The 144,179-nt window shown below is 38.4% G+C and overlaps 4 protein-coding genes across 12 annotated transcripts; 3 read left to right on the forward strand and 1 right to left on the reverse strand.

Annotated features, from left to right (window-relative positions):
- Positions 1 to 1,951: 1,951 nt before the first annotated feature.
- On the forward strand, positions 1,952 to 44,080 carry CDC14B (cell division cycle 14B). Of its 5 annotated transcripts, none has more exons than XM_079330966.1 (14): positions 1,952 to 2,504; positions 10,339 to 10,432; positions 11,308 to 11,383; positions 13,233 to 13,325; positions 23,700 to 23,776; positions 25,316 to 25,382; positions 26,771 to 26,833; positions 27,707 to 27,794; positions 28,128 to 28,358; positions 30,111 to 30,249; positions 30,382 to 30,535; positions 31,289 to 31,389; positions 40,536 to 40,652; positions 40,858 to 41,076. In XM_079330966.1, exons 1-14 carry the CDS (start codon positions 2,345 to 2,347, stop codon positions 40,892 to 40,894), a joined length of 1,497 nt encoding a protein of 498 aa, XP_079187092.1. In that variant the 5' UTR covers positions 1,952 to 2,344; the 3' UTR covers positions 40,895 to 41,076. The 5 variants fall into 5 exon arrangements, with proteins under 5 accessions (XP_079187092.1, XP_079187093.1, XP_079187094.1 ...); XM_079330967.1 differs by lacking the exons at positions 40,536 to 40,652; positions 40,858 to 41,076 and adding exons at positions 33,767 to 33,912; positions 43,882 to 44,080 and having other exon boundaries at positions 1,955 to 2,504; XM_079330968.1 differs by lacking the exon at positions 40,858 to 41,076 and adding an exon at positions 33,767 to 33,910 and having other exon boundaries at positions 1,955 to 2,504.
- A 6,482-nt stretch (positions 44,081 to 50,562) lies between these two features.
- On the reverse strand, positions 50,563 to 77,233 carry HABP4 (hyaluronan binding protein 4). 4 transcript variants are annotated; one of them, XM_079330971.1, is made up of 9 exons: positions 77,136 to 77,233; positions 76,683 to 76,951; positions 66,153 to 66,297; positions 65,248 to 65,400; positions 64,979 to 65,050; positions 63,175 to 63,258; positions 56,415 to 56,583; positions 54,645 to 54,821; positions 50,563 to 53,615 (listed from the first exon to the last, which is right to left on the reverse strand). In XM_079330971.1, exons 2-9 carry the CDS (start codon positions 76,933 to 76,935, stop codon positions 53,559 to 53,561), a joined length of 1,110 nt encoding a protein of 369 aa, XP_079187097.1. In that variant the 5' UTR covers positions 76,936 to 76,951; positions 77,136 to 77,233; the 3' UTR covers positions 50,563 to 53,558. The 4 variants fall into 4 exon arrangements, with proteins under 4 accessions (XP_079187097.1, XP_079187098.1, XP_079187096.1 ...); XM_079330972.1 differs by having other exon boundaries at positions 77,201 to 77,212; XM_079330970.1 differs by lacking the exon at positions 77,136 to 77,233 and having other exon boundaries at positions 76,683 to 77,094.
- Positions 77,234 to 85,266: 8,033 nt separating this feature from the next.
- ZNF367 (zinc finger protein 367) lies at positions 85,267 to 92,665 on the forward strand. The gene is made up of 5 exons (XM_079331320.1): positions 85,267 to 85,770; positions 86,743 to 86,893; positions 88,872 to 88,991; positions 89,359 to 89,497; positions 90,089 to 92,665. Exons 1-5 carry the CDS (start codon positions 85,411 to 85,413, stop codon positions 90,327 to 90,329), a joined length of 1,011 nt encoding a protein of 336 aa, XP_079187446.1. The 5' UTR covers positions 85,267 to 85,410; the 3' UTR covers positions 90,330 to 92,665.
- A 452-nt stretch (positions 92,666 to 93,117) lies between these two features.
- SLC35D2 (solute carrier family 35 member D2) lies at positions 93,118 to 115,101 on the forward strand. 2 transcript variants are annotated; one of them, XM_079330983.1, is made up of 12 exons: positions 93,118 to 93,357; positions 95,676 to 95,709; positions 97,254 to 97,340; positions 100,091 to 100,158; positions 102,602 to 102,673; positions 104,470 to 104,538; positions 105,575 to 105,677; positions 107,422 to 107,514; positions 109,846 to 109,913; positions 110,649 to 110,727; positions 113,197 to 113,279; positions 113,886 to 115,101. In XM_079330983.1, exons 1-12 carry the CDS (start codon positions 93,215 to 93,217, stop codon positions 113,986 to 113,988), a joined length of 1,002 nt encoding a protein of 333 aa, XP_079187109.1. In that variant the 5' UTR covers positions 93,118 to 93,214; the 3' UTR covers positions 113,989 to 115,101. The 2 variants fall into 2 exon arrangements, with proteins under 2 accessions (XP_079187109.1, XP_079187110.1); XM_079330984.1 differs by lacking the exons at positions 93,118 to 93,357; positions 95,676 to 95,709 and adding an exon at positions 96,229 to 96,329.
- Positions 115,102 to 144,179: the final 29,078 nt, after the last annotated feature.

A 144,179-nucleotide genomic window follows, 5' to 3' on the forward strand; every position in this document is an offset into this window, starting at 1 on the left:
AGACACTTCTTTTTAGCAATTTGAAAAAAAAAATTGTCCAAGATTTATAGAGGAGCGTATCCTTTTCTGCAGTCTCTGATCTTTAACCGTCACTGCAAAATGTTACTATACATACATGTCTCAATTACAGATTTTCTCCCCTTTTAAGCTGTAATGCAATTGTGAAATGGCATTTTGTGAAGATGTTTGTTCCTGCATCCATTAAGGTCACTGGCAGGCCCAGATCAAGGTCTGGAAAGTTTTACACCATCAAGAGCATGTGAGATTAAGTGCACTTTCTTTGATGGAAAATAAAAGGCTTGCTTAAGAAACATAACAATACTAAACAATGTAATTCTATTAAAGATACTATGCCTTAGCAACTGATTCATTACACCCCTATTTTAATATTACGTGTTTAGAAAAAGGATATTATTAATGGAAAACTACTGCTGCCAGTTTCCTGCTTTGACTAAACAGCACGCGGCACTAAAGGTAGTCACATGCAGACTCTGAACCCCTTGGATTTCAGGGCTGGCCAGAGGCTTCCTCAGACTTGGCATAACAGACTGGGACAGTCAGCTCGGGCTCGCAGGGGAGTGAAGTCTGCTTTTCATGAACCACTGCCCCTACAGTCTCAAATAAGGAGCTGCCTCCTCCCTCCGGCACTCCCCCAGCTCAACAATATTTTTCAGCATGCCAGGAACTCTGGAATGCATCTGCCTCATGTTACTTAAACAACAGCCAAAAACAGGCTGGAAAACTGGTTGTATGTTTGTAAAACAAAGACAATAAACAAAGAAAATTATTTTCAAAGAGAATGAAAGACGAATACTCTGTTTATTTGTAGTGCTTCCACTCTACTTCATTCACCTGGTAATCACAGCTGAGGACACTGATTCTCATTCCATTTTTATTTTGCAGTTGTTCTTGGTACTTCTGATTTTAAAGGAAATGTTATAGCTGCCTTCCCGCTTTTTACTCTTAGTAGAAATAAAACAATATACAATGGCAATAGTTCTATTGGTCCTAATAAGCACATTTAACAAAACTAACTATAGCTAAAAGAGCTATGGACTATTAAAAGAAATTTGAATTAATTAAACTGTAGTTTTACAGCTCTTTAGCTTGGAGTCATCCACCCTCACTATTTCAATACTGACAGGAACCATACCACAACCTCTGTGCTACCCAGCAAAATCACTTATTCAGAAAGACTCACAACCTGCAGACAAACAAAAGGTGGGAGAAAGAGAGAGGAGGATTGAGCAGAAAAGCTGAAGTGTCCTAATCAGGGCATCGGTCCTGCCTTTTGCATCTGGCCACAGCTTAAGAGGGTTTGCTGAGAGACAATGACTCCCACATTCATAATGAATTGGAACAACGATGGCGACATTCATCCTCAGGAGAATTTGTTTCTGAAGTGTCAAAAGAATTTTAGGTCTCTGGTGTTATTTAGAAAGGATATTTCTTGAAAAGTCATGCAGTGAAAAGTGGCAACTAGCAGGTTTCCAGCAGGTTTTCCTCGATAAATACAGATGGTAGAACACTTCCTCAAGGGCTTTCATTACGGCCAATTAGACGGAGGTGGGAAGGGAGTGGTTTTCAGAAGTTGTTTTACCTACTAGCTTGGTTTAGTGCTATGGCAATAACTGCGTGTTTTAAAGTATCACTGCATCTAAGAGGCAGATTCAAACCCAGTTATTTAAACTTTTTCGATAAGCCCATTTATCCAGAAGCCTGTATGCACGGGACTGTTTTCCGTTGGCCTTACAAAGTACCCCGTCCTTGGGCCCCTCTTTCGGTACGGGCCAGGAGGGGCAGCGGCACGGCTGCGCGGCCCCAGAAGGCAGGGCGAGCCGGCCCAGGGCAGCGGAGCCCCGGAGCGGCGGCGGAGCCCCTCAGCCCGGAGCGGCGGCGGAGCCCCGGAGCGGCGGCGGAGCCCCTCAGCCCGGAGCGGCGGCGGAGCCCCTCAGCCCGGGCCGCGCCCCCCACCCTGGGGCCGCCGGCGCCACGTCAGCAGCGCGGCCCGGCCGCGCGCCCAGACAAGCGGCGCCCTGGGGGCGGGGGGGCGCGCGTGCCCCGGCCCACCTGTTACCGCGGCCGCCATGACGTCACCCCCCCCCGCCGCTCCGCGCCGGTGACGCCACGCCGCGCTCCCCAATCAGGGGCGGCCGTTGGGGGTGCGGCGGGCGCTCCGCCGGCGGCGGGGCGAAGGTGCGGCGGGAGGGGGCGGTGTCCGCGAGGACGCGTCAGCCGCCGCCGCCGCCCTCGCCGCCGCGGGGTCCCTCCCCTCCCCTCCCCTCCCTCCGGCCGCCCGGTCCCCGCGGGATGAGGGGATCGTAGCGCCGCGGCCGCCTCCGCCATGAAGCGGAAGAGCTGGGCCGAGGCGCGGCGCCGCGCAGCCCCGCCGCCGCCGGCGCTGAAGAGGACGCGGAGCGCGGCGTCGCGGGCGGCTGGGGGCGAGGCGGAGCGGCGGCGGCAGCTGTCCCCCGCCGCGCTGGAGACCTGCATGAGGATCGCGGGTGAGGGGGTGTGCCGGGGGCGGGGGTATCCGGTGCCGCGGGTGTCCCGTCCCATCGCGTCCCGTCCCGCCGGCGGTGGGCGCCGCGCTGGCTGCGGGCGGGCAGGCAAACTTGCCGTCGGCGCGATTCCCGGCGGGACCCCGGGGCGCTCGGCAGCCGCTGCTGTCCGGGAGCGGGGCTCGGTCAGCCGCCGAGCCCGGAGCTCAGCGCGTCGCTCAGCGAAGGGTTGTTGGGGGCTGCGCCGCCCGTCCAGCGGGGTAGCTCACTGCCGATGTCCCGGTGGCCCCAGCCGTCGCCAGCACCGATTGCTTCGTGGTGTCAGAGAGAGTAAACAATGTTAAACACGTTTCTGTCCGTTCGATACATCGTGGGGTGGAAAAAAAGTAGCGTATTTCTCCATGTATCGGGCAATGTGTATATACACACATGCGCGCACGCACATGTATGTGTATATGTATGTGTATATATATATGTGCAGATAGATAGAGATGCTTGTTTCTCCCGATGCCGTACTGCCGTGCTTGCTGGCTAATGGGTAAAATAATGGGCAAACGTCGCACCTCCTCTGGACACGCAAGAGCTTGTGCGAGCAGGATTGCTCTGTGCCGTCCCTCCTTTTCGTGACTCCAGGCTCCGAGCCGCGCTTTGTTTTGGCACAGGAGTCTGCCTCTTTTAAGAAGCCTGTTGGATCACAGCCAGAAAATTCCGTGTTTAGGGTTTGAGTTCCCCAGCTAAAAGACGGCCTTGAGTTCAGTTTGCCTAAAGGCAACAGCAACAACAAAAATTGCTTTTTAAGTCATGTGTCATAATCTCAGAATTTTAGTGTATTTACAACCTCTCGTAAAAAGCAAGAAATAAACCTGCAGGCACATCTCTTAAGGGTATGGGAAATACCTGTGGGCAGAGCAAGAAATATGTAAAGAGCAAACATGCAGAAAAGGCACCAATGTACCTTTTATTTCTGTGCCAAGAAGTATGTTTCCTTATATTAACTAGTGTGTCTCCTAGATAACGGTATGTTTAGAAAACCATAAGATTTTGTTTTGAAAATTTGGCATAGCAACATAGAAAGAATGTAAACGGCTAGAGCTTACCAGATTCTTCTTTTAAAAAAGCTTTAATACTGCCAGGGAGTAAAATCTTAAATATTCCAGCAGAAATTCACTATTTCAGGCCTAATCTACACAGAGGAACATAATGGTGTACTTATCTACAGAACTCTAAGGCTCCAATAACTCCGTGTGTATATTGCTTCTATAGCAGCAACTGTTTATATAGGACCTGATGATAGTATGATTTTAAGGTCAGTTTTGGAAACCCCTCATGTGGCAGATAATGACTTTTAGCTATAGAAGTGATTTCACTACCTGTATTACCATGCACCCCTGTCCAGCTCACATCTCCAGCAAACAGTTCTGTATAACCATTCTCATGAAGCAATTCCTTGGATCTGGTAGTGTGTGTCTGGCATCAACAAGCCCACTGAATTACTGTATTTGCTCCTTCAAGGAAGTGTTCAGCCATTTAAGTTGAGTAGAGCACCTAGGCTTTGGCCTGTGTTTTTTAAGTGGGATTTCACTATGTGCAGCAGTACCTAGTATAGTAAATTTGATTAAAGTGCACTAGATTATTGTATTTAGCAATACATTATTCTGTCTTGATCTTGCTGTGCGCAGTGGCAGCTGTTTATTGTCGAATTTTCAGTTCTGATTCAAATTATAGTCTAATGGGTTTTTTGCTGCTATGTCATACTTGTTTTTTTTAAGTGAAATCTTGAAAGAATAAGCTAACAGTTGTTCAGCTGTTTTAAAGTTATATCAAGGTTTGAAATGTCATTTCTGCCTTCTCATAATGCAGTTTTGAGAAGTTAATTAAGAGTTGTGGACTGGAGACAAAGCATAAGATCTTATTCTTAAAAATGGAAATACTGGTAAACGTTTGAACCACTGTAAAGCTGAGAGATCTGTGCTAGCTTATTTGCTTACAGAAACAGTGCCAAACTTATTAAGAACACTGCAGGCTACCCTTATTTTCATCTTTGCAAAAGACAGAAGCAGAAACATCAGCCCACATTTCTGTAAAGATTTGCAGATCTTTTGTTGTGCGATGTTACATTCATAAAAAGCAAAGTTTCAAATCCATTCTAGGAATTTTATACCCAAAACACTTGCAGTAATCATTGCATTTCTTTATTTTGTAATTAATTGTATGCATCAGCTATATGTCAGAATAATTATTAATTAGAACTGGCTAAATATTCTTGTTTACTATCAAGACTAGTTCAGGAAAGCCATCCTTTTAAAAAGTTGTTTATTTTGGTCAGTTAAGCTGCCTGGTAAGCTTTATCATTTTCTCTTTGTCAACTTGTGTGTGAGGCTTGCTGGTATGAATTCAATTTGCTGGAACTGAATGCACTTCTTCGTTTATTAGAAGCATATTCCCATATCCTTCTGATCTCTGAAAGAAGTAATTTATATGATCTAAATAAAATGTAGCAATGCTCTGTGAGATGCTTGAAAGCTGTTCATTTCCTTCCCTCGGCTGCTCTTTCTCATTGCTCTGATTTTATAAGAAACATTTTAAAGAAGAGGTGAAATTAAAATGCATAAACCTTTGGCAAAAAGTGTGGGCTTCTCTCTTGCCTATTTTGAGTAGTTAATTCTAAAATGAAATGACTACAATAATAATACATGAAATTAAATTTTAAGTGATATGTGTGTCATGGGTAATTTCTTGACATTTGATTGTTCTTCCTGCTGAATGTATCCCAGATTTGTTTACAGCATGGAACTAACATCTTGAAGGGCACTCTGAACTACAGTATTCATACCTATTTTTTTTCTTCATTGAGAATCATTTTGCTTATACTGTCGGTTAGAGTTGATAATTAAATATTCATTTGAATGTATTCATTGATATGCAGATTGGTATTTTTGGTTTTGTATTGTGGTTTATTGGTTCTTTCAAACCATTAAGTTGTCTTTTTCCAGGAGTGCTGGCTTGTCTTTATAACCTTTGTGTACCCAATAGAAAATTGTTTTTCTAGAATGCTAAGGACACTTCTAGTAAGAATCATTAAGCTTCCAATATTTTGACTGTCAGGATTTTCAAGTAGTTTTTATTATGTACACAAACCGTGTTTGGTCTTTTATCAGTATGACCTCACCTACTTGTGAGTCTTTTCCAGAGTTAAGATTTTAAATACAAGCTTAAGGCTTTTAGTGTATAATCCAGCACTCAAATTGCATGAACATACACAGTTTTGTGTATCAGTCAAGAGCAGCAGAGTGGAGACACTCTATGTAAGTGAAGTAACAGTGTTGATCAGTCATGACATGGCACTGAAAAGACTGCTTTCATAGTTTATTTCTTAAAAAACATTTCCTTTATCTTTTTAGTGTACTTTCATTTTCTTTTTCACAGTCCAGGCTGTTGTTCCAATTGCCAACTCTGTCATTAGTTAAATGTGAAATATCATAGTAAGGATGACTGGATTAATTTTTTTAAGGATAGAAAGACTAAAAGGAATATTTTTTTTTTCTTTTTGCCTTGATATTGTAACAGAATTTGTCTTTTATGTTTTTTCTTAGGTCTTTAAAGTATTTTGAAGATTTTTAAGTCAAACACAACAAAAGTCCATATACCAACTCTCAATTTAGAAATACACTCCTCTTAAAATAGTAAAAACTCTTTGGTTACATTCCTGGTGATCCAAAAGACTGACACTGGGTTTTGTTTTACTGTCAGTTGCTGAGTTTCTCATCTAAGAAATCTATTTAACAATAGAATTGTAGAATTTCTGTTTGTATTAAATACTGTTTGCTGATTATATATGCAAAATTGTCCTGCCACTAATGTCTGTTTAATATTTAGTTGTCACTTAAAGCATAGAATCAATTAGGTTGGAAGAAGCCTCTAAGATCAAGTCCAACAGTAATTCTTGAATTAATGAAATTTCTTTCTTGAAGGCCTGTGAAGCACAACCTGAGAAGCATCAGTCTTGTTGAAAGGAAGGAGATTATTTCTCGTCTCCAAATTCACATTAATGTGATTTTGAAGTGGTAGCTCTCAGTTTTCTACACATCTGTTTCCACAGAATACTGTGTCTCTGATAAACAAGCAGAGTGCTTTCAATTCTCTAACACTCTGCAATCAGTTTGGACAGTCATGCTTGTGCTAGCGTTAATCTCACTAGCTGAGGTACCAGCAGCAGCACAGCTGTGGTAACCTGTGCCTCAGTTAGGGGTATGCAGGCTCATTTTGTTGCATGTTGGATGCTTACTCAAATTAATTGCCTGCAGTGACATCCATGCATATGTATTTTAACTGTTTTGTTATGTAAGGCTGGAAAAAATAAGTGTACTTGAAGTATATCTAACATGCTGCAGCCATATCTCCTAATTGCAGAGCAGATGCAGCCTGTAAGGCAGTGAGCACTACTCTGTCCTTCTTCTGAGAGATGATTAGAAAGGTCTGGTCTACTTTGATAATTTTGGAATGATTTTTTTATCAGAAATGTGCAGGAATTGTGAAGTGCTCAAGTGCACTGTATGTAAATGAAATACTAAAAAGCTAAAATTAGCAAAAGAAACATGAAGATAATGAAAGGGAAGCCTTGCTCCTGGCAGTCCTAACCTTTGTGGAATCCTAGTGAAATCAAATCATCAGTGCTTGAGTGTATTTTCTGTCTAAACTCTCAGTCCTGCAATCAGATCCTTAATGAAGGATTTCTCCTTTCTCTTAATTTCTGTTAAAAAAAAACAACACACTAATCCTTGATTAAATAGAACTTGGAATGTGTTTGCAAAAAAACCCCAAAAAAACCAGGTAAAAACAGACATGGTGAGTAATACAGCATTTGTCAGATGGTAGACTGGTAAATCAGTGAAGGGTAAATACACTTACAGGAAATTTCTTCATTCTAAAATCTCCCCATAGGAAACATGTTAAAAAGATGGAGGCTGCTATTTACATAATAGGGAGTGATTGTTAGCAGTGCACAGGAATGGACAGTTTGTCAGGATATTGGCATTTGACACACACTGCTCTTATTGTGAGGTACTTCTGTAAAGTCATTAAACTCAAGTTTCTTACAGGTATTTTAAGAATAGCAACAATGAATGCAGTTCAGAGATACCAGAGCAGAACCATTGCCAATAGCAATTCAGAAGGCCACATACACACTATCTGCTCAAGATAGGAATTCTTACTTTTGCTGGACATTTTTGCAAGCTGCAGAAGCTTCAGTAACAGTATGAGCACTGAGGATGCAAGCGATTCTTTTATTCCAAATCCTATTTTGGAGCAAAATGCTAAATTACTTTCGGTCTTTGACCTGTACAAATTATATTTATTTTTGTTTTTCGCCTCCTTTTGTATTTGAAGATTTTGGATTGCTCTTTGTAAATTACTTTTATATTTTCAAAAGTGATGTAAAGTTTCTGTGAAGCAGCTGAAGTGCAAAAAGGTAGCATTTGAGTACTCAAGGTACTCAGTTTGAGTACTACTGCCATTCTTCTTAGACCTTGATGTGGTTATTGTTTGTGTACAATAAAGAGGGAGAGCTCAGTCTAGTCAATAATTAGACTGGCACTTAAGGACAGATGCCATGGAGGGAAAAATTTTGGCTATATATTCCTGCTGTTAACCGTCAGCAGGCTAGTTCAGTGAGCAAACTCAGAAGATTTTTCCTTCTAAGGAACCTGGTGGCAGCTAGCCATTAAATCAGTTTAGAAGTGGTGTGAAATTATAGCTTGGGGCTGCAGTGACATGTGTTGAATCTAGCAATGCCAGTTTAAACACAATCACTGGATATCACATCCTCTCAGTTCTCCTTTCTGCTTCTCTTGCCTTCAGCTCTCCTGCACACGTTAGCTCTTTCTCCAAGTAAGTCAGCAAAGCAGCTGTTTACCTTCTTTTTCACTTTGTTTTCTTCTTTTCCAGTTTCATATTTTCTTACCTTCTTTTTCCTATTTTTTCTTTTTTGTTTATTTTTTTCAATTTTTTTCCTTCATGCCCCACACCCCCCCCTTCGTTCACCTTTCATTTTCCTTTTTTTTTTTTTATTTTTTTTTTTTTGGTATTGCCCAGGGATACCTGTTATAGTTTCTAATTCATGCAAATCCACGTTGACACACCTCAGTGATTAACACAGTGGTGGGGAACCACCCCCAGGACCTCAGGACTGCCTCTCTGTATGCCATAGTGTATTTTGCACCCAGGTGGATTATTGATACACTTGCTTCTCCACACATAATTCACTTTGTGGGCCACTGTAGTCACATCTTAAAAATGCACATATTACTCTGAATTTTATCCTTTGGCTTGTTTTCAGGGAATGATTTCGTAAATGCTGGGAGGTGCAGAAGCAGGTAATGCACTTCACATCTAGTTACTTGCAGCTGCCCTGCTTACAGGATGAGACTACTAGAAATTAAATAAGCAAGCTGGGTGCCTTGCTTCTGCTAGAGAGTAAGGAAGTAAGTGCCTGACTTTATTAGGAGGACCTGATCTGTAAATGTTTAAGCCAAACTACTCACATCAGACTCCTGTTCTACTGAAAAAAGCATTAAAAAAATGCACATTTTTTGGTGGACTTGCCTGCCTTCACTCTTGAGATACTGGTCTGTGTAGATGAGCACTGAGCATGTGACTGTTGAAATATAGATATGGTAACTCCTTTCATGGCATACTTGGACATGTTTTTTCAAGATACAAGTAATGGTTTCTGCATACTGATCGTGGATGATGTGTTTTGAAGCTTAAAGTGAATTTCCCCCCCCCCCCCCACTGTCTAAAAACTGACATACAGTTTTTCCTCATCACAGATCACATTTTGAAACTATACATGCACGTGGTCTGTTTTGATACTTAAATAATATCTCTTCTAGGGAACTAATTTGCAGGGGAAAAACAAAAAAGAAAGCAAGCTTTCCTTTTAGGTCTGAATTGTAATCCAGATATTTTATGATGATATTTTCTCTGCAGGAGAAAGACAAGTATTGCGGTGGTGCTGCAAGCCTCAATTTTTATTGACCAATTACCGCAAGCACAGCAATTTATAGCAGGAGCACAGTCAGTGTTTAAAGTTCACTGGGGCTTCAGCTTCCCCGGCCATAAAAGTAATTTATATCCATGTGAATACCGCTGGTATTTTTTTTTTCCCTCAGCTCAACAAAGGAAACCAGGGCAAGTACAAGATACCTCCTGCCTGCAGGCACACAGGCTTTGAAGGGGCAGCTGGGGTGGGGATGGGAAATCAGTTGGAGACGTCCAGGTGGAGGCTTGACTGGGGCTCCCATGAGCAGCATGGGTTGCCTGGTTTCCTCCCTCCCTGTTACCTGCAGGCTTTAATTGCATAGCACTGCTGTCAAAATCGTGGCTTTATAGGAGGAAGCGCCTGTTTGGTGTGAGTGTGCTTCATCATTTAGTTTAATGTAGGTGCTCGGAGATTCAGAGGGATTTTTGGTTAGGTTTGGGAGGGTGGTGTGTGTGCATTGGTATTTGGAGAGCAACCAAACCTGCCAAAGGAGATGTCTGCTGTGTGTGTGGGTGCAAGTCAGGCTCCTGCTATTTTGTGAAGTCATTGAACAAGGAACACTTTGGGAAAGAACACTAAAGAGCTGTGGATTATGGGAATGCTGCTGAATAAAAAGCTTCAATCTTTGTGTGCCTTGTTTGTTTAACACTGGAGAAATAATACCTAATTTAATACTTAAAAGAAGATTTTCTTCATTCTAAACCATTTAAAGTTGTCCCATTGACAAGTAATATTTCAGCCTTTCAGCAGAAATGCATGATGTTTATAAAAGCTTCCAATTTTCTTGCATTTCAGATCGCCTGTATTTTGCAATTCTGTACCAAAAACCAAAGAGTGGAGCTGCAAATACCCATTATTTCTGCATAGATGATGAACTTGTGTATGAGAAGTAAGTACTGACTTAGTTATTTTTCCTGTTTTTATGCAGAAATAAATTAGTCAGAACAACAGCAGTGGGGAATCAGTGTCATTGGAGAACTAATTATGTGAGTTTGGTCTTCTAAGACTTCCATGCAATGATAATTTATAGGCTTTTGAGACTTTCTTCAAAAAAGGCTTTCCCATCAGGATTTCTTAAAAACATTTTCAAAGCAGAAGCTTTCATTGTGCCTATTCCTGTTAAAAGACACAGAAACATGATGCAGCCGTATAAAATTCAGAAATGCACATTGTGTGCCAGACTAAAAGGGGTGTCTTTGGTTCCTCATGTATTAAGTGGAATGTGTGAACTTCCTAGAATCACAGAAGAAAATGGCAGTCAATCTAAGCCTTTATGAGCTGACAATGGATATATTATTTCCCCTGTAGTGAACAGTGTTTGTCTTTTACATGATGGGGAATGCTGCTAATTCTTCAAGTAGTTTTGATCAAGGGCATGCTTGCTGTTTTTTATGCACTAATCAATCTTTATTCTCTGTGTTCCCTTTTCTCTAGCACTATCAATTGCCTCCTTTTAAAATAAAGCTTATGAGTTCCTCCTAAAATAGAGTTAAAAACTTTTGTCACAGTGATACAGTAGTGAGAAATAGTTCTTAAAATCTGGGGTGTTTGTTTTGAATAGTGCTGTGTGGAAAACAAATTTTAGTCCATATTTAAAGATGACAAAACATTTCCTCAAACAAAACAGTATGTATTTATGTAAGAAAGCGTGCTTGTTTTGAGAGTGATGTACATATATCACATTTACTCATTGCTTTGTGCATTTTGTTAAAAAAAAAGGCATTTACAGAGGTCATGTACAATTTTTCCCCTTTCTTCTAACAGCTTCTATGCTGACTTTGGACCACTCAATCTGGCAATGGTCTACAGATACTGCTGCAAGCTAAACAAGAAATTAAAGGTAATGCTTGGGTTTTTTATTCAAAAGACAATATTGGGTTTTTTTAAAAACAAAAAAGAACCAGGCCAAAATTTCTTTTATTGTTATTGTTCAGGTGCTTTCCTATTTTCATCATCCAGCTGAATTTTGAATATCAATGTTATGTTTTAGTGAGATGACTTTAGGGAGGAGGAGGATCAAGGTGCAAAACTCACTTACTTTTAAAAGATAGAAGATGCACAACTGTGGCAGTTAACTATCATTAAGCTTCTAGAAGATCAGTTGCTATAAGAATACAGCCTCTTTTATAGGAAAAACTTCTTTCCTGGAATTCTATCTTATTGGCAATCTGCCAATATTGAGTGAGCTTGAGGGTGTAGTGTTATGTTTTTATTTGAAGTGGGGTTTTTTAACTTGATTTTCTCTTCTGATGCTGACATTCTTCAGTAATGAGCAACATTTGATCTCTAGGAGCATTGATAGCATTAGCCTGAAGGAGGCTGTTTTGCTCATACTGCAGATAGGAGCTTACAGGAGCTCAGTAATTTTTGGGATTTGGCTCTTGATAGACTGTAGTGTCTTTAAATGGATTTCTTAAATTAATTAACACATCTGACTACTAGCTAGTTAACCTTAAGTAGATGTTGGGGTATAAAACCTGTTTGGCATATAAAAGAGCTTAGTTTTGTTAATGTCAGTCATGGTTTGTCTCTTCAAAATTACTTAGATCTTTAAACTGCCACTGAGCTATGAAAAGTGGGAAATACACAGCACATTATAGAGTAAGAGTGTATTTTTTTTTTTTTTTATTCCTAGATTGTCTGTCACAGATAATATTGCATAATTCAGACTTTCTTTATTAGGTTGTAGAAGCAGTTGTCACCCACAGGTCTGATGTTGGTGTTTTGTGGTCCAGGCTGGGGGATAGTAAACTCCCACCTGGATAACTGTGGTTTGCCAGAGATTATATTCTCTGATTTTTGTATACAGGATGCTCTGAAGCAACGTAAGTGTATGTCAGTCCCTTTCCATGTCTTGTGTTTGCCATGTTAGGATTTCTGAGAACTTCTGCTACTGATCTGGGTGGTTTGTTTTTTTTTTTTTTTGTCTTGAATGCATTGAATCTGCTGTCTTGAACAAGTAGTGTTGCTATTTAAATGCATTAAATGACATTTTATGATATCTTAGCAGTTGATCAAAGTGTGCAGTTTGAAACACTTCAGAATTTATTTCAAGGGCCAGTTAGGGGATAACTGCCACCACACGTGTGTGTCCTTTCCATTGAAAATGCGACTCTACCCACATCCTAAAATAAATGGAGAAACTGTATGCAAAGCCAAGATGACACTTTAAAAAAGAATGTATTATAAGGTTTAGAAATACTTTCAAAAATATTTTAAACTAAGCATGGTTCTGATCTTTAGAAATACTTGTGGATTTATCTACATTTGATTTTGAAAAATGAATGAAAGTTTAAAAACTCTGTTTTTAAAATTTTTCAACTTTAATATACCTGTGATGCTTTTGAGAATGCCACTTTTATTCTTATAAATGGCTATCTGTTACATAACCTTGAAGTAAAAAAATCCTAACTGAAAATACAAATGCATTTAGGGAAAAAAAGAAAATCTTTCAGTAATTTGTATCAAAAATTATTTAGGCTGGATATTGGGAAAAATACTGGAAAAATCTAGGTAGGGATGCAATAGTTTTCCAAAGTTTCTGAGGGACTATGCTATAGTATTTTCTATTCTCTGACTACAGCTGGATGAAAGGAGGTGAACAAACTCTTGCATTCCACTGATTTTATAAAAGAAGGTATAAAAGGTCTGAAATGCGAAATCATAATCTTGTTCATTTCTTGATACAGTCATTTTCATTGATAAGGAAGAAAATAATTCATTATACTGGCTTTGATCAGAAAAAGCAGGCAAACGCCGCATTCCTCATAGGCTCCTACGCAGTAAGTATTTTACTTTTCGTATCAGCTTCTGACTGTGTTCATTTTTTCATACTCAATTTTTAGAACAGCAAGATAAAAACAATTCTTTTATCTTGAATAATCATCCTACTAATGTCGTTATAGTAATGTACCACATAATAAAAGAGTTTCTAAAGTCTAGCAGGTGTGTGAGTGAAGTTGTATGATTTTAGTTATTTCCCCCTGCTGCCATTTCATTTCTTAAGAAATGAGAGCATCACTGTAAAATTAATCAGAATTAATATTTTCATTTAGAAAAAATGATTGCTTCTTGAAGTTTTGCCTTTCTCCAACCACAGAACCTCTTTTTCTTTTTTATAATAGAAAAATAGTGTATTTTATGAAGTATAATATATCATTTGTCAGCGCATGTTTAAATAAACGCTTCCTTTCCCAGCTGATTCTTCTCTAATACAAGGTGATCTCTTCAATTAACCTGGGAGAAGCAGTGACAATGTGTGATGGGTTTAGAGCCTGTGTAAAGCCTGGGAAGATACAATGTGGCTGGAAAGGTGCTAAGCCGTCTGTGACTGCAGAGGGGAAACTGCAATGTATTTGGTACACAAAAATGTAGCTAAGGAATAAAATGCTGAATACTTCAGGATTAAAGCTGTGATGCACCATATTCATGTCTGTTTTGACTTGTAACACACCTTGGTTGTAACCATTTCTCTTGTTTGCTGAGTAATGAAATGAGAACCTGTGCACTTTTTGATGTTGGAGATTTGAGGGATTGAAGTTCATGTAGCCTTAGGTTATTCCTATTTATTGGCTTCAAAGGCTACACAGTACTTTCTGGGATGCAGGCAGTATCCTTGCTGCCTCTCTGCATCATGCAGGGTGTCTATTTTCTGTTCCCTGGAGTTTCTCTGTTGTCTATATTCTATAGCACTTTTTAAAAACTGATAACTAAATTTCAAAACACATCACTCTTGGTATTTGAAACACAAGTACTTAGGAATGTTGCTGTAATCCTGTGCATTCTTAAACCACATGAAGAATGGAAATACAAGTTACTAAGCTTGTTTCCTGTTAAAGGATTATGGTGACAAAACACCTGCAGCTTTTAGGAAAACTACTTCTTACTAATTTCTTGATCTAATTGAGTCCCAGAGAGCGAGAGAAGACTGGCTTCGGTTATCAGCCATTATTTGGAAAAAAGTGGGCTTTGTTTTTACCTACTCTTCTGAATTTATGTAGTGGTAGCATTGTATGGCACAGCAGCTGACATTCTGAGTAGAATTTTGGTACAGAAGATTAACTAATGGCAAAACAATCTAATAAGAAAATACTGTGGTTGATTATGCAAAAGTATACAGAATACCTGAAATAAATCTTGTTTTTGATCACCTGGTAGCTCTGCCGTGTTGCAGTAATAGCATCCAGGTGAAGGTGAATGCTTCAACAGTCTCAAATACAGCTCTAAGATTAATATGCATGGCTTACGACAATCTAAAGCACAGTAATTATAAATAGAGGCTGTTGTACAGATGAGTAGGCAGTTACTGCTTTGGAGAGCTGCAGTGAAGAAAGTGGGAGTTGCAGAGTAAAGAAAGGATGCTCACACAGATCCATGACACAAGATCATGTCTGCCTAGCCAAGGCATGTGGTAGGGCTAGTTGCAGACACATGGCATATGGCAGGAAGAGACTGGTGAAAACAACCAGTAGTTTTCAGAGTCTGGAGAAGTGCTTAAGTTACTGCATTACACACACATGTTTTGGCAGTTTCTCTGAAAGTCCCAGGGGAAAGTGAAGCACGTTATGAGTATAAGCCACCTCCTTGCATGTAGGCATGTCTATCTTGCAAATTTGCAAGTCTAAGATAATTAGCTAGCTCTAGCTAGATGCTGATTTTCTTTCTAGTGCAGTATGTTTTGGCTTTGGTACTGCTTTTTCCTTTACAATAGGGTGGAGTTTTTTCCCAGTTTCAGGAGGGATTCCACAGAAGAAAAATCATGGAAGAAAAGCTGTGCCCCTGAGGCTTTTTTTTTTTTTTTTCCCATGCATGCTTTGATGAACTTTCATGAAGAGGCAAGCTTAATTACAGAGATCATTGCTCAAGTGCTTGCACATATTTGTCCCACATTTCTGCTTTCTGCAGGGAGAATTGGATTGTTCTCTGTGGAGCAAGCAATGATACGGGATCTGTTCAGAATGCCTGATAAACATGTCTATATGCATATTTCCTGATTGAAAGGAAATATTGATGACTTTTTTATTTAAAACACATGTAGGCTTAAGTGTCTACCTTCTTTAATTCAGAATGCTTTGCTTTTTGTTGAAGAAAGAATCATTCAGATATTGATCAAATCTTTAAGGAGTTTTTCTGTAATCTTAGTTAATCGGACAGTGTGATGTTGGCAAAACTCTTGGTTGCTTGAGCTGATTGTCATAAATTATATTCTGTTTTTACAGTATAAGTTGTAGGTTGATACTGTATTTTGTTTTCTGTGGATTGAGTGTGTTTTCTTACTTGATTCTATTTTTTAGCTTCATGGGAGGTTCCTATTTCAACAGTTTACCTTAGGTTGAGAAACTCTTTTGGCAAGCTGTGCACTCTCACTTTAGAGGACTTCCTGTTCATTCAGGGAAGAACAAGGAGGTAGAAATAGAATGTGGCCTTTGCAGATTTAGTCACAAAAATAGTGCTTGTCTACTTGCGTTGAAAGGTGTTTGGTAACTTAAGCACAGTTTTGGGTGCAAATTGCTCTGTAGGTGCAGCAAATCACTTGTTAGAACTACCAGGTTACAAGGTTTTCAAGAATAGCAAGGAATAGCAAGGCACAGTGAGTCTGTGTGATTTCTGGTTTTATTGTTTTGGTTTTTTAATATGGTTATTTAAACTATAAAACTGCAATGAACTGAATATGACTAGTTCTCCTCTGGAACTTCTATGTCCCCATAAACGTTCAACTTCTGAGCATGTCTTCTCAAAGACTTGTTGACCTCAAATTTGTATTCTTAAACAGAATATTATAACTTCTGCTTAAAGAAATAGGGATATATTAGCATGAGTTATCATTTGTCATCTTTTGTTCAAATGTATATGTGTGCATATATATCATGTGAGCATGTGCTCATTTGGACTACTAAGGCAATTATGAAAGTCTTCACTAATTGTGGTGTGGTAAGGGCAGCTGTTAGTGTTCTTGTTTTCAAGCAAAGTCTGTTCTCAGTCTTTTCTTCACAGTTGATATGTTTTAATGTTTCTCCCATTCCCCTTCACCTAACTTGTCTTTCTTTCCTCTTCAGTGGAGATAGTTTATGAACTCTCCAGACTACATACTTCTTTCTCCCCCTCCTGCATCTCCTGCTTCCTTCCAGGTGTACTTTGATGTGGCAGCACAACCTAATGCAAGCTCTTCAGTATAACATGGCCTTAAGAGTGAAAAACTAAGTTTACCAATACATTGTTGTATATGTAGTTTTAGAATAAAATACTAATTTTTTAGAGTAAATCTTAACAATTTAGACCTTAATCCCTTTGTTGTTCATCTTTCATCTATTTTAATTCTGTATTTTGTTTCTACATTTTTACAGACATAATGGGAATAATATTCTTCTATGTAGTTTAGCAAAAATTTTCCACATTCAGCCACACAAAGGGTAGCCAGAATTCAGTGTGTTGGGGTTGAATGTTTACACTTTATTTGGGTGGAGGGGCAAAAGGGAAAGAAGGGAGGGGGGAAGCTTTTGTTCTTCACCTTTTAAAGAAAAATGTTTTCCTTGAAAGCTGTCTGCACTATTCAGACCTTACCACACTACCAAAGCAGCAGTGATCTTCTGAGTTGATACCTACAGTGGCTTCTCTTGATTTTCACCAGGACTTGGCTGTGGGTGAGGAAAGTCTGCTTCTTCCATCATTTCTCCTTCTATATTACGAAAGAAAATGTACCCTCTGTGCCCTGTCCACCCAATTCCCAAGCTCCCCCCTCTCCCCTTGGCTACATTAACTTAGTAACAGTGTTTTTTTTCTCAGGCCTGGCACTAATTATGTACTTGGAGGGTGACCCTCCCAGGGTACCGCCCCATGAACTGCTGTAATTCAGGTCACCTTCTCCAGGACTCATCTCTGTACTTTGTCTATTTTCTCATCTTCTTTCTTCAGGGTAAGCAGCGTTTCCTTCATCTGTTCTAATCCATAGTATTGGTTTTTTGCCTTTTCAATTTGCTAGTGTCCTTCCTAGTTGTGGGCCTAATACTGGGTAGAAGCTGGAGGTTGGAGAATCAATTGGCATCCACTGGTGTGATGTTGAACTGCTCTGTTCTTACTGTGACACTTGCAGAATTATTTCTGGCTAAGCCTGAGATAAACTTGTCTAGTGATCCAGGCTGGGTGGTGGTGAATGGGTAACTGTGGTAGTGCTCAAATTTAGAGTGGGTAAACCATGTTTACCCTCAGCTATGTTCTGTTAAGAGGTGCTTGATGGGCGAGTGGCAGAGACAAGATGGAGAAAGTACTGACCTTTCATTTAAGGAGAAGTTGCTTGAAGTCTTGGCTGTCTCTGTGTCCTCTAAAATGCTACCTTCTCTGAGTTGTATTTGGGAAATTATGATTAATCTTCATAGCAGCAGATTTTCTGCTGTTTGTACTAGGTTCTATTCCAGGATGTTCCTACAAAACTGCTTATCTCCATAGGAGAAGAAGGGCTGTTCTTTTGGAGGTCCCTCACTCTGTAGTCTTAGGTTGTTTTCTTACCTGGCATGAAGTAGTGATATGCCCAGTCCAGTCAGTTCAGGGTTTTTTATACTTTCCCTCTGCCGTTTAAAAGGTAATGGAAGGTTTCTTGCTTTTGCTTATGATGAACAAAGAGAGTTGCCAGAGACAAGCAGTTATTCGCTCTGTGTGGCTTTTTTCCACTTAATGACTATGTTTTCTGCCAATGATGAAACTGTTGGCCACGTGCATTTCTTCACTACAACACAAATCCATACAGGAAGCTTTTTGTTCTAATAAACTTATATTTTAATTTTACAACATCTAACATTTTGTACTAAGGAATATTGCTAGAAATTTAATCTACTAACTGAGTGGTATGTCCAATTAATGAAATAAAATATTTAATACCTTAAAGTTATAACATCTGTATGAACTTGTGTTTGATTCTGGTCACATGCAGCAGCTACTTGCATTTGTTCAGAATGTGTGGGTTTAATTATTTGCTGTATACAGCAGTTCAAGCTGTTTTGGGTGGGTGACATTTTTGAAACATAGTTGTATTACATAAAATTGCTTGTTAGCATTTTAAAATTAATTCTCTCATTATTTTCTAGCTTCTAAGCCAACATGGTTGGTAAAATGTATGATTTAGGTGGCAGCCTTAAGCAGATTTTCAGCTGAGGGTGATCAGGTGGATGAACATGATTGTATTGAGTACATCATAGATATGAATTTAAAGTCCTGTTTACAAACTTGAGTTGATATAGTTTCTAACAATGAAGTTTGTTTCAATAGCCTATTTAATTTTCCTGGGAAAACAACAAGTTATGTCATAGATTATTATCACTAAACATGTTTTGTCGTATATACAGCATTACTATTACACTTGGCAGTGCCATATATTGAAAGCTAAGATGCCTTTTTTTAATCAGAGACTTATTTCCCTTTCCACCAAGAGTACTTTTCATCCTATTGTGAATACCATTCTAATGATTATAACTCTAATCTAGGAAATTATTGCTTAAAATTAAGGCTGGATTGAAAACATTAATGAATCAGATAGAAACATGGCCTTGCTAAAAGCTCTCATTCTCTGGCTGATTTTAAATGCTCATAAATAAAGACTGGGTCATCTAATCATGCAAACCCTTGTATTTCATTGAGTGAACTTGAAAGTGGCTGTTTGAAAAATAGCACAGCAATGTTGGCAGGAGGAGTGCTTGAGTGCACCTTTCCCGATGTTCAGTGCTTGGATGGTTCTTGACCATTCACAGAGGTGCCTGTAGCTCCTTAATTGGAAACAGATGTCCTAAATGAAAAGGATGATTAGAACATTGTTAGGGGTTCAACTGCTAATAGCAAATTCCTGGCTATATGTTGAAGTTCAGTAGGATATTTTTTTGTATTAAAAAAGACCCCCAAGTTTCTAAATTGTCTGTATATAAGTGATTGCAGATTGTGATAAAATTATGTGTTTGACTTGAAGGATATCAATTCCTTATAGTAATAATTTTCCTGAAAGGTACTTAAGTAAAAGATTTCTAAAATATTTTAAATGTTTGTGTATTTGTGTGTGTGTATAGATATGTATGCATGCTGCTATCTGCTCTTGCATATCAAGAGGAAAATTCTAAATGCTGTATATGCATGCTGCATTGCCTAAGTTTTTTTGAAAGATGACCTTCTTTATTTAATATGTCCCTAACTGCAGGAAAGGAGCCACTTGGGAAATAATTTTAAAATTCTAATAGTCTTTTCTTCAGTTTTATATACACAAAAGGATAAAAATTATCCTAGAGAGTGCCCGCTTCTGCTAAGTAACAGCTAATATATTGCTCGAAATTTATTTTAATATTTTTATCTTTTTAGTAGTCATTTTTGTTGGTTGCTTTACTGGCATAAGAAAACAACTTCATTTGTGAAAGTTTTCATCATCTTCGAAAGCACAGGAGAAACATAAATTGTAATCAGCATCTGGACAAATTAGTTTCAGCTGTTGTATATTTTGATTTGTGGAGTTTGTCTTCTCTCATTTCCTCTCCCTTCCCCAGTACATACCTCATTAATTTACAAATATATCTTTGTTTCTTTATTCATCAGATCTACATTTCCATTCTCTTCTTTTCTAAAACTTCAGTTCTGCTTGCTGCCTTAGAAAGTCCTTCTTTCCTTGAACACTTCTGTCTGCTACAGATATTTGATCACTACTACTTTCTCTTTCCTGCTTATTTGCTTTCTTTAGTCCTTTGTCACTCACATCATTCCAATGAAATTGTTCATCTTTAGGACTTCATTGACCTCCTCCAGGTCAGAAATAGTATTGCATTTAGTTTTATATATATACAGATGTGTCAGGAATACTTTTTGAACTGAATCATTCCTTAAATGCTGACTACTGTATTTTGGTTCAATTCCTGAAGCAGTGTAGGCGCAATCCCAAAGATAATGGGCATTCAGTCCACAGGCCCACACTAAACCCAACTGTTAAGCTTAAAAGCTGCTGGAAGTACATAGTAAACATGTCAGATCTTCGATGCTGGCTGTCTACTGATGGAATTCTTTTGGTGCAGACCATTTTCTAATGCAGATGTGTGGCCTCTGCTGCCTTGACATCTGTTGCTTCTCTGAGCTCTGTTGCTTCAGTCTTGCCTGTTACCATATGTAGAATATAGTGCACCCCAACCTAAAAGCAGTCCCCACCCATGTTCAGCCTTCATCCAACCTTGATTACATCCTTGGTTACAGGATTTCTGGCTGCATACTCCCTTAAACTGTAACAGAAACTGATCCTGTCTCCACTTTGACTGTCATAGATTCTTGTATTGTGTTACTGCCAGGATACTTCCCTTGTGAAGTAGTTATCTGTTTATGGTCTCTCCTGTTATGTGTGAGTGTCATTCTTCCCCTTTGAAACACTCTACACCATTGCACTCATCCAACTATTCTCATACTAAGCTAATTTTTTTGCAAACACTTTTCACTGAGTACCATCTGACCATTTCATCAGCTGCTGTCTCTGCAGCTGTTCACTTGTTGTGTCTCTTGTGTGTGGTAGTGTCACAGCTGAGTGTAGCAAGAACTCTGTTCCAGAATAAGTTTCTTTTTTCAGTAAATATGCAGTATTTTGCTTCAGTTGTACAATGCAAGTTGTATTTTTGCATTGCAAAATCAGATTGGATTTTTCAAATGTCCTTGTATGGAGGAAGTATTCTTATGTAGCTGTGTTAAGAGAAGTCTATACACATATGCATGTATGTTTAAAAGGTGTTTCTAGCAGTTTCACTGGTAATGTAATTTCAGAAGCAGGACCTGTGCTTGATAACTGACATATTATATCTAACTAACTTGTTTCAATAGAATGCAATGAAATGGAAAAAAAATGCCTCTTGCAGCTGTTATACTTTTAAACAAATGCTTCTGCATTCAATCTCATTTCCTTTAAGAAGCTCATAATTCAGAAAGGCCAAGGATTTCTCCCATACCTCAGATGAGCTTTTATATGGGCTTACAAAATCAGCCAGTATTAGTTGCATATCTGTTTGCCTGTGATACAATTAGTCCTCTGTATACTACACAGTGCTACACATTGTGATAGCACATAAGTCCAGTCAGACATTAGAAGGAATTTCTTCTCAGGAAGGGTAAAGGATTGATTAAACATTATAATGGGCTGCCCAGGGAGATGGTGGATGGGATGTTTAAGGAGAGGCTGTACATGGCACACAGTGCCATGGTCTAGTTGACATGGTCTGTTTGGGCAAAGATTGGACTGAATGATCTCAAGTGATCTTTTCCAGCCTATTAGATTCGGTGATTCTGTAATCCTGTTTTTTCCAGGTGACTTATTTCTGGCTACAAACTCTGTCTAGTTGGTTCTGGTTTTTAATTCCATTTCATTTCTCAGGTTTGTAAATTTTTCAGGGACAGGGCTCTCTTCCTGATAAACAAGAGGTGCTTGATTTGTATGGTTGCTAGCAATATGTGTTCACTGTGCTGCAAGATGCGAATTAGGACTGTATCAAAGCACATGATTTGAAATTTCTTGGAAGATAACCTTTACATTCAAATCAGGCAATGAATGCTTACAGAATATAAGATTAATTTTGCGATTAGAGGATAAGATAGTCAATGATACTTGGGGAGGTTTTTAAAGTATCTTTTCTATTTTGGGTGTATACTTGCAAATACAAATGCAGAAATCACTTATCTCTCCCCAGAGAAAGCACAAAACATGCAGTTTTCATTACTTAGCTATGTCTCAAGAAAGATATATTTTTTCTGTTTTCTTCTGCCAGTTTCTAGGAAGAATGCTCAGAAAATACTTAACAAAGTAATTGAATTAGGAAAATCAAAGGGGTCACCTGTTGGCCATGTCTGTTTTAGCTGTCTGTTTAGGTTCTGTTTCAAGCTGCGTTTGTTTGTTCGGTTTTTTTAGCAACATCTGTTCTAACTCATGTTTTCTGTGTGTGTGTGGAGAGAGGATATTTAAGGTATGTTAAGCCATTTGTTCAAACTGACTTTGCAGCAGCATCAAAGAAGTTTGAAAGGCAATGCCAACTTTTTAAAGAAAAAAAATACCCAAAGCAACAGAAAGTAAATACACCATGCCTTGATTTTTGGAAGTTGTTTAATTAATACTTGTGAGGATTTTTACTTTCAAATAACTCTAAGGGAAAAATGTCTTTAGTATAAAAGAAATAAATCATTTTACTGAGCATTAGTGAAAAAACCGCAACTTTATGTAGAGTGTTAAAGCAATTTCAAAGAAAAAATATTAACTTGAAATTACTGAATATTGACCTGTTAATGACAACTTGTTATTAACAGTTGGTACCTCCTGGCCATGCTGGGGATGGTGTTTAATGGTATTTGAAGAAGAAATGTACAAATCAGAGGAGTTTTAGATATTCTTTAAGGCGACCTTAGTGTTAAAGGCTATTCAAGAGGGATCAGACATGTTGTGATGGAAGACCATATGGATATTTCTCGTAAGTTGGTCCTTTGTGAACTTTTTTCTGAGTGTTTTTGACAGCAAAAAGTTCAATTCATTCTGTTCTTAGTATTTTGCTTTTGAAGCTACAGATCTCCTTTTTTTTTTTTTTTTTAAATTTTTGTTTTCTCTTAGTTTATGACATCTGGATTTAGTTACTGAACAATTGCCTCAGCAGTGCAAAAGAGGAAGTACAGAATTCGGAATAATGTAGATGTTCTGATGTAGGAAGATCAAAACATGCATAAATAACTGTTTTAGTCTTGTCTGCTGAGTGTACCGACAATTTGTGTTCCTTGATGATTCATAGCTTTGCTGATACCTCTGTAGGTTTTTATGTTTGTTTTACATCTTAAAAGCTTAATTAAAAAAATGTACAAACTGGTCAAGAAGAGTTGTAGTAGAAATGTAAGAATCCAGGTGAACAGGAGCCTTTTTAGTGTAGCCTATAGTTGAACAACTCCTACACAAATCTATAAGGTTTGTTTTGAAATATATATTTCTTTAGATTGACAAGCTTTTTTATTGTTTATGTTTGTTTATTTTGCAGACTTGCAAACATTTGTTCTTAATACTACTCTTTTCCAGCACTTTTATGCTCTGTAATAATTAATTATGCCTTCTGTGGTAAACAAATTACTTGATATTATTGAAGCCTGTCATAAAATAATCTTTTTCCTTTCCTCTCTTTTTCCAATAATAGATAATATACCTGAGAGAATCCCCAGAAGAAGTGTACAAGCTTATATTGTCAGGAAGTGTTTCATATCTTCCTTTCAGGTAAATAATAAGTTGATAGAACTTTCTGTACCTTGATATTTTGAGGAAGAATGTAACATTTTTCAGTACTAATTTTTACTGTGTTGGTTTTCTGGGGTTTTGTTTTATTTTGCTTTGTTTTGCGGTTTTGTATTTTGGAGTGGGGCTTTTTTATTTGTTTGGGGTTTTTTTGTGGGTTGTTTTTTTGTTGGTTTGTCAGTTGGTTGGTTTTGGGGCATTTTGGGGTGGGTTTGGGGGTTTGTATTGAAGTTTCTAGTTGGAATGTGCTCACTGTCTGGACTTTAAGTACTCAGGAATCAGAGATGTTACCAGCTAGTACTGAAATGTCCCAGCAGAAGGTGAAGAAGCCCTGCTGTTTGTATCCACTCTTTGAGTTTTTTGATCTACATTGCTTCTCACTTGGCAGTCTGATTTTGTGTCAGTAGCTGATAGTTAAACATACAAAATATCTGTCATTCACCATGGAGGTCTTACCATATTTAATAGCATTTTTATGCACAAGAGAGTATTTGCAGATTCTTGCACGTATTTGACAAGTGGGAAGTTGTTGTCAGTGCATCAGGCATCGATTCCAGGAGCCATGTGTGTTGCCTGTGCCCTACCATGCTGTTCCTCCAACACATATCACAGTGGCTGCAGTTCTCTGTGAGGACCATGGCCTGAAAACATGAGGCTGCTTCTGTCTGCTGTAGAAGGCTTTATCCATTTGTTCTTCCTCATCAGGGTCTAAGAGACGCGTGCTACTACAATGTTACGTCTATGTGTCCTTTCTTTTACTTGAATGAAGTTCTATTATTTCTGCCTCCTGCTAATTTCTGCCCCTTTTCACACTGATTAATAAGGCAGGAAAGGATAGAAAAAATTGCTAGAGACAGCCATCCAAGTTCTTCAAAAGCTCTTCCTCTCAGTTAAAATTTGAACACAATATGTTTTTTACTTATTAGAAGCATTAGCTGATAAGGGTTGCATGGTCTCAAAGTGTTCTGCCAAGGCATAATATTCTCTGGTGTAGATTATATTTAATTTATTTATTTACTTCACTGTAGTATTCTGATAGAATTATTACTCTTATTGCTTACAAAATTTGATAATGGTCACATACTAAGAAAATGCAATTCCTGGATCAGCAAAATTAGAAAACATGTAATTGAAAGAAGCTGTTTAAATTAAAATAGTTTCTCCTTTTGTTTAAGCATGAACTATTTATGCATCTTAAGGAAAATACTCTATTATATTTACTAAAATGTTTATCCTAAAAGTCCACAGCAGAAATTGAACATTTCAGCTTTGCAGAAATTGTAGCTGGAGTAATCTTACGTTGTATCTGCTAACATAACTTATTTTATGGGGTTTTTTTATTCTTATAAGAAATTCAAGAAAAATCTTCAAGGTACGGGAAATTAAGTATTTGATATAATTATTTCAGTTTAATGATCATAACCCTGAAATAATTATAAAAAGTATTTTAGAGAAGTATCTTCAGTTGCTTTCTCTGGGATTAAAATGCAAAAATTATGTTTTGGTCATTGTATCTTATAGGGATGCTTCCTTTGGTAATTGCAGCTTTCATCTGACATTACTGGACTGTTTTCATGCAATAAACAAGGTCAGTAAACTAATATTTTTCACATTTCAAAAATTTAGCCAAATGTTGCCCCTCAGAAGAAGAAGGCTTAGGAAACTAGGATCCAATTAGAGCTGTGAAGTAGCAGATCTGCTAATTGTTGCCTAGTTTATTATGCATTGTCACAAAAGTAGATACAGCATTCCTAGAAGTCAATCAATACCTTATATAATCAACAAATGTAATATCTTCAAATGTGAAGATATTACAGAGGGAATTTTGAGTTTTACTTATGTAATCTCTCAGGACACCTCTAATCCTAAAAGGTTTATTGTATGCCCCCTAGTGTTATATATTAGGCTGAACATAGCCTTTGAAAGTGGTTTTATAGGTTTTCTCTACACTTTGGGCATTTGCAGCACATGCTAATGATCTCAAGTTTTGCTTTCTAATAGAAATAGAACAAATGTTAGGAGGTAGGTGCTTTTTTTTTAAACTATAAGATTTAAAATCTAGTTTTTATAGCAATGTAGCATGAAGTAATGCAGCGCTGAAGGATAGGAGAATCAAAACACATTCTCTTTAGTCTGGATGAGTAATGAAATGAGGAAATATCCAGCTCTCCACCATACTATTGTCTTTTGTATTATGGGTATCTCTACCAAATACTGATGTTTTTACTGGATAAGTCAGCTTCTTGAAGATTGGTGCTTTTTTGGGTATTTTGGAATTGGTTACTTGAATATCAAGACTAGTGTATTGCTAATCTTTGTGGTAAACAGCAAGGAGAGCTACAAAACATTAGGTAGTAAAAGAGAAAATTAGAATGTAGTATTTTTATTATCTGGAGATACAGGATTTGTCTATGTTTGTGCTTCCTTCTTCAACAAATGGATAAACTGCTAATTACCCAAATCATTAAAATGTTTATACAGTGTTAAGTATTATGGTTGTGGCTAATTATGGGTCGTCATGGACTCACAGTAATATCTACTCAGGACTTTGTGACTGCAAACAGTTTGAATTCAGTGAAGATGCTAGCAAATGGCATTTATGCACAGAAAGTATTTTCCAGTCCTTGAATGTGGTCTTTAGAATCTACTCATAGCTTCAATAGATATTTTTTCCTAGTTGTTTTTATTTTGTGCACTTACCAATAATGAAAAGACCAAATGTTTCAGTATTCTCGGATTTTTGTACTGATTTGGTGGAGAAAAAAGAAGTCAATTTACTCATCTAACTTCACTTATATTTCACTTATATTGAAATTTGCAGACCTGTTTTAAAGGAAGACTGAGTTTATCTGTATTTCTTAAATTATATGAAGAAAGAGGAGAGTATGTATTAAAGGACTTTATGTAACCCAAAAGAGTGATGAACTTTCCTCATAGAAGAGTTATCTTTGTTAAGAGCTGTGTTCTGAATTTTAGGCCTTGCAGCATGGTTTCCTGGATTTTGGTACGTTTGATGTAAATGAATATGAGCATTATGAAGTAAGTGTTCAGTATCAATATTTTGATTTGTGTGCTCTTACTAATGCTAAAACAATTGCTTATAATTTGTGCAATTCTTTTGTAGTACTAAGTTCTATTTCTGCTTTATCTTTCTAAGTAACAATAGCTAAATAAAGGTTCATGGTCTGAGAGACAATACTGAAATTCAGATGTAAGCATAATTTTGCTCAAACCTGGGGGAAAGCAGAAACCAAAATGGAAATAAATGGGATTCTCTATTATTATTACATCCTGGATATTCTTGAGCAGTATTGATAAAAAACTAAAAAACATACTAACCCAAGTCTAACTGAATGCTAGAGAACAAACAAAGTATGTATTTCAAAACACACAGCAAAAATGCAATAACACTCCTTGAGGTAAAGAAGGAAGCAGGGCTGGGAAAGTCCAAATGCATAAAATTCACTTTGGGACATAGGAAATTAGTGTGACAATGAAGATCTGCAACTCTTGACTGTATGCATTCTCAGAAATGCAAAACTGCCAGATATCTGTGAAGAGAAAATTAAACACTCCTAGAGCTAAAAAAACCCATGGTTTAATTTGGAAACAGAGTTAAGAACAATTGACAAGACAAATTTAGAATCCTATAAAAATAAAAAATTGGAAATTGCCCTTCATCTGAAGGGCATCAGTTGCGTTGTTCTAAAACTGATTTAGAAAGATAGAAACAAAGGGGCAAAATGTGAGGTTGAGAGTATCTGTCATCCTTACAGTGAAAAACAAAGCAGACAACTAACACAAATTCTTTTGACAAAAGAAAATCAACTCTATATAGCATGTATTTTGAAACAATAAGGAAAAGCCTGAAAATACAGGGATAATGATAAACCAAGCATTTTCTCTTGACAGAGAGCAGAAAATGGAGATTTTAACTGGATAATACCAAACAAATTCATTGCCTTCAGTGGACCTCATTCAAGAAGTAAAATTGAAAATGGTATGCTTAAAAAAGGAGGTGGGGAACACAAGCCCACTGCTTTCTTAGTTGATTGTTATCAGTAAGAACAAGTTTTAAAAATTGTTCCTCGAACAATGTGTTTTTTCCTTGGCTCTTTTCCTTTTATAAGAACTCTGGCAGTAAAATTTTAATGCTTGGTTTAATTGTATCTAACCTAGGTGACTGTATTAAAATTCCACTTTCAGTTAGTCTGTTTCTTTATGTTGTCTCTACTTTGAAAGTGTTTTCATATCTTGTTTTTTAATCTTTTTTTTTAATTCTTTTTTCGGTTTGAGACTTAATCTCTTTTTTTTTAATCTTGTTCTCAAATAGGCTATCCCCACCATGCTCCAGAGGCTTATTTCCCATACTTCAAGCAACATAAGGTCACCACTATAATACGCCTCAACAAAAAACTGTATGATGCCAAACGATTTACAGATGCTGGATTTGAGCATTTTGATCTCTTCTTTGCTGATGGAAGTACACCTAGTGATACTATTGTTAAAACATTTCTAAATATTTGTGAAAATGCTGAAGGTGTAATAGCTGTTCATTGCAAAGGTATGATGTAAAAAACAGTTTATATTACAAGTGATGTTTATAATTACAGTTCCTGAGGTATTTTGCAGTGTAATTCTACTATATCTAGTTGTTAACATCTCTGCCAAACTGCTGCTTTTCCAGTCAAGTTATTTATATGGCCCTCTTCAGCACTTAGTCTTCTAATTTTGCTAAATTACAGAAAAATCTTCCCAGCCATTCCCAAAATAAGATTGGGAAAGTGAGATTTCCAATATTAATACCTCTTTCTGTTAGAAAGTGTTAGTACTTTCAAAGCTTGCTTTGGGCAGGCATTTGAAGTCCTTTCAAGTTCTTTCTGAAAATGCATGTTTAAATGTACCAAGTCATAAACTTTTGGAAGCAGTGCAGCATTTTGGAAGATTCCTCAAAATTTATGAGTGTTCCTTGAGAACCATCAAAATCTTCATCCCTCAGAAGCTCTTTACACTTTGGGTATGCCTTGAATATCCATTCCTCTGGAGTTAGACTGCAAAAATTTTAAGAGCCTAGTCAGTGCAGCTAGTATAGTTATTCAGTTTTCTTTGGTTCTAGAGGCAGAATGTTTTCCTTTCCACACCATCTTTAATAGTCTATCAGTCATTTCTTCTCCACAACTTTGCATCACTAGTATATCTGATAACATTGTCATTGAAGGAGAGGGGCTCTTTCTTAACCTGTTTGCTTTGGACCTGTAAAGACTGCATTTTTGTTTCTGTACCTGCCATCCATTTGCTGCATTTAACAGAATTATTTTGGAAAGTGAGAGAATTGATGAAACCAGCATCTTGACTCTGGGAAACAAGTGCATACTCTTATTCTTCACTGAGGTGATGAACTCAGGCATATCACTTAATTGGTTATGCCAGAGTATTGAGTATCAGTGATACAAGTGCTTTGTTTTCCCTCAAATTGAGGTGTTCTTTGGTAGATGTCATACTAATGGTGTCTAGCCTGAGCTTTCTCTTGGGGAAGTGCAGAATGGTGTAGCCTGTTCCTAAAGTTGAGTGAGATGGAAAGTTGTGTGGTTCTCCTGGATATTGCGTCATACACGGTTTTACACTGATGTTGATCAGTCAGTTGTCAAATGAGAGAAGGTGGTTTGTGATTTGCACAGCAGATGGTGTACAGCAAGTAATTGAGGAGAGACACCATGTAGCTGAAGCTGTCCCCTTTTGCTTCTCATGTTTCCCAAGGTAAATAGAACTGTTTTGAGGGCCATTTTAAATATAGTTTCTTGCTCTGGAGTACTTCTTGCCTGTGCTAGCTAGTGCCTAGACTTGCTTACTGCAAAATTTGTCTTTTTTTTGAGAATTAAGAAGGGGCTTAGAGGAGGGGCTGGAAGAGTGTCTGATTTCAGTGCAATATATGATTAGTTGCAAGAAGGTGCTGAGAGAATTCCAAAAAAAACCCACCAACTGTTTTATCCCATTCTTAAAAACTTTCATACATATTCCTTGATAGGTAAATAAAGGTAGCTAAACTTAAGGATATTTGTAAAGTTGCTGGCTTTGGAAAGTTACTTCACTCAAAAAAATATGGACAGTGTGTTAGCAACCTTGTATATGAAGAAAAAGATTGAAGAATAAGTTTCCCTTACCACATTTGATAAGTAGAGGTTTATTTTGATAGATTAGGCAGGTAACTACTTGCCCAAGTAACAGTGTCTGTAGTTACAGCAGATTCCAGATGAAGGTGGATATATAAATGTAAAAGATGGGTATATAAAAGAAGCCATTCTTTTATCTTACATAGCTGGTCTTGGACGAACTGGCACACTTATTGCCTGTTACATCATGAAGCATTATCGGATGACAGCTGCTGAGTCTATTGCCTGGATCAGAATAAATAGACCTGGTTCTGTGATTGGGCCACAACAGCATTTCTTGATGGAGTAAGTAGATTGAGTAAATTATTGCCAAAAATAAATCTAGATGTCTTTTTCTTCTTCTTCTGCTATTGTACACTTAACAATCTTCAGTGTTAATTTGTTGTGTTTTGGGCCTTTTTTTCCATGTTATGATAGCAAACAGGCAGAGCTTTGGACAGAAGGGGATATTTTCCGTGCAAAGTTGAAACGAAACCATAAAATTGCTGTAACAAGAATTCTGTCAGGAGTAGATGATATTTCAATTAATAACACAAGAAACAGGAGAACCATCCAAAAGGACATTGAACTGGTAACCACCCAAATATTGTGCTCTTGTAAAAGTTCGAATTGTTGAGAATCTCTCTTTTTGAGAACTTTCTCTTTTTGAAAAAACATGTGGGTACAATAAAATTTTGTTAATCAAATTTTTTTTCTGTTCACCCTTTTTGTATGAAAGGATATGGGGGAGGGAAACTAGGAACAGCAATTATGAAAATTGAGTTTAGAACACAGGTAAAGAAGGAGCATCATCATGCTTTTAGTCTTTAGTAATTAGGTCAATAACAGAAAAAAGAATTCACATTCTGCATCAAAAACACTGATTTCATTTTGGATTGTCTGTTGCTTCACTGTGTGTATTTAAAGGGAGGGGTTGAAAGGATGGGTTTTTTACTCATTTCAGTTTCTAAGTAATTGCAACTTCTGCAACCTTTTGATAGTGCATTTTTAAAAAGACAGTAGTGCTGTTGTGGAAAGGCAAGTGAAGGAGGTAGATGCTGTATCTAGTGAAGATCATACTATACCTAAGCAAAGATTTTATAATATATTACTTCCAATGCTTTAAAAGTAGACAATATTCCAATGCATGTAATTCATGACACCACTTAATGGTTTACAGCTTCAAAAGCAGCAAACAGGAAACTGGAAGGAACAGAATTATATTTGTGCAATATTTCCTTTATCCTGTCGAGATAATTCTAAGCTTTAAGATAAGGTTAATTCTTAAATATAAAAGTGTCTATATTTAATCTTGATTTATCCCTTTCCCCCTCCATTTATCCAGTACAGTGATGATGATGAAACAAACTGTTTAACACAAGGGGATAAGCTTCGTGCTCTGAAAAGCAAAAGGCAAGCAAAAACTCCAACTGCATCTCCACTAGCGTAAGTCAGTTTCTGAATATATAAAATTCCAGAGGCACTTCTATCCTCTACTTCATGCACATTTCCTGTTGCACCCAAATATTTGTTATCAGTGCTGCTTTTACTCCGTTAAAACGAGTGCAAGATTCACTGTTACTCTGAAGGCTTGGTGAATGCTGAGGAGGCAGGAAAATTTGGTTAAAGAACTGCATGACTGAATTTGTAGTTTTCTGCACAGTTTTTGATGCTGGTATTCTGCACTTTATAAGCTCCTATAGCACTTCTGGTTGCTTTACTTTTAGTTTAATCACTAACCTTCCCTTGTCTTTCCTGTGGTAGTATGCAAATGAAAGAATATGACTGTGTGGTTTTGTTTGATTGGTTCAAGTAAGATACTTGCTGGTGTTTGAAGTAAAGTCAGCTATCTGAAAAGAGTTGAAAGGATGACTTGTAGTTTCCTTTCATTTTCTCTTCCTTGGAAAAGAACTCTCCCTAAATTTTGTGGGCTTTGTCATAATGTTGTACATCTGGAAGGTGGAGTAGCCACTGTTTCAGTAAGCAAATTCAAAGAAGTGCATTTCTGGCAGTAGAAATGGTAGTCTCTTTATTTTAGGCAAGTCCTGAAATACCACCTGTAAAAGAAAGTTTGTATCTGTTTAGTTTGTATCAGCTGTAGGTACAAAATCTCTCTGCCTGCCCTTAAATAAACTGTAAGAGAATGCAACACTTGAAAACCTTCTCTGGACCTCATTTGGCTGTAAGGAAAAGAATGGTTACCCCTGGCTGTTAGACTTTTGCAAGTGACACATCATCAAAGTCACAGGCCAAAACCAACCTGTCTTTTGTTGTGTTGTCCTTCTGTAGGATATGATGCTGCCACCTTACTGGCATTTTTACTTTATTTTTCTTCTTTATTAAGATCACCACTGTCATCAGACTTTTAGAAAAAAATGAGAAGTATGCAGTAGAAATGTGCTGAAGGTGAAGGAATGTATCTTTGCAAACATATCACACATTTCACACATTGCTATGTCTGATTTCTGCTTTTGTTTTAAATTACTGTCTTCTGTTCATGCTTATCATTTACACAGGCAGCCATATAAGAAACAACATACTCAGAACAAAGGCTATGCCCAGCTGACATTTAAAAAATGCCCAAACATATAGTCTCAAATAGCACAGTAAAAAACAGCAACCTTGCAGATGAGTTTCCACAGCACGGAGCCTAAGTTGTCACGCACTTAATTGCCACACACTTACTGTGTGTTCAATACAATGGATTAGACTGTGTGGTAGCCTATTCAGAGCCATTGCCTTAATACCTTCTTAATACAACACCTGTCTTTAATTATGGCTTATGAGACGTTCTGCAGCATGGCTGCTCTAGTTAGCTTGTACTTGGAGCTTATTGCTGATTTTTATGGTTTGCATTGTCACTCAAGGAGTTTCAATTTGCCTGCTTCTGTTCCTTCAAGTTATTTTTATGGTTTGCAACTTGTACTGAAATAATTCAGTGAAAAATGGATGTGTAAATTCATACATTTCTTTGCATTACTCTTGTTTTATTGCAAGGAATACTCGGCTGCTTTACATGAGTCAGAAGTGTTTTCTACTACAGGAGGTGTCTGTCTCTCTCTTTTAGTTTACTCTGTTAAAATAATTATTCTTGAAATTGATAACTTTTATCTAAGCAAACAAACAGAAGCTTCTAAACCTTCCAAGTAGTTATATTTCAGAGGAAAAAAGAAGGGGGGTGGGCTTGGACAGTTACAGTCTTTGAACACCAGATGCATTATTTACTTCTAAGTTACAAGGGATTTGTATCGAGTTTTTGTTGAAGTTGGCTATATAAATTCTTTATGCATTGATGACTGAATATTTTATGTATGTTAATAAGCAATATTCTGCACCTGTGGCAAAGGATTATGAATTGGCTTACACAGAAAGGTAATACACCCCATCATCTGGTTATTTATATAATTTATTTGTTTCTGCAAACTTACCTGTCTCTGATGTAATGTTTTAGTATCAGAATGCATGATTGTGAAGTGGGATGTGTGAATACAGAATGATCCAACTGTGTAAGAGTCAGCAGCAAGTGGTCAGAGATCCTCCTGCATACACTTATTTCAAAAAGTGATATAAACTTTATTTGAAATAGACGATTTCGTGAGGATTTCAGAAGATTTGCTTTTCATTCCAGCAGTACATGGCTGGAATGTTGTAACATTGGCAATTTATGACTGTGTGGATTGTTAGTCATAGAAAGTAAAAAATGCTTGGCAAAGCTTATAGAGCAGTATCCTTTTGAAGAACTTGAAACAAGCTAAAATGCACCAAAGCTTTTGCTTTTGAATTTTTTTTTCATCTCTACCTCCCCCCTCCAATCCCTTTTTAGATGGCTCCTAGCTATGCTGGTGTCTACACTGTGTAGCATTGTCATCTGGTGGATTGTGTGTGGCTCCCTTCTGCCCAGCCTGCTATTCTGTCTAGATGGTTTAAGAACATAGTAACCATCAGGACCCCCTGAGAGAGAGCCACTGTGTAAGTGTCCCATTCCATTTCTCTACAATAGCTCACACTTTCTGTCTAGTATGTCTCATAAATGCATGTTTTCATGTCATGTTTCTTACTGGCTTTGTTGCAAGAGTGAATTTCACTGCTCTGGCTTTGTTATATTCTTGTTTTATTATTTGGAATAATTGAGTGATTTTTATGGCTGGCTTGCAATATACAAAGGCAAAAGAGCTTTTAGAATAATTTTCAATTTTTAAGTGTTTCTTTTCTGCAGATAAGCAAAACTATGTAAGCAAAATTATCTATAAGAAAGAAAAAGTACTGCTTTAAAATATGATCCTATCCTTTGCATATTGCAGATGCAGTTTGCTTCAGTTTTACCTCAAAGTTCATGAACTTACAAAGTAGGCTGGTTTCCCAACACATTATTTTATTGCCATGAAATACCAAGAAATAGAACTTTTTAGAAATGTCTGTAGGTCTTTGTTTCTACGAAGAAATCAAAATTATATGCCATAGCATAAAATATGATTCCTTTAACCTTTTTGACATAACAGAAGATGGGCCAGGTTGCAGTGTTAGGCCAAGGCTCACTTGTTTATCCAGCCAGTCTGGATAAACAGCCAGTCTTTGTTCACAGTTATGTTTTCTAGAGCCTTAGGAGACTACTTACATTCCTTTATTCTGTTACTTGGATTCAACAGCTGAGGAAACATTAATAGCATATCAGTTCCTTGAATGCAATTTTCACTTCTTCTTCACTCCAGTTTCATCAGAGTAGCTGCAGTGATTTCTGTGCCTTGCTTCTACTTAAATGGTGCAATGTTTTCATCAAATGACTACTTATATCTTTTGGTCAAACAAAAATTCCAACACACAGAGAACTGCTAAGAAATGCAAATGAACTTTTTGCTTGCTTCTGAGTCTTCCTGGAGCTCCTCTGTCATCACCACCCTCAAGGAATGGTTACTTTGGGTGAATGTTTGAAATTCATTAGTCTGAGACCTTGGTGCTTTCAGATTTTAAAAATGGTCAGAAAATCTTACTTTTGCTAAGTAAAAATAGGCATTCTTTCCTGACAGGCATGAAGATTGAGATCTTCTGTTATCTTTACCTTTAGCCTTGAAACTTTCTATCTGCACTTCTTAAAAAGTATGAAACTCTTTCTGCCAACCTAAGTGACTGAATGACTGTAGGATGAGGAGTAGGAGACTTTGGACAGATTAGTTACTCAGACTTCACTGAGTAGACTTCATCTTAATCTGATCTTTTTGAGGAAAAAAAAATATAAAGAAGATCACTTCAGCTCAACTTTTTTCCCTAATTTTGTCAAATAACATACTTGAGAGGCATTATTCCAAATAACATGAGAGGTGTGTTTTCAAAGTTTTACACTGAATGAAGCACTGTTTCTTTTCTTGATGAGGTCTCTGGAAGTCAGACCTCAGATTTCTGAACACATACCAAAAAGCTAAACTTAAAACACAGGTAAAAGAGGTGAAACAATCTCTGCTTTGTTTTGCTGTACTGTTCTGTAACATCAATTTCAGTCAACTGTCGTCCTTTCTTTCTCTTACTTGTCTGTTTTCTGTCTAAAAACTGGAAACACTTCTTTGCTAGAGGAAAAAAGACTTTGATGTTGGTAGATGTGATGCAAGCAATTCTGTATTGCCATTTGCTGTGAATTTCTGGTTACTGGTGCTGCTGCTTGGTTTTCAAGATTAACAATCATACAATGTTGGTTTAAGTATAGGGAGAGAAAACACTTAGGCTTTTCTTAAAAGTTTGCCTAGCATTCTCTCCATTCTGCAGCTAATGTCTCTTGAGTTTCAAGAGATCAAATTATCAGTTAGGATCATGGATCAATCTGGACTAGCCTGGCAATTGTGCTGGCTGGAGCCCTGTATGCTGAAGAGTTATCAGTCACTTGTTGCCTGTCAGTGACTTGGAAGAGTAGTAGAATTCTCAGGTGTACTTTCTTAAAAATCATAAGGTGATGAAGGAGAAAGCAGTATTGCATTTGACAGACCTTTTAAGAAACATTGCCAAGACTGGTTGGCAAGACTAAAATGCCTTTGCAGACAGAGAAGACATGCACCTGTGTAACCTCTCATCTTCATCCCTGTTTAGGATACTGCAATCACGTATTCTGAAAAAGCTTGTTGTGTGGATTGATTTTTGTCCAATGTGTATTACCCGACTTGCAATTCAAGTTTTGAGGGTTTTGTCTCAGGTTGTGGAGTTTGGGTTTTTGTGTCCCAGTGGTGTGCCTATGTTCCACCCTTGCTCTGAGTTAAATGGTGAAAAAAAGTTGTGAGTTATTTAAAAGTTGATGCTGCTGACCCAAACACTGTTCCATTTGAACAGGTTTTTATTTGTTTAAAGACAAAGGCATTACAGGACGAAGAAAGCAGTGTATAAACTAGTCTGCTATTTGTAGTGTGTATTTAGGATCAGAACTACCAAATTATGTTTCCATTACAGATGAACTGGAGATGAAAAATCTGTACAATGTAAATGTATGTTTGATAGTGTAACTATTAAAACATCCTGTTGCTTGTGGGGTTTTTCTGTAGGTTTTTTTGGTGTGATTTTTTGGGGTTTGTTTTGTTTTGTTTTGTTTTGTTGTTGGTTTTTTATTTGGGAGGGGGTTGTTTGGGTTTTTTTTTGGGGGGGGTGTTGTTGTTTGGCTGGTTTTTTTCATTTTTATCATATCCCATTGAGTTAGAAAACCTTTGTGTACATCAGATGGGTTTGCTGCCTTTTCTGAAAGTTGTATGACATACTATTTTATGTGAACAGCTACAAAGCAGTAAAGTAGGTGTCCTGAGATCTTACATTTCTCTTATATAGTTTGGGATATTTTTTTCACACTGACATTTTGGCAGGATTTCCTCTACCATGGCTTCATTGCACATCCATTTTAAAACCCATCTATTGAACCTGCTATCAGGATGTTAATCTAATTGTGCTAAACCAAAATTCCATACCTTAGTTTCTTCTCTCACCTTTAACATATACACAGTAGCATTCTGATAAAAGCTGTGATAGCCCTGTTGCTGCTCCTGAGCTGACAGTTGTCAAGCTCAAAGACAGCTCTGGGTGTTTATTTGCAACAACATGTCGATGTAAATTAAACCTTCCCTGTTTTCCTTGAGGTGCTGTCAGCCTTGGAAATCTAGAATTCTAGTATGATTTTAAAATGTCTGTGTGATAATTTAGCAAATATTTTGTTCACAGTGATTTCAATTATTCTTTACTGTAGAGTCACCCAATGAAGTCGTTTATATCTGAGATGTAAAAATTATATATCAACTGAAGAGCAAATGATGTTAAAGATTCTACCCTGTTCACAGCTGGCTCTGAGCTGATCCCATAAGGCATCTTGTTATCCCCCTGCTATTTGCTGCTGCAAATGCAGCAAACTTACAAGGATGTTCTTATGGTCGTTTTGGTTTCATGGTGGCTATTTTTATTATAAGTCACATTTCCATTTAGAGCTTCTTTTATTTTCTTCCTTTGTTTTGAACAGGTAAGATGAGATTCTCTGAGAATTAAAGGCTACCTTATGGTATGTTGAAAAGAGGAATATTTAAGTCTTTGTGCAAAATGCTATCTTGATAATTCATAGTGCTTCACATAATCACAGAATGGATAATGCTAAAATAGATCATAGTGGGTCATCTGGTCCAACCTCCCTTGCTCAAGCAGAGTCATCCCACAGGCACAGGACTGTGTCCAAATGCCAATGTCCAAATTCTTGAATCTCCAGTGAGGGAGACTTCACAGCCTCTCTGGACAATCTGTTCCAGTGCTCAGTCACCTGCTCAGTAATGAAGATCAGGTGTCAAGTTCTGAAGTTCTTCACATTCAGGTGGAACTTTCCATGCATCAGTTTCTGCTCATTGCCTCTTGTCCTGTTGCTGAGCAGTGCCTGGTTCTTGATGCCCTCCCTTCAGATACTCACAGACATTGATGAGGTCCCCTCTGTCATTTCTGGAGGCTGAGCAGACCTAGGTCCGTCAGCCTTTCCATGAAAGAGAGATATTCAGTGCCCTCATCATCTTCATATCCTTCCACTGGACTGTCTCCAGTAGCTCCCTTTCTGGGGAGCCCAGAACTGGACACAGCACTCAAGACATGCCTCACCTGGGCTGAATAGAGGGGCAGGATCACCTCCCCTGACCTGCTGGCAGTGCTCTTCCTGATGGTCCCTAGAACACTACTGGGTACACTGCTGGCTCCTATTTCATGTTAGATAAGTAATGGGCTTAAGCCATGCACATTGACCAGTTTTCTGTACTTACAGAATCTAGAAAAGATGGGTGTTTATGAGAGAAGGATTACAAAAATTACATTCCATTAACTTTTGCCTTCTTTTACATGTACACTACATGCATTTTATGAATAAAGACACCAAATGTATGTATTTATGGAGAAAACGAGAATTTTCCATATTTCTGGCTGCATGAGCACTAGTAAAACAACAGTATGTGCCATGATTTGTTCACGTTTATATTTCAGTGACTAAATGTTATGAGGCTAAGTAGACTTTGTGTTTTTCTGTTCATTCCTAGAAGTTTCTATCAGCACTATCATTTCTATCCAATGAAAGGTATAATGCAAGTCTTATTTCACCACTGCTGTAATTTTTAGTGCTTGGTTTAAAGTGCAGTAGGCTGAGTTTGTTCATTCTGTATGACAACTGTGGCACTGAAGAAAGAATTTTAATATTAGAACTTGTTAAAAGTGTTTTACAATCACAGTAAAAGCTATAACATAAACTTTCAGGTTTTAAATGTTTTCACCTTGGGCATGCAAGGAAAACATTTTCATTAGAAGAATTTGTTGTGTCTAAAGAAGTATAATATGAGATTGAAGGTGTCTGGGGGTGATTTTCTCTGCCTCCTGTACAAGCAGCCCCTTCAACTCTGAATGTCCTGTGTTTACAAGAGAATTTGCATTGTGTTTTGGTAGTACTTGTCATTGAAACCTTGTCTCTTACCTCAGAGCAACTGATTGTTTTGTTTGAACATCTGCAAATCAGGTGACAATATTTTGCAAGGCTGAATTATTAAAAGAGATTTTTTTCAAGTGGAAGTTTAAAATACTTGAAATTTGTGGTTACGTAGTCGTTTGCTAATCAAGAAGAAAAATAACATTGCTGATTAGTTTTACTGCATAAAGAATATATTTTAGATGAAATTGTGTTTACTCAAATGCATGTTTTAATTCTGAAATCAAACCCTTATAAAATTGTGAAAACATTGGAGATTTTTCCATTCTGTTTTTGGTGAGTATGTTACATGAATATATAAAGGTATATTTTCTCCCCATACATTCCTGTTCCCTTTTGCTCCAAAAGTTAGCATTCAGTATTCATATATATAAAAATCTGTGAAAGTAGTTTCTTCAGAGTATTAACCAATCTGTTACTGTAATTTACACAATTTAATTAAAGTTTTGGTTTCCAGTCTTATGTAATCTGCTGATACAACTGGACTCAGTGAAGCCACTGAAAATGAGAGTCTAATAATAGCAGGAGAATAAAGAGTAATAGCTAAGTTACTCTTAAGTCAGAATATCTAAAATGGTCCATACTTTCATAGCTGGAACCTTGCACAGATGAAATAGAAAACAGATGTATAAAATGAAGCACTAAATAGATATCCATGGATTTCACTGACCAGTTGTCACATTCTGTCTCCATAGTATCATAATACCATTGCAAGTATATAGGAAGAGAAAAGATGTCATTTTCTTGTGAACTAGTTGTCTGGTGGATAAAAATAGTTGTTTGCATTTCACAATGTGGAATTCCTTTTTGACATAAAATATTTATCTGCCTGTTTAAGAAAAAGCTAATATATCACACTAGATTCTTTGAGAAGCATATGAGTACCAGCATATAAAGCTGAGTTTTGAGTATTTCAAACTCAGTAATTCCCTCTAAGAGCAAAATGCTAATATTTGCAGTGATTTTTCGATGTGAAGAGGATATCTCATGGTTAATTGAAGGAGAATTTGGCTTAGATCTTCACAAATTGAATCACTTGGGGTTTATTCTGAATTTATCCTGTCTGTCCCATGTCAATCTGGAAAATAATGTTTGTTTTAGTTGCATACTTCAGATTTCCCTTCCCTTCCCTTCCCTTCCCTTCCCTTCCCTTCCCTTCCCTTCCCTTCCCTTCCCTTCCCTTCCCTTCCCTTCCCTTCCCTTCCCTTCCCTTCCCTTCCCTTCCCTTCCCTTCCCTTCCCTTCCCTTCCCTTCCCTTCCCTTCCCTTCCCTTCCCTTCTCTTTGGAGCATAATTTAAAATGCAGTTTTGGATATTTTTGTCTTCCAAAAAAGGTAACAGAAAATTAAAAACTATTAATTTTATCAATTCTTTGAAAACACAAAAAAAGCCCAACAAAACCAGCTAGCAAAGCAGGCTGCTATGCTCCTAATGGAAACAACTTGCATTACCCTGATTATAACAGGGATGTTAGGAAAGAGAAAGATGTTTCAGGCAAAAGAGTTTGCTTTGTGGAAGGATTTGTGAGAAGCCAGCTGATACTTGTTAGCTCTGTTGCAACTGTAACACCCTCTTTTCAGTGTTTTTAGAAACTGTCCAATTATATAATCTTTCTTTTTTCCTACTCTTTACAGAGTAACTCTGCAGTCCAGTGTTCAGAAAAGTAAAACCTCTGAACCTAGCATTTCTGACAGTACAGACATTACTAAAAGAACTACCAGGTCTGCTGCAAGAAAAAACAATTTTAAAAGGTGAGAGTTACCCTCTTTACAGATCCTGTAATCGTGTTCTAGGCAAATACTTTGAGCTGTTGTATACACTGCTGGCAGGAGCTTTGCAATAGCTCAGCTCCTTCTCCTAGCAATGGAAAATGAGAAATAATTACATGGTTTGTGTCATGTACTGAGAATATCTGGAACCTTACATTACCTTAGGTAATTTATTTATGTTGCTCAGTGTTCCAAGTTCAATAATTTTATATAGTATTTCCTGATGTGAGAATTACTGAAGACAAGGAATTTTGTAACAAGAAAACACGTCTGTCTGGAGTAAGAAACAGAAAAATTCCTCACAGCATTAAGTCAAATACTAGTCAGTGCATGAAGTGAAATGATGAAAAATTCAATGGACAACTGAAATGCAGTGGTTGTGGAAAGGTGTTTAAGTGCATGTGTATACTGGTATGAGACTTGTTTTTTTACTGAGAGCATGGCTGATAATCTGAACTAAACCTGTTTGCTACAGCTTAATGAAATTTTAAATTCTAGTGGATTTATGCAAGACTGAAAATGCCTTTTGGCCAGAAGCATGTGGCCAGACTACTGCTATGTATCTTTGTGTATGCATGTGATCACACCTCTCTGTGGCAACTCTCCAGGTCATTATAAAAGATAAGCCAGAGAGCATAGTTTAAAACAATATCCAAACAATTTTCATTTTTCAAAATTTACTGGTATTTGTCTTAAACTCTTAGTGAAAAACCCAAATGGGTCTATCAGGTGCTGAAGAGATTTTGACTGGAAAGAGTAAAACATGGCACATCACTTCCTATGTTATGTGACTTAGTTTATAAATATCACGGAAAATTTAAGTTGTTTTTTGCAGCTTTTTCCTCACAAAGCTCTTTTTTCTCTTTCTTTATCCTGTTACCTTGAAGGTAATGAAGTTATGAAAAATTCATTCTTGTTAGTCAGTGGAAATAGTCAGTGGACTGCAGTAAATTCCATTCTGAGAATTTTTTTTCTTGTGACTTTGTTTTGATTTATTGAACAACATATTAAAAAATATTATCTTTTTCCTGAAATAGGTATTTTACTAAAAATCAGTAGTATTTTTCCAGATTTTCCTTTTGGTTGGTTGGGTTTTTTCTCTATTTTGCCTTATTTTCACCATGTCAGTTTTGGTCTAAATAGAATTGATGGGATTCTGCCTGCTGTTTTTATTCTTCATGCCTCTCCCAGTTTTAACCTAACCTGCTTGCAGCTTTTTGTAGCTGTATTCATGCATGTGTGTAAACTGAAGAGAGATTTTCTGTTCCTGGGAAGCACTTGTCCAAGCTGACCTTTGTTTTGTGTAAGGAAAAAACAGTATTCCTAAAATAGAGTTCACAGAAGATCGCGTTAATTTTGTTAAGAAGTCCTTTAGGTATATTGCCAGATTTATGAGACTGAAGACCAAGGACCAGGCCAATCTCAAACTTCATAGATTACTTCCTTCATATTTTAATGGACTTTCTAAAATTTCTACCCCAAATACTTCACCATATACTGTTTCATTTCTTCCAACTTTGGAGGTCTGAGGAGTTCAGTTACTTTTATATTTCCATCCAATAATCAAATTTGTCCTTGTTCTGTCACAGTTATGGAGTTCTTAGTTGTTCTATAATCTGAGAGAGCTAATAGGGTGCTTGTCCCTCTGGATTTAATGGATTTAAAATGCAGTACCTTCTTAGTCTTGTAGGTGTCCTTCTATTTTTCCTGTAGCATTTGAAAAAGTATAACTCTTTTAAGCATGGCTTTTCATTTACGTTTAATTTCTTGAAGTATGAAGTATATCTTGCATTATCTGATAGTGCTCAGATTCATTGTACTTAATCCAGATCAAGTGGATTGCAGGATAGAGAATAATTATTTCTACAATATTGACATCCTGCCCTAACCAACATCTGTCTTTGTCAAGACTTCATTTACTTCACTGAACTTCTGACATTATTGTGTATCCTTATTCTTTGATTTTCTTTCTGATACATTCAAGTGGAAACATCTTGCACCATTTTTACATCATTCTCATTTGCTACTTTATGTCACTTTAGTAAAATCTTTCTCTATGTAAATCACACTTGTGACCCATCCTAATGCAGTATAATCTGCAGAGCTAGGGAATTCTTTTGCCATTTCATCCCTCAGATTGTTGGAGATACTACCATGGATTGTTTCCAGAATATTTTTTCAGCCAAAGCAGCTGTCTACAGCTAAAACACTATTCTGGCTTCTTAAAGAGAACATTTCAATCCTGTCAATAATACTCGCTTGCTTTTCCTTTGTGGAACATCTTTAGACATCATCTGCCTTCTGTGAAAGAAAGTACTGATGGACATAACCACATACCTTGTGATTGAACTAACACTGGTTTTGAACTGTGAGAAATCACACTGTCAGCCCAGAACCCGGTATTTCTCTGTGGATGCCCGTATTTCTCCAGCAAAGACATCTTCCTTGTAAATTTTCTAGTTACAGAGAATTTCATGTCTGTATTTTAACAAGGTGCATACTTCACATCCAAACAGAGTCATAATAAGACACAAGTGAAATGGTCTTTTCCATGTTACCACACAAATTAAATTTATAGTAAGTAGTTGATTAAAAATGAAATCTTAAGTGGTAAAGGTATTTTGATGGGTAGAGGTGCTTAAGGAAATTCAGGTAAAGTTATACAAAAATTATAATGGGGAGTTTGGGGGAAAAAGTATGAAAACTGTATAGAGGAGTATCACAAAAACTAACAAAGAGGAATACACTTTAAAAATCTCATATGCCTATGCTTTGCCAGGTATTACAAAGCAGCCTTCTACACCCTTGTTTGAATACTGAAAACTACCTGCAGCATTTCAGAACTTTACTACATATAATCTAAGCCTAGCTTTAAAAAAATATTATTGTTTCTGTCCTATTCTTCCTACTTTTCCTATGGTCTGGTGCCTCAGAGGGAGAAAAAGGAATGCTTTTCACAAATGCGTTTAGTGAAATTATGGTATTTTGAATCCCCTTTCTCATTCCTGTATGGAATAGAATTTTCTTCATATTATCTGTGATCAGACCAGTCTGTGCATTCTTGACAGCATTGTGTGTTATTAAATTAAGTGACTTTTTGTTTCTTTCTTTGAAGTACCATTTGCTCATTTTACCTTGCCTGAAATGCTTGCATTGAATACATACTGAGTAATCCTTAACTTTTTCCCTCAAATATGTTTTATCTCAACAGCCAATCCATCACAAAGACTAGAACAGTATTGCGCTGAATTTCGAATAAGCCACCAGTGTTGAAGAGGATATTCAGGAGTGAAGGGGATATAGAGGGGACTTGATGCAATTCAAGGAGGATCACTTTGGCTCTATTTTTCAGCAAAAAATGAAATAGAACAATCTCTTTCTTATTTGTAGAATAAAATGAATGGTCAACATGTTTGGTATACTTTTTCTACCATGCTAACACTTTCTCAAAACCAACAAAATCTACGTACATTCAGACTCAGGTGTAAATATTTAAGCTCTCTATTATAAAGAGGGCTTGCTAGTATGTATGATGCATGTGTATGAATTGTGATGGCAATCACTTAGCTGCTGACTACCAAATGGTGGGAGCTTTTAAGTATATAAATCTGTGTCGTGCATTCAGACTGGGCTGAGTTCTTGACTCTGAGAATCAACCACAAAAGCTTTTTATTCTAATAGTATTGGTACTCTCCTATATTGATTTTTTACTTTGTATGAAGTTTTTTATGAACTGCAGTATGGAGTACACAAGTAACTATTGTCCACCAAAGAGTGCTTTATTGTCAACGGTTGTGTGGTTTATTTAGGACAAACTAATTGTAAGTGATAAACTTGTTTTTAATAATGACAGCTTTTCAGTTGTTCACAACCAATTGCTCTTTGAACTAGTTGTAACTAGTTTATAAGTTTGCCTAAAGTCTGGTATGATTTTAAAGGGGAGGAAAAACACTACCACTTAAAGCAGTGCTGTCATATTGAAATGTCATTACTGTTTAATTACTGAAACCTTACTTTTTCTTTTCCTACCAAGTCTTTTAGGTGAAACTTTAAATTACCATATATGAAAGGTAAGAGTTACCCCCAGATTCCATTGTATGTTTGGTAACATGTAGACAGTGCTGGTTTTTAGCTTTGAGACACTTAATGAGTGCAGCACACAAAAAAACCGGAAAATAAGGGCACCATATAATTGAGGTAGAGGAATTCAGGAGCAAGGAAAAATTTTGACACCTAACACTTTAAGAACTACAATTTATCTCTGTTAAAAAGCAATATAATTTTTAGAGGAATCTGCTTGAGACTGAAATTTTCATCTGCTACAGGATTACAGTGGTTTTTTTTCCCATGACTTTTCACATTATGACATTTCAAAACTGATGTACCCTTGTCCACCAGCTGATGGTTATAGCTGCATATCCCTCATATGAGGGCTGTTACCACATAGCCTTAAAAATGAATCAGTTAGCTGTTGAATTAATGACTCTTACAGTAGGAAGTGGCAGAAATAGAGAAATCTGAAATGTTAGTAATGGAATAACTGAAGTTTTTAAAGATGCATATTACTTCTGTGAGAGAGGGAAGTTTATTTAAATGAATGCAAATGTTCAGTGACTAGTTTCAATCTACATCCTTTTAAATGGAAACTAAGCCCTCTGTTAGGCTGGTGACTTTTGAATGCCAGTATGAATATCCCACAGTGATTTAGAAACATTTTCTAGCAATCATGAATTGGAGAGGAAAAAGGATGTGAAGTGTAAGTAAGCTTACAGGTAACATCCATGAACTTAAATAAAATCTTCCAAGAGGAATACAAATTAAAAAGAAAATATTTAATGTAAAATAAAGGATCATTGAAGGCTCAGACTGATTTTTTTTTTTCCTTAAACTCCCTTTTCTTCTAGATAAAAGGCATCTAAAAGAGAGGGACTGATCTCGTCCTGATGAGGCAATTAAAATTTCTTGGGGCTTGAATGGGGTTGTTTTGGTTTGGGGGTTATTTTTTTCAGGGGTGTTGTTTTGGTTTCAGGGAGTTGAGGTTTGGTTTGTTTTTTTAGGGTTTTTTGGTAGGGGTTGTGTGGTTCAGGTTTTTTTGGGTTTTTTTTTTGGGTGGGTAAGCTGTTTGTGCAAAAGCTTATGTACAGGTAACCATAATAGTAGGTCTGTTGTGCAAATACAAATTTATATTTATTTTTGAACAAATTTACCATCTTAGAAGGTAAAAGGGATGCAAATAGTGAAGTGAGAATCAGAATAAACATTTAGTAATATTTACTGTGTTTGGCTTTGCACTTCTCTTTGCTGAGCTACTTCTTTTAGCATCTTATTTTTAAACTAAAAATAATTGGTCTCTTCTCACCCTTTCCAAATTCCAAATCAGAATTTGCCTCACTTAGAGTAACCAGCAGAGTCATTAGCACTTATAGGTTTATCAGAATTAAATTTGCATAACGCAAGTGCACAAACAATAGCAACTCTAGCTAAACCAAAACTGCACTGTTTGGTATCAATGTGTTTCAGGATACCCCGTCCACCACCCAGTATCTTAGTGAAAAACTCATAAATGTCAAAGGGATTTTACATTCAGCTTTATATGGAAAATTAACTCATTACCTCATTGTGCCTCTTCTAACTGTACTGCTTAGTTTGTTACAAATTGTTATTATTTTGTCTAACATTTTTAACGTACCATACCAAAGGTGTCTTAGGTACAAGAATGAAGAGCAGGCATGAGTGAGGAGGTCCTTGGTTTCTAAATTTTTTCTGAATTGTGAACTATTATGTGCCAAAACTGAATGTGCTGTGGCAGCTGCATCACCTTTGTACAACAGAGCAGCTGAATGAAATTATTTCTGCTGTCATCAGGAGATCCTCCTTAGAAATACTTTCCTCTTCCAAATACGTGACAGATGGAGTCTTCCTCGTGTAGTATCAGAAGATACTACATGCTCAAAAACTGTAAGATCTTGGGTGAAATCGCTACTTTCCACTGCACATTTTAAAAAAGAAAAAAAAAAAAAAAAAAAATCGAACATTGACCTAGACTTTGTCTTTTTGCCCCAGTATGACAGTAGAAGAAGCACTGCTGATTTAAAACAGGAAGAGATTGTAGAAAAACAAAACATAAATGTGATGTTGCACTGCAGTTTTTATATTAATCTTTTGCAGACTGTCATACGTAAACTCATGTACAGGCTATCAAGGCCTAAAACTTCTTGACTAATCAGTACTGTTCATCCTGATTATTTTTAAACTGTATATTTGTAATCATTTTTTAAACTTGGATTGAAAGAACGAAAGTTTATTTTGCTGAAGGTATTTTTAAGATAAAGCTTCATATTATCTTGTAATATTAATTAGTTCAATATGCATTTGTGTGTCATTTGAAAATACTGCAGATTGCATTTGATTTTATACAAAATACTGAATAGTGAGAAATGTAAACATGAATTGCGTAAAATTAAAAATAATCAGAAGGTTTTTTTTTCTGTTTTATTTCCAGTATGATCACAAAGCCATCATATCTGTACCAGACAGACTCACATGCACACTGAAAAAAACACAACTCTCTCAGCTGCCTGAAAACCTTTAATTAAAACAGAGATTCTTAAACACATTTTTAAATTTTCAAAAATAGACTTTCTGGCTCTATATTTTTGGGAACTCACATTGGAAAACAGTACCTGTATTTGAATTGTTGGGATACTGTTACACAGTGAAAAAAGCACAGTAAGATCAATGGGGTTTTAGTTATTATTTCTCCTTCTTCACTGATTATATAGTATTAATTTTTGGAAACAGGCATTACCTTAAATACTTTGATACTTACCATGACAGTGAAGACTTCCCAAAAGAATAAAATTTTTAGGAACCCTGATTTTTGCACAAGCACTGGTGATTGCCTAGCTTGGTCTTTAAAAATATCCAACAGCAAAAAAAGTGACCAACTAAAATTACTTATTACTCTTACCTCACCTATATTAGAAAAAATGCAGAATTTGCACACACCCAAGCAGAGCCTGTTCAAAGATTAAGTTAACTTTTTCTTGCCTCAAAGATAGAGTTTCATAGTTCGAAAATCTGTGGGTTTCTGTTGTAAGGTGAGCCTTTCCAAACTTACATGAATGTTTAAGCACCTTTTCCTGACAAACAAGCTGCCTGATGAAGAGTGAATGGTGGGTTTTGCTTGGGAGAACACCAATTTATGTGTGCGATGCCCCAGGAAAACACAGTTTAGCCCTATCAAATCATTAGCAGTTTAAGAAGTACTGGCACTGTGCTTGGAAGGGCAGAGGACTAAAAAAATACCACAGAGAAAAGTGGCCCAAGACAACTTCATTGAGAAGTTAATGCACTGCAAGAATAATCTATTCACAGTAGTTCTGAGCAACTTCAATTTCAATCTACTTAGCCCCCTTTGCATTGCAGTTTCTACACTGCAGTTTCTACATTGCAGTTTCTACATTGCTTATGTGGGAGTAGACAAAACCATGTCATAGCAAAAAAGAATGCACTGTTATACATGAAATCTGAACATGGTTTTAGACAGAAACTATTTTTTAAATGTACCTCACCAAGGATTTGGTGAGGAAGAGGTGTTTTTTACTTGCACTTCTGGTTTCAGGGTTGGTTTCATACGGATGTGACTGACTAATAAGTCCTAAATATGGAATAAGGCCAAGAGAACATAGACAAGGGTGAACAGCTTTTGAAGCTCATGGAGAGATGGACCAGAGCAGTCGCAAAGCTGACTATCTCAACTCAAAGGGAACATGGGGTGGCCTTTGTTTTGGAAAAATGGCTATCAAAGTGTGAGTGGATCAACCACTATTTCTTCAGCAAGCATGAAGACCAGGCCAGCATGGGGAGAATACAGAATATAAAAGAATATAATATACAGAATGTAGAACATAGAATATAAAAGCTAGACAACTGCCATAAAGATTGCAAAGAGAGCAATGGGCTTCAACTGATCAACCCTCCCTTTCCTTTTTGACATGTAGGGACACCTGATATGATGTCCAGATAGGCCAAGCAGCCACTGGTGTTTTTGTTCCCCCAAATCAGCAAGTGGTGGCCCTGCTACATAAGAGCATAGCAGCAGATGAAAAGCTCTTCTGTGTCACTAGCACCTCCAACTCCCAACTCCTCCAACCATGCCAGTTGCTGCAGCTCAGTTCCAGCACTAACAGGATAAAGAGACAGCACAATGGGAACAGACCCTTGGCATCAGCTATTACGAATGCAAAATCCAAAATGAGAGTGATGCCAATAGCAGGAGGGTAAATAATGAGACATCACTTCTTACCCTTGTGAGCTTGCTTTTGCCTCTGTCAGTGCTTTGATGCCACTCTTTTAAGATGGCAGAATAATTCCATTGTTTTCTACTCAGTGGAAGGGTTCAACCTCCTCATTATCCCTCCTTTAAAGGCAACTTTTCTCTAGACCTCCTTATATTTCTTCCAGAGTTCATGTTCTGCTATTACTGGATTATCTTTTACCATTCTTCCCAAAATGACATGCTCACTGAACTGTATCTCTAGTCAGTACTTGCAACACATATTTGTCCTACTTTCATGCTTCTAAGGTGCTTTTTGTCCATCTCTTTACACCAGATATCATACCTATTTTAAGGTAAACTACTGTTTAATGCTGATTTTTTTGAGTTCTAGCTCTTCCTCCCACTGATCAGACCTTTCCAATCTCTGGTCTTCTTCCACTTTCATGGCAGTTTCATTGAAAAGATTACGAAGTTTTACTTTTCCCACAATAGCTTCTAAGGTTCCAAGTCTTTGCTAGAGCTAGAACCTCTGAAAAGAAGCACTCTATCCATAAGCAACAAAAATATAACCAAACAACTAACAAGTACAGAATTCCTGGATCAGAGTATTATTCTTTTCTGGCATGAGAAAAAAAAAATTTGTACCTTGCTGTTATTTTTATGTTTTGGCAGAGCTATTCTGCTGATTCATTTACAGTACATAAAATTCAGTACCTTTCATTTAAACAGTAACTGTTATACAAATCTTGACACAGGAACTACTATTGCTAAAAGCAAGCAATAGCTTATTGAATCCTGTTAACTCGCATAAAACATCACAGAGACAACAGAATACAGATAATGAACAGTCACAATAGTTCGTTTTACTAGTAACTAGCTTAGTTACCTAAACAGGGAGAGTAGAAACTTCACTTAATTTACTTAGTGCTGGTTCATCCCCAACATAACACTGTTATTAAATGTAGATATCTGAGGCTGCCTAAAGACACAGCTATCTGCAACACTTGTATCACAATTCAAAAATGCATTTGTTTTCAGAGAAAGAAAACGCTGAAGATCTAATGTATTTCAAGTCAAATTCTAAGTCACACAGCTGAAGTGTAACTTCTTCCAAAGACTGAAGGCCCCCCCTGCAAGCACAAACTGTTCGGTACTTGCTCAGCATATGCTACTCGAAGAGAAAAAGCTTTGATTTCATGTCCATTATTCAGTGATTGAAATGTACTTTTTATGCAAAGATTGATCCACTGACAATGAATCAGCATTGCATTACTTCCAACACTGCATGTGTGTATATATATAAATATGTGTGTGTGTATATACACACATTCAGGTTTTTATATGAATGTGTGTGTATATGCCTGTAACAGCTCTGGGGAAAAAAAGGAAAAATTATGTGAAAATTGTGTAATATAAGATTTAAAATAATCTTAATGGCATAAGTGTACTAGAGGCACAGATTTTGTGTTTGGGCCCAAAGCACACTTAAACCCCAAGGCCTGTTTTCATACAAAAAAAGTTTAGCCATCTGAAAGCTCATTTCCTATGGGCTCAAATGCCCAATCTTCCTATTTATCAACTCGGGTTTTTACTTCTGAGTATTTTTATTCATTCTTTGGTATTCTTATCTTGAGCACAGACATTTTTCTCCTCTTTCTTTTAAAGGCACTTTCATATTAATATATGCTTGCCAATCCTAAACTATAGTACTGCATATGATTCAACTGAACTAACTGGCATCAACACTATCACATATAAATTAAATTCAGGAATTTGCCTCTCTTCATTTCTTTGCAAACTTACCGCGACTCACATGAATCTAAAACTTAAACCTGAAATGTAGCAATTTTTCCTAGGCCACTCACTACATTAATCCAAAGAATAGCTGGTAGTAGTGCATTAAAAAATACCATGACTAAGATCTGTAACACAATTTAATCTCTTCTTAATGTGCATGCCATGTTCTACTAGTGTTTATGTATATATTTACACCTGCTGCCAACTGCTTTACATGAAGGCGTAAAGCTACACCAGGAGTGACAGCAGCAAACCTGTGCTTAACAGATACAGCTATTTTGGTACCTTAAATATGACAGATGACTGAGACAGAACTGTTATCACAGCTAGGCAAAGAAATTGCATCACTGTCATCACTTACAATTAATAATTTCTATTTCTTGGATATACCATCAACTATGAAACTGTTAAGCCATATTCAAGTCTGACAAACTGAAAAATAAAATTGTCACACATAGGTGCTCTAAGAAACTTCTGGTTTAAGCAGTAATCATTTATACTAAATGGCATTCTTACAAAGTTTTGGATTGGATGGATTGTATTTTTTAGTTTTGGTTGGTTGGTTTCTTCTGGTTTTAATTACACAGTCTTGTAACCAGCCTTTTTTCCTCTTAACCAGGAGTTTAACAATCTGCTGACCAAAAGTGGATTATACAAATATATTTTCACAAGTCCTTTAAAGCATTCCCCACAGAACTTATTTGGCATTCTGTTTTGAAAGGCAGATCAAAGAATAAACAGTAACTTTGCAACAGCAGGAAGAAGATTGAAAAATAAAACAACTCTGTAAGCCTTCCCAGAAAACAGTCAGAACTAACCTGAATGTATCACAGCAGATCGAGCCCAGTAGCATAACACAGCAAAGATTTAAATTTTTAGTAGAAAAAGGGTGTGTTACTTTTATGTTACTTTGTATGTTAACACTTTCCTTAGCAAAAAGAAGTCTAAGTAGAAGAGAAGGTTACATTCAAAACATGATGGGAAATAGAAGGAAGCCCTGCAAAGAAGCTCTCCACATATCTATGCATACACTCACACTGGCAAGTAAAATTATAAATAAAAATTTAGACACATTCTTCCCTGTCTAATGGGAAAATGGGAACAAGAAGGGAAGAACAAGCAAAATATTCCAAGAACCCCAAAGACAAAATCACTTCTAATCCACATTGATTAAATTGCCATTTTTGGCAGAAACAAACAACACTTGTAAAAAGGGCAGCATCAGGTAAATCTTAAACTGCAGTGATTTCAAGTAACACCTTGCAAACACAAAGTGAAGGCGTCATGCATTATTCCATCCAGTTCAGTCGCTCAAAAAGCAGTGGCACGGGTTCCTCTAACACCAGCACTTTGCTTTTGCACATTCTTTCTACTACAAGTCAGAGCATGTCTATGCCACTACAAGGAACTTTTTGAAGAATACAAAATATCATGTTATAGCAAATTGTCATATTATATTTAACAGTGTAAAAAAATCCTTTGGGCTGAACTACTCTGCAGACCATCTGTTTGGAACATATAGAAAAGAATCTTTCTAGGATGACTACACCCTATTTGAGTAAAGTCTTATAAATGAGAAAAGTCTTTTAAGATTATGAGTACTCTTAGAGCTTACTCCAAAGCAAAACTTTTTTTTTTTTTGAGGTATCCACTATTTGCTCTCAAATGAGACTGCCTAGAGGTGAGGCACAGAACTGGAAAACATGAAAGGTTTATAATCATCCGCCTTCTCAGTAAATTGAAAGAATGTGTTCAAGTTGAGCAGGCATTTGAAGACTCCCGTGAGGCTGACAGCTACTTCTAAAATGTCCAGAGTGCTTATCCTCTCATTTATTTTTGTTGTCACTTCTGGCACCATTTTCTTGTGTCTCTCAGATCCCCCAAAATGGCTCTCAGTGTCCCCTTGGACAGGAAACAGTTAGAAAATCTGGCTCAAGTATGTTAAAGCTGCAATGAAAGAACATTGCACCTCATCCCCAACATCACAAATTTCTTGGTAAGGCATGAAACATTTTAGTTTGCACTTGCTCCTGCTAAAACTAAAAGCTTCCTTAATAATTTAGTTCTCTTTAGATCAAAATTCTTATTTTACTTAATCTACAAAGTAATTGCAGACTATATCTTGTTACTAAAGTAGAAGTTATGGTTGGGTGTCAATTCAAAGCACCTGTGCTGCCTTGATTTTAAAGATCACTTCCTTTTAGAGAGATGTTCACTTTTTTTGGTGAGTACAGGTTGCTGGTTAGGGTTTGGGTTTTTCCCCCACTTTTATTCTCCCAGACTACATTCAAATAGCAAAAGCTTCTACTTACCACTAATTCTTAAAATAATACCTCAAACCCAAACCAGTGTGCACTTTTCTTTATTTGCCAAACTGAGTAACTGCAACTTGCAACTATCTGAAGTATACACTTCACCCAAAGGAAACAGCTTTTAAATGTACAGTGAAATTGAGTCCCAGCTGTAGATCGTGTTGTACAGTTTACATTTCACTATGGTGTCATGGAGACCTTGATACAATCTCTATATATACATTTTTAAACACTCTTCCCTTTAATTTCACTTGAAGCCTAGTAGGGAAGTACTGTAAGCCTTCCCATAGGTTTCACAAATGGAGGCAGACATTGGAACCTGTGACAGGATCCCAGTCCACCCATATTTCCAGAACCCAACTCTATCAGCAGACAGTGCAAACACCCAAGCAACTTTCCAAAAGGAAACAAACAGGCTTCCTGAATCCACACCAGCACAGAACTGGTCTCTTCATAGCTACAAAGTGACTTTCAGATATCGCCATTCATGATGAGTCTTCAAGCTAAAGCTGGAAAATCCTCAGGATCATCAGGATTTGGAGCCACAAGCTGCACCTATAAAGGAAGTTTTATAAAAATGAATGCATTTCAAAAATATCTGACAGCTATGTATACATATTTTACCCTCAAAAGGGTTCATTCTTCTATTCAAATGCCACTACCACTAAATGCTACTTCTCAAATTGTATCCATCACTATCAAAAACTTTTCAGACTTTTCAAACTTTATCAGAACTTATTTCTCCTATAATTTCTTTTCAGTGTGAATGTTTTTATAATGCTGCCTGGAGAGGACCAAAAGGTCACAAGTTCAACAAAACTTAATGAAGAAAAAAGTAAAGCAGCCTCAAGCAAAATACTGCATATATTTAGAAGCAGAATTATTACATTTTTATATTCTAGAACTACTGAACATATTGGGTTGTAATTTCAATCTCTCTGATCTGTTACCATGAAGAACCTTTTTCTTCCAGGATAAACAAATGCATCAACACTTCGATATTATTCTGAAAGTTCCCAGTCTTAAAGCATTTTAGTCACAGTAAAACTTCGGTTAGTATGAAGAATAAAGATGCCATTTTCAAGTGTGCAAATGCTTTTGTCCCCCACAGGAAAAGATAAGTGGAAGTATTTACAACAGTTATATTGAAGACATGAATCATTCTGGAGGATCACAGATTTACTGATCTCATTATCAGTAATCATAGTATTACTGTATCACACTGAATTATTCCAAAAAGATACAAGCCTTTAATTATTTTAATTACTTCCCAATTTATATCAAAACTCATTGCATTTTTTTTCTCTAGTTACCATTACAGCATCTAGTAATCAGACCATTTGAAATGCATGTGTTAAGAGTTCTGAGCCTGAATCAGTATTTAATTTCAAGTAACATAATATGGGCCAGGAACCCAATATGCAGAAGAACATACTCTGAGATGGGAATTAAAATCACATCTGTCACTACAGAAATCAAAATTCCACACAAAAAAGGGCAGGACACACACAAACACCATCAACAACAAAAAACAAACCAACAAACAAAAACCCAAATAAACAACAAAACCACAAGATCCATTACCACTACTTCTGGTCGAGGCCCTGTCTCTTCAGATCTTCTGCCACGACCACCTCGTCCTCCTCTTGATCCACGGCCAGGGCGAGGAAGACTCCCAAAATTAATATCCAGCTGAGAAGTTATATCATTCACTGGCTTCCGAAAGACATGAGAATCATCTTCAAAGTCCTCTTTTTGCATCTAGAGAGAAGATATGATTAAAGCTAACAGTTTCCATGTATGAGCTTCTCCCCTCCCTGACACACATTCACACTTACATTACAGACTAAGCAGCAGATGTACCAAGATATCATCTGGAGTAGAAGATAGGCCTTAACTTGTACAGGATTTTAACACAGATGAGGTAACTGCAGCTTCCCAGATGCCTGGGATAGTTCTTTGCTGGCTCAGATATTCCTGGCAACAAAAGTTTCCATACCAACTCCATAAATACTGAAGAGGTTTGTCAGGAATATAATCTAAGAGGTTTTCAAAGGGACTAGAGCATCAGACCTAAGCTACTTACTCCTACAGTTATCTCAAAGTAATGGATAAAAGGCCATACCAAAGCTCCTTAATCAGTGTATTCATCTACATGCCTGCAGCTATGAGATTACTGTGTTTTAACTGCATGCACCTAATAGTGCATGTCAGACTACAGCCCAGCATAATTTTAATGGGGACTGTAGTAAAGATAAAGTATGTGAACTCATCCCTTACAGTGATGAATCACTTATTCAGTACCTAATTCAGGGATTTCACTTGCCTGTGCTACACAGTTCTTGTACCTCCTGTTCTGTGTTCATTTTAACAAGGTCTCTTGATACTACCAGAACAGAAACTTTATGGGAAAAGGGAACAGAAGCTTATATGTATTCTTCACACACCTGTATTCTCTTCTGAGTCTGTGGAAAGTACTCTCTCTACCTCTATCACTACCTCTCACAGAAAAGAAAGAAGGGATAATGGCATCTCTGACCTAAAAAGTCTCACTAGAAAGAATGCGGACTCAATGATCTAACGTGATTAAGCAAGTTTTGATATTAACATAACCAGAGAAAAGATGTGTATTCATAAATTTATGTAGACTTCAAGGATCAAAATTCCATTGTGCTAGACTATATGCACATATATAGTGATCCATAAAAATCTGAAATCTAAGTAAACTAGAATATGTGAAAGAAGCTTCCCTTCTCTCCTCCGAACTAGTAGTTCTCCCTGAAATTTCAGTCTAAATATGACCATGGAGTAAAATTTAGGGGAAATGGGGAGCAGGTGCACACTACAGCACCATAAGATCTGCAAGTTAGTTAAGAAGCAGGACCTGAAAAAAACACTCCCTAAAAAGAAAAATTCATATTTCCAAGTGCACAATGAGATTACATGCAAGCGTACACTGGAAAGCAAGCTAAACAGGATTCAAACCGAGGAAAAGAAGTGTATAGAAGTGTAAAGTAATTTATAGAAGAAGTGTATAGTAAATCAAAAAGACTCATTAATCAAGATTTTTTACCAGCATTACTAGAGACCTATACAGGTGGCAGCAACTGACCCATAATGTAAAACAACTTGGTATTGCCATGTTTGCACAGAAAATAAGTGGAGTGATCAGAGACAAACTGAACACACAATTTAAAGCCAGTTTTGGGGCACACGTCATTGCAGTGATGCAGCTTAGATACTGTTTTCTTTCCTATTCAGATTATACTAAAACTAGTAGAAAAAAAACATAGAGACCTTTTCCTAACCCTGGGCATAAAGGAGACTTCACAGAATTCCTGGGGCAATGCTTACATTATCACTATATTTTGACTTGTGAATCACCACTGCTTTGGAAGGAACAGTGGATTCTGGCTTCCGGATGTTGAATTCAGGCTTTGGTCGATTCCGCTGCTGAAGATTTTTCCATTCATCTAATGTCATTTCTTGAACCACTTCTTCCATTGGCTCTCCTTCAACAGGTCTAGAAGTTTACAGTTTTAAAGTAAAAACCATTAGCTTGCAACATTCCAGGATAAGCAAGAACACTTATCTCCAAAGTAAGGACACTAAAAAAAAACACTTAGAATGTTTCTCACCAAATTATTGTCAATTTCACTTATTTCCCACATTAACTTTGTGCGATAGTTTTACATTAATGTAACTTAGACTATATATTTATGCATTCTTTGAAATTAGTCATATGAACCAATGCTGTCTGCAGCCTCTTGTATTAGTACTCACCCAGTCTCATCCTGAATTCAAGCACTTAGATTCTAAACAAAACGATTCTGTCTTTTTATCTGGCATATTGTTAACCCTAGTTTAACAGTGGATCTACCCCTAGCAAATATAACCACAAAAAAAAAAAAAAAAAAAAAAAAGCAGCACACAGTTTTAAAACAATCCAATTGCATGGCTTCATTGCCTCATACTGCATAATGAAGATATGATATTAATTCATGTTTCAGTGTACCTTTCAGTCATCAAAATGACCATCATATGATGACCACACCATGGAATCTTCCAGGTAATTATTAACATTTCCTTTGTCAATTTCACAAGACGCTTCATTGGAATCTTTTGTCAGATATAGTAACAGACAAGCAGAGAATATTTATCACTTGGCAAAACCAGATTAACCCTAGTCAAATTTTTATTTGTCATTAAGGACAATAAAATATGTTCTAGAAAAACATATGGAATACATCAGAGGCTGTCTTGCATATTTTTGAACTGCAAACATAAAAGCTTTTATGTCTGTAAGACACACGGAGATACTATAAGATACATAAGTAAAAAAAACTTTTCTTCCACTGATCACTGCTTGAGTACTCTTCTGCCACTTTTCTGCTGCTGATTGCAAGAGGCCTGCCCAGGACAGCAGCTTTTAGAACACTAAAGGTGTATATTTACTGATATCTTCAGAAAGCTATTTCCTACTAACCAGCAACACAAACAGGGAGCACAACTTCCTAAATCACCATAATAACTGTCTACTACATAAACAAGTTAAATACTATGAACAACAGGAAAGCCCACACTGATTGCTCCAAGACATTTGAGAAACCATTTCTCCTTACACAGAAAGCTGCTATGCTTTACAATAGCAGTTGGAGCTGACTAAGTGCTTCCCTACCAATGACTTTTCTGGAAAGCCCCTTCATTAGAAGCTGACTAGTGGAAGAATGCTGGATTTGGTTTTCCTCATTCGGTCAGAGTTCTGCAGTCCTACCAAATAATTATAATTTCCCCAATGTAAAGTTACAGTTTTTTGGTGCAAGTTGGAATTTTTTTTTTTTAATCATGGAAAGATGCAGAGCCAAGTGACAACCAGTGACTGTGTGCATTTTATTTTTAAAGTTTTACAAGCAACCTATTGGAATACACCAATTTTTTTGAACTGTTCTGTACATTATAGAACTAGCCTATATAGGAAAAGGCCAGGTCCCTCTTCTTACCTGATTCTACAGCAAAGCATTCATATTTCTTGCCAGTCAAAATTAGACATTATTTTGCTAAACACTCAGCATATAACTGGGAGAAGCAGAACTGAACACTAAAACAATCCTTAATTTTAGTTCTAGGATTAATACAGTCCTAAATTCACTTCACAGAAGAACAACAAACACAGAAGTCCTGTACTACACGCCTTGCCATCTGACATGCCTTTATGCCCTATTATTTTGAAAATTCCTGCTTTATGAACCAGAAATTCAAGGTTAAAGACTAGTAAGCAGTCTGTAGTTCCATGGTCACAACAATTTGAAACTGTATTAGAAGGACTGTTAAGAAAAACAATAAATAGTAACTGAATTACATAAAAAGGATACTGGTGAAATAAGCAATTGCATCTGTAAGAGCACTAAGAACACATAGCATCCAAAACATTTCAATTAGCTGTCCTCAAAAGTACAAATAAGAGTATAGATAACTTTTGATCAATTATCTGAAGCTTCCAATTTCGGAATAAGTGTTAGAAAAACAAAACTGAGGCATCACAGAGAAACATAAAAGTGTCTCTATTAAACTGGTTTAATTTTTTCCTAACCCTCTCAGTAAACTGCATATCTGAACTTGGGGAAATATTTTTTCCGCTTCTCCCATGAACCTTTCACCACATTACAGAGACAATGTTTCAGTCCGTGGCAAGAGCTGCAGTAAGATACAGAACTGACAGCAAAAAGGACTTAAGACCTAGCTATCAATATTTCAATTTGCAAAAGAAAACTAAGAATGTTAGTAGAAGTTTAACAGTGTAAAATAATATTTACTGCGTTTTCTATGACACAAAGATTGTACAAAAGGGCAATAGTGCAAGTATTCAAGAACACTTAATGGCTAACCATTCAGTGGTACAAGATGCTAAAGTGACCCAGTGATTTGAAAATAAGCAACCAAAACAACAATCACCAGAAAGTCCCAAGAACACCTAGAAATATACACTCAGGCAAAAGCATCAGCCATCCAAGAACAGAAAGAAGCATTAATAATGCAGAAGCTCTGAAGGAGGGACCCCAACTCCCCAGATTGTGCAGGAGCATTGCAGTCAAGAATCTGTTCCTTCTTCAACAACATACTGTGTATGAGCTACATCAACAGTTTTGTTTGGAACAGATGTTAATTGCTGGTTGGGTGGAGCAACATCTCAACTGAATTATGTCTTCTGCATGGGAACAGGTGAGAAGTCTATAACAGCACTGCAAAACACAAGCCTAAAATACATTATGTACATGGGAAGCCTTTAAGATGTGCAAAGGAAATATAAATAATGCTAAAAAAAGTTTTGCATATCCATGACATTAAGACAACACATCCAGGAGACAAAAAAACCCTAGAATAGCAGCTTCTATTTTTCTAAGTGTTAGAAAGACTATAAGGGGACACTGAAATCTTAATTAGCAGAGTACATTAAAATGAGAAGCTAACACTAAAATTGATCATGCCTTGGGCCCGAAAGACCCCTTTCAGGTCTAAATTGCTATGATTGTAAGATAACATGAGGACATTTGACCACACAGCAACCTGATCTCTCAAAAAGCAAACAGAGCTATTGCTTTGAAAACTACACATACATCAGAAGCACACACTTGCCAATTCCAAGGCAATACCTGTGGATTTACACAGCAAATATTTGCTTTTTTCAACTGCCAAATACAGTTTTGGTTTTTATTGCAAAGGATGGTTTTAACTGCTAGGTTATTGGCAGTACAAATTTGTTTAGGATGTCAAGACTCCCAAGGGGAAATACCTATGAGTGAAGCACAGCAACAGAAACCTGTATGCCACATTTTGGACAGAAACTCAATTGCAGTAAGTAATCTTGGACACCCAGCCAGCACAGAAGTGTGTTCCGTACATTATTTTCTACCTTCTAACCTTACACATTTTTAGTAACTGCTTGGTGTGCATTTTCATTAATCAAATTAATAAGCTCCTTGGCACACCAGCAATCATGCTTACAAAACACTGCAGACAACTAAGCACAACCTCTGGACATCGACAAACTGAATCCACACTGAAAGTCCTATCAAGTCACTAAATGAGAGCTTTCAGTAATATTCCTACAGCTTCAGTGTCTCCAATGGATGGAAATAACCCTTTAACTGTGCCTTGATTACTGTGCATACAGTGAACAAAATACATTTTCTTTCTACCAGAAGAAAGGCAAATGGAAAGGAATGCCATTTAGCTCAGCTATTCAGCTATTATTTTCATACCATTAAAGATAATGACAGAAAGTCTCTCTCCAGTCAGTTTTTGTATTATTCAGCTGCACAAAGCAAACGCTTAGCCAACTTTTATCAAGAAGTCAATGACATGACGCTTTCCCACTAAACATTATTTGTAAGAGCATTATCACCAGTTTAGAAAAATTTAAATTTAAACAAGGTAGGACCAAACAACAATTATACAAACTGCTGTGGAAGAAAAACACTGAATCAAACACTTAGGAAGCTGTGGTCCGATCTATGAATAGTATGTCACCATTAAACAACAACAAAGAACAGTAAACAATAAAACAAATAAACAAATGAGATAAATAGCTAAAAGATCTTGAAGATAAATTGTTAAAGCTTCCTAATACATAACCAGAATGACACATAGCTCCACCAAAAAAGGAAAATTATTGTGTGAGAAAAAATGTAAGAAAACCCTGTACTTAAAAGATTAAATACAAGCTTTGCAAATACCTTTAGGAATAGGAATTGAATAGTCCATGTATTTCACTGAATAAAATCAAAAAATGTGATTTGAGTTGGTCAACACAAGTGTGTTACATTATTTGGACTGTGAAGAAAAGTTCAACCCAAAGCAGCTATGAGGAAAGTTTATTCTGTATTGCCTGTGTATTTTACGTAGGGTCGAGTTTAGGTTTTGCTTTTGCAGCACGCAAAACCCGCATTAGCATGCAGTTTGGGATGATGTAACTAGAGATAAACATTGCTGATAATTCAAGAAGATTTGAGGATATAGGAAAAAACCTGTTTTCCCACAATACTCTGCAAATAGAAGTTCAGGAATGGCAAAACAGAGTCCTAAAGACAAGACCCCATAAGTGACAGAAGCTCATAGAACCTCTTTTGCAGAGTTCCATGGAAATTAGCCAGTACCACATCAGAAAGCTACATTATTTTTCTATTTGCAATTCTAAATGAAAACACAGCAAGAAAAAGAATGAGAAAAGAAACAAACCCAAGTCTTCAGTCTCCTTCTCAATGCAAGCACACACTGCAATAAAGCAGTAGAAAATAAATGGTTTCCTTGTAGTCGCTGCATTTTAGGGTCAAAATGAGAAAGATCCTAGCAGCAGCCCAAGCAAACACACAACCTTTTATAATATTGAGGTTGTAGCCAAAAGCAGAAGGCAGCCTAATTTGTGTTATCTGAACAGTAGGGGCAACCTAACCATGCAAATATATCCTTTAAATACATCCCGAAGCCTGAACACTATATCCTACAAGCTTTTGCTTTTAAACATTAAAACAACAAGAATCCCATCTTGTTAAGGTGTATGCCTTACAACCATCCCCAATGACCTAGGCACTATTCACACAATGCCTCCTGTTTTAAGATACAGAGGGTCACAAAGATGACAACCCCCAAAAGGTAAGTGCAGAAAGATTTACACAATTCATATTTTGTATATAGATTTGCAAGCCTTTGGGACATTATTTATTGCACTGAAATGAGTACAGAATATAAAATTGTGTACTTGTAGGTTACTTGCTTTTTTGAATAATTTGAATTTCAGTGGACTATGCCTAAATTAATTAAAAAAAAAAAAAACAACCCAGGAGTAAAATCTCCAGAAAGGCTCCCAGTCTGAATACCTAGTGATCTCTAAGGAAGATGAAAGAGTTAAGAGTTTGCCAGAGGCCTTTTCCATTGTACACACTTCTCATGCCTTAAGCTCTTTAACAACTGATAATTGGGACATATCTACAAAGAGCATGAATTGAAGTAGAAACAAGTACAAGTATGAAACAAGTAAAGGTACCAGCAACTGACAAAATCAAAAAATTTTAAAAGCTGAATAACTCTTTTCATATTTAGCTAATACAGTGCATTTTTGCCAGTGTATCTACACTGCCCAGCTGATACAAGTTAGCCTAGAAACATTTTTTCTTGTCCTAAGTCATTTGAAGACAGATTTTCCCACATGTATATACCTTTACTATATATAAAAACCTACTCTAAAATTAAAATAATCAAAGCTACATCAACTGAACTTCTTACACAGCTAAACAACTTGAACATATAAAACAGGTTTTGTCATCTAGTTAGCTTTATAATTAAGAAATGAACCCATATCACTAATATCTGGAGCTGCTTTATGAGGTAAAGAAGGCTTCACAGCAACAGAAGAGGTTGACATACTGCAGTGACCATCTTTCACTCATTAGGAGATATGCACCACATGCTATTTCATTATTCTTTAAGTCTCTTACTTAGACACGACAGTTCAGTTATTTTTCTTAAGCCAATGTTCATTTATTTGCTGTGACACTGATTAGAATGAAAGCCAGAAGTGGCACATGTCTCTCTCAATTTCTCTACTTCTACAGCTCACTGCATTTCCAGAAAGTTTTTCCAAGTACTGCTATGGCCTCTCATACCTGCATGATACTAGTGATTGGTGAATACAAACAGAGTAGGTCAGTGTATTTTAAATGCATTTGTACAATTGCATGGGCACCTTGAATACCTATTCTGAAAGAATGTCAAAAAAAAGGTAGCTTCTACTGTCAGACAAAATAAATCAGACAAGTTCTAAATGAGACAAGTTAAAAAGGTAAAACATAATATATAGCTTGCCCTTAAATTATCACCAAACCTTACGAAGTTAAGCATCACTGTGCAATTAAATGCAATTGCCAACTGTATAAATCAAGCTTTAGTCAGAATTAGGGGCGTATTTTCCATACTCATAAATATAAGACAAAGTTTCTCTATTTTTAAATTCATGCAGTTGCGAAACTTCATATTTCAAATGTATTTCTCAATACAAGTACATCAGTAAGAGTTAATTGTTTCCTTTGCATTTAGAAAGAAAATATTTGTCTGACTGTACTTGCTCAGAGGCTCTCCTTCCAATGTCCCTGGCTGTTCAGGAGTTTCCACAGCCTCTTCCATGTATGCAGTCTGTTCCGTCCCACTGAAACAGTAAGCAAACAAACCAAACAAAACACACACAAAAGACAAAAAAACAGTCTTCATGAGTCACACTGGAAAAAAACCAAATCAATACACTCCTCCTTTTACCAGAATTCCTTGATAATAAGAAACAAAAAAAAAAACAAAAACACCGCTCTTTGATCATAACCAGGAAAACATACTAAGCAACTAGATGAGCAAATAACAAAATTAGTAATATTGGGGAAATATAATTTCTATTTCCTTTAAAAAATAAAGCATGTATGAAGATGGAAATTCAATCATGAATACTAATCAAGATTAACATTAGTTCTCAGTAGAAAGAGATATAAGGGGTTGCCTTTTTGCTCCTTTAAAAGAACTAAAGTTTGCATTTTCTGTTACACAAAATTTTATTCACTTGAAAGTGACAGCAGGAACTAATTTTCATTCAGTAGCAGGCATACATATTTAAAATTAACACCTTTTAGCTTCAATGCATGATTAGCACAATTAGAGCACAGACAAGCTTTCAGAATTGTTCAGAGCTTTAATTTTATGTCACTTCTACCACATCACAACATTAGGGTAAGCTCTGATGCTACTGAATTGGAAAAAAAAACCCACCATACCTTAACTAGGGAGAAAATATGTCAGGGCAAATAAATACCTTGTAAGTTTATGAAGCCTTCCCTGATATTCTACAGAAGACAGTTTTCTGCTAGCTAGTTTTGTACTATCAGTTCAGAACAACCTAGCCCATCCTTTGAAAAATGACAGTACCTAACCAATCTACTGTTAATATGAAATCCTGTATAAGAGAGAGACATTAGTATAACCTTTCAGAAGAATTTGGAATATCAAGACCCAAAAATAATTACACACCAAGGCTGTATTTTTTAAACTCTTAGCATGATTGCCCAAATCTATTAAGCTTTAAAACTCAGATTTCATTTTAAAATAAAATGTTATTTTTAAAACAATGTGTCAGTGAATTTGTATGTGGCCAAAAGCACTACCTTTTCTCCACCCTTTATCAGCCTTCAATTAAAGAGTTCTAGATGTATATGAGAACAAAAGCTACTGGAAAGAGTAACATATTGCTAGGTGCAAGGAATGGACAAAAGCCAACATAATCAGTAAGGTTTTAAATCTAAACAGAAACAAGTACTACTAAGAGATATACAGAACTGAATGGAAAATTCCTGATTTTTTTTCACACGAAGTAGCCATTAGCACATTACACTACTGATTTTTCCAGCATTTTAAAATATACTTCAGTGATACAGTCAGCTCAATATTACCTTCAGAGCTACAATGAATTTTACTACAGTTTTGCAATTTAGAAATTATCTGTAGAACTTCAGAAAAGAGACTGGACTCTAAGGCCAGTAATAGACTTTGAATCTTAGAACCAGCATTTTGGAGCAATTCATTAAACACCAGAGTCCTCTTACTTGACTATTGAGAAAAGTAATAACTTATTCCCATTAAAAGACAACTCAGCTCCAGTCAAAAAATTCTGGCAGTCTTAAGTGAAGAAACATCACCATGCCTTTGCTTCAATTTGATCTCACCATCATGAAGGAGCCAAGTTAAGAAAACTAAAATTACATTAATTACAACAATAATAGAAAGCAATGCTTATAAAGCTCAAAATGGACATGAAACTGATGAAAATGATGATCTAACATAGGCCACAGAAAATTATGATCTATAATGGGCACAAGTATATGACATACCTCGCATTATCTTTAATTGTTCTGCAACTGCGAGCTCCACCTCCTCCCTTTATGTCATCTGCTTTCACTCCTCTAGAGAAGAAAACAGTTCCATGAGTTTAAGAGGGTTTTTTCTCTTTTTCTTTATGCCCTCAAACTAAAACCAGTATTGACTTTTTGCCAGCCAACCTGGATATAGTAGAAGGAACAGACTACCTAAAAGACACTACTGCAGTGCTAACTATTATTTACTTGTGTACCAGGTAAGAAACAACACACAGAACACTTACGTTTTTTCATTCCCACTTTGTTCTCGTTTTCTTCTTTGGTAAAATCCATCAAAATTTCCATTTAATCCACCACCTCTTCCTCTACCTCTCATTCCACCTCTTCCTCCACCACGACCTCTTATTGGTCTTTCATAGTCTAATCTTTCCACTGGTCTAAAAAGAAGATAATTAGTCAGACATTTGTTTTTATGGAACAGTTAACAAGAAAAAATCATATTGTTGTATTTGTGCAGCTGGAGGACATCAGTATGCAACAGCTACTGAACAGTTTTTTAGCATGCATCTTCATACAGCACACACTACAGCTGCTTTGGTTTTGTCATTAAAAATGGACGAACTGAACACTGGAGGAATTATTACAGCACACAGGAACAGAAAGATCAGCAGTTATTAACACGGAAAACATTACAGAAATTAAAGAAAACGTTATAAAACTGTCATATCTTCATAACTTTATCATGCAGTAGCTCTACCATCTAAACCCATATTCATATGCAACTCCTAAAAATTTCAGACAACTTGTTAAACACCAACTATCGTGGTACAAAATAAAAACAGCCACTTTTGGAAGCATTAAAGGATTAGATGGAATATTCTAGCACTTATGAAGAAAACAAAATCAATATGCATTCACTGTCCGAGCAGTAAGTTCCAACTTGGAGCCTCCCACATGCTCTGCAAAGCTTGATATGAGAGCTAAGAAATGAACATTATAAAGATGCTACTGACTAGGGGGTACATTTTCAGATCTTTACATCTTTCAGTCTTATATTTCTAAAATTCAATTAAAATGTTCCAGTTAAAACCCCAAGGAAGCTGAAACTACAGCTCTGACAGGCATGAAGTAAGCAGTCTTGCAAAAAACTTGCACACATCCACCTTAGTCCTCTCTGCAGGATATATACCGTTCCACCGAGAATTCCACTTGCCTTTGTGTTCCATAGGGACGGTATTCCCTGAAAGAAGGTCTCCATTCCGTTTTGTCTTGTTTCCCTTCTGTGCTTCTGTTGCTGAACCCTTGTTCTCCCTGTCTGGGTGTTCGCTGTAGTCCTACACAAACACAGGCAGGGATTACTGACAGCTCAATAGCAACATAACTGGAGTTACCGAACTACTGACTGAAGTGAGTTGGCTACAACTCCAAACCCAAGTCCACTAAAACACTAAAGTCCTTATAGCTGATGTTGCCAGATACTGATTGTTTGAGAAATGCACTTATTTTACCTTCAGTATCGCAGAAAAGGACAACAAAAGCTGTTTCTTTCATGTTTTCAAGGATCACAAAAGTGTAGTATAGGATGTGGTGGAGAAGCTTCAATGAAAAAGACTAACTGAAAGATAGCAGCAGAAGCAATGAAGGTGAGGGAAAGAGAAGGACCCCTTACAGACAGGTGTTGATTGTGAAACAACACACCTCCTGCCAGATGAGCTCAATTTAGAAGGCTAAGCCTCCAGGTCCTCTAAGCTCATGGCCACAGTACCAAAGAGCCAGTAGAGGGTCACCTCCTCACACTGCTGCTCCACGGAGGAAAACAACATTCAACAACACTAAAGGTCTCTGAGTTCAGGTGGCAGAGACCAAAAAAATAAGTAGAAAGACTTCAACACCACTAATGCCACAGCACAAACATATTCCAAAATAACATATATTTAAGCTTTTTAGAGTTTTGTTCAGTCATTGTTGGGGTCAAGGAGGATCAGGTTGGGCAGAATCAATGGAAAGAAATTGTCAAATATAATTTAAAAACTGAATAAACTGAAGTTTTATGCTCAACTTGTACACATCTAGCAGAAGATTAAGGTTCTTTATGTGCTTACTTTCTCATTTTCCCAAATTTTGTTCTTTATCTGGGACCAAGTTTTCCAGAAGCAAGCAAGCAAAACTTTTTGTCTGATAGGCTCTAGATCAAAACCAACACCTTTGTTAGACAATAGTGTTTGTCTAGCAAGGAACTATAAGACTGATCTCAAACAAAACTGAGCTACCATTTCCACAAGAAGAACCTGTGGAATGCTGAGCAGATTACTGAACTCAGGTTGGTGGACAAGTGACAGTCCTGGCTACTGTATCTCTTTGCTAGATCATAGAGAGAAAAAAGGTCATTTCACACCACAATATTAAGATGCAAATTAATTCACAGCCCCATAGAAATGCCCATATAAGAAGATTTTTGATAAAAGCTTAGGTGGTTAGGATGAAGTCTAATATCATTTGTCAAGAGAAATCTTCAACAAACTATCCAATTGGTGAATAAACCTTTTTGCTATGCAGGAAGAAAAGTCATATTTGTACAGAGAAGATGGTTTTATATGTGGTGCTAAGTAACTTCAGCTTTGCTTTTCTTTAAACTAAAAACCACTTGACATAATACATTTCAGTAATTCTCATTTCTCAAGGTTTGGAGTTACTCGAGCCTTAGAGCAGGGAGGATATTTGCATTACCGAAATTATGATGTAATCTCTGGATAAAGGAACAACTTTTGAAATCAGTTTCTGAGTAAGCTTCTCAAATCAGGGCATTTTAACAAAGCAAAATTATAAAAGATAAAGAATTGTACATTATGGGGAAACATCTGCTCTAAACACATCTCAACTACACTACCAACTATGTAAGTGTTAATTCTAAACTGGAATCTTGCTGTAGAAAAAATGACTACTAATTTCTGACCTCATTTTAGTTATTTTGCTTGGATTTGAATGCACAACAATGCATAGAAGAATATGGTGTTCTTTATTTTTTATCCTCTCATTGGCTATCAGAGGCCTTAGCTATCTTAAAAAGATTCCTTTGGCAAGAATGCCAAAGTCAGAGACACCCATCCCTACATACTTAGTACTAACCTCAATTTCACCTAAAGATTCAAAAAGCTCCTTATAACTAGCAAAATAATGCCAAAAAGATGTAGAAGACATTTTAAAAAGATAGTGTCTCATTCTGTTACCCAGTACCACTTAGAAGTATTTCAAAACAAGTCTTCTTTGCCAGACATGTCAGTGTACAACATGTCAGCAGCACTGAGCATACTGGATGGAGCCATCTGTTCTACTCCAATTTCTGTGCAAGGCTATTTCACTTTGATTCTAACAGGTGGCTTCATTTACTGCAGATGGATTTTAAACACTAGAAAGACTATGTTATACAGGTAGTAAGTGCCACAAAAACATCTTTAATTGGTTTGACAGATGTTAAGTAGTGCACTAAAGCAGTATGCAGCACCTGTATCTCTAGCAGGACAAGCTGCCCTCCAGGCAGAAGTTTGTGTGATCTGTTTGTGAATAAGCACAAAAAAGCAGCCCAGCTTTCAGCTCTACATATAAGTGCAAACAAAACTGAAGCTTGGCAGCAGTGCTCACATAAGCTATACAATTTTAATCCTCTGCCACATGTATGACTGAACAGGCTCAGTTTAATTTACAGAGCTCAAGGGCCACCTACCCTTTGGGGGGCAAAAAAACAAGGCATTGAGCCATCTTGTATACCACTGACATAAATGCTTAAGGAGCTGGGGTACACTTTGAATGCCTGCTCAATAACTACCTCTCCAAGTACACACCAATTTTGTCTGCTTGCTCATATGCATAGTCTGGTGTACACGTTTTCTTCAAAACCACAGAAAAAAAAAAGCTTTGAAGCTCTCTGGGTCATCTACCTCAGGCCTTACAAACATAATTCTGAAAGCTGAAGATCACTCTTTCCAAGTTACCTAGTTTAGCGTCTCTTCAAAGTGTTTTTTGTGTCTTAACATATGTCAGTAATGCGTGTTCACTGGAAAGCCTGCCCCACATTTTCCACTTTACCACAGCTTCCCTGGATTGTTACTACATCAGCCCTGTCTGTTGGCTAAGTTGCCTATCACTTTACTTTCTAAAGCGAGGAATCAGAAAAGAAATATGATGTTTAAATTGTTTCAACTGAGCTAGCTTTTTTTTTTTTCCTCTCAGAAAAAGCAGCTGAGCTATTATTAGAAGGAACGAACCTGTAAATACTAAAATTACCAGGTACTAGAACTAGACAGTGCCAAAGAAAAAAAACTCCGCTTTATGAGACATTGTTTAAATCATACAGAGCAAGCATACTTAAGTAGTTTTCACTTCCCCACAATAATACTTTAATATTAGTTTTGCTAACACTGCAGTACTTAGATAAGAAGACTATCTAGAGAAATGTTTTTAGTAAGTATGTAAACAGAACTTGCAACTGGAAAAGCAGAACTTGTATTTTGATAACCTGCATCGCTTGTTTCCCAGACACTGGATATCTATGTATTAAGAGACATGTTTAAAACAATGCAGCAAAATGTAGTTGCTTTTCAAGTGCTGCTGTCTAGCTCCCAGCAAGTTTCTCTATCCATATCATCTGTCCTCAAACAAGTGTGACATTTGCTTGAAAAGAGATCTCTCTATGTTTTGTGGCTCTTCACTGGGCTGTACTGAGAGAGTGTGCTCTCACCTTTTTTAAATTCTTCATTTTAATTTTTTTTTTTTGTAGACAGCCTTGATTTCAGACAAACACCACAAGAAGCCCAGCTCACAACTGCTATCAGTGACTATAAGCAAAAGTAGCTGTTTCTTACAGTAGCTTGCCGTTTCTCCCTCTCCTAATGTAAGCAGCATTAAGATGTGATGGTGGCAGCTGGCATGCAATTCACAAGCTGAGGGAGGTAACTGTTTGCAACCAGCGAATGTGGAAGGGTCACATTGATAGAAGACTCCCCAGCATAAGAAGAGACCTCTTACAAACCTGAGATATGGAATTGCATTTGCTGCCTGAATCCATATACCTAATCATTATAGGAAGGAGTGCAATCACCAAAAGCTTACAAAAGAAGCCTAAAATACCAGAATTGTTGAAAACCACAGCCATAAAGCTGTGGAGTAAAATAAGCATTGATGTAGAACTGATAGCTTGAGCTTAATCCATAAATAAAATGAAAAACAAATAAACAAAAAAGCACAAAACAAAACCCACCCAAACACAAAAATCAAAACAACAAAAAACAACAACTACCCTTCTCCCCCTCCATGCCCCCGCAAAACAACAGGGAGGAAAGCCCTCCAGTTTTGAAAGACTAGCCTTCTTCCCAGTATACTTCATAAGGACAAAGTAGATCCAAAATGTCCAAATTGGGTCCAAGGCTACAGTAGAAATACCTTGACCAAACAAAGCAACAAAGAAAATAATTGGAAGGAATTTGTTAGGCACAATAGGGTACTTGAAGACTTCAACTACCAGGGCTAGGGCAGTTAAGTAAACCATTGAAAGAAATTATCTAGGCAGATAGAGTGTAATTGGAGTCTAGAGAAAGAAAGGATTTTCCAAGCTGTAAAAGGAATATTGGCAGTAGGTCACAGAACTGTGTGTGTAACACAAACTGATTATTAAACAATGTGATAGACAAACGTTCTCCCCTTTAAAACACAAATTATTCTGAATTTGAAATCATTAATTTCATTACTGTTACTTTAAAAGGATGTCATGTTTTGAATTCAGCAACTCTACTATTTGTTCCTTCCAACAGTGAGCCACATCATGACTGCTACAAGATGTTTTACTCCTGCCAGGTATGGACTGTTAAAATCAGCCTCTAGAGACCTTAAATCTTATACTGTTCACCAATGGATCTTCATACTATGTAAATGGAAAACAACACAGAGGCCATGCTTTGCTGAGAAGCTTTGAGGTGCTTCAAACTGAACCTCTACAGCTCTTGCTGATGGCCCAAGAGGCCAAATTAACTGAATTAGCAAAAGCCGCCTTGCAGTGACATGACCAGCAAGCATCACTATTTATACTCAGTCGAAATTAGCTTTTTGAGTGTGTCATGCAATGGGTATGCTATGGAAAAAATGAGAGTCCTTGCCTCACCAGAAAATAATATTTCCAACGGATTTTAAATCCAGATTCTGCTGGTACCTATTAAGTTTTCAAGAGAAATTTTTGTAGCACACTTTTGAGCTCATACAAAAGGCTCCAACAAAATGCAAAAAAAAAATACCCTCAAACTTGTAGTCAGGTAAGTTTATAATAGCCTGAAGCTTAGGAAGAGCATACTTTGGAATATTATACAATGTTGGGAAATAGTCATTGCCAACATCTAAGGTTGTCATCAAAAGCACTAGTGTTTGGCAAGCAATTACACCCAGGACCAGCCTCTTGGAGAACAATGGTTGACCCAGTGTGTTAAATAAATGCAAAAAAGCTTTAGTGGGGGGGGGGGGTGTTAAAAAAAAACAAAAAAAAAGAAAAAGAAAGAAAAAGTTTAAAAAAAGTGTATGCTCAATAATATTACTGAAATATTACAGTATTTTCACCAAAATCCAAAATAGAACCTAAATGGAAATGTCACACACCCTCCTACTATGTACTTATTTTGCTGTTAAAGCTTTAGGATATTACACCTGTTACTTGCAGTAACACTGTATGTGACATTATAGATAGCAGTTAAATGCTTTGAAAGACCTCAGGAGCTCTTTCTGACAACAGTGAGAAAGCTTAATAAAAACAAAGGGAGGACTGTTGCAGACTGAGTTTAGTTAGCTGAATTCTTTTACCTAAGTAGTTTTGCTTATCATAAGCAAAGTGCTGAAGTTTTTGCCACAAGCTGCAAACTTTCACCTTGAAATGCTGAATGAGTCTTGTACTACTGTTTAGCTACAATGAAAGGAGGATCCAACACCAGTGCAAACTAGAAGATTAAGAGGACATGGCTATCATCAGAAGCTGCAACAAACCCAGACAAAAACAGCTTCAGAGAAAGCTGTGATAATGAATGAGAAAATGTGATAATGAACAAGAAGACGTCAAAACAAAAATCACCAGTGGTGTAAGAGGTGCATGCAAGGTGTGTGAAATGTGCAAAGAATAGATGCATAGGTCTTAATGGTATAAAATCCCAGAAATTTCTTTGTTCTGGGTCCCTCTGGTGAAGCAACTAGTTTGAGCTGCTCTTCTTACAGTACAAGAAAACTATTAATGTTTTTTCCCCAGAAACTGGATTAGGCAGAGACTCAGCTGTGGGAAACTTAGAGTGAATAAACTTCCTTAACAACTTATACGTAGACAATTAAATCTTTCTTTACAACAAAACTTTGTAGCTGGAATCAGTAAAAGGTAGTTCAGACACTCAAGCACTTATTTTGTTATATTTTGGAGTGTACAAAAATTAAGATTCCAAAACCAATTTCATTTTCTCACCTTTAAATGTGTGTGACCATGTGATTCTAATACCAAACTTCAAACAAATAATTTCATTAATTAAAGCACAGCTAATTACATGATTTGCAGCAGAATAAGAGTATTCCAAAATACAAAAAAAACCAAGCTTCAGCTATTGCAAACAACACACAAGAGAGACACATGGAGTTCAACTCTATCCTGTGGCATGTTGTTTTCATGTGTGCCAGTACTTACTGAATTACACAACTGCTTACCACAAGCTTCCTCTAGACAATCCTTACAACATTGTAGTTGAAAGAATACTATCAGGATAAACTATTTAAAAATATGAAAATTACAGTCAGTCTAAGATAAAATTCCACAGAAACTTTCCATGCCATTCTAAAATCACAGCTAAAAGCTCAAAAGTACAGTATTTAGGAACTATATATAAATGTTACCAGAGTCATCATATGTATGAAAGAAGAAAACCTTTCAGAAGTATTAGCAACAAAGGTTTAGAGATTTCAAAAGAACAGCGAGTATTACTGCATGATCAACAAATTTAACTTTCCTGGACTGGTAAAGAATGCAAGCTCTGCAACTGGGCCTTTTGAATAAAGAGCTGGCAAATGCAGTTCAGTCACTGTGGTAAGAATGAACCGAGTTAACATCAAGTGGTGCAATTACAAGGGCTGCAAAACCTACAACCACCCTTTACCCCAATCCTCAGCCACTACAGTCTAAAAATCACAAAACAACAGTCAATGGAAGAGAAAAAATACACCTTTAAGGCCAAAAGTATAGGTTTTGGTAGATAATTAAACAGGAGACCATTTTCTCCATAAAAAAAAACAAAGCTTAAAAAAAGTTGCATCCTTACAGTGGTATCATTTCATAATAAATAATTTGGATTCTAAAGGTCAAACTATCGCATTATCTGGCAAAGTCCTCTCAGGAGGTTTGCTTCAAATTGAAAACATCTCCAGAAATTTAGTAAAATCTGTTCTGAAAAACTCTGTGAAGAACTATATTTTGAAAAAAAGCTACCTTACAGAACTTTCTGACTAAACATTACACTCAAACATTAAAACATAATACCACAAAAAATCTCTGACTACTGTAAAGCTTTTTATATTGCAAGATAGAAGACTAGATGTGCTTGAGTCTTTCTAAAAACCCTTTTTTACAGATTCAATATGCTTAAGAAATAATACTAGAATAAAATAGATTGTGCAACTTAACAAGACTTCTTGTAGTCCAAAAGAGCAAAACACCCTAGCAATTAGATAGAACAGTCTGGAGGGGTCCAAAGGAGGGCTTATGAAGATGATCAGGCTGCAGAATAACCAAAAGAATCAAAAGATGGCTATGAAGGTTGATGAGTCTGCCTTATGAGAAAATACTGAAGGAGCCATGTCTCTTCTCCCCAGACAAGGCTTCATATAAGCCACATCACAGTACCCCAGGTACTCAAAAGACTACAATGATAAAGGCTCTCTTTACAATGAGCCCCATGAAGGTGAGTGGCTACAGTAGGGACAAGTTGCACAAGAGTAGATTTCATCTGTGTTAAGAAATTCTTTCTGGTGCTACCTTACACTGAGATAACCTCCTCAGGGTTAAGCCTCCATCAAAGAAGGCTTTCAAGATCTAACTGGACAAAGTAGCAGATGGGCTCTTCAAGGGTGCCCTTCCTAGGAAAGGTGGAACCAGACCATCCTTTGAGCTCCCTTTCAACATGGCCTTTCAACCCTGTTCTGTGATGAGATGATTCCAAGAATACTAGTACAATACAGTGAATTCCATCATTTCAACTGTAATAACACCAGAATCTGATTCTGCGGTTCACATGGGTCTAGATGCTATTTTGTGGTGTTTATTCACTACTAATTAGAATAAAGGTAGAGATATCAGGGGAAAAATATCACTATGAAAGTCTAGAAATAAAGTCTTAAGTTTGGTGTGTTGTTTTTCTTTTTTTTTTTCTTTTAATTAAAAATCAAGCAATTAGTTTAACAATGTAGTAATTTTAATCACTATTATGTATTTCCTCAAACAAAGGTGTACTCCTCTAGAAATGCACATATATTATTAGAAGCTTTATGCCAAACTGCAGGGGTCCAAAGACATTCCCCATAGGTTGGTCATTCTCAAATACTAAGCTGATAGCCCCCTGACCATATATGAAGTCCAGAAGTCTTCTGGTTGAACCTTATGCAACAAACCAACTTCATATGGCCCAAATAAAGAGCTGACCCCTCCCTTCCAAAAACCATAAGATTTTCCTCTCAACATGCCACTTGCTTAACATTTGTCAGCTACATCATACATGCATTTACCCTAACTCAGAGGGTTCTCTGCCATTCAGAGCAGACTGGCTAAGACAGAACATTCAAAGGAGGAACACACAGTCAAGACCAAGTCTTGACTGTCCACACGGTTTTAGCATCTTTAGCATTGTACTTTTGTAGTCCTTACTTCCTAACAAGCCCTAGACAAAGACAAAATCCAGAATAGATGCTATGTTTAAAGAAAAAAGTGCATTTTTAAATACAGAAGAGAAGTAACTCTACTTAAAATAAATCTTAATGCCCTTTCACTTAAGGGTACTACAGTCAGCTGTCCTTTCTTCATTTTAAAGCAGCCAGAAATTGAAACAAGGTGCACATGCCTGTGTTGTCTCCATATGAGAAAGTAAATTTCTTAACACCAAGGCTGTAGAGAAAAATCAGAGATACTCCTCAGGGCCACTGTGTATTGCCAAGAGTAAAGACACCTATAGGCAAGCAGGAGGTAAAGGATGGTCTTCACATACTACCATGCTCCTGGTAAGTTACTGATAACTGTCAGAACTATTTCATCAGAACTTGAAGACTTTGCTTTTCACTGAACAGACTCCTTCAACTTCTGTTGACAACCACAGTAAAGCAGCCTTTAAACAAAATAAGCTGTTATAGTCTGAGTATTGGTCTTAGAGATCAAAGTCACATAACTGCAGAGAAACCTCAAAAAGACTAGTCTCATGTAACTGTCCAAAAAGACAGTGACAACTTGTTGATATCTTCCTCTACAAAGGTGGTCATTATCCAGCACATATTTACTTATCAAAAGATTCTCTCTTCCACAAACTGCTACAAATGCATCAACCAAATGCTGTTGGGAAGAGCATAAGACTGTAAGGCTAAGCAACAGAATTGGCAGCACTGGCAACAACTTGACAGAGCAACAACGCCAGCTCAAAGGCCTTTACCCAGGGCACTAAAACACACAGTACAATTACTGTGAGTTTAACGGGAGCTTCTATTACAGGAAGAAAATACCTTAAGAATAAACTATGTGTTAGGCTTCATTGCTTCCTGCAGGAGAATGGGAATTTACAACTCAAGAGGGTGAAACCAGAATCTTCTGCGCAGAGATTCTCAATATTTGGAAACAATCCACCAGTTCTGAGACACTTTAGATACTGAATTCAGCAACCTGAACTCAACACCGGGTAAGGAGTAACAATCAGAGTCACTAAGATAGAATAATCAGCTCCAAATGCAAGGAGCTATAGCCCACAAAGCTTCCAGCTGCAAAGAGGACTGTGACATACTTTTTAGTACAAAAACCAACTGACTCCCTCTTCCCCCAAGTAATATTACACATTAAAACCTAGCAGCTGACCATTTCTGAATGAACACCGTGCTGAAGAGTTATCTCAGGAAATCAACTTTTATTTAAAGACTGGTTCACCAATGCAAGCTCAAGGCAAGATAAGCACAGACCCCTGGAGACATTAGAACCCTGAAGACACTGAAAGCGCCAGAAAACTCAAAGGTACCGAGAATCCAAGCCTGGAAACTTCAGACACTGAAGGATACCGTCCAGGGTGACAAGCAAGGAAAGGCAGCAAACGGGATGCTAAACCAGCATGAAAGCTGCAGATGCCGCAGCGCAGGAGTTAATGTTGTTGAACTTGTCTCTTGGGAATATCGTTAAAGTTTTCAAGCAGATATTCAAAACCCTTCTCGGCTAAGAGCGCTCCGCAATATTGTGTCGGGACGGTGACCAAGCGTCACCGCTTTCTCTGAGAGGACTTTCAGGCGCGCTCACCATGCCGACCCCACCAGGAACCGAGTTTTTTCGGCACTTCGGTAACACCGCTACCCCCGCCACGCCACGGCTGCCAAGGGGTCGGTGAAGCGCGGAGCCCCGGCCACCGCAGGGCCGGCACCGGGCACCGCAGCGCCGGGAGCCTCCTTCGCCGCTCCGCCCGCCCCGCCGGCCGCGTACCTGGCTGCGGCGGCGCCGCAGGGGAGGCTGCCGGGGAGCTCTCCGGCTGCTTGCGCTCCTTCTGGGTCTCCCTCCTGCCGCCGCCCACCCGGCCGGCGGGCACGGCTCTCCTGGCGACGGCCGCCGCCTCGTCGCGGTTCTTCCTCTGCTGCCGGCGGCGCTCGGCCTCGTGCAGGACGTCGAACGGGTCCGACTCGTCGTCCAGAAGCTGGTAGAAGCGATTGGCCACGGAGCATCCGAAGTTCTCCTGCATGACGGCAGCCACCGGGCTGCCCACCAGCCCCGTCATCACCCGCTCGGCCGCCTCTCCTCCCCCAACCGCCCCCTGTCCGTGCCCCGGCGGCCGCCGCGCCCCCCACCCCCCGAGGCTGCCGCCGCTGCGCGAAGCCGAAACAAGGGGCACGCCGGGGAAAGCGGCCCACGCGCCGCCTCAGAGCCCGCAGCCCGCCGCACCTGCCCGCAGCCCCGCCCCGCCGCGGCCGAGCGGGCCCAGCGGCCAATGGAGCCCCCCAGAGCACCCGCCGCCGCCGGCGCCGCCGCCAATGAGCCCGCCCACCGCCCCCACGCGCCACCGGCGAGTAGCAGAGCAGCCAATCGCGGCGCGGGGCTCCGCCCCGCCCCCATTGCCCAGTTGCGACCAATTAACGCACAGCGCCGGAGCTGTCAGTCACACCCACTGACCAATGCGGTACGCCGTTCTGTTAGCCGGCTGGTGTGCGCCCCGCCCTTGCGCCCGGCGGGTCCCGTCCCGGCGGCGCTCCAGGGTGGTGCTGTCCCACCCACAGCGGTGTCGGCATGGGCGCAGAATAAAACTAATTTAATTTGACTTAGTGCCCTTTCAAGTTTCAATTTCATTCAAGAGATCACAAACTGTTTTGCATGGAATTAATGACAGTAAGTTCAGGTAATTATTTGCTCGCAAAGAGCTTTACAAAATCCTGATAATCGAGTCAAATCTCACAGGCTCTGAAATGCTTCAAATTAAAAGCAGAAAAATTTAAGTCAACAAAGGAAAAATATAATTATTTCTACACAGTTCTTCTATTGTAAAATGCAGATACCCATAATTAACAAAAAATTATTGAAGAAAATTTCAATAATATGATGAAGTAATAAAATACTGTATAAGAAATGTTTACTTAGATCAACTATACTTGCTCTGAATTGTTGGTTTATTTTGTAGAAAGATTAAACTTCTTGTGTTTTCAGCGCAAAGAAGAAGCTGGAAAGCCACTTTGTCCTGTAATAATCTGGAGAAAAACATTAACACCATCACATCACAGCATATCAAAAAATTCACCAAATCTTCGCAGATCATTTTGGTGTCAATTGCAGCATCTACCTTAGATCTCCTCAGCACACATTGTATCCAGAAAACTTATTAAAAATTTTAGAGATATTTTTATTTAAATAGTCTACAAGTTGGAATCAAAGTTGTGCTGTACATGAAAGATGACAGATGACCATCACTGGTCAGTGCCATTGCTGACTCTAATGCCCTTGCAGCTTTAATAGGTACTTTGAAGGTCACAGTATCTCTGCAGAGGGATGAAAATGAGGAATTACAATATATTTCAGCAGTAAGATAAGAGATTTGGTGTTCAGTTCAGGTCAGGGATTTGGCTTTTTTTCATGAAACTCAAAAGAGAGAAAAAAATGTCTAACTTCTCAGAGAAACAATGACACCCAAAACCAGTGTTTGCTATAAATATAACTTGTCTTTATCTGTATAATTCTTTGTCCTAAAATTAATGTAAAGCTTTAGAAAAATACTTAGTTTTCTTATGCTCTGAGCATCAATCAAAACAAAAAATTCTGTAACAGACTCCAACGTCCAAACTGATTAAAAGTCTTTCATAACAGATGAAAGTAATTTGCAATCTCTTTTTTGCTTGCAGCTGTTAGGAAAATTAATCCACAACACCAGAGGTTTATGTCCAAACAGGAGACAGAAGAGTCCCATAGCTTTATTAATGAATAAAAGGAGAGGTCATGGGGGAATTTCCCATATCTCTCAAATTGCTGGGGGATGCAGCCTCCTTTTTATCCTAATTTCTCGACCCATTTCCTTCTCTCTTTCCCCATTGTCTTAGGTATTTAGCAGTACAGACTTCCCAAATTGCTTAATACAGTCCCTCTGATAATGTGCATCTCCCTCCCCTCCCCCCCCTTTTATTTGTATCTCTGTTCTTTTTCTCTAAGTCCATCTAAGTCAGGAATTTAGCAGGGCCTTGGGTGAGTAGCAGTCTGTGTCAATTAATGGAATTCCTCCGGAATTTATGGCTCCTACTATTGCTTCTTTCTTTACCTATCAGTATCTGACTTTATCTACCAGCAGGCTCACAGCTTGTTTTTAAAAACACCTCCCTCTCATTCCTTTCACAGCTTTTCACTACTTGCAATTAGTATGTGATTGTCAAGTTACATACTTACACAAACAACAGATACAGACAAGAAAACTTGAATTTTACTGTCAAAGTGTAACCAAATGTTCTGTCTGGACTTTTACACCAAACAGTAAAAGCAATGAATTCATATTTGAATGTAAAGCCTGAATCTCATTGCTTTAGTACTAGGCTTAGGTGCCTAACCTTTCAGACAGCAGATGATTCATGTTAAGTCAACATGAGTACCTGCCTAAGTGGCTACTCCATCGACATTCTCTCCACAAGTGGATTTTTCACACACAGAGAACAGCATCTTACACAAGATTGCCTAGCAGGTGCAGATATGGAATATGGCATCTTTTTTTTTTTTTTTTCCTTTTTTTTTTTCAGGGCACAAAAGTGCCTTATTACGAGAGAAAGAACTGAGAATGGAGACTGGTGTTTCTCTGAGGTCATCCTTGATCTTTCTTACAGGCACTTTCTCATCCCTGAACATTTCATTTTCTAGTGCCTACATCTCTCCTGCCTGAGGGAGAAACATCCTGAACACATCACATGGCTCAAGGTGCCACTTTGGGGCAGGCTACCAGAACAGGTAGACAGGGTAACGCTGTGTCCCTTAGAGGATCTAGCAATCACATACATTTTCCAGCAACACAATTCTACTAAGCAAAATTGACTACATGAGGTCTTAAGATAAAAAGAAAGCTGCATCACCAAAGATGGATATGCTCATAGAGGAATGCATGTAATCAAGAGAGCTTTGTGTGCAAGCTGGACATGGAGCCCTGGCTGGCAGCAAATGGCTAGAGCCCCAGCAAATGAGCCATGACTAAGCACTGACCTTCTGCTGCCAAAGGGCACAGGGACCTGTGGTGTAGCTGGTAGGGATGGGGATGGCCAGTCACCTAGGGCCTCTGCAGAAGAATTAGCAAGGAGAGGACCTCAGCCAATATATCATCATTGGACCAAGAAGCAAGTGCAAGGGGCATGAAGGGTGGGAGCATAGACTGTAAAGGTGTAAAAGCCCAGGAGTTCCTTAGAGACTGTGTGCGCTGCTACTGAGTCACTGCATCAGAATCAAAATGTTTCCAGAAACCCAGCATCTGGGACACTGCGATGGGAAATGTGGGGCCAAGATGGCAAAGGAAGTTTGTGTGATTGTGGTGTGTGTAGGGATTCAAATGGGGCACCTGTCAGGTCACTGGAGCCACCCAGTGCAAAGGGGTCGCAGTCCCAGCAGTGAAAGTCTCACAGGTTGTAAATTTCACTCCTAGAGTGGACTGAATGCTCAACAGGAAATCCAGAAACTTGGTAAGTGTAATAATAAAGACTTAGATAAAAGGTATTATTACCATTGCTAAGGTTTTATATAAGCCCATGTTATAACATAATAACAATAAAATTACATGCAGTGTGATTGTTTGCTATTATTTACCTAAAGGCCATAATCTAAAGGGCATGCTTTAAAGAGGTAGAATACCTCTTTCCATTTTTTTTCATGTTTTGTTCTGTTTCAGAGTTAGTTGTTTCTATTTCTGAAAGAGTTCACTATCCTCAAACTCCATAATTGTCATTTCCATCGTGAGTCCAGATATTTTTCCTGCTTTCTCTCGAATCCTTGCTCCCTATCCTTTCACAATTTCTGTCTTATGTGTGACAAAAGGTGTGTTTTGTTGTAACAAGCAGGATTTTGATCTGATTGTAGGTTTTGTCATGTTTCATTATTTTAGTTCTTTAACTCTCAGAGAGAACTTTTCCTTGTTTCTACGCTAAAATATTGATGCTTTGATGCATTGAACTGAGTTTGCAAGGGCAAGCTTAGGATGGGGGAGGGCTACAGGGGTTGTTTTTGTGAGAAGCTGCTGGAAATCTCCCAGCTGGCAGAGCCAGTCTGTGGTGGCTCCAAAGATGAACACGCCACTGGCCGAGGCTGGGCTGGTCAGAAATGATGGCAAGGCTCCTCTGATAACAGAGAAGAAAAGGCGACTGTGCAGATGTAATTATGGCCAGAGAAGGGCAGGTGAGAACATGTGAGAGGAACAACTCTGCAGGCAGCAAGGTCAATGGAGAAGGGGCAGAAGGTGCTCCAGGCACTGGAGCTGAGATTCCTCTGCAGCCCCTGGTGCAGACAGCCCAGGGTGAGGCAGCTGTGCCCCTGCAGCCACGGAGGTCCATGGGGATACAGAGATCACCTGCAGCCCAAACAGCCCCCACTGGAACAGGTGGATGCACAAAGGAGTCTGTGAGCCCAAGAGAGGCCCCATGCTGGAGGAGCCTGTCCTTGCAGGATTTGTATCCTGTAAAAGAGGGACCCAGGCTATAGAAGTTTTGGGAGGACTGCTGCCTGTAGGATGGACTCACATTGCAGCAGTCACTGAGAGCTGTTGCTCATGAGATGGACTCACATTGGAGAAATTGATGGAGAACTGTCTCCCGTGGGAGGGACCCCATGGTGCAGCTGGGGAATGACTCCTCTCCCTGAGCAGCAGGAGAAGCCTCAGGTGATGAACTGACCATAACCCCCATTCCCTGTCTTCCTGCACTGCTGGGGTAGGGAGCAGAGCTGGAAGGAGGGGGAAGGGTGGCTGGAAGCTGTTTTTAAGGGGTTATTTTACTTCTCATTATCCAACTCTGATTTTGTCAGTAATAAATTCACTTTACATCTCTAAGTTGAGCCTGATTTTCCCATGACGGTCTTTGGTGAGTGATGTCTCTGTAGGAACTAATCAATGTGATTAAGTGGAAGCTACTTTATCATTTACATTATGTTTTACTTGTATATTTTAAAACTAGTATTCACACAAATATGCATTACTTGATTGGTGCTTTTATTTTGTTTATGAGTTTTGCACACACCTTTCAGGAAATATGATTGGTTATTCTGGTGTTTTATGGCCCTTCTTTATCATAGTTCTTGTAATCTTGGTATTTTGTTTTTTAGCTTTGTGGTGAATATAGGGTCAGCAGCTGTAATTTGAAAGTGTTACAATACTGTTAACGTTATAAGATTCTAAAGAGTTAAGTTACTTACTGTTCTAAAAAGAGGTGTTATGTATCCCTCAGTTCGAGGCTGTACTCACCAATGGTTCCCAGTTCAAACACCAATACTTCTTGTTTCCCACTTCCGCCCTTCTCCTTGCCCCATTTCTGGCTGCCTGCTGCTGAGACCTGCCAGTCAAAAGACTCTGCCCTGATATGCAAAGTAGCAAATATTCCCAATGGACACCTCTGCAGCGGAAGTCCCAGCCCAACCAAGACATCATAAAAAGAGAAGAATGACACCAAATATAGAAAAACCACTGATGTCGGGTAATGGAGAAAACCCAAAGATACTGAAAGGGAGCCTCACCAGGGTAACTATCATCTATGAAGTAGTGCCCATGAATGACAACCCTAGACCAGCTGAGCCAACAGTGAGATTTGTGCATGTGTGTGAGAACTGGGACTCCCATCTTGCCTGCAGGATGGCTAGAGGACCTCTCCCCAGCGACATCACTGACTCTACCATCGGCAGCAGGCGGCCGCCTTCCCATAGAATTCTAATAAAGGCTTCGGCCCTGCTTTATTTATTACAGCTTTTTCTTTCTCAATTTCACACAATTTATGTTTTAGTAGTCTTAACAAATTCCAGAGTGTTTGATAAGAATAACTAAAAATGGCTTGGCTGGTGCACTGGCTGGAATACATTGTGGCCTAAGCTGTTTAAACACATTGCTACATCTCTCCCAGTCCTTATCTCAACCCACAAACGTTTTGTTAAAATTTCTTTGCTCTGTCCAGCTGCAGAGCAAACTGATAGAGGCTTTGATGGGCACCTGAAATATAGCCAGGGTCAAACCAAAACACACATTAAGCTAGTAGCATAGCATCAAAATGCTATTAAAAGCAAACATACTTAATATTGGAAGACAGGACAGTTCAGATGATTACTTCAGAACTGGTTTTACATGTTACATGAACTATTATAATAATATATCACAATATCTATGACTGTATTGCCTCTATTCACAAAATTATACTAGTTGGCATTAGAAAAATTGACAAGATCCACATAAATAAGTTAATCTGCTGCCAGGTGCTTGAAAGTTATCACAAAACATAATGTGTACATTGGGGCAGCATAGGTTAAATATGGAGATATTCAGTCGCTCACAATGCACTGCCCATTCCCAATACCTACAGTTGTGTATACCAGCTAACAATGTTAATTCCATCCATCTCTGGAGTTCTTTAGCAGCTACATGCACTGTCTGAAGCATTAGGCATGTAGTTTTGGAAAGTTATGAAAAGTATTTGCAGTTTGGTTTTGGGATGCAGTTATTTCAGAATAAGTTATTTTTCCCCTATTTTTTATTTTTAAGTAGATTTTTAACATATTTTTTGTATTACCACTCCTCTACAACATCATTACATTACCAGAACTATTTACCATGTGCTGTTTTTAGGGTGAAAGGTTTTCAAGGGGGTCAGATCCAAGCATGTGGAAACCTACTTGCTCATTTTGGAAACAAACTGCAGCATTTTCTTTCTGGCCTGGTAAGCAAGGCCTGACCTGGCATAGCAATAGTAGGACTTAGACATGTAATACCAACTTTGAGAAGCTGGGGTAGTACTACAATGAACAAGAATTTGCCTGAGCAAACACTTGAAGATTTTTAGTTAGTTTAAAAGAGCAGTCGAGGCAAATTCAACTATAATTCATAATTATAATAAAGGGCTGCTGATCTCAGGATGAATAAGAAATGCTGCAGCCCTGTATTAGAGCCACTAGGTTGGAAGAACTGGCAGGCTTTCCCCGTTATCCAAAAGAGCATTAGTTAGGAGTCATATGCTGCAAACCAGCTCTTACCTGCACTTTCCTGTTCTTGTCAGCTGTGATGTTTGCTAACACGCTGACAAGGCAGCAGCCTGCAGTATACACAAATCAGCGAGGGGAAAAAAGCTCACCATTTTTACAACTCTGTGGCTTCTCTGTGCTCCTGGTACCGGCCTCAAAATTTAACTTCTAATGTAATAAATGGAAGTTATGTTCTCAGGCTGGAGCAGCCTCATGTTGAGTTGAAACTTCTTATGTTTTAATTCTCTACCACACTTAATGTAAAGAAGTTATTGCTCATGTTGAGGTGAAGCTTCTTGTGTTTTAGTTTAGGGCCATTGCTCCTCCTCCTATCGCTGGGTACCACTGAATAAATCCTCTTAAAATACTACCTGCCCTAAGAACCTCCTAAAACTCTCGAGTCAAGGGCTGTCACAACGTCTCCTGCCTGCTTCTCACAACGCCGGGACCGGTGCATGTACAGCTACGAGTGCCCTATTGCGACGAGCTCTCTGCTAGACGGGGCGTCTCCCCGGGCGGCCCCGCCAGCGCCATTAACGGCCGCGCCGTCTCGGCCCCGCCCGCCATACGATCCCCGCAGAAGCGGCGGCAGCTCACGGGGCAGCTCCAAGCCCGCAAGCTCCCTCCCAGGCCTGTCCGCCTCTGAAGGGCAGGGCCCGGCAGAGGAAAGGAAAGAGCTCCCCCGCCCTAGGGAAGGGAAGCCAGACCCGCCGCCAGGCGACCCCTTTAAGCCGCCGGGCGCGCCAACTCCGCTGCGCCTCCACGGGATTGGCCCACGCAGCCCGCCCACAGCCACAGCGCGCCAAATTTGCCCGCGCGCACCACCCCCTGCCGCGCCCCGCCCCCGCCGCGGCGGGCCAATCAGCGCCTCCTCCGGCTCCCCGAGCCCGGCTTCTGCCCAATAGGGTGGCTGCAGCCGCCCGGCCTCGCCCTCGGGCCCCGCCCTCAGAGGCGCGGCCGCCGACTTTCCCGCCCAGCGGTTGGCCGGCGGGAACAGACTCCGCGTGACTCCCGCGCCGGGCCGGGTGATTGGCTGCGCTCGGGCGCGAAACGTAACGCGGGAAAAGCTGGGGCTCGGCCCGGGCTGCGAGCGCAGAGGTATCGCGGCGGCGGCGGCGGCTCTTCCTCCGGCATCGCCGGGACCAGGGCTACCAGCGGGGCCGGCTTCGCTTCGGAAAGGTGCGGGAACGCTGTGACTGCTTCGCTCCGGCCGCTGCCATGGCCAGGGGCCGCCGCTAACTTGGCGGGTCCGCTCGGGGGTGGCCGCGGAGGCGGAGGGGTGCGGAGGGGAAGCCACCGAACCACAGGGAGCCGCCGTCCACAGTGATGAGCGGCTGAGGCGGGCCCGGGCGGCGACAGGTGGCGACAGCCGCGGGACCTCCGTGCAGCTGCACGGCTCAACCCGGGACACGGGAGCGGACAGCGGGGCTGTGCCGCCGCGGAGCGTCCTCTTTCCCTCTCTCTCCGCGCTCCTTCCGCCACTGCCCGCAAGTGTTCGGCGATGGCGGAGCGGCTCCCGCCGGGTCCCCCCCCGGTGATTTTTTGCCAGGACTCCCCGAAGCGCGTCCTGGTCTCCGTAATCAAAACTACCCCGATCAAACCCTCCTCGGGAGCGAGCGGGGGCGAGGAGCCGATGCCCGTCCCGCCTGTCCCCACCAGCCCCGGCTTCAGCGACTTTATGGTCTACCCTTGGCGCTGGGGGGAGAACGCATACAACGTGACCCTCAGCCCAGGCGGCAGCGACAGCACCGCCGGCCCGTCAGCCCTCCCACCGCCACGCGGAGGAGCGGGCAGAGTCCCCGGCGGGGACGAGGAGAAGGCGGGGAGCCCCGGGAGCGGCGGCCGGCACCGGCACCTGAAGGTGAGTGCGCGGCGGGCGGGGGCCGGCGGGCCGCGCGTTCACGGGGTGACTCCGCGGCGCGCGCCCCTCCCGCCCTTCCGCCCGGACATTTAAAGTGAAGTCACTTCCGGCAACGGCGCGCGCGCCGTGGGGAAGAGCAGGGGGCGGAGCCGCTGCCCGTCCTCCCTCTCTTCCAAAGTATAAAGTAAAACACACCTTCACAATCGGAAAAAGCGCTTGTCCTCTCTCTCCTCGCATCTGGAGTGCTTTGTCCCGTTCTGGGCTCCTCAGTACAAGAGAGCTCCTGGAGTGGGTCTGGTGTAGGACAGCAGAGATGTTTGAGGGATTGGAGAGGGTCTGTTATGAGGGAAGGCTGGAGGAGCTGGGCCTGTTCAGCCTCGAGAGGAGATGACTGAGCGAGAACCTTATTAATTGATATGAATATCTAACAAGGCTGCCGGGAGGATGGAGCCAGGATCTTCTTGCTTGTAACAAGCTATGGGGCAAAAAAGGCAACGGGCAGGAAGTGATACGCAGAAATTGCACCTCAGTATGAGGAGGAATTTCTTTATTGTGTTGGTGACCAAGCACTGACACAGGCTGCCCAGAGAGGTTTTGGAGTCTCCTTCACTGGAGATACTTGGGAGCTGCCTGGGCACGATCCTGTGCCATGGGCTCTAGAACGACTCTGTTTGAGCAGGGAGGTTGGAGCGGATGATCCACCGTGGTTCCCTTTAACCTGACCTATTTTGTGATCTTGTCAGTTTCTCCCCTTGCTGCTGAGCACACGGTGGTGCCTGTATCTCCCCTGCTGCCCCAGCCGCAGTGCAGCCATTAGGAGTGAGTTAGGAGTGGGCTGGGCACAGTCTGGTGCGGCTCTGTGCTGTCACGGACAGCATTCCTTGTGCTGGTGCTCCGGGGCACGCTGTGCCCGTTGGCCAAACTGCAGGAGGCAGGAAGCGCCTGAGTTTAGTTGCCTTTATTTACACACAGGATGGAATAAGACGTGGCCGTCCAAGAGCAGACACTGTCCGAGACCTGATCAGTGAAGGAGAGCACTCTTCCAGCAGGATACGCTGCAATATTTGCAACAGGGTCTTTCCACGAGAGAAATCACTGCAAGCCCATAAACGAACTCACACCGGTGAGTAAAAGGAAGGTGTGAATAGCTGGGGAGAGCCACTCGGGAAGAATGAGCAAAGGGATTAAATCCCCCAAACAAATAGAGAGGAACACCAAAGAACTTGACCTGTTATAATTTTATTGTAACTGCTAAATTAATCATGCTTTGCTCTCATTACTTGTTAGTCAATCAAAGTCTTTGTAACCATGTTTGTCGTGGGGAAATATAGCAGCAGTTTGGGCCATAATAGTATAGGCAAATGATCTAAACATTTTATCTGTCAGTGTGACAGACTCATGCTGTAAGAGAGAGAACTAGTCTTGGGCTTGATACTCTGTACTTGAGCTTGGTAGCACTTTGTATCCTGATTGCCTCTTCTGTGTGATTTGTTTCCTCCTTGCTGATTGAAGGCTTTTTTGTAAGAGGTTATAGTAACATAAAAAGGGGCTGGCAACTTCAGGATTGTAACATCCTAGGAAGTGAGTTTAAATATTGAGAGAACAGTCCACAAGCTTAAAATCACCATCCAGTTGGTTTTTTCCCACCACCTAAAATTCATTTTCTAGGGTGGAGGAGATAATGTGAATTTACTGAGCTGTGTTTAGAAGGCAATTTGCAGTTAAGTTAAAAGGTATGATGAACTCACTCAGTACTCAGCTGAGTTTGAACTGAAGATGTGTGGACACTGCTGAAGGCCTAGGCACCTTTTAGCCAGACCTTTCTCAGGCCATGAAACTTTCTCAGCCTCAGCTATGATTTTTCCCAAGCTAGAGACTCCTTCTTTACTGTAAACACAAGACAAGGAATCATAACAGACAAACACCTGCAAGGTCTCTGAGAAAGCCAGGGAGAGGAGGTGTCTCCTTCTCTGACCAATGATCTGTCTGTATTTTGTTTTGCATGAACTGCCTTATTTAAGGCAATGGCTTCTTTCAATAAATTGTTCTTTCTTGCTCTTTTCTGCACCAAGCAAGAGAGTGTCTTATTGCTGTGTTCTCTGCTGCTCCGTGATCTTTCTCACAGCAACAAAGATGCAGTTTGGGTTTTTTTAAACCAAGCAAACACATTTTATTTCTGCAACAGAACTCCATATTTGCCATAATATATAAAAAAATGTAGCTCACAACACAGACACAACTACCAGCATTCCCCTCAAACCAACCAAACAAAATCCCTCAAAAGCCTTGGATTTCAGCCACTTCTTTTGACCTGAATCACTATGACTAATCTAGTTAATGATATTAAGCAGCAGCATTCCTCATGTGTTTTGGTCAAAATATGTTATTTCACTTGGTCCTACAATGTGTTGAACTTGTAAGAAGCACTTAACTGAGTAGGGCTTACCCTGTTACTCCTCTGAATTAATGAGCCAGACTCACCCTCATTTTGTTGCCTCACTGAGGGTGGTGGCATGGGATGCCTTTGTGTAGTGCTTGAGGAAGGAGACACCTGTTACCTTTGTTCTTCTGGTTGCAGTTTGCATGAAGAAATCTTCCTTGATGACTGTCCTAAGAAATCTTAAATCTGAAATAAGTTTCCCATGCAACATCCATCATTATAACTTTTCTTAAATATGAGATATTTCTCCTAATGAGATATTTCTACAACCCTGTAATAATGATGACTGCAGATATTTTATCCTAGTTCAGGCTGTGGTAAGGATAAAATTTTTCTGCTTACAACCTGAATTACATTACTTATCCATTTACTTTATATATTTCTTTCACAGTTTCACAAAACTTACGTAGTGCTATCTAAGAGTCTTAAAACAGAAAATGACTAGGAGATGTATAATTTATTTTTTTTCCCTTTGGAAATAGGTATATTGTCCAGTAGAATAGAACATGCACTTCAAAGTACCACTAGGGTTTTTTAAGTAGATGTAATTTTCTGACTGGGTAAAAGGAGATTTTATGCAAGTCTCAAGCCAGGGAGCACCACTGGATACTATGACATTTCTAGTCATTTTTCATAAATCTCTTCTGTTACTACTTTTAAGGTGAAAGACCTTATTTATGTGACTACCCAGATTGTGGGAAAGCCTTTGTACAGAGTGGGCAGCTCAAAACTCACCAGCGTCTCCACACAGGAGAGAAGCCTTTTGTCTGCTCAGAGAATGGTGAGTCATCAGAGAACAATTTGCAGCTTTCTGGAGTCAGACTACTATCGGAAATGTATGTGTGTTCACATGGCAAAAGCTTTGGAGTTTAATTTGGAACTTTTAGAGAAGGGAAGAGCCATGCTGAACCTGCCTAATTCTGCAAATATGTATCTGAGGATTGCATACATTCTCTATCAGTGGATACTAATGTGTAAAATAAGGGGGCATGTTAGGAACCTTGCCTGCCATTTTCAACCAAACCTAGGGTTTTATGAATGGGGAAGGGTGGATTCAAGTGGTATTTCCATCCCACAGATGTTACGCTTTCTCTGATTGACTGCTTTCTGTAACACATTCTTCATGGTCACTCTGTGTTTTTTTTAAGGCTGTTTAAGCAGATTCACACATGCAAACCGTCATTGTCCCAAACATCCATACGCCCGACTGAAGAGGGAAGAGCTCACGGACAGACTGAGTAAGAAGCAGACGGCTGACAATAAAGCTGTGGCTGACTGGCTGGCAAAGTAAGTTCTCTCATGGTGTCATCTTTTTCAAAATACTTAAAAGGGTGGTCTGACACAGCATTTATTCTTTGGGACAGTAAAGTCCCAAGAAAATAAACTTAGATTTTCTTCTGGTACACATCAGCACAGCCCTGCCTCCGCTCAAAGAATTATGTACTCCTGGCCAAGACAAAGTTCCTAATGAATTTTTTTTCTTACAGTTTTGTTTTGTTTTGTGTTTGCTCTCTACTTAAATACTTCTTTTTTGCTTGATCAACACCTGGTAATACTTTATTAGCTAGTGCTACAGTTTTGCTGAATTTGCATTTGTATGAGGGACTCTGTATGCCTAGGGAGAAATGCCTGCTGAGAACACCATGGAGACAAGAAATCTGCCGCAGATGTTCACTTGTACACTTTACAGTTAAAACACTGAATAAAGAAGGTTTCTGACCGCTTAAATACTACTATGTAAGGGCTGAAATACAAAGTCAAGTGCACTGCCGAGTTGGATTTAAGCTAGTACTTCAGAGGTTTTTGCTCATTTTGAATTGTTGGTGTGCAAGTCAGTTATGTGTATTTTACAAGTATTCCTTACATTTGATGTTACAGATACTGGGAGACTAGAGAGCAGCGCGCTCCTGCTTTGAAGACCAAAGCAATCCAGAAAACGGATCAGGAACAGCAGGACCCTATGGAGTATCTCCAGTCTGATGAAGAGGATGATGAGGAGAAAAACAGCGCTCATTCAGCTGCCCGGCACCGCCGGCTCCAGGAGCAGCGCGAGCGCATGCATGGCGCGCTGGCACTCATCGAGCTCGCAAACTTAGCTGTGGCACCCCTGCGACAGTAGATAGAAGGAGCAGTCTCTGCCCATAAAAAATGTACTTTCTGGTGTTCCTTAACCAGTTAGATCCCAAGCATAAGCTAAGCACCTTATTTGCTTATAATAGGCTGCTATTCTGTAGAATTTATGAAGAATGTTGTTGCCTCATAACATGGGGCGAGAGAATTGCACTTTGGATATGGTAGAAGACAGATGTAAAGTTTTAAGTATTTTGTAAATATAGGACTGCATAAGGCAGGGTTGACAAATTTATGTGTCATGGGAAGCTAGATTTTGCAAGGTTAACTCATTTATCTGAAGCAGATTTCACAGGAAACACTTTCTGAGCAAAGTGTTCACGATTAGTAGGATGGTACATGTGGCCAAAGAAGGCTGACAAAGAAGTATTTATCTGACTATCAAAGTGATGGGTCTGGGGATATTGTTAAACAGCAATGAAACCATGTTTTTCTAATGTCAATATATCTTTTCCTAGCATCTCCAAGGCGAAGGGCAAAGGTTAGTTATCTCAGCTTGTACAGGGAAAGAAAATGCTTCATGCAGGGAATATCTTCACTGTGACTGCCCAAGGTATGAGGCTTGACTTTGCTGCTTCACATTTTTTTGATTTGATTTCAGCAGAATCTCTTGGTAGCACTTGTTATTCCTAACATGTGTAGTTGGGAAGTTTTGCACATTGTTTTATCTGAAAATGATTAGTCTTGCAAAGTCTAGAAAAAGGAGAACAATTGGTAGTATTTTTTCAGGTGTTTTTGGGCCCTGTAGTGATTTGGCACTTGATTTTGTTAATAAAGGGGTTATTTACAGGGTGGTAGGAATTTGTAGTAAACTATTCTAGGTCTTCTATTAGCAAACACTAAGTTTTAAAGTATTGCTTTCATAATGACTAGCAAATAGAAGCCTTCATACTTACTGTGCATAAAGCCACCTTACTGCTTTACTCCAGCATAACATGGCGATTTTTTGTTCACTAACCATAGGACAGCTATAAACACTGCAGAAAATATTCACTATACAATTTAGAAAATAGGCTTCCAAAGGTAGTTACAAGTGTGTTAACAGTGTGATTTCATATATTTCCCAATTAAGTTGCAGAATGCTGCCTAGTATTCAGATGCTGATATAAAATGTTTAACAGGGTATCTTGTCACTTTGTGAATCTTGTATACTTTCAGTAGCATTGTCTCATGGTGATCTTTTTACCATATTTTGCTTTGAAGGCAGCCGGAGATTCCTAATATGCTAACAAAACTTTGTTTTCAGATTGGACTTTATGTGTGTGGTTTTGTTGTTGGTTGTTGTTGTTGTTAAGCTACTGCTTAAGGGGATATTAATAATGTGTATTTACTGACCTGTTTGCTTTAACTTGTTCCTCTCATTGGAAGTCAGGAAATTCAGAGGAGAAGGGAAGCCTCTTTCCCTCTCACTTGAACTGAAAAAGAAGAAAACATTTTATCAATCACTTGATATAGGCTGACCAGATGCATACAGCTGTTCGAGAAGAGTTGTTTTACATCAGAAACTGCATCTGTTGAAGTATGAACCACTGTTGTGGTTGAAAATCTCATTAACCCAGTTTGTTTAAATCTTGTGTTGATGCACTTAACTAAAAAGTAATTGAATAATTTTTAAAAAGTCTGTTGCATTGAATGTAAGTAATTTTGCACCAGTGATACGGTTTAACTTCTGCTTCAGCTTCTGAAAAAAATTAAAAACACTAGTCATACAAGGCTTTTTGGCCTGTGTAAAAATTCTAATTCATTCACGTATGAAGTTTTTGGGTTTCTAAAAAATATTACATGCTTCTGACTGTTCACCTGGCTTTATGTGAATAGTCTGATTCCATAGCCCTGAACATATATCTGTTGTAATTCTGAATCGTAACTCAGAATTGCTCCTGAGTAGTATTTCACAGGGCAGAAGACTGTAATTATCAGCCACTTGCAGACTGGAATATTACTTCATCAGGATTGATTGTGGGTGTTTTGTTGGGGTTTTTTTTGTTACTGGTTTGAGGTTTTTGAATTTTTTATTCAGTCAGCCAGAATATTTCCTCAGGTCTTTGAAGTAGAACAAGTACACTGGATTGTACTTTGCCACAGACAAAGTTCAGACAGCTGAAGCAGTTTTGGATCATGACAAGTTGTGGGTAAAATACCAAGTAAAAAAAGCAAAGATGTGATGTGGAAGACTGCTTTTGTTTCATTGAGTGATTACATACAAGGAATTGTTCAGTGCTTTGAAAGATATAAGTTGTAGTTTGGCATGAGTTAAAAGCAGAAGAGTTGATGTGCTGTCATTCTAATAGATGCTTTGAATAAAAACTTGATTTAATTTTCAGATTTAATGTGTGCTGTTTGGTAATTATTAAATACTCAGCCTCTTCCTTATTTCTGACAGCCCACTTGTTGTGGAGAAGATTGCAAGTGTTTATTTTCCCCATCCCTTGAAATCTGACACAAGTTAAAAGCACCCCAGGCAAATTCCGCAGAGCGCGTTTTACGGTTTCAGCAATCCCTGCGGGTCCGTCCCTCCGTGCCAAGCCCAGGCCGAGCTCTGGGGGTGCTGAGGGCTGGCTGCAGCCCTGTGTCTGCCGGCTGCCCCCGCGGCCCCGCTTTGCGGCCGGCCGGTGCCGCGGCTCTCGCCGCTGTCCCGGGTCGGTGCCGGCCCCGCCATCGAGCCCCTCAGGCCGCGCCGGCCCTGGCGACGGCAGCGCCCCCCGCAGGCGCGGCGAAGCGCGGCGCCGCTCCAGACCCGCCCGCGGGGCCGCCGCGCCCCGGACCCGGTGCCGCCGCCTTTCCTCCGGGGAAAGGAGGAGGAGGAGCGGCGGCCCCACGGCCGCGCTGGTGCCGCCCGCCGTGCGGCCCTGCTCGGCGCCGCTCGTCGCCGCCATGAGCGCCGATCAGGCCGCGGCGGAGGAAGAGGACGCCGCCGCCGCGTCCCCGGCGCTTCCCAGGGTGCTCTCGGCGCTCTTCTACGGGGCGAGCTCCTTCTTCAACGTGCTGGTCAACAAGGCGCTCCTCAGCGCCTACAGGTGAGCGCCGGGGCAGAGCGGGCGCTGGCGCAGCCGGTGCCGGGCCGTAGCAGGGTGTCCCTCCCTGCCCAGCGGATCAGCGTTCCCGCTCCTGTTCCCCTTCCCGGTGGCGTCCGTGCCGCTCGGATCCCGGGCAGCCAGCCGGTGGGTAAGGGGCTGGGAGCCGGGCCAGCTTCTCCAGTTTCACACCCCACTTGTGCCCAGTATATACCAGTTCTGCAGCACCGCCCGACGGCAGGCAGGGTTCCCACAACACCTTTTTTTCCTCGGGGTCTTTACGCTATTCCCAAGGGATCGCATCACCTCAGACGCCCGTGAGGGAACCAGCGTATGCCCTAGCTGTTCCTGCCTGGCAGGATCTTCCTACCAGCATCTTTCTTTTCTGAGGTAACCAGAAAAGAAAAGTGAAGCTCGTAAAATGGTTTAATCGTGAAAATATTGAAAGGTTCTGTCCTTGACTTGATGGCGCTCATTCCCATCATTGATAATTAGCATCTTACACCATTATGTAAAGCAACAGCATTAACTGCAGACCTCTTACACTTTGCATTTTACTCTTAACCTTTCAGCTGTGGGAAACAGAGGAACTTCAGCCCTCATCTCCAAGTCATACTTTTCCCATCTAAATTTGTACTTTTTGGGCTTCGATCATCCTTGTGGGTCCCTTCTGACTGAGGATAGTTTATGATTCTGTGATTGTCCTGTGATTGCCATTTTTCTCACCGTTAACATATTTTACTTAAAATCTTTCCTCTGTTTTTGCTGTTTAGCTCATCTTGAGTCAAAATAAAAAGAAGAAAAACCAAAATGAAAAGAAAGTTTAAAAGCCAAACTTGCTGTCATTTTCTAACATTCAGCGCTATTTGAAAATATAGCAGCTGTATTTAATATGTTTTATAAATTGTACATAGTGCAAGTTGAGGTTTTTTTAATACTGGTTTTTATCCTACAGACTGCAGCTTCCTGCAAGTCCCTGGCATAGATCTAGCACATCTGTGTGAGATAGTCGAGTACAGTATGTCCATCAGTAAGCCTAAGTTTTGTATTAAGACCCTATAGCATTGCTGGAAATATTTAGCCCTCTGCAAATCATAAATATCTGGAGAAATCTATGTAGTACAGATGAGTGAACTGTCTTTTTTTGTATGAGTACCTGTAAATACTAAACAAAAGGCAGTTTAGGTGTCACATGATTTTAAATGGAAGTCCTGCTGTTTTTCCTGCCCCTGATTTTTCTGTTTCCCTGAATTTCTTTTGCTATCGGTTGCTCTTAGCTCTGTGTTAGGATTGTAATGCCCTTATGGCCTTCTGCTGTGGTTCAGCACATTTGTTTATTTTGTCAATGCTTTGTTCCTATCCCAGTTATGCTAATTTGAGATGTACATTTCTCACCACACCAAGTAAGAGTACAGCACTTCCTGCAAATGTCATGGAGTGCAACAAGGCCACGTATGAGGTGGCACCTCTCCTGTGAAGGCAGGCTGAGAGACACAGAGTTGTTCAGCCTGGAGAAATTCCAGGAAGACCTTATTGTGGCTTTCCAGTACCTAAAGGACTCCAGAAGGACTTTTCAGAAGGCCATGTAGTGATAGGACAAAGGGAAATGGCCTTAAACTGAAAGAGGACAGGTCTAGATTGATACTTGGAAGAACTTCTTTACTGTGAGAGTGGTGAGTCTGTGAGAGTGGACACCTCATCCCTAGAGGTGCTCAAGACCAGTCTGGATTGGGCTTTGAGCAACCTAGAGTAGTGGAAGGTGTCTCTGCCCATGACAGAGGGTTTGGAACTAGGTGAGCTTTAAGGTCCTTTCCAACCTAAACCATTCTATGATTCTATCCATGCTTTCAACTCAAGCCAACCGAAGAGCTGTAGTAGGAATCTAGCTAATTTAGAAGGAATTAGATGTTTCTACAACATTTATCTAAGAACTTGATTATGTTTTAGTTTGTTTGGACTGTAGAGATTAACTTCCACATTAGAGCAAGTGCAAGAGGTTTAAGTTACTATTCCATATCAGGATTCAAAATGTGTATGTGAGGCTACTCAAGAAACAGTGCATTAAGAGTTCTCTTATCTTCACTTATGAGTATTTCCCAAACAGCTAACAGTTCAGAATTAACCAACTGTGCATGGGCTGTATTTTTTTGGAAGGCACAAGTAAAAAATTACTACTACAATAAGTGTAGTCCCGAGCTCTTCTTAAACACAGGCCAGTCATCCTCATGTTTAATTGTTAACTTTGGTATTAAACTTTTTTTATTTTTTCCTAATTATTTCTTTCCATTCCTCAGTACTAAATATCTGTTCATGCTTTTCAGCTTCCCATCACCAGTGTTTCTTGGAATTGGACAGGTATGTTCACAAGTAAAGCATACTAAAATTCATTATTTTGCGAGGTAAACTAATGATAAATAGAAATAGATTTTAGGGGGCAAAATCACTATAGTAAGCAGTTATAGTGAACTTCTTGTCTTCTGGATTAGATACACTATAAGGAGCTGTAATTTGTTTCATTGAAAACAGGCAACTTTGAGTTTGAGTCAAAATTATTGCCTGGAGAGAGTAATGTAAAAGGCTGGAATGCTATTTATTTCTCCTTGTAAAGTTCAGTAATTAAGAAATCTGGCCTTCAAAACTGTCCAGCATTGTTCTGTGAGAGTCCTTGAGCCTTTGTGGACTACATGCAGAGACATTGTCCCTGTCTATAGCCAGACTGTGTGATTCCTCATAAATTTCTCCCCATTTCCCAGTTTTTCAGTAGAACCTGTGCAAAATTTTGATTCTTTCTTGCTTTACTTGTCTTTGGGTAAGTTGCAGTATTGCAGCAGAAATATTTTTTATTATTTTTGTTGTTAAGGAGGCATCATAGTAAAGCCAAAGTTCAGATACTTGTGGACTGGGTTCATAAAGGAAATGTATCACTGCAGAGGGATCACTGATAAAGATTGAGCCTTGAAACAAGTGTTGTTTAGGTAAACACATTTTATAAAGAACTTGCTTCCTGCCAAGGCTGCACAGCAGAGGGGTAGTGAGGAAGAATTGAAAACAGGCTGCAAGTCTAACATCTCTGCCGTTAGAGAGAGTAAAATGTCTTGTAAAGACTTAGTGATGTGATAGGGAGAGTTTTACACACCCAGACTGCCCAAGGAACCACAGATCATGTTTCAGTGAAAGGAGAGAAAATGTGGCAATAATTCATGTCTTGATGCAGCTTTTTTCTTTGCAGAATGACTTAATGGCATTTCCGTTTTTTTGTTGACTGATCATTCCAAGGTTTTGCTGAACACTATATAAAGTACATGTGATATGGTATAATGCTTTAGTCTGCAGAATATGACTCCACCCTATCCTCTAGATAGTCAATTACTGTATTTTAGTATAAGGGAAATTTGACCCTTTGTTTTGACTCTCTGGGGACAGCATTAACACCTATGATGTAGGATTGCTCAGATATTCTTTATTCTGTCTGTATGTTTATTGTTTCTTCCTCATGTTGTCAACGGACTGATTAATGCCCAATCTCCATCTGACATTACAAAAAAAAAAAGTTTTGGGAGTGATTCTGCAGACTAAACAATTCTCTGAATAAAAATTTCATGGTTTATTTTGGATTATGTCCTATTTTATTTTCTCAGCATGCACTGTTTCACAGAGAGCCACTAATTTTCTTCATTATAGTAAAGTTTATTTTACTTTTAAATAAATAACTGGCAAAATAGATAAGAGCAAAATTATTTCAATTTATTAATTGCATTCTGTGCTGTTCTTTTAGAGAAATACATGAAACCTAGCATTTGTCAAATTTGTATAAAGATTTTGTGTTTGAAGCAGTTTTTTCATTCATATGTTACAAATTTTGGTCTTACATGACTTCTCATTTTTTTATTTTTGTTTAGATGGCTGCCACTATACTTATCTTGTATGTGTCAAAATTAAGAAAGATTGTTCACTTCCCTGATTTTGATAAAAGTATACCTGTGAAGGTAAGGATCACGTATGTCCTGGTGTTAATAGGAAAGAGTTACTTCTTATAGTAACATTCTTTCTTACAAAGACACGAAAAGCATTTACATTTCTTTCTCAAATTGGATTATTTGTATCATTGTTTCAAGTAAAAGTTTATTTGAAAATTTTAATTTTTCTGCAATGTTCTGTTTTGGGCTATAGAGATAAACTGTTTGCAGAGAAATCTGGTCCCATTATGTTATGCAGCACATGGGAAAGGTGCTTTACTTTTATACAGCTGGATTAACTTTTTCATATTTTTAAAGGGTTTTTTTGGATATAGCACTCTGTGGGATCAATGAGAGATGTCTTTGCAAAAGACTTTAGAACACAGCATAAAGAGAGAAAGGCTGCTTGGAAATATGAATGGAGCATGTGATAAAATAATAGAAAAATAATGTGATTGATGAGAAACCAGAACAACATTGACTCTTAGTATGAGATTTTTGTTTTAGAAGGTGCTAAAATAATGCTGTCTGAAAATGCTGTAGGTGGTGACTATCTTCATCATACAGACCTTAAATGTGTATAGTCTAAAGAGACAGGACAGAACAAATGTGAGAGGACCTCCTCTTACCTCAGTTTGGGAACTAGGATGTGAAATGACCACAGCAATGATCCTCAAAGATTTTTAGGCAATGTTGCTGGAATGTTTCTTGGATGCATTAGCCTGTGTGTTTATGTCTTGTTGCAGGGTATTGGTTGTGCTTGCTCCAGGACACAGCGAGTGTTCCCAGCCCTGCTGCAGGGCTCAGATAGTACAGCTTTTCAGGCCCACAACTTTACTGCAGAATCTTGTCTTACTATCAATATCAGGTTTACAATGGATGTCTCACAGATACGTTTATTTTTAATGCATGTTGAAATCGTTGGGGTTTCTACTTGTACAAGTCTTGGAGAAAAATCTGTGGTAACATTTATAAAATGGACAATCCTTCTTTATTCCAGAATAAGAAAGGTTTTCCAGTGGGTAGCTTTGAGTTCCACATATAAACAGCTTATTGAGACCTTGAGAAGTTTCTTCCTTCCATCCCCCCCAAGTCTGCTGTGCTCCCTCTCTGCTGTTGTCTTATGTTAAAAAAATACAGCACACATTTTCTTTATCCTAATAATATCTGTTGTTGGAAGACTGCTGGATAGGCTAGGAGCAGTCAGGATTTTGACTTCCAGGTCTTGCACATTGTTTGTAGTGCTGGATTTGACTAGTCATAGTGAATCACCTGGATTGCTCATTGTTATTTCTCTATTTTTTAAGGAACCCTTAGGCCAACTTATCCTTTTGTCAACTTTTGCTGTGACACTAAGATAATCATTACTTTTCACTCCTCGACTGTTTTATGTCTTCAGTGCATTCAACTAGAGTTTTAAAGTAGTGAAATGCTTATTTTAGTCATGAAGCTTTGAAGTTCTTGACCCTTTTAAAGTAAATGATTCACTGATCTCTGCTGTTATGCTGGATGTTGTAATACTGTCTTTGCAATGGAGTGAATTTCAGAGGAAAGATAATATAATGTCTGCTCTGGTTTTAGCCTATAAATTAAATGAATCTAAATGTTCTAAATAAAAGTCTGCAGATGAGATAGCGCATTACAACATTTTTGCAAACTTGACAGGTGGAATATTTATCGTTTCTCATAGTCCTGCTTTCTTTATAGTCCTGTTTACTTTTACTTTGACTCTCACTTAAAAGTTAACTTCAGTTGGCTATCAGTTAACTTCCACTTCACTTTTTTTTTCTCTCTTGCTGTGAAAGAAGTGCAGAATTTTTAACATAGATAAAATATCCCACTCCTCTGTATGCTTTTCCAGCAAAGTTTAAGACTGCAAAGCCTTTGACTTTAGTGTCATCTAGAGTGTCCCTGTGTAGAAACAAGAGCAACTATTACACATTAAGATAGATGATCTGTTATGTCTTTCTGCCATTTCAGCTCCTCTTGACTGATAGTGAATGGGACCAAATATACACACTGCCTTTGTCCCCATTGATTATTTTGGTTGGTTTAAATCTTCCACAAATGTCAACCTCACCCATTCTGTGATACTGTAATATTTTCTGTAAGAAAATTAATGGCTTTGAATTGCAGCTGATTATTGTAGGGATCCATGTGTTCTTGTACATTTTCTTAAGGCCCTGAATTTTCATTATTGTTTATCTGTATTGTGTTATGGACCCTATGTTTCTGTGCAAATCAATCTCTTTGCTAGAAGCAAAGTTTAATTTACCCATAATTGCTTACCTTTCCCTTCCAGTGTCTCACATAGCATTTCTGGGTAGATCTAAAATGTTGTGACTTCCAGCTGTACCAATATATGTGGACTATGGACAGAAGCACAGCATACTTATAGTTTACTAACTTTTTTATCCCACCTCTTCACTTGCTTATTTATCTACTGTTGTTAATATTACTTTAATACCTAAAATTAAATATTAAAATGGGTATTAATCTGAGTTTATAATAACTAGAATAAAAGTGATTTACATTTACTCTAAATGGATTCTAAGTTTCATTAGTGGTAGATTGCAACTCTTTTGATGACATCAGTGAAGCTGTGGTCATGACCAGTCACATAAATGGGAGCTGCAGATGAGTTTGCAGCATAGTTACAGTTTTTTCCATTCTTTCTTGATAAATATACATCTGATATGACAGGTATCAAATTCTATCAAGGAAGGTTTCTCAACAGTACTTTTAAAATAATCTGAGTTGTGCTTTTAATTTTATCACAGTTGTTTCCTCTGCCTCTGATTTATGTTGGAAACCACTTAAGTGGATTATCAAGTACCAGCAAACTCAGGTACAGTAAGTAGAAATTATAAGTGGATTGTTTGGATTTTACCCTTTTCTCTTGTGGGGTAAAAAAAAGAAACTCTAAAGAAGAGTATTGTCTTGAGTCTTAAATTCATGTTGTGTCTGTTTGCCTGTCTCTCTAAATCCCTGGTACTGTTATGGAATTTTTGCCCAGACATTTGATCAGTTTACAAGATGTCTGCTTCCTTTAAAAGGAGCTTAGCCAGGTCTGTACTGACATAAAATCACAATATTCCTGTGTGACCATGAAAGTGTATATGCGTTTGCCTCACACCCAAGCTAAAAGGAGCTTAGCCAGGTCTGTACTGACATAAAATCACAATATTCCTGTGTGACCATGAAAGTGTGTATGCGTTTGCCTCACACCCAAGCTTCCAGCTTTTCCTGGGTGTCCTACTACAGAGTTGGAAAACTGTAAGGTGTTTCTGAAAGAAGAGGCATAGGAAAAATATTTGCAGAATGATGCCATGGCAGGTATTTAGGGATCACCAAGGGTTGAAAAAACTGCTGTGTAGTGTGGTGCTGGTGGCCTAGCCCTGCTGAGTGCCAAAAGCAGATTGTCAGGGAGCATTGCTGAAGGGTACCCTGACTCCCATGTGCCTGTGAATGTAGACCTATGAGAGTTGCTTCTATGCTAGTGCTAAAAAGGTGTCAGTAATGTAGACATGTGCTGTAACAGAATGAATGACTGTATTCTATGTGGAAGATGAGCACAGGAGCATGATGGCTGCAGGAGGACTGGAGGATACAGCACCACCTTTAAAAAACCTGGTGATTTTTTCATGTCATTGCAGCCTCCTGAGAGTTTGGTACCAAGCTAAACCAAAACAGAATTTTGTAGGTTTGTGTGCCTCTGAGACAGATTGTAGGAAGGAGAATAGAACCACAGAACTATAGAACTGTCAAGGCTGGAAAAGACTTTTAAAATCATCCAGTCCGATCGTAAACCCAGTACTACCACTGTAACCCTGGACCCAGTAACCTTATCACCCAGTGCCAGATCCAAACACTCTCAGGGATGATGACTCCACAACCTCTCTGGACAACCCACTCTAATGCCTGATCACCCTAACAATTTTTTTCCTAATATCTAGTTCTGAATTTCCCTGTCTCAGCTGAAGGCCGTTTATTCTGGTCCTCTCACTGCAGGCACACAAGAATAGACCTGCCATCATCTCACTATATCCTCCTTTCAGAGAGTTGTAGAGAGTGATGAGGTCCCCCAGGGTATTACTTTTAATTTGTTTACATTTCTTTTTATTTATAGAATTAATATTCTCCAGCTGTGAACACTAGATGCCTGATTCCACAGCTCTTTGTTGAATGTGTTCACAAGCTGTTACACTGAAAGAGACATAAAGACTTAGGCAGTACTGTGCCTAGTAGAACTTCAGTCATTGTGAATACGAAAGTAGTTTCAAAACTGTAAAAGCTGGCTTTTTCTTTCCCTTTTCTCTGACTGTAAATTTAAATGTTTAATAGGGTGTATCAATGTACCTTCCTCCTCTCCTGTGGCTGTTATACCTCTTTTAGATTTACAAGTTGTAACTGATTTTTATAACAGAAACTTTAAAATGCCAGCCATGTTTCTACCATTAACATTTTGTTAGACTGCTTTTTGTTACAATGTATGACACTTGTTTACATCATTGCATTCTCCACCTTGTTTGCATTGTTTGGAAGGTGCACATGATCTTAGGCATAAATTCAAAATATCCATTGTAAAGTTACTAAACATTGTGTTAATAATTATCTTAAGCAGGAGATTAATTGGTCCATATGGCCATCTGTCATGTTTATGAAGTGTCAGATGCATTTTCTCACCCAGAAATGTTTCCAACTGCATTACTGCATGAAGCTCAACAATATGTTGCTCAAAGAAACAGTTTGTTTGGTAGTTGAGACTGGTCTCACCTTTTATGTTTCTTATGTTTCCTCTAATTTTTTGGTCATGGATTTATTTTACTTTTTTTTTTCAAAATGTATCTTGTTTACTAAATATGCTTTCTTTGTATTTTATTTATGTTATGTGTTTTCATAGACAGGTTTATTGTCTTCTCTTAAGTTGATGATATAAATAATTTTTATTTAACTCTGCCTATGAATTTTGCAGAAATAATTCTTTCATAAGAGTAGGTAGAAAATACCTACTGTATTCCATTTCAGTAATGCAGAGTGACTTTCAGAATATAGCCAGTTGCATTGATTTACAAACTGGCAAAGCTTGCTATCTTTCAATGATTGGTGTCTACTGTGCATCTTATATCAGACTGTCATTTTTATATGTGCATTAAATTATTTGGTGTTTGTTTTGGTTTCTTATTGCTGGACTAATTGTTCCATTCCCTGGACTAGTAAAATAAGAGTTAGAATACAAGAATGCTGTTAATCTGATGCTATGCTTGGATTTTTATTTTGTTTTTTGACAGTTTGCCGATGTTTACAGTGCTCAGGAAGTTTACCATTCCACTTACTTTACTGCTGGAAATCATCATACTTGGGTGATCCTTTTTGTTTGTTTTTGGGGTTATATTTTTGAGGTTTTTGTTGTTTTGTTGTTTTTTTTTTTCATTTAAGATACCTTTGTTTTAGAACATCTCAAATGGATTACTTATGTCATCTCATCAGCATATTCAATGGGTGATTTTTAAGTACAAATAGAGTAAAGCAAAGAAAGTGATTAATGTAGCTTTTTTGAAGGCATAGATATATACATTTTAGTGAAGAGAGGGGAAAAAAATCTACTTGCCTTCAGTTTTGTGTCTCATTCTCTAGACTGTTACAAAGGTTTCAGGTCTGCAGACACAACTCAGACACTTTCAGTGCTTATGTTTGTGTCTTGTCTTGGAGGCTCCTAAATTGCTTCAATCAGACAGATGCTTATGTCTCCAAAGAATGCTGATAAAATGGCAGTCTGCTTATGTAGAGTAAATGTCTGGGTCAAGTCTGAAAAAATACCAGGTTAATGGAGCAAAATGGCATCTACCAGTCATTGGATCAGAGAATTCCTTACTTACAGACACCTATGTTATTTTTTTGTGAGAAATTATAAAGGATATGCTAGCTGCTCAGGATCTCTAATTTCAGTAGTACTGAGTTGGAGGAACAGGAGTATAAATACATCATACTTTGTGTAGAACTTGACAGTTCTATCCACATGGCTGGTACTGGACTCACAAGATGAACTCACAGGGAGAAAAACCAGCTTGCTGAAGCTCAACCCAGGCAACACTAGAGTGATGGTCAGGAAAAAAGCTAAAAAAGCAAAAAGCCCTCAGGTAAATTGTCATCTCCTTTGGCTTTAGCAGCAGTTGGTTGATGAGTGTGATTCATATTTGGAGATGCTGTGGAATTCTTTTGTAGTTTTAATTTCTCCCAGGGAAAGCAAAACTTACTGTCTTCTGTTGGCCTGAAGACTCCCACAAGCAAGTGAAAAAAAAAAGTAAGTCAGTGAGATTATCATAGGTGCTCAGCTGGAGAACAGCATTGTGGCCTATGAGTGCAAGCAACATCCTAACCAAAGGAAACCTTGGGAGGAGAAGGCTGTATTGGTGCAGACTGACACCATGTATTTCCTTAGGGCCAAAAATAAAAGGGCTCTAGAGAGTCTGTGCAGGCTTATGCCAGGATTTTTGAAACAATCAGGGTTTAGGTTGTTACTCTGAGAGTCATTATAGTCAAAGCCCAATTTACCTAGAGTCTGCTCAGTGCTTTATTTTTGGGACAATGGTTCTCAGATGTGCAGCTTTACACACAGGATTTCTCCAAGTGCATTTCTTCAAGAGCATTGTATGTTTTGTTTTAATGGATCTTCTCTCTCAGTCTATCTTGACAGAATCCATGTTTTCCCTTTCAAGTACGAAGTTTCAATTTGAGTTCAAAATAAGTATCTATTTAAAAATTATCCAGACAATGTGCTGTATATTTTCTTCCTCAACAAAGGTGATCTAAAAAACTGCATGAGAGATGTACAGTGATTTTCCTTTATTGGAATGCTGGAAGACACTGAAATGTATCTATTATGAATATCAGTACACATTAAATTTATTTGGTTCAGTGCTGTTACTTTGAACCTTTGATCTTTTTTTTTTTAGTTGTCTAGTAAGAGAGTGCTCACAGTGCGTTTTCAATCTCCATTCTCAGGGCCAAAGTCTGACAGCGTGGCACATGGGCAAGACTTTGCCCTCCTGTTAAATGTTCTGTGATTATTAATTGCTTTGAAATTTTTCAGGCAGATAGCCATTTAATCTCTGCTTTAAATAATGAAAATGTGAACTGTTTCAATTTTTGCCTACAGGAAACGATACCCACTGAATATTGTAGGCAGCGTATTTACCATCATTCTTGGGGCTTTCATAGCCGCTGGGTAAGGTTTTAATTTCTCATACAAAGCCATATTATGAGGGGAGGGACAGCAGGAGGACTTTTTCCTTGTTTAGTTCTAAGTAAACTGAAGCTGAGATCAGTTACTATGGAGAAAGTTGATTTGGAAGATCTCTCTAGTGACATCACTGGGAGGTACAGTTATAAAAGGAAAAATTCTACTTCCTGCTGACAATCTTTGGGCGTGTCTTTTTCCACCTCTAGGTTTTCCATGTTGGCAGGGTCATAGGTGAAGCAAGTTAAAACTATATGAGAAATGTTGCTTTTACTTTGTGGTATCAGTGTATTTTAATAATCTAGGAAAAGTATGTTCTTATTCTGGATAGAAAGACTAATATTTTGGTTGTCAAATATGAAGTTAGGCATCATGCAGTTTTTTAATCATAAAAATCCCACTTTTTTTAGTAAGTTCCATTGTGAGATAATGTTCACAAAGCACCCATATGCTGTTGTCCTCTGTTTTCTGTTTGAACATTCCTTTATCTATTAGGAAAGATAATGTTTTGATGATTTGTTTCCTGGCTTTTCTATAAACACGAGCAAATAATTTTTGTGTGATGTGACCCAGATAGAGCCATGTCCTATCAAATTACCCTGTATTGATGAGTTAACTAGTCAAAACAGAAGATGGGACAATATGTCTGCTCTGACTGTAAAAAACAGTGAAATTTATTCCCTAGCCACTTTTTGTAGTAAAAGAAATAGGTAAGTATATTCAGTTATAATTGGACTGGTTGTCAGGGTTGAGATGGGTGGAATTTTTCTCTGAATGAGAATTGTACATTTCCTGCCACCATAACACTGAGTATTAGGAATTCTCTGATGTCTCTTTTGTGATGGTCCTGTGACTGGAGAAATGGAAACAACTAGGAAGAAGGCTTGAAACAAAATCTGTGACTGGGTGGAGTTCATGGGATTTGCATATCCTCATTCACAATATTCACCTTGGTAAGCAAGGTAATACAATGCATTCCATATTTTTTTGCTTATTTACAATATAGTATTTCTTTCTTTCCCAGATCTGATCTCTCTTTCAATCTGGAGGGCTACATCTTCGTGTTGCTAAATGATATTTTCACAGCAGCAAATGGAGTTTATACAAAACAGAAAATTGATCCAAAGGTAACTGTAGGGTGATTAGTTTAAATTTAGCGTTATAACAATTTGGTAACAGTGCGCAACTGTTCTGGTTTAGGGCAAATTTAGGGAGGAAACCTCAGAATTCCCTCTAGAAAGCAAATTCAAGTGGCACTTACGCCTACCTGTTCGGAAGATAAACTTCCTTAGAGAAAAGGGGAAAAAACTTGTTTATTGAATGAGCAAAGTACTCACAAACATGAAGAAAAAAAGAGAATCATATTAATCAGTGGGACCTCTCATTTTTCTGAAGAGATGGCAAATTCAGAGAGTCCTTTTTGAGGTGTGGAGCTTGGCTCACTCAGTCTCTTATCAGTCCCTCCTGTGCTGGGGAAATTCTGCATTCCAGCCCCAGTGGGCCTCAGGTGTGAGCTCGGGGTGCTCTTCTGGGTTTTCAGTCCAGAGCAGGGCTGATCAGTTACAAAAAAAAGAAGTCACAATCCATGGAACTTGTCTGCCTCAGCTTGGTAAAAAAACTAGCTAAAAGCAAAGGAGAGCTCTCTGCTGCTGTTTGTGCTGGAGACACTGAGAGACAGAGAGAGCCAAAGCAGTTCATCTCTGTTTTTGAATACAACACCTCAGACATTCCACCTCTTCTCCTTATCCCTCCCTTCACTCTTGGACCTAGTTTTAAAGGCACAAAACTTATTTCTTGGCTAAAAAGATGAATGGGGATACAATTCAGCATTAAAAAAAAAAAAAAAAAGCAAACCATAGGCAAACAGTTTACCTCTAAATTTGATACATATTTATGTAGGGACAATGATTTTTTAATCAGAAATACACTTTATATGAGGTTTATGTAAAATAAACTGAGACCTGTCTAGTCTGAGTCATAACCACAGTATCTGTAGGTTTTTTTGGTTATCTAAAAGCAAGTCTGCAGCAAAGGCAGGTGAGACAAGGAATTAGATGATACCTTGATACATATTACTTATGTAAATGTTTGACAGGCTACTCTTCAAATGCAGTGGCATGAAACATACTAAGCTATAGCAAAGGGAATAGAGGTTTGGTTTCTGACTTCTATATTTCAGCAGAAATATATGGTTTTTTAATAATTTTAGACACTTTAGTAGATTCTAGACTGTATTTTTATTCATGAGCAGCACATAACAGCCTCACAATTTTCTGCAAAATACAGGAGAAGCAATAGGCTGGAGAGATTTTTCTAAGCAACATGGCTACACCTGGAGGAAGGGAAGGCTGTTTTCTTATTCCCTCAATCTTTTGCCTTTGTGTGAAACAAGTTAACTCCCAGGTTATATGGCAACCCTCAAGTTGCATAAAGTTACATCAATTACCAGTGATTACAGAGCTCTATCTGTGAGTCAAACTTCATTCATTTTCCCGTTATATGTTTTCATGGTTGATTTGCAGTAGAAGGACTGGGTAATTCCTTGCCAGGCAGAGACTTGAGTGAAGTCAACACAAAGCAGTTCTGGGACCAGCGCTTTTGAAAGTTCTTGGTGTTGTATAGAAAATGTCCAAGGTATAACAGAGCAGTAATACTCTGAGTGCACAGACAAAGGGACTGAAGTGGAAATTCAGCTTAGTACAAAACACTGAATCTGAAGATTGCAAATTTGTATTTTAAATTGACATGTATTCTATTCTGTTTACTCACTGACAATAATGTCAGAAGAATTACCAGACTAGTATGTAGTATTTTGCTCCCAAATGGCTTTTAATGCTTTTAATGCCAAGCAGCATGTTTCATTTTTCACAGGAGTTGGGAAAATATGGTGTCCTGTTTTATAATGCTTGTTTCATGGTGATTCCAACAGTTATTTTTAGCTTTTCTACTGGAGACTTTCAGGAGGTAAGTAGCAATATTGCACATCTCAGACTGATAATGTTATTTTGTTCAGATTTCATTTGGGGAGTGACATTTTTTTGTTTGTTTCTGAAGAGGTAATCCTACCTCTGTGTTAGTGATTAGGGTTTAAAAAGTGTGAGTTGGACTTGTCCTTCACAGGTAAGAACTTTCACTTAAGGAGTGGCTGAATTTGTACGATGGTCCTTAATTGAGTCTTTGTCTATGAACTAACATATGTCTGGGGACACACAGCTAGAACAAATGATTGAGAATCCAGCTGCACTGTGTGATTTGCCACAAATTCCAAAAGGAGATTGCAGCTATACAGACAATTTCCAATTCTTCTCTCATTCTGGTGTCCAGGGCAGATTTCTGTTAATCTCAGTCTAATCAGGTAACCTACATTTTCCATTTTTGTAGAATGAGAGCATGACTTTCCCCAGGTAATCATAGGACAGTATCCCTAGGCAGTATGTCCTGACATACAAAGTATCAGACGAGAAGGTTTTCATGGCTCCCTCACAAATTTGCTGAGTTACATTTTTCATAATAGTAAAGTGAGTCCAGTCGCTCATATTCCTTTCTAGTAATGTTTTACATTTGCCACAGAAAATTCTTTGGAGGGTGTAATAAATCATTGCAATGTTCTTTGTTGTATTGCCCTGAACTCACATTATTTTGTCATTGTGCTCATAGAATTCTGCTTTAAGCAGTAAAATTATGATTCCCTGAAAGTGCTGGAATTAAGTCTGCTGTGAATGTGAAATTTCTTTATGTCATTAGTCCAGCATGACCTTATGCCAGTTCAGGAAAATGCACCTGTTGTCTATCTTGGAAAAGGGGCCCAGGTTTGTATAGCTGTAAGATTTCAACTGCTTTTCCAGCACACAGGGTTGGAGACATTTTGGGAGACTTGCTCAGAGAAGTTTATCTTGTTGGGTTTATTTGTTACCTTGTTGGTAACAAACCTTGTTAGGATTACTTTCAGGGGAAAATAAGGAGTGTGTTGTGCCTGCTGGCTGATTTGCTGTAAACAATTTAATGCTCAATTACCTGAAGAGAATAAATATCTATTAGAGAATACATTGTGCATGCTGCGCATCACATTGGTTTGGTTATTAATATTAGAAGTCTTATTAAATGATGCAGATACACAGAAATCAAACTGTGGAGAAAACAGAGAAAATGGAAGAATACCAGTGACAAGTCAGCAAATGGTTGTAGATAAGCCTTGTACTTAGGAGATTTTTAGACCAGTTTTTACCCTGACAGAGCTTCTTGCCTTGACCCATCACAGCATACATCTTTTGCTGTGGAGCTAAAACACCAGTGCTACATCTGTGTGATAGGGACATGCTTCTACTCCCCTGGATAGTTCTATAATCTTGTAGAGATTGCAGTTTGTGAGTGAATGTCTCTTTTGTTGATCATCAGCTGGCTCACTGTGAGGACAGGAAAGTATGATGCAATATAAGAGGAAGGAACCCCCAGAATGGCTCTCTGTTATACTCTGCAGCTTGTTGTTGTACACCAGCACAATTCTAGCAGGGCAGAGCTGCTCAAGATCCTTTTTGCCTATTGCCTTAGCTGGCTGTAGCTCAGGATGGGCTTATGGCATTTATTCTGTTTCTCAGGGATGTGTTCAGCCTTAGCTGAATTTGATGCATATGCAGCAAGAATTTGATGCATATGCAAACTAACCAGATTAAAATGAGACATATCCAGGAGTTACAAGAGATGGAAAAGAATCTGTGACATGTTTCGTAGTGACTGTGTGGCACTGTGTGTTTATTTGCTGCACTTCACTAGGGAGGATACTTCAAAGTAATTGAGCCTTTTCATTGATCTTCATTGTTGAGATCTTAGTAGTGCTCAGAGACACTTGGGCCTTGAAAGCTGCTAAAGAATCAATCTGTAGTGTGGAAGAGACTTAGAGGAAATTATTTATGTAGTTGCTGTTTTCATCTGTCTCACATCAACAGTATTTATTATGTGTTATTATTCACAGTGTTAGTATCTGTCAGTAAAACACAAACACAGTTTTTTGTATTGTGTTTTTGTTCATTGCTTACAGTGTGCACTTCTGTATCTGCACTGCTCTACGTGTTGCAAGTATGTCTCTAGGTATCATGGGTGCTGTCATCTGTTGTCTCTCAAGTTATATGCATTAAACTGTTTCCAGAAGTAATATAAATAGTTAATAATTTTGGTATTAATTATACATTTGTGAATTTAAATTTTGTGAATTTACATATTTTCATATTAAGTATATCTTATATGTGTTTACAGTTGATTATATGGCACATAATTCTCTCTCTCTCTTTTTTTTAATAGGCAACACATTTCCAGCACTGGACAAATTTTTTATTTGTATTTCAATTCATTCTTTCCTGCTTATTGGGGTAAGAATACAGGGAAACCAAGCAGCTTATTTCCATGACAGTGTTTCAAATTGCAAATCTCAAATATAAGACTCATATTTGGAGTTGTGTTACAGTTCAAAGGAAATGTTTTTTCCCACTGGGTTTTATCTTGACTTATAATTATTTCTAATGGTGTAAATAAATGTTCAGTACTATCTGGATTTTTGACCTCACAGTGCAGTGCTGGACCCCATGACATTTAGCTTTGTATTTTCTGTACTGTGTCTTCTGTCTGTCTCTTCTGATCATCTAACTTTTTTGCAGTTAATAGAATGTAAGTCCTTGAGTATAGGAACTGTTTCAGTGTGTTTGCTCTTTAAAGGAGCTGGAAAAGTGTGGGAGATTTAAAAGTAATGAAACAATGCTTTGAGTACTGTTGAAACTGCAGGATCAATGAAGGAATGAGTTTTATCCTGTTACTCTCTTCCATGTTGTGACCAAGAGGTCAAACTAACTTCAAATATTGACATATAAACAGCACAAAGAGATAACTTTGCTGGAGCCAAATAGTATATTTTAACATATATTTTGAATATTCTGTATATGCACATCATTAAAATAGAGATTCACAGAAAATTCTTTTGTAAGCGTTTGAAACAGGTGGGACTACAGAGCCTAGAAAAACACTGATCCAGAAAATGTTGAACATCTTGAAGTAGTGCTAAACTTCTTAGCTCCCTGGTAGAAATTGATAAAATTTTCTCCTTTGTTCAGGTTTCTCTTGATGTATTCTACTGTCCTGTGCAGTCATTACAATTCTGCGCTCACAACAACAGTAATTGGTGCCATCAAGGTGAGTTATGGACCAGAAGAGGGACATATAAATGCTCAGATAGATAGGAAAGAGCATTGGCTCAGCAGTGATCTTGATTCTGCTGTGAGATGGAAACTCAAAATGCAGACTGATACTGAGACACTGCTTGTGCCAAACAAGGTCACACCACAAAGTGACCCTGTTCTCTTGCATTGAAAGTCAGGTATGCTCCAGAAAACATTGTTAGTATTGATCTAATTTTATTTCTCCAACAAGAGAAACTGGTACAATTTTAATTAAAAGATGTACATTTACCCTCATTTCATCAGGCACTATCACATGCCTCTGTTGTTTATTAAGTTATTGTGTGTTAGTCAAGATGCCCTGATGCAAATCCAAGTGAACTGATAGGGACTAACCTGCTTTTACTTTGGGCTAAACTAATTTCCTTTGCAGCTTATACATAGGGCTTCCATAGATGCAGAATAATGACTGAAGTACAGAGTGTGCTTTATGGTCAAGTGCCTCAGCCTTTGTCTGAGAACTTGTGTTCTAGATGAATTGACTACTTAATTTTGATGTGTGCAAATTCTGGTCAATTTGATCAACACCAAAACATGTATGTCTTAAAAACTAAACCAGGTGTCCTTACAGTCTGTTTTCTTTAACCCAGTTTAATTTAAAAACATGCATCTTGCTTTGTATTCATGAGGACAGCATGTCTAGGAGCATCCCTCACTGCCCATGTTTTTGTTTTTTGTAGGCCAGTTTGGAGAGCAGCACAGAACTGTAAAGCTGAAATAGCTTGAATAAAGATAAAACTTATGCAGCTGTGGGCAAAACATTTTCAGAATTCTAACTAGCTTAGGCACAGTACTGAATCCCTTCCATGACTAAGGAAAGCAAAACATTCATCATAAGAAAATCTAAAAAAAAAGGAGAGTGGTACTTCTCTTTGTACATTCTTTTTCTTTTTTGAAGGCTGCAAGATTCATCTGTCCTTATTTGAAGGACAGGTGGCTACCAATAAAGGTAGAAGCTTCTCTTTGAAATGGAGAATGTAAACCCCCCTCCCTCCAAATTATTATTATTATAATTTTGAAAGTAAGGGGCTCTCAGGCAAAGAGATGGGAATTAGGAATAGCAGCTCTTTACTAGGACAATTAAAATAGAAATGCAGTATTACAAAGAACAATCCCAACCCTGACAGAGTCATAATGCAACCTTATACCCTATCAGTCAGGGTGTTGGTAGCAGTCCCATTAAATGGTGGCTACAGTCCCCCTACAGTGGCAGATGTGGTTCAGTTGAAGCAGTGCTCCTGTAGAAGGGTGCAGTTTTCCTCTGAAGGTCCAGGGATGATATGGAAAGGTCTGACTTTCCTCTGGAATCCAGTGGAAAAAAGGTGTCCAAAATCTCAGTTTTTATCTAGGCAAGAAAAGTGTGGCTCCTTTCCCTGGCTGGAGCATCTCCCAGTGGGATGATGTAATTTTATCAGTCATCCAGTGGGACCCAATGGCCCAGCAGCAGATGATATCTTCCTGGAGGGAGGATGGGTTGTGGAAAAGATCAAGATGATTGCCCCACCCTGTCCCAAAGATGGCCCATTAGCAGATGGTGTGTGCCACAGAGATAAGGGTCACTGTCCCACCCGTGTTCAACAGATGGTGATAAAATACACATTTCTGACCACATCCTGTATTGCAACTCAACACACATTCTGAGCCCCTGAAAGTGTTCTTTTAAATTTTATATGTCTGCATCAAACCATTAAGTCAGGGCAAGACCATTTCTCTTTTCTAAGCTGTAATAGTCTTTGACACACTTTGAGCAGCTTTAGAGAAACAGGTTATGACGCAGCACACTCCATTAGATACTGGTAGAGATGTCATTGTCCAGGCTAGCTGCTGAAACAGTTGAAAGCAACAAAGTGTTGGTGAAATGATCACACATTTCTACATCTTTCCTTCTGTCTTTAGGGGACTATTTTTCCAAAACTTGACTCAGATAGGTGAGAGGTAGAATCTTTAACTTCAAACTGTGCCTGTCTTGAACCTGTACCAAGTGATTTCAGTGCATATTTACTTGGAAAAGTAGCAGATAATGTAATAATGAAGAACTTTAACTGTAATTTTAAGGCATCCTTTTTATGCTGAGGAACCCAAAACTCACTTTTAAGAAATAGGATTTGAATTCCAAAGACGATAAAGAAATAATTTCAAAAAGTGGACTAAACTCCATTTTGCCTAATATCAAGTAGCACTTTTTTTCCCTAGGAAGTCACTGTGCATTGTATACATTTAGAAAATATACTGATTTTATTATTCTTTTTATTGATACATTATCTATAAGGCTGGCATCCCATGGAATTAATTTAAAGGCTGATTTTAGAATGGTCAGTAACACAGTATAGCTATTTACTTAGAAAAGTGAATTAGTTGATATTGCTTGTATTCACGGAGATGAAATCAGACTTATATAAATGTACTACTTTTTTTATCTTTTCAGAATATATCCATTGCTTACATCGGCATGTTGATTGGTGGAGATTACATATTCTCCATGTTAAACTTCGTAGGGCTAAATATTTGGTAAGTGAAACTTGAATAGCTATTTTTTATTAAAGCTGAAAATTTCTCAGTGAGTTCTAATTTTAGGTTTCTTTTGACTGCACTCATTTGGGTGATGCAGTTTTGAAACTTGCCTGAAGAAGCACTGCCTTAGGATGTAAAGTTCATTACACATTTTCACATTTGTTTTCAGAGATTAAATCCTACTGTGGTAAAGCCTAGTTGTGAAAATATGCGCACAGTTTTACTGTGTAAAATTGAATTAGTTCTTTTTTTGTTATGAGCAGCAGTTCTGAGGTGAGGCTTCCAAGTAAAAGCCAGGTGGTGGTGTGGGAAATGAGAACACTGACTGAATGAGTTGTACCCATTGAATATAAATTCTAACTTGTGAGTTGTTACTTTCTGTGCTTAAATGATCATTTGTGTATATTAATCTGTGCGAGCAACTGGTAGTTGATCTTTGTCTGCTTGGGGCTGCTTTCTCAGAGGGATTACATAGTTCTGAGGCATTCCTAGTTTATGATAGCTGCTGTTCTTTAGCCCTTCAGAAGGAAAGGTATGTACCTATGAAATCACATCTGTAGCATCAGGTATCTCTGACACCATTGTTCATTCTCTTTTCTTTAGTATGGCAGGAGGACTGAGATACTCATTTTTAACATTAAGAGGAAACAGCAAGCCTGCACAATCTGGGGATGAAGAAAATGCACTTCCAGTGTCAAAGAGTTAGGCAAAATACCTGCTTTGAAAGAGACTGAAGACACAAGTTTGTTTACCATTGCCAAGACGTTAAATAAGTATATGCTGGAACATATTTGGAACAACAAAAAAAAATCTACCTCAGTTGTCACAGACATGCACATAATTCATTGACTGAGAAATATTCTTGCACACCATGTTTTTTTACAAGTAAACTGGTTTGCTTTTAGCTTTTTTTTTTTAATTTGCAAACCATTTTATAGAAAGAAATGCTATGAGAAAATCTTAGTTTGCAAATTTCTGTATTTACCTGTACGTGGGTCCTATTTCAACAAGATCTTTGAGTTTTGTTTCAGTGGCTGCTCGTAGTTTCTCAAAGCAAAAACTCTCTGTAAAGATCATGAGGCTTCATTCACCACTGCCTTATGCCATATGCATAACAGTGAGGAGATGAAAGATCCTAGCAGTTCAGATTGATTTCATGCATGTATTTTCTCTTGGGTAAGTTATACAGAACATATGGGGCAAAGAGGGTATTTACCCCCAGATTGTTCTCTGTGCAAGTGTCAACTAAAATATTCAGGCTATGTCCATGCATGTACATTGTGTAGGCATTCTGTGTTTTTGTCATCCTCAATCACATCATGGTGTTCTGCAGCAATTGTCACTGTTGTTATAAATGAGCTCTCATAACTTTGCAGAAGAGCAAGGAGAGTAGTGAAATGACAGGGGATTTTTTAATATTTAAAGATTTTTGTGTCTGTATGTCTGTATATCTGTAAGACAGTACCAACAAATCTATTTTTGCTAAGGTACATTTTTCTTTTTGTATCACAGTTCCCTCCTCTTACATTTTGTCTGTAACCATCTCTCTGTAGAGAAGTGGTACTACTATGTACAAAGATGGTAGGAAATGAAACATAGATTTGTGGAGGACTGACCTGTGTTTAAATAAGGAGAAATGGCTGGTGTCCTGTTGTGTCTTATATATACAGTAAAAGCTTACCTGGTACTAGTTTATGCTTTCAATTCTAAGCAAGGAACCATAATGAGCCTGGGGATTACTACAGTAGGCTCAGCTGGTACATCAGGCTCAGTGATTAAGAGGCCCAGACTCATGAACTGAGTCATCATCTGGGGCAAATACTCCCATATCTATATTTCAATAACACCTGCATCTATATTTTCTTCTTTGGAAATACTTGACAATGCTTACCTGTTTCTCTGAGGATAAAGTGTGAACCTTTGAAAACGTGAGCTTTGAAGTGTTGGAAACAGCAGAGAAATTAATCTTGTTGAAGTTCTCAATTCACTGCAAGCATGAGCCAAGATTTTTGAGAATAATCAAACCAAAAGATTTTGAAAGACTTTGGCATGGAACTAGGGTGGTCTAAAGACTTATTTGAACCCCACTTGGATTAAAATACAGCTAAGAAAACCTGAAAAGCATTACTCTGTGTGTAGCACATCAATGACCAGTCTGAATTAGAACATGGCTTCACACCAGAAGCTTCAGGGAGTGACTGCCTGCGTGGATTTGAATGACAAGAGGAACAGTGACTGCAGATACTAGAAGTGGCATTTAAAGTCATGCTCAATGTGAGAAGAGAAATCTGAGCTATCCATTTTCTCATGGCTGGCTAAGAATGTGACTTTTATTTTCTGTCTGCTGAAGACCTGTGGAGGGAAAGCGTTGCAGCAAATATTTTTCAGTGATCTTCTGTTTCAAAATATTTCCTTTATGCTTAAAAATCTACAACATTTTTGAGTGTATTCTTTTATAAGGATCCTCTTTCTTCCAATAATCCCTACCTCCACAATTCCAGTTACTGAACCTTAACTCTGCCAAGAGACAAGGTATTGGAAGGTTTTCATTAATTATGAAATTAGTATGAGTGCCATTTGATTGCTATATTGATGAGCACACAAAGACACCTGCTAAATAAGGTGTAGTTCCCACAAAGGAGCACCTAACATATGCATATAATTCATTAATATTTTGCTGTACCTTTTATAAATAAAAATATAGAGATTACCATTTTAACAGGTGTTTTGTTTGGGGTTTTTTTTTTTTTTTTTTTTTTTTGTGGGGGAGGTTGTAATTGTCCCAAATATGTGAGCAATACAGATATTTGTTTTTTATATGATCTACTGCTATAGTGTTCCTGAAGTAGTTTCTTTAGTTCATTCTATACCACGGTGGAAGTGATTTTATTTAATTTCTTGTTCATAGAACAGTGCTTCAGACTTAGATTTCTCACCTGAAATACAGACCTGAAAATCACAGTCTCTATGACAGTGTTAGTCAGGATCATTTAAAAAACGAATCTAGGAATAACAAAAAAATAGGTACTATCTAGAACTACTTAAAACTGCTTACATATTCTCACAAAGAAACTCAGCTTTAGTCACTTACTGTTTTACTCTATATCCCAGATACTGTTGATTCCAGCAAATGTGCTGATTAAAATTCTGGAAATATGGGCTCAACCAGGCACAACTATCATGTTAGAATTCAGGAAATTGCATGGCTGTTCCATCCAGAACATCAATAATTGTGTATTTCAGTTAATAAGGTAAGAACTTAAAACTGATTTTTTTTAGGATACAGCTACTTTCTTTTCTACAGATTTCATATTAATAAACTTAAGGTTGTAAATACAGCATTCATACCATTACAGGTGTCAGGGTATATTTACAAGGAAACATGCAAAGAAAAGTAATTACATACCAGAAAACAATATTGTCCTGTGCATTGACAGGTTCATACTCTATATTTTGTGGGGATTTTTTAGCAGTGACCTGGCTGTAGTGAAGTGAGATTAAGTGAGAAAATATGGTCACCCAAGGAACTTTTTACCCATTCACTGTGTTTAGTTCTTGCAGTGGAAGTCTGTGGAAGTCAGAAAGGCAAAAAAACTTACCTCAAAAAAAGAAACTTAGACTGGGCTCAATGAAGAATTCTTCACATTCTTATACTCATTTTCTTCTCATTAGCATGGCCTAATTTACTCATATTGGGCCCGTGAAGCTCTGTAGACCTATCTGAGACTCATTAAACAACCACAGGAAAAGAAACAGAAACAGAACATGGAAGTCTAGAAGACAAGACTAACAGCTGTGGGAGACTGTATTTTCATTACATTCATCAAATAGAAGGGATTCTTTAAGTTTGGGGGCATTAATTTAGAAGAGGTATTCACCATTATTTTTGCATGTAAGAAACTGAAACCTCTCCAAATTTAAAGTGTTCCTTGATTAGTGAGTGACTCTTTGGGTTGTTCATGGCTGTTTGTAAATACTTTTGTAAATGAATTTTCAAACCTTATTTATTTGACTGGGTTTACTTATGAGGTAAACCCCTGAGGGAAAAATTAAAACAGATTTAGTGTGAGGTTGTTTTTGTTAAGTTAATGATTTTTTCTTCTTGTTAAGTAATGATTTTTTTCTTCTTGTTACAGATAAGCTAGTGCTACCTTCCATGTGATTCAAACATTTGTCTTTACTTGTAAAGCATCTACACGATTTTGGGTTTCTGTCTGAAGGTGTCAGTAATGCAACATGATAAATCGTTTTATATCAAGTGCCAGTGTGAATTTGTCCCAGAAGTGTCTGGGCTACAATTTAACTCTTCACTGTAAGAAGTAGTGTTGATTTCTGTTTGGAGTATTTTTTTTCCAGAGGTTTGGTTTAGACTCATCTCTGGTCCCTATAAATGCAAACAATGACAATAAAATTAATTTTTCTGGTTTATGTAGTTTCCAGAAAAGGAGTGAAACCTTTCCACTAAGGCCGACATCAGAAATCGTTGTTTAGTTTGGATTTTCTCAGTAGTTTACAAATGTGTATGTAACATAGGGATGTTATTCCAATCTAAATCCTGGACATTTCCTGGAAGAATGAAATCATGTGGCTTGGTTAATCCCCTCACTTCTCTGCCAAGGTTCAGAGACTAACAGTGTGCTGGAAAGAGGCATTTTCCATGCAGTGTCTGATTCATACAAGCTCACTACCTTTGCTCCCCATGGAAGTGTTCCAGCATCAGCTACTCTGTCTTTTTGGGAGTCTGATCCATTTCTGTCCTCTGGTAAAGTGCAACAGATTTATGAAAGACCTTTTCCCATATATCTGGAGTTCTTTACCTTAGGCTTTCTTTCAGTCAGTGGGAGAGGGGTAGGTCGGGGCAGGTAGAGTGAACTGTTTCACCTTCTTCTTGTAATTGATTGTTGTCTTGTTACTTTACTCAACAGGATTAGTTTCCCTCCCGTTTCTTTACCCTGTTCCTTCAAAAGAAACACAGTTTCTGATATGTGCGGTTCACTCAGTTCTTTTTTCTTTTCTCCTAAAGCTTTGGGTTTATGAGCCTGCAGGTTTTGTGTACTTGGGGAGAATAGAAAACTATTACTAGTCAGACTGGTAACAGCTCACACCCTGGTGTGTTGATGTGAATTCTCTGTTGCTGCTTCTGATGTTTTTCTTTCTGCTGCAGATGCTTTTCTTTTAATAGCATTGCCCGGATCCTCAGCTTTCTGGTATGTGAAGCTGCTAGTTTATCTCTAACATATGTTCTCCAGTTTTCAAAGCAGCTTTCTTATTCCTGTTGATGTTGCTCCAGTGTGTTCTTTTCCAAAATGCTGACCTATCCTTAATGATACCATTAATGAACTAAATATGCTTTAGCCTAAAATCTTCAAAGGCTGCAAGTTGGCAGTGGTTTTTTAAGATAGTTTGCATTTTTGTAAAGTAACACAAAGTTTAATAAGCACCTTTTTCTTCCTATTGATCATTGGTGTTTTTCTTAAACTTGTTAGATGATCAGTATAAAGCAGGAAGGAACAGATGCTTCTGTTCTGAGTTCTTTGGCTACTGATATTGCTGATGGCAGCTTGTTGTTAAGAAATTACCTAAAATGTAGACTTGTGCTTGATTCCTTTTTCCTGCATTAGACTTGATGGGATTAAATATACAAAATTATTAAATATATAAAATACATCTATTAGTTATATAATTAACTCTTAAATGTATGCTTAACTACCACATCTCATAGTGGATTAAGAAATTAAATCCATTCCTGTGTAGAAGACCTGCCTGAATATCAGATGCTTCTAAGGCAGTGCATAGGCCTCATTTTGATTTAAGTAAGGCAAGGACCTCCCTTTCTGTGTATGAGATGAGGAGCAGCATGTGAAACTTTCTGTATAAAATATTTCTTCCTACTTAAGGTTGGAGGACTTGTTTCCATCAATGCACCTTTATGTTCTGTTTTTATAAACAGAGTCTTCTGCCCCCAGTAAAATTCATAAAGGTCAAATAATTTGCGGAGTCATGTGGCACATGAGACTCTGAAAATGATGAAAATTAAAGTTGGCATGTGGAAGCTTGTTTCTCAACAGACTCTTCAGTCTTCATCTACAGGTCTGTTAGGAAACTAAATATCCAATTCTTCTTCACTGGGATCTCATTTCCCTGTGAAATGAGAGAGTAATTGCTCTTCTGTTGGCAACATCTAACCATTCAAAAATACTTTTCTTTGTGTGTCTCTGGCAACACGGAAGTCCTGGATCCAATTTTTTTATATTGATTAATTTTTCATTTGCTCTAAAACTTACCAATTTTGTCTTGGAACTGCCTTGGTGCTTTGCTACTTTATTTTTTTGTGTATTTCTAAGATGTTAAAGATTTTTCTTTCTATAGTTCTTCTTTGGTATTTGTATGCGTAGTTTTTTTAGTTCAGGGTACTTTACAAAGGCCAGCACTTGTTTGTTTTCACAGTAAGACTAAATCCAAAAGTAAACTGTGTAGTACAGCTCTGAAGGAGGAACATTTTATAGATGGTGGCAAGTTTGATGTGATTTTCCTTACAGACAGAAATCCTGTGTGAGGAATTGTTGTATCAGTTTCAATTACCAGTTAGTCTTTATCTCCTACCATTCTGCCACCAGCATAGGCTTGCAGAAGAGAACTGGTGAAAATACATATATGGAAAAAAATTCTGCCAGTTCTTCAGCAATTGACTTGTTGCTTGTTGACACCACTGAAAATGAGAGTAACAGCTACCTCCTGTACCACATGGGCTACCTTGGGGAGAGATTTGCTTTGAAGACAGAAAGTGCTGAATGAACTAAGAGATGCATAGGTCACAAGGAAAAAAAATTAGAAGATTGATTCTATTCTTCAGTGGAGAACTTTAGGTTGTATTGTTCAAGAAAAGCAGATGATGAAGATGAAACAATTCAGAGAGAAGAAGCTAAACTAGGGCTCCAAATGTAATTTTTTTAATAGTTTTTGCTTTCTCCAGTGGTCACAGGAGCAGGGGATGGTTTTGGAAAAGCATATTCCTTCAGGTAAAATAGATTACCTACACTTCACTTTATCTTAACAAAATGACAATTGCAATCCCTCCATCAGTGTCTTCAAATCAGTAAAATTATTCTAGAATTCAAAGCCACAAAAGTCCTAATCTTTCTCTCCTGTATAACCAGAATAGCATTAATCAGATTCTGAAAGGAAACCAGTGCTGCATTTTAGAGGAAAGTAATTTGGGCCTCAGTGGTCTCATCAAACCAGGGCACTAAAATGAGTAATTCAAAAGAGGGCCTATTGTCTGTCCAGAGGAAGAAGTCTCCTAAATTGTTCCTTTTTTTCCAGTTTCACAGCTAATCTGCAATGGGCTGGTCAGGTATTAATACACAAAATGTAATTTTCTAACCCTTACACTTAGACATTTTGAAAGTTTTAATAAGGGATAAACTTGTATAAATTAATATAAACTACAAGTTACGGAAAGTATAAGGAGTCCTAATGGTTTGATTCAGAATCAGGAGCTCTGGGAGGCTGCAGGAGGAAGAGAATCTCCATGCTATCCCTGTAGCCACTGCTGTGCAGAGGCACTGCATCAGTACATTCCTATACACCCACAGTAGTCAGCACTGAGTACAGGATGGCCTTATATTGTATTGTACTAGCCTTGATATTACTGGTTGTGACTGAGCAGTACGTTTTCTCCTAAACTGGCTCCCTTTCTAGAAGCTAAACAGCAATGAATCATGAGTTCCTGTCTTCAGGACCAAGGTGACCAGGTGACAAAGGACATCCTGTAACATGCAAGAGTTTAGATATGATGCCTTCTGTTCATAGATTAAAAAATGTATTTCACAGGAAAAGAAAAAAAACAAATTTGAATTGACTTACAGGACTTTTGCACTAGTCTTTTCATTATGCATTGTTTAAACACCTACATACTTTATGACTTCCATTACAGGGAAAAGGCAATACAATAACTACTTTTGAAAAAACATTGAATGCAGGAAGCTCAGTGATCAATACCAGGTATTAGAGTTTACCATTTGTCATTGTTGTGAAAAAAAAACCCCATGGGAGAAAAGGGAAAATGCTGCCTCCTGTCTACTCACTGAGTTGCAGTATTAATAAGTAAATGGGAAGGGTCTGGTGAATACACAGGTCAGGGTGAATGAGATGGGATCAGTACAAGGAGAGCAGGCATCAAAAATGCCTAAACATTATTATCATGTCTCTGGGTGAAGTCTTCTGTTTATGCAGCTTTCTGAATTAATTTTCTGTGTTAGCACCTGGTGATACTTTATCCATGTGAAGGTTGCAAGAATCAGTGAATGTCTATATTGGAGCCTCTGACATTGTACTGCTTTGTTTGGGCTGTATGGGTTATGCAAGAGTAAATCCCATTAGATGGCCAGCTATAACATATGAATGGATCCATTATGCCATAAGAAAAAGTAAACTCACTGCTGTCCTTTTTTTTAAACTTAGCTGGATATATTTTGTGGAACGTTTGTTCATTATTTTTGGCATGTGTGTGATGACTGAGAGTCATGTTTCTCCATGCTGAGATGTACCATCCTCTCCAGGTGGTCTCTTTGATCGAAGCTATGCTCAGCTACCTCTCTGTGGGACAGATCCCAAGCCCACACCACATGAGCTCATGGCTTGGCACATCATCTTGCTGGCTGTAGTAGGAGCACGCACTTGTGTGTGGCTTGTGAATAAATAAATCTGATCCTGCTGTTTTAATGCTTGTGTGCCTTCAGAGTTTCTGGCTCAGAGCTGCTGCCTTGCTGCTCTGATGTCTGGGTACAAAATTTTCTGATGTTCTTCAGGTGTAGGTTCTTCTGGGGTTATGTGCTGATGTGAAGGCAAGCCTTGTTTGATGGACACAGTCTTCTAGGGTATTAGTTCTGATGTTAAGTGCTGAATTTCTTTCTGATGTTCTGAGCTCAGGCGTGTGCTAATAATGAGTCACAATTAATTTAAGGACTCCACACTTAGTAGTATATGCTACAGCATTCTATGGAAAGCAGGTTTTGTGTTTTGGAAGGTGAGTGAAATGTGGTTTCCTGTGTTCAGTTTTACGTGGAAATCCCAGTAGGTGATTTGTTTGGGTAAAACTCAGCAGACTGAGGTCCAGGGAGAGATTACAGTGTCAACAGGTTCCATATTCTTGTTTCCAAGGTTTATGCCTAAATACAGGACTCTGCAAAGTCTCTTAAGCCTAAAAGCTGCCTAGGGCTATGTGAATAATGTGACAGCCATGAGGTCTCAGAACACTACTTTGTTGGTGCCAGGACAGAGACCTTTAGTTTCACAATCTTGCATTGAGAGGCAGGCACACATGGAACTTGAGCTTATGCTCTTCTGAAGGAATATCCAGGCTTCTCTAAAGGCTCTATATGTATTTTGAGTAGATGAATTATTTTGAATGACTGGCCTGCTTGAGGGTGAAGACCCTGGCCTTTTAAGTGACTGTTGTGCTGTCAGAGTACTGGAATTTTGGATCTAGTTTGCATACATGTACTTGAAAAGCCAGGCTTCTGTTACACTTGGTCCATGTGTACTTGGGCTGACTTGGCTCAAACTCACCACACATACAAGAAGAAACAAAAGCAAGTCATTTGTGAGTCTGCTGCTGGTCTGTCACATCTCTGCCCAAGGATTAGCATTTCAGATACTGATGTAGTCTTGTTTATTCTGCTTTTATGGTGTAGTAACTACAGATGCGCTTTGTCATCTGTTACTGACATAGCACTCAGACATATTGGGTTTATGGTGATGTCAGGGCATAAGCAGGGTGTTTTGGCTCATGTGGTTGTCATTTTTGCTACTGCTAATAGTTCATGACTCTTTTGTAAGTCAGGACAGTGCTTGTGTTTCAGCAGACCATTTTGAGACAGGCTTCATTCACCTAAGATTCATTAATTTCTTAATTTAATAGCTCTTCAAATCTTAAATACTTGTTTCTTGTCTTGAAACTCTGTGTAGTATTACTTGCAGTGTAACACCTGTTGAATATGATTTGGATCCTGCTCCAAGAATACTTGCAAAGTATTCTATTTTCTCCACTTGATCTTGGATTTATTCCTGGAAATACTGTTATTCTCCTTGCATTGTGCAGAGCATGCAGAGCTAGCAGAAAAATTGCAAGATCATCCTGCCCTGTCATCTGAGCTCTGGCTGATGGAACAGGAACAGGGTTGAAATATTTGGATCATACTTAGAATGAATGAGTCTTTTATTCATAGGGACCCTGCAGTTTTGAATCCCAGTTAAAGAAGGACAAAAGGTGAAACACAGATCGTATCAGTACAGTCCTAGACAAGAGAGAACAATCTTTTTTCTAGGAAGTAGAAAATGACTGTAGGCAGCTACAGATTCCACAAAACATTATTAAGGATTTTAAATTATTTCATCTAATGGCCCGTGTAGGATATAACTAATTTGTCAAGGTAAATGTAGGAGTCACATGCATGGTTTGAGTTTAAGACCTATCTTGCCTTTCATGAGGCTTTATTGTTTAAAAAATCAATTCAGCCTGAGCTGTAAAAACATGCTGGAAACTGCAGAGGGACTTAATACTCATTTAATGTATATTTAAAATTTTTGAGATTTCAGAGTGCTGATTCTACTTGGATTTTCTTTATCATTATCCCCATTTCTAAATGCTTAGTTGTCATGATTTGTTACGGCTGGAGTTGGTAATAATGATCTTACATTTAGGCAGAGTCTCAGCGGCACTTCATTCCTTTGCCACTGGGAGTCACGATTTCCTAACATGTGGAGCTTCCCACTACACAGTGCTGAGAGCCAGTGCTTATTCTTTACTGTGAAGGGAAACATCGTTTTTAATGTCAAAGCCTTTGTATATGAGGAATTTTTTTGTGCGAAAACATCAACACTAAAAGTTACCGTAATTTGAATTATTAGGCCAGATTTAACCTTTCCTGCAGGTGACCAGGGAGTTCTAAGCAGCACAGTTCTTTCTGTTGGCTTTGAGGATCTGTTTGTATCTCATGGTAAGTACAATGTCCCACAAAACCTGTTTCTGGAAAGGATGTACATTTTCTATTTGTGTGAGGAAGCAAAAGAGATTAGTCAGGTGTATGGCCTCCTTTGCTTTGAGAAATGCCTTGAATCAAACTCTTTACAGACAAAGGAAAATCTATGAATATGTAGGCAATTACACTTCTCTATTTGAGAGTTTCAAGTGAAGTACTTAAAGCAGACTTTAAAAACCCCAAAGCACTCAAGTCTGTGCAGGTGTCTTTTGATCCCTAATCAATTATGTTAGAGGAATAAAAAACAGAATTGTGAGAAAGGCTGAAAATACAAAGGGTTCTGGCTAATGCCTTTAGTGGGGCATCCCCTTGTACTCTTGTTTGAGAAAATTTTTGAGCAAAGGTTATTTCTTAACATCCTCTGCATTGTTTCCTGAGAACCCAATGGAACAAACTGTTTCCTCAGACAGTTTTGAGAAGAAAATGTTGCACAGAGTCAGCTCTAGAAATAAATGGATCTTGGGTGGGTAACTGCCTTTGGCAGTTATTTTTTCTAAGCAAATCTGAAGGTTCTTTTAGATGACATGAGCTTTATGTTTCCTGATAGCTAATTTAGCTCTCTTTCTCTCACAGGCATTTGTCTAGTTTTAGTTTTATCTTTCTTTGTACATTCAGCTCAGCTGACACTTGCTAATAACTTCATTTCAAAAACTGGAGCCATGATCCTTTCTCAGACTTTGCCTAAAAATCTGATGGGAATGGGAAGTCACAGGAAAACAGGAAAAAAACATTCTGTGTTTGTGCTGAACTTGTTCTGCACATGGTGATGCCAAACTGTCCATAAATGGATCATTATGTTAAATAGTGTTTTCAGCTATAGAATTCCAGCTATTTCTAGCATCTTTGTGGATGTACATTTTTGTGACTCTATTTTGAGTATTTGTTCACCTTTTCCTCTTTGATTTCTTTATATTTTTTCTTTTAAATTTGCAACTAATTTAAAAATTGAAAGAAAGCAGTAAAAATTTACCCATCTAGCCTGCATCAGATGTAATTTATACTAAATAAAAATTGATAAAGTCCAAATCTTTTCTAGCTGTCAGGCCTTCAATTCAATAGGCTCAATGTACTTCCTGAAGAAAAATAAATTGTTATGGAAGGTGATGCTGTAAAATGACTGGAAACACAGCAACAGGATGAGCCTCCCAGACCCAAATAAAAATGAAAATAAAAATGTGTTTCTAAGAAGTTTCATGTGGTTTTCACTCCCTAAAGACTATAATTCATTTGAAGTTGGTTCAAATTGTTTATTTTTTCCCCATATTATTAGGATTTGATTGTTGTCCAGTATATTTTTCTTGTAAGGGTCCAAGTGAAGGAAATATTTTGGAAGTCTCTAGAAGACTCATAATATTTTGGCCTGGTTTTAACATCTCTTGTTTATCCATTAGGCAAATGACAGATGAATGAAAACCATTTTAAAAATCCATTATTGCTGGTTTTGCAAAACTGTAAAAAATGGAAAGATTCTTGTTGCCTTACTGTTTCTGAACAATTTTATATTCCTCTCTTGTACCTAGCAAGAGGTACTAGCAAGATTAACTATAGTGATGATAAGGAAAACTTTTGAAAAACTGAATTTGGTAAGCATTTGTCTCAAACTCATCCTCCCATTTACCAGTCTGGCTTTACAGAGATCTGCAAGTATTTTCCTTTGGTATCCAGCACAGGAGGATGCTGGATATTGCTACAGCTGTACCTCTAAGGTTTGCTCCAATGCTAAAAACTTTTTCATATTACTGTGTCCCTTCAGCCCTTCTAGGTGTGGATTACCCTAAAAATATATGCTTTCTTTTAAAGAGTGTAATGGGCTAAGAAAAAAAAGACTGTGTGCTCTTTGCTGCCTTTATCTGCCCTTGAAAACCTGTTAATATAGATAAATAAGTTACCTTTAAAGTAGTTCTTGGAATAGAGCAGAGGAGGACTGAAAACAAAATCAAAATGCCACATTTGTTTTTCGTTGGTTGGTTGGTTGGTTAGTTGGTTTTTTAAGGTTTTCAAATTACATTTGGCTCTTGATGAAACAGTTAAATAGAGTGCCTTTAGAATTAATGTTCTCTTTCTTTTCTTCAAAGGAAATTAGCCATTAATCCTGGTGAATGTCTTGTATAAATACTTTAAGATTGACAGTTAGAATTTATTTAGGAGTCAAATGAGTTTTTTATCCCCCATTAACTTTGCAGATTGCTATAATGAAAATCATTCTTTCCACCGTCTCTTTTTCTATACATGGCTTCTATCCAGCAGATTCCTTGATTTACATGTTTAAAAGTATGTGTCACCCCAAGACTATATCTATACAAGTTGGAAAGACTTGCCTTTAAGAAGGCTTAGCAGGTGAGTCCAACAGAGTGTCAGGTCTCAGACACTTACCTAAGAGAACAGGACATGTATCAGGGATGTGGCAGACTTGGGTGAAAAAGTCTGCAAATTTTCAACCTGCAGCTGCCAAACTGAAGGAATGGACCCAGAAATTTTCTATCTAATATGTTTTTGTTGTTGTTGTTTTTGTTTGCTTGTATTTTTTCCTGTTTTTTGGTTTTGGTTTTGCTTTTTTGGTGGGGCTGGATTTTTTGTTTTTTCTTGGAAAGCAAGGGGAATCTCTGATGAGGAAAGCTGTAAATTCTTCCGCACTATGACTGATTACAAGGCCACCCACTGGACTCTTTCCTAACTGAGACCATACTGCACTACACTGTGTAGCAGCGTGTAATGAAGGACTTGCCTGTCCTGCAAACACTCCTACACCTTCTGCACACACCCATGGATTTTCACTTCCTCACTGACAGCTTCAAGCTTCTCTGACAGCAGCAGTGTTATCCATGTAATCCAAGGTGTGAGGAGGTGTGTGGTGTGACCCCAGAAATCAGGCTACACTGATGTTTAGACACACTTCCATCTGGTTGTGGGCACAGCCTTTCCCACAGCTTGCTGTAATTGGTGGCAAATCCCAGTGAAGTCTTTCAAATGTTTTCAGCAGGTTTTGGCTGAAGTCTAGACGTGTGTTATTTACTGTGTCAGGTTGGAAATTAGTATCTTAACAACAAATAGATTGCACAAACAAAAGGAAAAAGAGAATAATACAGCAGTGAAAAGCATAGATTATCTGATGTGGAGTAACTAAAATCATCAGGGAGCTCTGGACAAATTATTCTTGTTTTCTTTTTTTCCCCCCAATATCTACACCATACATTCTTTGCAGTCCATTGTACATTATATTGAAAAGACTTGCTCCATATTCAAATTGATTGTATTATTTTCCTAATTATACTGCCACATCTGTTTGGATACTGAGCACTATAAATTAAAAGAGTGTAAACTGTGGGTAATTACAGACATCTCAATGTTTGGCTTTCCATGTTCTGTGAGCCACAGGTGTGCCTGAGAACAGCACTGAGAGCTGGAGCCGGCTTAAATCCACAGTAAGAAAAACATTTCTCTAAAGACACACTGGAATTGAAAACCAGATTTCCATTCATTCAGACTGGAAAGCTCTTTTAAAATGAGATAAAAAATACCAAAGTAGGTGTTACATAGGGCAGACAGTATACCCCAGGTATAGTGTTCATTTAACACATTTAGTACTGTGGTTGTGAAACATTGATCAAACCACTATACCAGAGGATTAGAATTTTTTTTTTCTTAATAAAAAATAAGGTGTGTGATCCTCAGATACAATAAAAATACAGCTCTAACACTTTAGATTAGCAGAACACACATTTAATGAATTTGTAAATGTAAATTTTGTGATTCAGGAAACTACATAGAAATTGTGCCTGCTAATACAGAATAAAGAACTGAATTAAAAGAGGAACTCACACAGCCCAGGACAAAATTTATCTTGCTCCCAAGAAGACCTGTGAAGATGCTAATTCATTTAGCTGTCCTCTGTGCTATAGGCTTCCATTCTGCTCTGCTGTGTCCTCTGCCTCTTATCCTTACTGCTCCAGGAAATAACCAGGTAACATAGTGAATTCTCTGACTAGCATAAACCAACTCATTGTGCACATCCTTTCTGCATTCTAAAGGGCTGTTAATAATGTCTGTTGTGTCTTGTTGATCCTTTAGAGTAAATGCCTCAATCTGCCCTCCTACCTGCAAATTTCCATGCTTATGAATATGAGCACCATCTTAGACTTAGTGCTTCTCTCTTTATATTCAAATGTTGCTGTAGTACTTTAAGAAAGTATTTCTATGAAGATCACTTCTTGAGTTGCACAAGATGTGTTCATTTTGCTATCTTGATTTTCAGAATATCTTTATAACTCTCTGAACTATCTGAATAGGAGGGGAGTGGTTCTGGAATGCTGTATATCCTAAACAACTTCATGCTTCATTCTGGTTTATTACCTTTTTAGTAAATTTCAAAAAGCAGCACATTATCCCATCTGACAACCAGATTCCCAAGTGGTTTGAGGTCAGAATGAGTTAGATGTGTAAGTCTTAGTGATACAACTTATAACACATTGAATTAACCAACTTGGTTCCACCATTAATTTTCTCTAAATTAGTTTTAGCACTATTATTTAAAAAATAAAAAATAAAAACAAACAAACAAAAACCCAACAACAACAAAAAAAGGACAATAACCTGTCCTGGTGTTTGAAAAGTAAACTCTTCTAGGACATTTAGGACTTTTAAAAAGAGATGTAATGGCATGTATCTTCAAAGACTATATAAATCCTTGTCACAAAGAGGGAGAGACATAAGAAATGTTGGAAATTGGTTTTTGGCTCTCTCCTCTGCAGAATTGTTATAATTTTCTGAAGAGCTATCCCTGGATAATTCATTTGTCAGCATGAGAGTTTTATTGTTTTTTAATATATTGGTTTATTCTTAAAAGAGACAGAGGAAAGCCATCTGGAGTAGTTGTTTGTTGGCTGACAGTGCTGTTTGCAGCCGTACTGTTCTGTACAGACAAGGAGTTGCAGAGAAAATCCAAATGGCTTGTTTGATCCTCATTTTTATGTTGCTGTAGTTTTGGCTGCCCTTCTGATTGCCCATGAGAAAGATGGCCACAATGACACTACACTTTTTAAGACCATCTCATTTTGTTTATAGAGCTCTTCAATCAGAAGGTCACTGTAGGTGTCTGCTCCAGCTGTTGCTCTGTTCTTTCCCACTCACTGCATTTACACTCACAATGTCCTTTTATTTATAGTTTCACCATTCGCCCAGCCTGGGACCATGACGGGGTCATTTGCCACTAGAGTTGCTTTTATAGGTTGAAGGTTCAAAGGATGTTTTGTCCCTTTCATACACAGAACTGCAGCTTAGAAAGAGGGCAAGAAAAAGGGCACTCCTTCCTCCTTTCTTCTGTCATGGAGACAGATGTCCTCTAAAACTGCACACAAGATGCATCCCACATTAAAGATCTGCAGTCAGTGTGCTTGCAGTTTCATCAAACTGCATTACTTCAGTAGTGTAAGGTGGTCAATATCTGCAGTTTGCAAAGAGCTTAAAGGGGCAAAGAGGAACAACTGGATAGGAGCTTCCTCTGACAGGTTCTGATTCTTCTTAAATTGACCCAAAGCCAACTTTCTGCATCCCTGCTCTCTCGCAGGAGCTGGCACAAGGCCTCTTCTTAGGGAGTGAGAACCAATGGATAGGACAAAATTTCTGGGTAATAATTCAGCAAGTCTGATACCTATTCAAAACACAACTCTCTGTCTTCTGTATGATAAAATCAGAATACAAACCAGCAAGAGACATTTTCCCAAAAGCCATATGCACTTTTTGCCATGTGTGTGCACCTGAATTTCTGCCACTTGCAGAGAGCCTGCAATCTGATATTCTATTGACATTTCCAGGCTTTGCCTGTCACTTTTTCAGAAAACTTCATCTGGATTTCAGGTTGCCCATAAAACTTGAAAGCAGGTTTAGTAGCAAAAATTTACAATGTGAACATCTAGTTAGAGGAGACCTTATTGGGCCCCTTTAAAGGAGAGCCTTGCCTTTAAAAATGAATAAATAGGACTTTCTACTTCTTTTCCTCATGAAACTGCACTGAAAATATGAACAGCAATAAATCAACTGCTGAGAAAAATGGCAATGTACAGCTGGGCTCCCCTCCTGCATAGAAATGACATTGGAAAAATCACACACATTTCCCTTTCCCTTCTAATTGACTTTGTAAAATTTAAGGTATAGCCTCCTGAAAATGCCTTTTAGTGCAGCAAAATCCCGAGAAAGATTCAGATTATGAGAGTTCAAACATCAAAACATCAAAAGGTAAGGAATTAAAGAAAATAATGCAGAAAATACTGCACCCCATCCATCCATGTTTACCCCTCCTCTTGTGTAAAAAGATAAGTTGCACTTGTGCTTGTCTTATCCATCAAAATTCTTTTAAACTGCTCTGCAAAGCTGTACTTATCTAGGGGATCTGGCATCCGCATTCATTTGTCTAACATATACTGACACTGTTCATCTATAAATATTATGATAACAAGGGGAAGAAGTCCGGTTTGGCTTATTTCTGAATTTGTGTTGCTTTACCTTACTGAAGGACTAAATGTTGTTTAGATCTTATAAGAAAAATTACACTGATTTCAGGGCATAAATTCATCCTGTATTGCCAGGCCATTCTCCTGAAAACAGCTGAGTAGAGTGAGAGTGTTATGCTTTTGCTGTATTATTTCTAAGAGTAAGAAGGTTGATCAATTGCTTGCTATATGATGGACATTACTTAGCAAGATATCTGGTTGTTTCTCTCATTATTTATTGCAGCTCTCCCTCTTTCTCAGTAGATGCAAGCAGGTTTTCTTGGCTGGTTGGTCTTTGGTTTTGGGTTTTTCTTTAGTTACAGAGCTGGCCATAGATCAAACCGTGAAGGTTACGCAGTCTAATTTCACTAAAAATTCAGTTTAGGAGAACACTGAAAAAGGTGTGAAAGACTTGGGTACTGGTGTATCTGGGTCAGTCACTAAGGTCTATTAATTGATGAGTAATTTCTGGCTGTAGTGTATTAAAGAGACCATTGTAAAAATGATGTGTTGCAACAACTTGTTAGCCGATGCTTGAAACCAAATATGCATAGTCAGTCTGTGGCTCATTATCTGGTGTGACTCATGAAGCAACAGTGAAAAGATGAGGTTTTGGAAGGGTTTATTTATTTTTAAAGAAAGTAATCCTTTTAATAGTGAAAGAAATGAAACAACAGCAACAATACACAAACAACTTTAACCACAGTCTGATTTTCTGTTCCCCGGAGTCAGAACTCTTCAGTATTGGTGACTTCAGTGAGGACAAGACTTGGTGCTAAGCAGTGTTTCTCTTCACATGCAGCTCACAGCCTTCTGGGTCTTGAGGAGAATCAACTTGTTTAGCTAGACAAACTATGCACTTTGTCTAGATTTGATTCTTAACATTGCATTTTCCCTGGCTAATTAACAATGCTGGAATGCTTCATAATCCTCTTCCATGCCGTTTTCTTAATAGGTAAACCATAGAGGAGGTAGGATTATTCTGTGGATTTCGTCTTCGAACATAACAATGAGGAATTGTAATTCATTGAGCAAGGCACAGATTTTGCCCCTGCTACAATTAAGTATTAAGATTCAGTTGGTTTGGAAACAAACTGGGCCTGAAGAAGCATATTTTGATTTGGTTTCAATGCTTGGAAGAGATTGAAAGAGAAAAAGAATGGTAGATTTCAGCTAAACTGCAGGAAGCATCCAGCTATAGAGGGGAGAGTACAGCTGACCTGGTTGTAGCAGAGATTAGCAGACCCCCTGACTCCCTGCTGACTTGCAGTGTAATAGGGTCCAGTCCATTCACAGCCACAGCTGAAAATACTGGGTTCTTGTTAGTATTGTTGAAACTTATTTTCTTTGGAACATGTTGCTGAAGTATATGGAAATAAACAAACAAACCAAATAAAAAAAAACCCAAAAAAAACCCAAAACAAAACCAAAACAAAATAAAACCCCAAACCTCATTTAAGTACTATTTACTTTGTGGGGGAATTAGTTTACAGAGGTTGAATAGGGTGACAGGATTAAGGATGTGATCAAGTTCTCTATTGCCTCATTGTTATTTATCCCTATATCACTTACAATGAAAAACCCAGCATTTCTAAATATCTTGCTAGGACCTCTCTCAGGGTTCATTCAGCTTTTATGTCATCATCTCTTCCAAATCAGATAATCTCAGTCAGGCTGCTTCCCTCATTTAAGGATGTATTTACTGTTTTGTTGCTTCCTGCAGGACCTTGTCAACTGCAGTATTATTTCTGTTCCAGGTAGGTATGTGACATATTCCATCTGTTCTGGGGCTGCAATGTACTTCGTTGGAAAAAAAACAGTCCCACGTTAGAGTGACCAACTTGTTTTCATGTGTTTTATCATTTAACTCATCAACAGACAGTGATTTTCAGCAGGAATGTCAGTGTTAATTTAGGGAACCCACCTGTTTCTATTGCCTGTGAAATATTTTGATCAGAGCTGACTGGAAAATTTTTAACACAATTTCTCAGTTGAAACACATCCTTGCACTACAGCTGAAACAGCTAAAACAATAATAATTTTTGTTTGGGTATGCAGGAAGATTTGCTCTAGAATTAAAATTTTCAAGACAGATAAATCTACAGTTTGAATTTCTGCACTGTATTTGCATTTTTTGTCACAATTCTCTTTTGCCAAAATACTTTGTATCAATGCAGGACAGAAAATCCAGGAACTGTCTCCTAATTCTGTATTGTTACCCCTTGGTGCTAATTTTGGTTGGCCACTTCCCTTCCAAGATCATTTAGCATTTCATACTTTTCAACTCTGATTAAGACTTGTATTGATCTGCTGTTTACAAGCAGCATATTAACATGAACATGAGCATTAGATCTCAACCTTGGCTTTCATTCTTCTCATGGCTTTCTAAAAATTACATGGAAATTAACAGCAGATGTTTGTCTTTCTCTGGCTTTCAAAATTTACATCTCAAATTTGTACTGCTGCTTAATTACTTAAGATAATAAATCATGTAATATCAATCAATGGAAGCAAATTCGGTAAGTAGCTTTGTGACATTTCTGCTCCTAAGATTTATTTAATTCATATCTGAAAAGAACAGAAATGTCTGCGATATCTGAATGCTATATATATATATATTCCATTTTGTAACCTCTCAGTCTGGACACAAGTGTTTTTTCTTTTTGTCATTTCCCACTTCACATATCTCAGAATCAACCTCTTTTGATTTTGCAGCGCCTGGGCATTGCTTTCCCCACTGCTGCAACCACATCCTTTCCAGTCTTTCACAAATATTCACTTTCCTCCAAATTACAGAGAAGAAAGTATACTCCTAACCAGCATTCCTCATGGTCAGGTCCAAATAATCTTTAAATCTTTTTGGATTTTCCTTTCCCCTCCCTGTCTGGATTCCTGCTAAGATCCTGTTCAATATTTATTGCAGTGCAATGCCTGAGGTCCAGGTATCCTGGCTCCCACAGATGTCAGTGGGATTTTCAGCACTGCAAAAGAAAGCTCTTTCCCCATGTTTTATACTTTATTTGGAAATTCCTCTTCACCCAAGTGGATGTGACTGGCCCGTGTTGTGCTTTGTGAACCCCATGCTGCCCCTACTATCCTCTGGAGAACCATGGCACTACTAAAAATAAAACAAAATAAATCAGGAAATAACAAGTATTCAATTAAACTGGGCCATTAATATGACTACTTTTCACTATTGCCCTTTACAAGTTAGGTCACACTGCTGTCCTGACACAATTCACGTTGTAAGTATGACTTCTTGGTACTTAGGCTTACTATCAGTGATACCTTTCAAAAGCACAAAGAGAAGCTCTTTTCTTACCTGAAAAAACTCATCCAATTTCATATTAAAAATCAGGTGCGTGATTATTATATTGCTAGAGTAAGAATGAAAAAATAATAAAATAACTAGCACCAAAAAAAGATCCTAAACCTCTTTCTGGAAGCAGAAAAAAATGACATAATTTTCTGCAATTTCTGATCCTGCTACAGGCAGAAGTGAAAATGGAAAAGGATTGTAGACTCTACTTTCTCTTTGCAGTTATGATTCCTTATTGAAGAATGATGAAATTCGGAATGATGAAATTTAGAAAAGCTTTGTATAAACATCAGACTCTTGCTGCTTAGAAGGCTATGGAATTTTTTAACAATTCAGATGGTTTTCAGGCCATGATCACTTCTAAAATATTTTCCAAAATGCTGAATGGGCCGTATTTTAGCTATTTGAGCTGTATATATATGGTTTGATCAAGGGGGAAAAACTTGTTATTAAAATAAAATCAGTTCGAAAATGCTATCAGGAAGATGGGGAATGGAAATAATTCTTAAAATACTTGTCTTATAGATGAAAATAAAAAAATTGAAACAGGTGCAAGCAAAGCATTTTTTCTGTAAGTTTAAATTGTTTTTAGCTTCTACCTTCAATGACTTGTGTGGTAGTTAGGCTTTTTCATTACAAACTTCTGGACTTCACAGTCTATCATGCAGTAAGATATCTTCTGCTGCTGTTAGTGTTGCATGATTATACATATAGCAACTCCCACAAATGGTCAGTCAATTACAGAACAGAGCAGAAAACAGAATATATATCTGTCCCCAGTTAAAAGTGTGTGGCAGAAATAGAATAGAATGTGATGGGCAGAATCAAGCAAGAAACAGTGTTTGAATATATTACCTGTTCTTCTAAGAGTGGTTGCTTGGAATAATGCCTTTCAAGCTCTGGAAATATCCATATTACTAATTAGAGATACTAATTCCTCTCTGCGATTAAGGATCCTTGTTCTACTTTTAATATTATGTGTATTTTTAAAATGCATTCCTAAACTAAAAGTTAGGGTCTTTGGATGGATTTTCTAGAAAACATTGCTAATTTTGGAGGCCAGAACATGCTTTTATTTTGGCTGAAAAAACACCCTCTTACTGTTCAATTCTCATTTTGTTTTGTTTTGTTTTTTCTTCGTTGTTGCAAAATATGTTGGGTTTTAGTGATGTGTAAAGGGAGTTGTGAATGGGGAAGCTAAAGTAACAGATCCATAGAGCAGGAAAAAAATTGTGCTGGCTAAAGAGCAAAGGGGATCTGCCATTACTTAGGAGAATAAAAAATTTCCTTTGATGACCGACTTTTTTCTCTGTTGGATGTACAATTGCATATACAATGTTCCCATGGTTGTGATTGCAGTAGGCAGTTAAATTTCACTTATGACATTATTCCTGGCTGGTTTAGACCAAACTAAACTGTAAAAAAGGAGATCTTTTGAAAGCATAATTGACAATATAATAGGAGAGCTATGCCTTCTTGGGGAAAAAAATGTTTTCTGCTCAAGCAGTCTTTTATTATAATCCTGTAAAGTGTAAACAGAATGTAACTGTTTAAATTAAATTTCAGTCAGAAAGGTCTAATTCTCAATCCTCTCTCTGGTTTCATGTACTTTCCCTTGTCCATTATGTACAATGTACCCAGATACTAAGGTAAATCTTTCACATTGCTTTATTGAGACATCCCCATTTATAAAAGCATTGCATCAGTATATCAAATGATCAGTATACAAATAACATTTCTCCATTGAAATAATGAAGTAATGTAAATTTGCACTACCTGAGAACTAAGAATCAATGAAACTATGTAAATGAAATCCAACTCAGGGTATGTCTGATCCCTGGAATATTTTTGTCTTTGATTACATAGCCTTATACCAGTGTACAAAATATCTCTTCATTCTGGGAAGTGATTAATTTTACTGGGCTCACTTATCTAGTTTACTTGAAACTTACAAAAGTGCTAGGTTTTGCTTATGGAGCAAAGAATAAAATTTCTGGTAGCTGAGGCGAATTGTCTGACTTCATAGATTTCACCTTAAATTTTGCTCTAAATTTGAATCCATGAACTTACAAAAGTGTAGAAAGAATGATTTTGAGTAAAACTCCAAAAGCAACTTGATGACCTACAAATAAAAAATTCTAATGATACTTTCTTGAACAAAGCTAAAATTTAGATTGGTTAAAAAAAAAAAAAAAAAAAAAAGAGCTATTATTGGTAAGAAAATATAGCTTTCTTTTTCCTTTTCCTCTTCTATAAATCTCTCATTGCTCAAAATTTGAACTTCATTCAAACCAGAGAGTTTTAGATCCTTACAAATGTTTACTTAACTTTATTTCTAAGTGATATGGTAGATTGATACGATTATGTTGTCTTGTCTTTCTTCATTCTCAGATATCTTTTAACTTTGGGATTTCTTTTGTTTTGGCTTGGTTTTTGTTTCAGTTAGTTTGTTTGCAACTTTTTTTTTAATCCTCTGAAGGGAAATTATTTTACTTGTCAGCATTATATCATGCAATATCATGACAATATTGGTGTTACAATTTTAAGACTGTCAAATGATGAGTTAGAAAAACAGTCTTTTTTTTTTTTTTTTTTCCTTCCTTACTAGGAGTTTTATATTTTTAATTACAGGGAGAAATCCAAGATTGTCAAGTTCCTGACTGTTTCTCAAAGATCTAACTCCTAAAATCTCTCTTGAAAGAAAGTCAACATTTGCATAAAGTTGCTATATGCATACTCTTCATGGTGCGGACAAAAACTTAGAAAGATAAATCTGAAAGAGTGAAGCTAAAACTTTCCTGCAAATTCAGAAATACTTGACTTTGAAACACCCATCTGTAGGTTATGCTGCCAGGTAAGCACTGAAGGCACGACTTTTATTTTGCTCTGCTTTTTATTGCCAAAGAAACACAAGTGCAAGTGTCTGACTGGCATGGTTGGTGTCATCCAGAGCAGAGAGCCGCATGAAACAACAGCTAGAATCAGTGGGACGTGGGGGTGTGTGTCTCTACTTTTTTCACAGAAGTGTCAAAGCTTCCAGTGCAGTCTGCAGGAGTACTTGTTGCATGTCTAGCTCAGGACAGTGCCAGGTTCTGTCCTTTATGGTGCAGAGAAAGGGTCAGGCTTGCCCATGTGCACCAGGAGAAACTGTATCTTGAAAACTTCATTTCTGTGTTTCCCACCACTGCACTGGGCCTTAGATTGTACAATGTTAGGCCATTTGTGTTAAGGATATGTTCACACTTATTTCAGAGCATAGTGAAAGCACTTACTTTCCTATGTTAATGGTTTGTTTTATTTGGTTTGATGCTGTAAGTACTTCCACAACATCTACAAGCATATATATAAGGCAAAGGTAATTATTATACAGGTGTTGCTGTATCTTGTCATATTAACCTTCATTTTAGAAATTTCTTCAAGAATATTTGAGATGCCTAAACCTGTCTCGTACAGCTGCCCTCAGCTAACTGCTGGGTGGCTCTGTCAAAGCTCTTTCTCCCCTCTCTATGCAGCTTTTTTCCTTTTTTCACCATACTACTATCACTTATTCCACATTGTGCCCTAATCCAAATTAGAATATGTCAAATTCTGTGGGATTCTGCAGAGAGCCTTATCAAAGCACTAGATGGCATTACACGTGGGTTTTTTTTTTATGGTGTTTCTGCTGCAGTGACAATGTACCAAAACCCTGGTGTTATTACAAAGACAGCAGAAGAATTTGTTAGAGAATCACTGGAATATATCACCTTTGGAGATGAATTTTTTTGGATATTTCACCCATGAAACCTCTGATTGAATTTTGTTTTGTGTAAATGACTTCCAAAGACTTCAGCCAAGGCTGTCTGGGCTCAGCCTGTTCTTTTCACTCTATTCATAGACTTTGGACATTGAATGAGAAAGAGACAATGGGTTGTTAAAGTTAATATGGCACAAGTAAAATATGAAGAGAGGAATATAAAAGTAAAGTGTAGTGGTAACAGTGCAGTATGGTTTTCTCTTGCTTATGAGCCTTGAGCTGAGCTTGGTTTGATGCCTGGTTAGTCTTTATCCTCTCTCCAGCTGCCACTTTTCATGACCTTGCTAAGGAATTTTCCAAGACCTCTACTCCTTCACAAAAATTGGCCAGCAATTTCAAAAGTTATTAGTGGGGGAGAGGAAGAGCATAAAACCAGAATGTACTATGACAGAGACATCATTTCCTTGGATACCATGCTAACAAAATAGAGTAAATATTTATACACAGCAGCTGTTAATGATGAGCATTAAATGCAAATATAAGAAAGGGAACAGATTTGCTGAAAGCAGAGGAATTAACGTTTTCCTCTAAGAGAAATGTAATTACTGAAAACCTGAAGTAAAAGCTTTTGTGGCCTTATATAGGCTCTAAGATATTTATATTGCCATTTTAACATAATCTTGAAGGTTACAAATAATCTTGCTTATTTGGTGTTTATGAATAAAACAATAATTTTCTTTATTTCCATCTTGTTCACAGTATATTTTCATGCTTTCAGTGAGTGTTTTGTGTCTTTGGTTTCTTTGGAAAAGTCAAGGAAATTTGCAAGAAAAAAAAAAAGAAATCTGTCAGAATGCAAAGTACACAGTGGACTTTGGGAAGTCTACAATGTAAAAAAGTTACTGTGAAATCAAATCTGTTGCTATTAAAAGGTATCTCAAAGACAATGCAATCACCAGGCATAGTTATTGTGGGTTGATAAAGGGAAAGTCCTGACTGATTAATTTGATACCAGTCAAGAATAAGGTTACTTACCTAGTGGGTGAAAGGAAGGTGGTGGGTGAGGCTGTGCTTGATTTTAGTAATATTCAGTAAGATTTTAGTAGGAGTTTTGATGCTGTCCCTCAAAATGTTCTTCTGGGACAAGATATTGTGATGATCAAGTTCAGAGTGTGCTGAATGAAGAACCAACTGAGTGCCAGAATTTCAGGGGTAATATTGTGCAGGGCTACATTTGCCTGGGGAGCGATCACCAGTGGTGTTCCTTATGAACTCACTGTAGGACCAGTTCTGGTCAACAAGTTTCTCAGTGATCTGAATGCAGGAATTGAATGCACCATTAGCAAGTGTGCTGATGATACCAAACTGAGAGGGGCTGCTGACTGTCTTAGGGCACAAGAGCCTTTGTGGAGGGATCTGGATACATTGGAGCACTGGGTAACTATCAGTGGCATGAAATCTAACAACAACAAATATTGCCCCTGGGATGCAATATATCTGGGCACAAGTATAAGCAGGGAGAGGAGTGTGCCCTGGAAGAGGATCTGGGGGTGCTGGCTGGCAGCAGCTCAGGTGATCAGCAGTGTGTGCTGGGCAGCCAGGAGGGCAAACCCCATCCCGGGGTGCATCAGACACAGCATCACCAGCAGTGATTGGGATCATCCTGCTGGATTCAGCCCTGGAGCAGCCTCACCCTGAGTCCTGTGCGCAGTGCTGGGCCCCACGGTCTGATAAGGGTGGGAAGGTCCTTGGATGGTCCAGAGGAGGACAGCAGAGCTGGTGGAAGGGCTGGAAGGCACATCCTGTGAGGAGCAGCTGAGGGCTCTGGGTTTGTGTGGTTGGGAGAGGAGGAGGCTCAGGAGTGACCTCATTGCTCTGTAGAGCTGCCTGAGGAGGGGACCTGGAGAGGGAGGGTCTGCTCTGGACATTAGGAAGCATCTCCCTACTGAGAGAATGGTGAAACACTGTCACAGGCTTCCTAGAAAGGTGGTTGATGCCCCATGCCTGCCAGTGTATCTGGACAATGCTCTTCAGCTTGGGCTTTAACTCCTAGTCAGCTCTAAAATGATCAGACAGCTAAACTACATGACCTCTTTAGATCTTTTCCAACTGAACTCTTCTATCCTGGGCTAGACTAGTTTATGCTATTTATTCAGATGCATTTTTGTTCATTAAAAATCACTAATTTTCATAAATATTGTGCATATTTATTTAAATTCTGAATTTCAAAAAGTATTTGTAAAAGAGCATGAAGATAATAAGGACTCTATCAAAAAATAATTGAGACATTTTTGCATAATGCAAGGGACAGTGTCTGTAATTTCTGCCACACATATGGAAGAGAAATCACAAAATGTGTCCTGTTGGCTTCAAAAATTCCTGTCTTCTGCATTGAAGTTAATGGCATCTATGCACAACACATCACAGATATATATTATAGCACCATTTAGGTCCCAGCTTTCTGCACATGTCTCCTATACTTGTTATAAATCTCAAAGGAACAACTAAGAATTGAGCTGAGATCTCTGAACTAAAATAATGAAAATTGCAGTACATAAAATTATATGTATCTTTCCTGCAGTATAATCAGATTTGATCCAGGTCAGTAAACAGGTGTAAAAAATCATTTTACTCACATGGGCTCCAATGAGTTGGTTTTGCCATGGAACTCAATGAAACTGCTGATACAGATAATGTTCTTTCATCCCAGAATTGGAAATAAAACTATTACTTGAATATTATCATCCAATGTAGAAAACATCTGGAAATAAAAATGAGACATCTTTACTGGACATTTCAGCATCGCTGGTTTGAAATGCAAGGAACAGAAACAGTTTGTTCATCACTCCATAAAGACTATATTTTCAAGTGATTAAACTGTATTCTTCTAAGTGTTATATTTGTGCAGCTGTGCAGCAAATAAATACACAATACAAGATATGTTACATATTGCATGTACACCAAAGCTGTTGAAGTTCCTGGGGGAAATGCACATTGAATAGGAGGCCCAAGTGTGGAATGTAGGGTTTGTGTTAGTCATTAGTAGAAGTGCCTATTTCTCCACACATGTATGCGCTCAGTGAATGGATTCTCAGACACAGCATGAATGCAGTACATCTCTTTCCCAGCTCATCCCCTCCAAACACATTCTGAGGCGTGTCCCCAGACAGCTCTCTGTGTGTTTGATTCTCATCTGTTAGCAGTCCCTGCAGAGTGAGGCAGCTCCTACGAAACAGCAACAGCTCCTGCTCTGCTTGGGTCAGCGGGGGTCACCTGGGGATTCAGTCACAGCAGCAACAAACCTGAGGACTCCCTTGCCTGCAGCTTGTCACAGTCCCAACAATGCAGCCACAAATTCCCTTATTTCTTCTCTGATTTTCACACGACTTACCTGACTCGTGTTAAAGAACACCCTTTTGCCCTTCCTACAGCTATGATTTTTTATCACTGGAAACAAATGTTAATCTGACATATAGGGACCCTAGTAACATAGAAGTACCATTGTACCAAGGACCCTGCAGGGTTAGTGAGTAAGAGACTTGGTTACAAAGGTTACAAGTCCTGTAATCTGATGAATGACAATTCCATATTTCTTGTCTTTAATTGGTTTATTGTACTTTCTGCATGGGTCTTGCAGGAGCTGAAGTCGATAATTCTCATCATCTTGTCCAGCTGAGCTTATGGAATTAGGATTCTATGATTCTGTGATTCTGTGATTCTATTTGCACAATATTAGACCAGGTCTTGCTGACTTCCAATCTCCTAATGATAAATTGGAAGTACTCTCTCTAATGATAAATTAACTTAAGTCTGCAAGAAGAGGTATCTCTTCCTTTGACTTCTCAGAGAAGTTAGTGAGTGAATCAGCCACCAGTGTGTAAGCTTGGAGGAGAAGAAATCTTGCCCTCCTCTTCATTTTATAGACCATGTGTTCTTTCTGAGTGCTGAACAAACAACTCAAAAGTTACATTATCTGCTTTTGCTCTAGAACTTGTTTGATGGGGAAATGGAAACAGAAGGGGAAGATTTCAGTTCTTCCCAGTACTGCCTACCTTGGGAGAAGGTGGAGAAGTAGGCCAGCAAGTCAGGCTGCAAGTTCTGTTTCTCCCACAGAACCTGGAATTTCTCTTTTTGATACAACACTGCTAATAGCCACAAAACCACACACTGGAGCAGTGGCTCTTCATGGAAGGATTCTGTATTACCCCTGTTTATGGAGTGGGAAGAAGAGGTGCAGAGAGGTGCCAAGCCACCCAGAGGAAGGAGAATCACCTCAAGACAAACACTGTCCACCTCTTCCCAGCCCCATTCTCCAAGGAGCCTATGACTTCCAAGGACACTCATGGCTCATAAAGTCAAATGTCTTCAAATTAAGTAACAAGAATAATGGCAATCTGCCTAGAGTCAAACTTTGCTGGGGTTTTGTTCTTATATTCTGACTCCACTGAATCTGGGAGTTTGATTAAAAGCTGCCATCCATTACTCTAATAGAAGGTTATGCCTCCTTTTCCCAGGGTCACTGGATCAGCGAATTACAGAATGGTTTCAATTGGGAAAATCTTCAAAGGTCATCTACTCCAACACCTCTGCCATGGGCAGAGGCACCTTCAGCTGGAAAAGATTGCTTAGGACCCTATCCAGCCTGGCTGCAAACACTTCCAGAGCTGGGACATCGCCTGTTTCTCTGGGCAACCTGGTCCAGTTTTTCACCAACTCCACAGCAAACAAGCTATTCTTTATAGATAACATTAGTCTTCCCCTTTTGGTTTAAAACCAGTGCCCTTTCTCTTGTCACTACAGACACTGACAAAAAGTCAGTCTCTCTCTCTTTTTAGACTCCTTTGTCTATTGGGAGTATGTAGTGAGGTTTCCTCTAAGCCTTCTTTTCTCCAGACTGAACAACCACAACTGTCTAAGCCTTTCTTCTTAGGAGAGTTGCTCCAGCCCTCTGACTATTACTGGGGTCTCAGGCTCCAAGGGGCTCATTTCTTCCCCCTGCTGGGCACTCCACAGCTGGATGCAGCACTCTGGGTGCATTGTTCCTCTTTCCTCATGAAAACAGAGGACAGAATCCCCTCCCTCCCCCTGCTGTGCACACTTCTTTGGATGCTGGCCAGGCTAGGGTTGGCTTTCTGAGATGTAAGCACATGTTGCCAGCTCATATGTAATTTTTTTTATCTTCTAGTATCTCCAAGTCCTCCGTAAGGCTCAATCCATTTATCTCTCTGTCTGTACTGATATGAGAAATTACCCATATCTAGATACAGGACCCTCATTTGGCCTTGTTGCACTTCTTGAGGTTCACATTTGCCCTCCCAAACCTGCCAAGGTCTCTTCCTTCAGGTGTCAACTGTACCACTCAGCTTGGTGCAATCCACAACCTTGCTGAGGATGCACCTGATTCCTTTCACTATATCACTGACCAATAATGGTCCCAAGTGACACGATCCTGGCAAATTTCGTGACCTCTTCAGCCAGAAGGAGAACTCCATCTGGTTGTTTTCTGCTTCCTGGGGCTGGTTCAACAATTGTCTACACACAGTATGCCAATTTTGGCCCCAACAAAAGTCACACACTAGAAAAAATCCTGAAAACTCCATGTGGATCCTGTTGCAATGGGGGCAGCCCATCAGGGAGACCATCAATTCCCTCAGATCTGTCACTTTCATGGAAGAAGGCTTTTGACCACGGCCATCTTCCTTATGGACAGGGTGCCAGGGACGTTGAGCCACAATTTTATTTGGGTTTGTAAGACAATCACCCAACCAATGGTAGCACAAAAGCATAAAGTGAAAGGCACGAAATGGTAGGGCTTTCAATATCTACAGTTATTCCAAAAAGGACTTGTTTCCTCACTTTTCTGCAAGGAACTAAAACTAGCCTATTTTTCTGAGCAATGATGGAGCAGAAGAGAGCTAGAAGGAAAAGCACTGGACCTGTGGAAAAAAGAAATTGGGTCAGGAACACACTGTGGTACACAAAGCAAAATACGTAAAGGATCTCTCTTTCTTTCACACACTCATACTGGTTACATTCCCCTGCTTTTCCCACATGCTAAGCATGCATGTGCATAGTCACCTACATGTGATGCCATAGTGTTGGTGACTTGAGTTACCCTGAAGTTGGTCTCCAATAAGGGCCATCAAAACATGAAGAAAATTTGAGAAAGCCAGATCTTTTTGTCCTTGAGGCTCCTTTAGGGTATAACAGTGCAAATGTTCACTAGGGGTTTATGTGCAGGATAGAGTTGAGTGAGGGTTTTGCTGGTTTGTTGGGTTTTTTGTTTAGTTGGGCTTCTTTGTTGTTTTCTGGAGT

Source organism: Erithacus rubecula, assembly GCF_903797595.1.
Source record: "Erithacus rubecula genome assembly, contig: SUPER_Z_unloc_2, whole genome shotgun sequence".
Classification (NCBI taxonomy): Eukaryota; Metazoa; Chordata; class Aves; order Passeriformes; family Muscicapidae; genus Erithacus; species Erithacus rubecula.

What these genes read in the sequence shown, in the direction of transcription:
- CDC14B (XM_079330966.1), top strand. Translation starts at nt 2,345, where the DNA reads ATGAAGCGGAAGAGCTGGGCCGAGGCGCGGCGCCGCGCAGCCCCGCCG. An exon ending in TCCTCATAGGCTCCTACGCA is followed by an intron (nt 13,326 to 23,699) that starts GTAAGTATTTTA and finishes TTCCAATAATAG; the next exon opens with ATAATATACCTGAGAGAATC. An exon ending in ATGAATATGAGCATTATGAA is followed by an intron (nt 26,834 to 27,706) that starts GTAAGTGTTCAG and finishes TTCTCTTGACAG; the next exon opens with AGAGCAGAAAATGGAGATTT.
- HABP4 (XM_079330970.1), bottom strand. Translation starts at nt 76,971, where the DNA reads ATGACGGGGCTGGTGGGCAGCCCGGTGGCTGCCGTCATGCAGGAGAAC. An exon ending in TGCGGCGCCGCCGCAGCCAG is followed by an intron (nt 66,298 to 76,682) that starts GTACGCGGCCGG and finishes GTGTTTGTGTAG; the next exon opens with GACTACAGCGAACACCCAGA. An exon ending in ACAATTAAAGATAATGCGAG is followed by an intron (nt 63,259 to 64,978) that starts GTATGTCATATA and finishes TTACTGTTTCAG; the next exon opens with TGGGACGGAACAGACTGCAT.
- ZNF367 (XM_079331320.1), top strand. Translation starts at nt 85,411, where the DNA reads ATGGCGGAGCGGCTCCCGCCGGGTCCCCCCCCGGTGATTTTTTGCCAG. An exon ending in GCCGGCACCGGCACCTGAAG is followed by an intron (nt 85,771 to 86,742) that starts GTGAGTGCGCGG and finishes ATTTACACACAG; the next exon opens with GATGGAATAAGACGTGGCCG. An exon ending in TTTTGTCTGCTCAGAGAATG is followed by an intron (nt 88,992 to 89,358) that starts GTGAGTCATCAG and finishes GTTTTTTTTAAG; the next exon opens with GCTGTTTAAGCAGATTCACA.
- SLC35D2 (XM_079330983.1), top strand. Translation starts at nt 93,215, where the DNA reads ATGAGCGCCGATCAGGCCGCGGCGGAGGAAGAGGACGCCGCCGCCGCG. An exon ending in GGGGCTTTCATAGCCGCTGG is followed by an intron (nt 104,539 to 105,574) that starts GTAAGGTTTTAA and finishes TTTCTTTCCCAG; the next exon opens with ATCTGATCTCTCTTTCAATC. An exon ending in ATTCTTTCCTGCTTATTGGG is followed by an intron (nt 109,914 to 110,648) that starts GTAAGAATACAG and finishes TCCTTTGTTCAG; the next exon opens with GTTTCTCTTGATGTATTCTA.